Source organism: Pseudorasbora parva, chromosome 7 (assembly GCF_024679245.1).
Source record: "Pseudorasbora parva isolate DD20220531a chromosome 7, ASM2467924v1, whole genome shotgun sequence".
In the NCBI taxonomy this organism is placed as follows: domain Eukaryota; kingdom Metazoa; phylum Chordata; class Actinopteri; order Cypriniformes; family Gobionidae; genus Pseudorasbora; species Pseudorasbora parva.
Genome location: NC_090178.1, coordinates 36,438,526 through 36,560,421, shown reverse-complemented (window position 1 = coordinate 36,560,421; position 121,896 = coordinate 36,438,526). Strand labels below are relative to the sequence as shown.

Sequence of the window (121,896 nt, the reverse complement as noted above, 5' to 3'; positions counted from 1 at the left end):
TCCTCTACAAACATATTGCACAAATAGCCAAATATGAAAAATATTATTTGATTACTTTCAGAAATGTTAACAACGGCTTTTTGCTAACGACATCCATCTGAATAGGTGGAGTTTCCAATTACCTTTAATAGAAAGGACCTGCTGAGTGACAGCCAAACCCCTCCCATTATGTCTCTTCAGCACTTTTCTTTTGTTTATTAACGTCCTTCTGAATGGGTGGAGTTTTTAATGAAGGGTCCTGCTTATTGGCAGTGAAAGCCAAACCCCTCCCATCCAGTCTCTTCAGCACACTTTTTCACACACAAACATATACACACACTCTCACACATCCAAACACAGTTACACATTCACAGTCTTTCACGTCTGGACAGAATGATCAATAAGGAGTCCCAATCTTCTGACCACCTTACAGCAGCCTCGCGAAGAGGGGTAAGCAAAATACATTACTGTATCAATGTTTAGATTGTTACAAGCATGACTTTATTTTGCATTTGTTATTTGCTTTCTTATCAAATCATGTAGCATCAAATAATGGAACAAATGTGGGTTCAAATGCATTGATTTTATTATAAAATGTTATTGGTTTGTGTCTCTGCAATATACATAGCCATTAAAGAGCAATTAAATAATTAATACAGTAAATAATATATAATATTATAATGTTACAGTACAATGATATATAATAAATACATACTTTTAAAAGCATTTGTATGGTAAGCTATTTTGGATGTCATTCTTATCCAGCTTCTGTGCTGTTAGGCATAGACACTAAATGCATCAGTCAGAGTTTAAACCGCTAACCACTTTCTTTGATCAAATTACAAACTGAAACCATAATATGGGTTATGGTAAATGTCTCCAGGATGATTTGTGTGTATTCTGTTTGAGTTAGGTACAAAACTGGGTGTGCTTCAGATCATTTTTTACATGAGATCATAAATCAACAACTGATTGTGTGCCAGTGAAATTGACGTGTGTGTGAAAAGATTCCTAAATCTTACAACATGGCAAAAGTATATGTCTGAACTTGCACTTTGTTTTAGTTCAAGCAAATGGTGATAATTTTTAACGGTTAATAGGTTCAGAAAATAACCCCCTATCTATCAAAAACACTACAATTAAGTTGCCAGGTAAAGTAAAAAAAAAAAAAAATTGGCTGTTCATGCTTCTTGTGTTTGAAACATTATTCTTTGGAAGAAAAAAAAAAACATAATATATATATGAAGTAATGCAGGACAAATGAGTAGTACTACAGAAACATAAAGTCGGTAGACAGAGGAAGTCTTTGGGTGGAACCCAGCACAGCATCTTCTCATATTGGGAACAAGCAACCAAAATGCAATATCATTATTTAGGATTATTTGGCAGAATTGCTACTAAAATATTTTGTCAACAAATTACAATTATTAACTTTTTCAAATACAATAATGACATTTTTCAATAATTAAAAATAAACTAATTTTTGAGTTTGACAACAAACACCACAAAACACAGGTATATGGTCAGCATAGTTTAATTTTTCTTTATAATTAAGCATTTCTGAACATTGACTATCAGTCTTTATTCACATCTTTTTCAAAGTTTCTCAATAGAATTCATAAAAGTATAGAATAGAATATCATATTTCTAATAGAGGCTCATTGTAACGCAGTGTGACAACATGCCCCAGCTGCTCTGGGATTTAAACTGCGGCTCATGTCTTCTGCTGGTTAGATCAGTATTAAAAAATGATCTGATGAAAAAGTGATGAACTGTTAAACAACAGATTAAACAATAAGATTAAAATAATATCAGATTTGTCATATTTTAAATATGTAAACACAAAAGACAGAGATGAAAATTTTAATTAATTTTAATATTTTAGTTAAATAAATGGTCAGTGAAATTTGGATATAATAATATCAAATTATTATTATTATTATTATTATTATTATTATTATTATTATTATTATTATTATTATTATTTATTATTATTATTTTTTAATGAAAAAGGTTTCACTTTAAAATAATTGTCCAGGGGCCGTATTCACAAAACATTTGATCTTAGCACTAAGAGTTCTCTTAAATGGCAGGAAAAGTTCTTAGTTATGAGTTTTTTTCTTAAATCCTATTCACAAAGCTGCTGAGAGCAACTTTTATTAAGGAATAGAGAGAAGTCTTAAAGGGACAGTTCACCCAAAAATGAAAACGATTTACTCACCTTCAAGTCGTTCTAAACCTGTATGAGTTTCTTTGTTCGGCTGAACACAAAAGAAGATATTTTGAAGAATGTTTGTAACAGAAGCAACCATGGGGGGGGGGGGGGGTATGGTTGCTCTATCTGCTTTATTTATTTAGGTGAACTATCCCTTTGAGCTAAGAGTAAGGGCGGGGTTGACCCGTTGCTATGGATGATGTCATCACGCTTACTAACTATGACCACAGTGATTGGCTGATGCTCTCACTGGCTGTCAGTGATTTAATTATATAAATATTTAGTTGAACAAGGTTTCATGTTGGTATATTCAAATAAAATGTTTTACATAAGAATGTTGCCAAATTCAAATAAAGAATTAAAAATAAGAATGTTGCCATATTCAAATAAAATATTTAAAATAAGAATGTTGCCATATTCAAATAAAGATTTTGAAAAGTAAGCTAAGTGTCACTAATTAAACTAGAATTGTCAGACTGTAACATGTGCATCTCGAGAGATTGCAGAATATTATGTTTTATAAACAAAAATTGTAGTAAGTTCGATATAGTAAGGAAGGAAGAGGACACAGGGGTCGGCTGGACTGTTGATGCTTCTCTTTTATTATGGCATAGCAAAGTCAATAACACACTCAACGTGTGCCTTCAGTCAAACTCATGAACAATAATCACTTCCGGTTCACAGCACTTCCGGCTTCCGGGTTACACTCAGTCTCTTGTGTGTCGCACCAACAGTCCGACTCTCTCTCTCCTCGATCTCCGGTTCCACCGATGTTTTGTACCCTCTCCGCGCTCATTACTGGAACGAGAGACAGGTGTTATTAATCTGCTTCCAACCCACTCACTTACCGCTCGTCCCGCGGCTCTCTCTCCCGCTGCAGACCTCGCTGAACCACGCCCCCCTTGCCACATACCCCCACCGCCCGACTCAGGCCGGGGAGCCGTCCAGCCTGTAGCCCCCCCCCCCCCCCATTTCTGGAGAGGAAGTCGGCCACAGCCATCTGAGCACCCGGCCTGTGGACCACCTGGAACTTAAAAGGCTGAAGAGCTAGATACCAACGGGTGATCCGCGCGTTGGTATCCTTCATGCGGTGGAGCCATTGGAGAGGAGCGTGGTCCGAACAGAGGGTGAACTCCCGCCCCAGAAGGTAGTAGCGGAGGGTGAGAACGGCCCACCTGATGGCAAGGCACTCCTTTTCGATGGTGCTGTACTTAGCCTCTCTCTTTGAGAGCTTACGGCTAATGTACAGCACCGGCCGCTCTCCCCCCTCCACCTCCTGGGCCAGGACTGCGCCCAACCCCCTGTCCGACGCGTCAGTCTGCAATAGAAAAGGGAGAGAAAAGTCAGGGGAGTGTAAAAGCGGCCCGCCACATAGAGCAGCCTTAACTCGGGTGAAGGCCTGCTGGCACGGCTCCGTCCATTGGACCGTATCTGGTAGCCCCTTTTTAGTAAGGTATCCCGCCAGCCCCAAGAACGGCCTTACCTCCTTTTTGGTCTTGGGTCTCGGACAGGTTGCAATTGCGGCGGTCTTATCAATTTGGGGACGCACCTGTCCATGACCCAAGTGGAAGCCCAGATACCTTACCTCCACCCGCCCAATTGCACACTTCTTCGGATTGGCCGTGAGCCCCGCTCCCCTCAGCGACCTCAAGACCGCCCTAACATGCTGCATATGCTGCTGCCAATCGTGACTGTAAATCACGATATCGTCCAGATAGGCAGCAGCATATGCGGCATGGGGACGCAAAATCCTGTCCATGAGGCGCTGAAAGGTAGCGGGCGCCCCGAACAAACCGAAAGGAAGCGTGACGAATTGGTGCAATCCAAACGGCGTGGTGAAAGCTGTCTTTTCTTTGGACAATGGAGACAAGGGAATCTGCCAATAGCCCTTCGTTAAGTCCAATGTCGAATAAAATCGAGCCGTGCCCAGCCGATCAAGCAACTCGTCAACCCGCGGCATTGGATACGCGTCGAATTTCGACACTGCGTTCACCTTGCGGTAGTCCACACAGAACCTGACCGAGCCGTCGGTCTTAGGGACCAAAACGATCGGGCTCGCCCAGTCACTGTTGGACTCCTCTATTACTCCCATATCGAGCATTGCCCCTAATTCTTCCTGAACTACTTTTTTCTTGTGTTCAGGTAAGCGATACGGCCGGCTGCGAACTACCACGCCCGGCTCGGTCTCGATATGGTGCTGGATTAAGTTGGTACGTCCCGGTAGGGGCGAAAACACATCGGCGAATTCCGCCTGTAGTTTTGATAGATCAGTGAGTTGGGACGGTGAGAGGTGATCTCCCCCAGGGGCCAGCGCGACCGATTGTGCTTTGATGCTCGCCCCTGGCCCGAGATCATCCTCTCCCCCGATCACCGTCGCCAACAACACTGATTCCACCTCATTCCACTTCTTCAGGAGATTGAGGTGGTATATTTGATGTGCCCCGTTCCTATCGGACCGTATCACTTCATAATCGAGGTCTCCAACCTGTCGTGCGACCTCAAACGGCCCCTGCCACTTTGACATTAATTTAGAGCTCGATGTAGGGAGTAATACGAGCACTTTCTCTCCCGGTGTGAATTTGCGTAGTCTCGTACCCCTGTTATACGACCGGCTTTGGCGGTCCTGGGCTTGCAACAAATTCTCCCTAGATAGCCGCCCCAAAGTGTGGAGTTTTGTTCGCAAGTCCAGCACATATTGAATTTCATTCTTGGCCAAAGAAGGCCCCTCCTCCCAAGTTTCTCGTAGGACGTCCAGCACCCCCCGGGGCTGCCGTCCGTAGAGAAGCTCGAAGGGGGAAAACCCCGTGGAGGCTTGCGGGACCTCCCGCACAGCAAATAAGAGGGGTTCTAACCACCGATCCCAATTTTTGGCATCTTCCTGTACGAATTTACGGATCATGGATTTAAGGGTGCGATTAAATCGTTCGACCAAGCCGTCTGTTTGTGGGTGATAGACGCTTGTCCGAATGGATTTAATGCCCAATAATCCGTACAATTCGCTTAACGTGCGTGACATAAACGCCGTGCCTTGATCAGTGAGGATTTCTTTCGGAATCCCCACTCGGGAGATTAAACGAAACAGTGCGTCCGCAACACTCTTCGCATAGATGTTGCGGAGAGCCACTGCTTCCGGATATCGTGTTGCGTAGTCCACGATAACTAGCGCAAAACGATGTCCACGTGCGGATCGCTCTAATGGCCCGATGAGGTCCATCGCAATTCTCTCGAAGGGGACCTGCATTAATGGAAGGGGGCGCAATGGCGCTTTTGGGGCGGCCAGTGGATTCACCAACTGACATTCAGGACAAGACGCGCACCACCTGCGCACATTGTCATGAATGCCTGGCCAAAAAAATCGGGTCATTAAACGATTCAGCGTGGCCGCCTGTCCCAGGTGGCCCGCCATCGGGTTAGAGTGAGCCGCCTGGAAAAGCATTTCCCGGCGGCTCTTTGGTACTAACAACTGGGTTGTATCCACTTTTGTCTGAGCGTCTTGGGTCACTCGATACAACCTGTCCTTAATTATGGCAAAATAAGGATACGTGACGGGCAATGCGGGTTGGAGGGACTGACCGTCGATAGTGCGGACCTGCTGGAAAGCATGTTTTAGGGTCTCGTCTTGAGACTGCTCCAGAGGGAAGTCATCACGGTCCGAGAGAATCAGTCTCTCGACCCCGCTCGGTTCCTCTGAAGCGGTTCCCAAGGGCCCCGTATCAGTCTCGCCAACCTGCACACGCACCGCCCCGTTCCTAGCCTTGTTCTCCCAAGCGGCATCCGCGCATAACGACCCCAATAACGCCGGAAAGGCGGGCCAATTCGTCCCCAGAATTAGCGGATGCCGGAGGTGGGGACTAACCGCCACCTCAACACTATGATTTTCTCCCCTAAACTGTATCGTGACTGGGACAACCGGATATTCCACCACATCCCAGTGCACACACCGCACCTTAACCATGCGGTTTGTATCCAATGCCCCAGGCTGCATCAGGCTTTGATGGATCGAGGTTTGGTTACATCCTGAATCCACCAAGGCCTGATATGTACCCCCCTTGATACTCACAGGAATTTGGTACTCTCCTGCTTGATCAGGGGTGGTCCGCTGGAAGTCCGGGACCCGGATCATTGTCCCGATGTCCTCATCGGACATCGGTCCACAAAATGGTCCGGGTCGCCGCACCGCCAGCAGGCCAGCCCAGGCCTGCCCGCCGCCCCTGCGGCGGGGAGTGGGTTGGAAAATGAGCGCGGAGGGGGGGTGGAACCGGAACCGTTATTCCCGCCCGACCCCAGCAGCCCCGCCCCCCTGGAACTCCCGCACTGCCCTGGGCCCATTCCACCCCGGCCTCTGGGGGGAATGCGAGGGGGCCCTGGAGAGCGGGACCTAGGGAGAGGGACAGGGCGAGAAGGAGAGACAGAGGGGGGAGAGAGAGAGGGAGAGGTTAGTAGGGGCTCGCCGACCCCCGGGCACGCCACCAGATGGTCCTCCGCCAGGTTGATGGCCGTCGTCAGCGACGTGGGCCGGTGGCACTGGACCCACTCGGCGGTCTTCTTGGGTAGCCGAGCGATAAACTGCTCCAGTACCACCAGATTGACGATGTGGTCCACGTCGCTTCCACCGGCCAATAGCCATTTGCGGCACGCGTCCCGGAGCTGTTGGGCCATCGCGAAGGGTCGGCCGGCCTCACCCCACTCCAGCGAGCGGAACCGCTGACGATGCTGCTCGGGGGTCCGGCCGACCCGCTGGATGATGGCCCTCTTCAGGTCTTCATAATCCAGGAGGTTCGCCACCGGCAGTTGTTGGGCGGCCGCCTGGGCTTCTCCAGTGAGCAGTGGTATGAGGCGCACCGGCCACTGTGCCCGGGGCCACCCGCAGGCCTCCGCTGCCTTCTGAAAGAGGTCGATAAAGGCCTCGGGATCGTCCTGTGGCCCCATCTTGTGTAGGGGCACGTGGACCGGTGCGCTGGCGAGCCCGGCGGCTTCGGTGCGAACCTCCCGGTCTATCCAGCTCCGGAACCTCTCGCGGTCCTCTTGCTGGCCGCGGACAATGGCCTCGAAGCGGCGCTCCTGGTCTGCCCGCAGGTCCAGCATGGATTGGTGTTGCTCCTGATGGAGGGCCGCGAGAGAGGTGATGATGTCCACAAACGGCGTGGCGGAGGGCGTTGGCGTTGTCATGGCGGCGGCGCTGTCCTGCTTCCTTCCCGGGTTTTCGGCACCAGTGTAGTAAGTTCGATATAGTAAGGAAGGAAGAGGGCACAGGGGTCGGCTGGACTGTTGATGCTTCTCTTTTATTATGGTATAGCAAAGTCAATAACACACTCAACGTGTGCCTTCAGTCAAACTCATGAACAATAATCACTTCCGGTTCACAGCACTTCCGGCTTCCGGGTTAAACTCAGTCTCTTGTGTGTCGCACCAACAGTCCGACTCTCTCTCTCCTCGATCTCCGGTTCCACCGATGTTTTGTACCCTCTCCGCGCTCATTACTGGAATGAGAGACAGGTGTTATTAATCTGCTTCCAACCCACTCACTTACCGCTCGTCCCGCGGCTCTCTCTCCCACTGCAGACCTGGCTGAACCACGCCCCCCTTGCCACATATGTTTTATAAACAAAGTTTGTGAGGAGCACATTCAAACTGTCTATCAGTGCGAGAGGAGGTGTGTGTATATCCAACTCACCTAACGTCAGCTACCTCCACAGTTTTCTGCATCCCTCCGACACCCCGTCCCTCACTCTCGGTCGGCGATACGGGGCAGAACTCTGGGTCTGGGCTAAATTCCGAGCTCAGACCCCTTGATCGTTTCGAACAGCACGTCAAATATGCTTATATTGTTTTACTTTATTCAATCATTTGTAAGTGTGAACTCATAAAAACAACCATTTATCACTATTACCTCAACGTTGTACAGTGTCTTTGGGTGGATTGCAGACACAGACATTAGGATTGTTTGTGATTTAGTTTTAGTGACTTAGGAGTCCTCTTGACTGCTCCTAGCATTCCATGGATTAAGGAGCTAGTTTTAGCGCTAAAATGCTTTGTGAAATACTATCAGAGCAAAAATTTTGGAGTCCGAAAATTAGGACTGACATGCCCATTATTTGTAAGAGTTTCTCCTAAATTGGCAAGTCAGAAGCTACATTTAGCCTTAAAATGTTTTGTGAGTACAGCCCCAGATCATTAGTATTTCCTGCCAGCGCTATATAAACGTGACTTGACTTGACTAGATAATACTTTAGTAATTATGATGCATGTTATGACCACGTTTAGAGTAAAAAAAAACAATGAACTCACGTCTCAGACACGTTTTGTGTGTCTGTATGTACTGTAAAAAAAATCTGGGCCCGTATTTATCAATATTCTCAAAGTGTTATTTTAGTCTTAAGTGCTGAGAATTCATGACATTTACTCCTACTTTCAAACTTACGTATAAATGGAAGTTATCAAATTTCTTAAAGCTAAGAATCACTCTTACTCTCCCAGTTATTTAAGACAGCTCGAGAGGTCTCTCAAGTGGTTAGCAGTTGCCAGTAGGGACTTGTGATGGCGCTGAGGAGACAGAGGCGTGCGCAAATCTTTCAAGAGAGGGAGAATGTGTTCGAAATGTTTGACGACGTCAAAATTAAGTTAATCAAACGCTATCGTTTGGTCAGAGCAGGCATCATCTTTTTCAGCGCTGGTTAATGTTGGGTTTCATAATAATAATACCAACGCGGTAACACTTTATAATAACTACACACTTTGAAGCATTGGTTAAGCATTAGTAAATAGTTAATTCATCATTTATAAAGCATTAATAGACATTAATAGGTAGTTTATAAATACAGATATAAAGGCTTTGTTCTTGATTTATAAGCATATCTATAATGTGTTTAATAATTGTATTTTCCTACTTTATAAATTATCAATTTATCATTCCTAAATTAAGTATTACATTATTTACAGACCCGTTATTTGGGATTTATCAGTGGTTCATATGATCATTTAGAAAGTGTAAGTAAAGGGTTAATAAACTATTTAAATGTACATTTATACATCATATTATTTAGACATATATTAATAGTTACTCAGTGTGTTAATAAATATTTTATTAACATGTATTCCTACTGTAGTTCATGATTAATTTAGGTAGTTATAAAACATTTAATAGTTGTCAGTTAACTGTTTCTGTGAGCTCATCTAAAGTGAGACTATTTATGCCTCGTAAGGCTTTTACAACAGCTCAAAATGCAAAAATGGAGACTATAACTTAATATCACTACTAGCTCAATATCACATTTAAATTAAACCTCTTCAATGTCTCAAAAAATATTATTCCTGTAGACCACCAGAAACCATAACTGCAGTCAAATGAAACTAAGCCTCTGCAGTCTGATATAAAAATACATTTATGTAAAGTGTAAACATTGCTGAATAAAAATGTACTAGTGGATTACACTGGATTACAGGAGTGGCAAATACAACAAATACAATTATTATAATAAAATAATAAAATATTTTGCAGTGTCAAAACAGTACTGACTTTAAAACATTAGAGAACAGCAGCGCAGAAGAGAACTGAGCCGTTGTAAAAGCTTTACGAGGCATAAATAGTCTCACTTTAGATGAGCTCACAGAAATAGTTAACTGACAACTATTAAATGTTTTATAACTACCTAAATTAATCATGAACTACAGTAGGAATACATGTTAATAAAGCGTTTATTAACACACTGAGTAACTATCATATATGTCTAAATAATATGATGTATACATGTACATTTAAATAGTTTTTTAACCCTTTACTTACACTTTCTAAATGATCATATGAACCACTGACAACTTCTAAATAACTGCTCTGTAAATAATGTAATACTTAATTTAGAAATGATAAATTGATAATTTATAAAGTATGAAAATACAATTATTAAACACATTTTATGTATATAATTATAAATCAAGAATAAAATATTCATAGTTGTATTTATAAACTGCCTATTAATGTCTATTAATGCTTTATAAATTATGAACTAACTATTTACTAATGCTTTATTAATGCTTCATAGCGTAAGTTATTATAAAGTGTCACCAAAAACGCTGCTCGACTAATTCAGCAAGCAGTAGCGATCGCTTCTTCCTCCTGCAAGTTCGGTTTTCTTTTGAAATCTTTGGTGGCTGTTTATATATTTAAAAAAATCTAGAGGCTATATGTAGGCAGGTCAGTTAACAGCACACCAAATTGTAATTAAGATATGGATGAAGACATGTTTATCTTTCACTTCAAATGTGTATATTATAATGTATTCTATTGAAAACTCTTTATTGTCAAATATGTTGGATGTAAACTCCTCTTATGAACTTTATCTGAGAATTTAAATGAGAATATTCTTAAATTAGGACATCAATTCAGTGATTGGTTCATGCCTATGACATCATCCAAAATCTTGTTTGTGGCACAGCAAAGTGTCGTAAATCATCTCTAAGACTGACACTTAAGATTTAGTCCTACACTTTACTTAAAGTATGATTGGGATGCTTGATAACTAACTTTTAAGCGCAGCTTTAAGCCATTGTTTTTACTCTTAATTTAATTCTTAGCATTGTTCTTGTGAGTAATTTGAAGAGGTTTGATAAATACGGGCCAAGGTCTCCAATTAATTTTTTTCTAGTGACTGATCACACCTAAGATTTTCAGTTGGCCAAATCGAATTTCTGTGAATTGATGCAGTTAATTCAAAAATTAAATTTGTCCATCTAAAGAATGTAGATGTGATCAGTCACTAGAAAATTTTCAATTGGAGACCTGCATTTTCTTTTTTACAGTGTGGTGTCAGGCTGTATGGTGACAAAAGAAGGCTGTGGTTATGTGTCTTCAGCTCTGAGTTTAATGTTGTGAAGAGTATTAAGAGTGTTCAGTGTGATGGGAATCAAGCTTGGCAGTAAGTTGAGAGTTTAACTTGTTCATGTTTTTTGTCTGTAGGTAAGGATGGCAAAAGTGGCAGTAGCTTTAGCCGCCACGTTTATGCTGGCCAGCATAGCAGTCATCATTTCTATTGCAGTTGTACAAACTCATAAGAAGACTTATATATCCCGTGGACTCAAGGTAAAACTCTGAAATTTGACCATGCGTGATACAAACCATACTATTAAGGTCCTATTAAACAGACCTATAAATGGAGTGCCTTTCTGAGCGTGTAAAATTACAGGAGATACAAGCATAATTGGTGTTTACCAGTCACATGTGGGAATTAATGTGTTCAAGAATGACTTCATTCCTATTGTTTAGTCATAGTAATTTTCCTTCTAATTATATGGGAAAGAGTAGTGTTTGTGTTTTCCACTGTAATATTTCTATTATGTGTTGAAAAACAAACATCTCTCGTTCCACATATGTTATGACAGGATGGGCCACTATTCATTTACAGATGAATGGCAGGTAAAATGTGGTGAAAGAATATTATAGACATGGACTGTGGATTATGCTTTTTTTGTAATGCTTCGTTCAGTTTCCATGAAAACAATTACTGTTTTTGTAACAGAACGGAAACCCATTTTCCTAAACACAAAACGACTTGCAATGGATAATCACCATTCATGTTATTTAATTCCAATGCTGCATCCTTAATCTTGAGATCCATGATCCTTTTGATGACTCATAAAGACAGTCTTTGAAAAATTTCCCAATGAAAAAAAGAGGCTTTTGTTTAGTTTCCTAGAGCTTGAGGCAATTAGACATGTCTGTTCTTGAGCGCTTCACTCAGTTATGATTTATACCATGGCAAATCTATTCATCAAAAGAGCAAAAGAATATGCTCTTTGTAGGATCTTTTGAATTTGGTTACAGTTATAATGTCCTTCTTCACTTCTGTTGCTCTCTCTTTCTCTAGTATGGTATTGTTTTGGATGCAGGCTCGTCCAGGACTACCGTTTATCTCTACGAGTGGCCTGCCGAGAAAGAAAACAACACTGGGGTTGTGAGCCAGACAACAAAGTGTCAGGTTGAAGGTACAAATCAATTGACACAACACTTTGGCTGGTTTACATAAAGAGATGAAGGCACATTTTAATTACCAGAATTGTAATACAAAATGTCTACAACCCTGTTATCATATGACTTTCCTCCTATTACAACAATGCAAGTTTTTTGCAAATGCAAACATTAAATTGATTGATTGACTGTCTGTCTGATTGATCGACTGTCTGATTGATCGACTGTCTGTCTGATTGATTGATTGATTGATTGATTGATTGATTGATTGATTGATTGATCAATCGGTTGATTGATTGATTGATCAATCGGTTGATTGATTGATTGATTGACTGTCTGTCTGTCTGATTGATCGACTGTCTGTCTTATTGATTGATTGATTGATTGATTGATTAATTGATCAATCGGTTGATTGATTGATTGGTTGATCAATCGGTTGGTTGATTGATTGATCAATCGTTTGATTGTTTGATTGATTGTTTGATTGATCGTTTGATTGATTGATTGATTGATTGATTGATTGGTTGGTTGGTTGGTTGATTGATTGATTGATTGATTGATTGATTGATTGATTGATTGATTGATTGATTGATTGATTGATTGATTGATTGATTGATTGATAACAGAACTTTATATAATGTAATTTGTCTTTTCAAGGCCCTGGAATTTCAGATCTCGGCTTAGACAAGGAACAGGACAAGGAGACATGGAAAAGTTTAAAAAAATGCATGACAGAGATAACCAAGCCAATTCCCTCCCATCAGCATAAATCCACCCCAGTCTTTCTTGGCGCAACAGCAGGGATGAGGCTCCTACAGTAAGGATGGTTTTCCATTCCTCTTTTGATCATATTTTTATGCTTCCCAATATATGTATGTATCCGTACAGACATTTGCTGTGATGCTGAGGCCTCAAGGTAGCATACAGGACAATAGAAATGAATATATAATATAATATATGTATATATTGCCACAGAGTTAACGTGACACTGATGGCATGTGTGCTGCATCTTTGCAAATTTTGTTTACACAGTATGAAAAATGAAGACACATCCAACGCTATCCTGAAAGACATAAGGGACTACCTTAGCTCTCTTCCTTTCAATTTCCAAAATGCTTCCATCATCTCTGGACAGGAAGAAGGTCTTTATGGTTGGATCACTGTCAACTACCTGATGGGGAACTTCCTGGAGGTCAGTTCATGGGCGGCTTTACTGAAGCTTTTTATTTCAGTGCTTGAAGCTATGTGATTATCTCAGAATTATCTCAGGGGACAGTCTTATTTTTAATGTATGATTTCAAACAACAATGTTTAACCCTTTCAATACAAGATTGATTTGAGTTTAGACTCGTATTAGCCCAGTTATGCTTCATTTAGAATGGAGTCCTGATGTTTTCAAGGCATTGCAGTCATCCCATGACACTAATATTGAATCTAAAGCAGAAGTGGACAACAGAGTTTAATCAAACTTTTAAAAATTTAAACTTTAGTCTGTTTTATAGAAAAATCTTTGGAATGCCTGGGTACATCCTCATGGAGCTAAGACAGTTGGTTCATTGGATTTGGGCGGAGCCTCCACACAAATTGCCTTTGCTACTTCAGATGATGCCAAAGGAGAAGATGTCATAAAGGTTTCGCTCTATGGCTATGATTATAATATCTACACACACAGTTTCCTCTGCTATGGGAAAAATGAAGCTGAGAAAAGAGTTTTGGCCAAACTTTCAAAGGTACAGTATATTAATTTCAGTGGAATACATTTCTGAATGTTCCAATTTCTAAATGCTATAAATGTTCTTACCAAAATGTGTTTTTATTTAGGACACAGTAAGTAAAACATTTTAGATCATATTGTACTTTTAGATTAAGTATTACTTTGTCTCGTCTTGCTTTGCCACCATTAGTAATTATATACAAAGACATTGATCACAAAAAAAAAAAAAACATTTCTTAGAAAATCCATTATTGCTGATGCTAAGCGATGCCATTAAATCCATAGCTAATGCGTAGAATTTCCCCAAACAAGCCACATCAATGCTTCAGTCATTCAATAGAGGGATGAATTACGTTACGCTTTCCTTTCTTCTTAGGTGAAATATTCCATGAGATTTTATATTAATTGGTTACTGGACTTGTCTTACTTTTTTATAGATGCATTACCATACAATTATCCTAGCATTAAAATAACTAGTTTTTCTAACAAATGCAAATAGCGTTAAAAGCTACATTCACTGTTTAATAGCTAAATTTTCTTTACACTAAGCGTAAATTGTAGTCAGATGTTATTTGCATTAAATAGTGTTAGATGACTTTAGAGAACGATTCTATTTGCACTTCAGTGTATCAAAAACAGTATTTACTAATAGCAACATATTCAGTGAATATAATATTATGTTGTAATCTTAAACGGATGCTGCCTTACAGGACACTACCAATAAAGCCCTCCCATAAACCAAGCCCTAACCCAAAAACAATATTGAACCTTCTGATCAGTAAAGGTCCAAGAAAGGGGTTTTGAGTGTTTTTTTACAATATGATTACTAAATTGTTACTCAATCAAACAATAATTTAGCAATTTGTGATTTTTTTATTGGCAAGTAGCTGCACATTTTGGATTCTTTCTGGAGCATGGTGTGCACAAGTAAAGAATATTGTATTCGATTGTTAATTCGAATATTTCATAATGTTAACACAATATGTGCTGTTTAATCATTCAACTCTGTTATTGCAAGAAGAAGTAATCAAACAAACTATTGTTTTATATAGGTTAATCGGTTTATATATGCAATACTATTTTTATTTCATCTGAATTGTCTAAAACTCTGCAACATGCATTATAGTAATCACTATCTGAATTGTTTTCCTTCTCAGGAATCCACCAACTGGGCTATAGTGAAGCACCCCTGCTATCCTTCTGGCTATAATATCTCCATGCTTGCAGAGGAGGTTTTTGGAAGTGAATGCACAAATAATGACATTCCTTCGATGTACAGCCCAAAGCGATATATTACTTTCGTTGGACAGAGTAACCCTGAACAGTGCAAAGACTTGGTCAGGAGTATCTTTGACCTGAAGTCCTGCCAGGGAGCTGAAAACTGCTCCTTTGATGGAGTTTATCAACCAACACTCAGTGGAGACTTCATGGTAAGTGTTTCTCTTTAGACTAAAAACTATGAGTTTCCCCAAACATTTTAATGCTGTCATTATTTACTCCACTTGATGTTATTCCAAACCTCATTGCGGTGCATTATGTGTTTAAATGAGTGCACTTAATAACATCCACTATGGTTTCGGACACAATAATAGGAATGCCAGTCGCCTCAAACAGTCTTCTTGAAGACCCTGATTAGATGTGTAGGTTAATTAGGACTGGAGCAAGACTTTGACAACCCTGGAGCAGATGAACATCGATAACATCAAATGTCATTGTTTCTTGCATGTTATTGTGACCAAATGGTATGACATCGAAACTATGCTGTGTTGCATACATTTTTTGTAAACTATACTTTCATCTGGGTCTATTAAAGCACTTATTTTTCTGTGCTAGGCCTATGCAGGGTTCTACTGGACTGCTTTGGCTCTTAAAGTAAATGGTTCCAAAAGTATGGAGTTATTCAACATGAACATGAATCTGTTCTGCTCAAAGGACTGGAAAAGTGTGAGTACTTGCCAACTGCATAATCATGAATAGAAGGGAAATACAGCTTGGAAGGAATGAGTGTTGTGATTCTTTGTTATGGTAACATTTATAATTGATGTGTATAATCAATGAACTTACCTTTTAACCCCCCCCCCATCCCCTTCTTTAGCTCAAGCAAAACTCCAAGATCAAAGACATCCATTTGAAGTCCTACTGCTACTCTGCAAATTATGTGCATACCATTCTTGCAGATGGTTACAAGTTTAACACAGACAACTGGAAAAATCTCAATTTTCAAAAGGAGGTACATTCCATTTCATGTTAATCATATGATAGGTTACAGTTTTATTGTAAGGCATAATTTCAAACAGAATTCAGAGAAAGGTTCAAAGGTTATTTTTTTCTTTTTTTTCTTGTCTTTTCCCCCCCACTTCTGACACATTAAAGCCCCTTTCACACTGCGATTCCGGCAAATACACGGATAATGCGACCCAGCATTTGTTCCCGGGCCGCTAGATTTGGTCCATTCACACAGCCAGCGAAATACCGTAATATGTGCGTTTTCACACACAACGCTTAACGGTCCTGGATCGAGTTGACACGTGACATCCGGATGTGACGTATAATGGCGAGCGATCTCAGCTTCAGATAGTAAGGAGCTCCGTGGTCTCGACTTGTGTCCAGTTTGCACACATTTCTGCTTGTTTGATTTTAGTTTCTTTTGTATACGAACACTCTCTGCATTTAAAACATCGACTAGCTCTTCTGGCACTGCATGGTTGTATTATTGAAAAAACAAGCTCTAGGAGTCGCACGATAACTACATACACGTTGCGGCATTAGTTTTGGCTTCTGTTCACACAGCGCTCGTCCCGGGTCTAATCCCGCAATGTTACTAGGTCCCCGACCCGGGTTCAATTCGGTAATCAATTCCGGGACGTGGTTGCTTTCACACAGAAGGCGACCCGGCAATGTTCCGGGAATATTGCGGGTCCGACGTGCAGTGTGAAAGGGGCTTAATACTGCTTCGTGAAAAGTGCCAGTGGACTGTACAATAGACCCCTATTAAAGAAATATTCCAGTTTCACTACAAGTTGAGTTCAGTCGACAGCATTTGTAGCATGATGTTTTTTTTGAAAGCAAGGCAAAAATCTGGTTTACAGTGAGGCATTTACAATTGAGGTGAATGTGGCAACACTGGTCAGACATAACATTATGACCGCTGACAGGTGGTAACATAAATCTGATAATCTCTTCATCATGGCACCTTTTAATGTGTGGGATATATCAGGCAGCAAGTTAATAAGTTGTCCTCAAAATTGATGTGTTAGAAGCAGAAGTCTGTAGTGGTCAGTATAAAAAGTGGCCCAAGGAAGGAACAGTGGTGAACTGGCTACAGGGTCATGCACGGCCAAGGCTCATTGATGCAAGTGGGCAGTGAAGCCTGGCCTGTGTGGTCCGAACAAACAGTTGAGCTACTGTATCTCAAATTGCTCAAGAAGTTAATGCTGGTTCTGATAGAAAGGTGTCAGAATACACAGTGCAGTGTTGCGTATGGAGCTGCTTAGCCGCAGACCAATCGAAAGTGCCAACAGTGGGCATGTGAGCATCAGAACTGGACCATGGAACAATGGAAGAAAGCGGCCTGGTCTGATGAATCATGTTTTCTTTTACATTACGTGGAGGGCCAGGTATGTTGCTTACCTGGGGAACACATGGCACCAGGATGCACTATGGCTACATTAACACTTCCGGTCTAGATGCACAATTCCGATTTGTTGACTATAGATTTATTAAATTTAAAAAAATTGTTTTTTTCAATCATCATTGCTTACATCATCATTTAAAATCCAACCGCATCCAATATTTGCATTTACACTCTGGGCTGGGAGTCCATCCGGCCCACATGTTCACCCATTAATGTTTTTGCTGGGGTGAGGGACCTTAATATTGCACTTTAGTCACACAGAAATGCAATTTTTGGGTTTAACTACCCCTTTAAAAACAATAATATTTTTCAAGAGTACACCTTGATCCTAATTTATGTAAGACACTGATATCTATCTTTCATGATGTTCTCATAGAAATAACATTTAATCAAATGCCATTAGATCTATTAAAAAGTTAATAAAACATTTAAAGAGAAAAAAGTTTTGTCCTTAATTCATGGGATCCAGGCTTTAAAGCTGTTTTGTTTAATTATCCTTTAATTACCCAAATGACATTTTACCTGAGTTTAACAGCTAGTTTCATTTAACTGTATGGTAGTCGCAAGTAAAACCATGCTCCTGTTGGACTCTGCATCAGTTTCCTCAAGTCTGCGTGTTTGTTGAATGAGGAGAGCAGAAACAAAATATAGCTTAACTGTTTTAATGTTTAAGTAAGTCAGATTTAAAAAAGTATATAGAGCCCTGGGTCACAGCTGTCCCTGATTATACAATCCTATGCGAGGCTTGCAGTGCGGGCAGTCCGCGACAACTTCGCCTTTCCCTCGACCCAATATATATATACACAACAGAATATGCAAGCTGTCTTTTCTTGGGACTCAGATGATTTCCTGGTCTCATGGGAGTCAGACAACTCGATGGTGTTGTGCTTCATTATCAACCATTACCCTCCAATTCCCGGACAAAAGACTAAATCTTTAACAGACAAAGATGCTCTAAGAGCATAGCAAAAATTAATAACAAACACTTTCTCATATGGATCTGTTATGCCTGCCAACACCAATGGCCAACAGAAAGTACACATAGTCTTAATGCATAAATCGTCTCATAAACTAACATTATCTTCAATGAACTATTGTTAATAATTAATATCTAAAAGCATGCTAGCAATAAATCACAAAATATTTTACAAATATTTTTATCTCATTACTCCTCATTACCATGGTTATATGCTTTCTAAAAAAAAAAAATAATAATAATAATAATAATAATAATAATAATAATAATAAACTATTGAATTTGTAATAATAAAAAAGTTGAAAAGAATTTAGAAAAAAATTTAAAATACGAAAACAGCCTCTATAAAAGTGATTTATATTTAGTAATATTTAATGTAAGTAATAATAGCAACATTTTTAATTAATACATTTCTGCCGAACCCCATATTTTTTCACTAATATGGGGTAGATGCAAGGTAAACTGTGGTTGTGATAAAGTGACAAGTTTGAAGTTGTGTGTATCGCCTTTTTCCAAGTTTTCAGCTAGATTCACCACAGAACCTGTAATGTTGCCGTATCACACAATTGTTTAAACTTAAACACGATTGTATCTGCGGATATTCACCTTTTGCAGTTTCCCATCTGCTCAAATAAAATATAAATAAATAGAATAAAAACAGCGCCTACTATGGGCACCGTCTATGAATATGGAGGAGGGGAGGTCACTCTCCTTTGGCCTGTCAATTCAGAAGACAATGGTGCCACTGTTGTTGCATGATGGGCCAGTCTGTGGCAAAAAATATATAAATAACCTTTATTTATTAACCTGTTTACACAATACACTGGCGAAACAGCCCAAGATGTTCGGAGCCGGAAAATAACGTAAAATGGCACGATATGCAATAGATGCAGACGAAATGATACTTCAATATTTTGCTTTCCACACTATCTATAAAGGTCAGCAAACATTGTTCTCATCTTCCATTGCGTCATTAGTGTCATGTGATTGCAGTTCATGTCCACTTTAGTGGTCATTCGCCGTCATTCGCCTCCATCCCTTTTCAATGACGTACAACTCGCATTTGCTGGAAAATATCTGATTTGACCAGGTTACAAGGCAGACGCAAATGCATGTTTTCGAATTACATCAGATTCATTACCACATATGAGTGAGGCCATAATCCGTTCTAAGATTTTTGCTTACACGTCATATCCGATCTGTGCCACATGAGAGGGGAAAAATCGTAATTGGGTCATTTGAACCATGCAGTGGAAATGAGGCCTATGGGAAGAAGGCTATCTGGTGAAGGAGTGTGATGGTTTGGGGAATGTTCTGCTGGAAAACCTTGTGTCCTGGCATCCATGTGGATGTTGCTTTGACACATGCCACCTACTTAAGCATTGTTGCAGACCATGTGTACACCCTTTCATGGAAACAGTATTCCCTGGTGGCCATGGCCCGTTTCAGCAAGATAATGTGCCCTGCCACAAATCAAAAATGGTTCAGGAATGTGGGTCTAGTGGAGTCCATGCATCGATGGGTCAGGGCTGTATTGGCAGCAAAAGCGGGTTGGTCCACAATATTAGGCCATAATGTCATAATGTTATGCCTGGTTAGTGTATATACCATGATAATATTGCTTATAAAACTCTGAAACCACTGTAAAATTATTTGAAATTTATACGCAAGTATAACACCGAATGTACATGGTTTTTATAAAAATGTTAAGCTTTATATTTATTCTTCTAAATTCTCCAAAACGTTTCCCATTTACATCTATTTTAAGTGGTTCACCATTAACTTCATATTTGATGTGACAATCATTGACTTTAACCTGAACTCAAAATATTAATTTAAAAACCATTGCTGCTTTCTAAGGATCATACACCTCAAGTCTCAATGCATGATTGTAAATGTCAAATATTTGCCAATTAATATTCTCTCTCCCCCACCCAGCAAATCAGATCTGTCTATCCAATATGCTGCAGTGATCTGGACCTCTTCATTTGTCTCTTTGTGTTTCGTAGGTAAATCAGACCAGTATAGCTTGGTCTCTTGGCTACATGCTTGCACTTTCCAACATGATCCCAGCAGAAGGGAAACTCATCAAGCTACCCATAGACAACGTTCTTTTCACTGGACTCCTCCTCCTGTTCTCTTCTCTGACTATAATCACCCTCACGTACCTTGTCATTGCTCTGGTACGCTTCTGTTATTGAGGTTTTTGTACTGAGTTTCCATCTATACTGTACTGAGTTCTCATGTGTAGAACTAGTTTCCCACTTAGGGAGGTTTTGGAAACCAGGAGAGACACTGATGTGTCAATGCAGATGTACCTGCTAGCGAAGGATTTTTAATTTTGGAATCTGAAGGTCTTAAATGTCTAAGGTTAAAAAAAAAAAAAGACATCTGATGTGAACTCCAAATGTGTTAAAAGCCTGAGTTAAGTGTCATTCTATCCAAAAAGGGGTATTTCTAGTCCAGGAATACAGTGGCAAGCTCTTGTTCTGCGGATTTGAATGAAGACGCCAAAGACAAAGTAAAGGTTTTAGCTTATATATAGTAATACGTATCTACAGTCATGACAATGTTTTGATTGTGCATTGCATCTAATGTTTGTGTCATCCCTAGCATCATGTCTTATGTATCGCTCACATATATTTCTGCATGTGCTGTTCAGCACATACTGTCTTTGGATGAAATGTCATAGTATCTAAATAAATGTTGTGGTTGTTAATAACAGTACAGTGAAGACTATTGATTACATTGTTTAGAAAATGAGGTATTTTAACAGATGATCTGGGCATTATATAAAGTAATGATGTTAATGCTATTACAGATATTAAAAAGATTCAAAAAATATGCAAGGGAGACTGGTTATAAGTTAATTAAGGTAATTTGTGTCTGTTAAATGTCATGTGTGTGTTCTATCTGTTAACAAACAAGACATTAATTAGAGCAATCATAAAATGTTTAATATAAAAAAATTTTCTCAAGATTTTCTGCATGAAATATTGTAAATATAGACCACATGGCCCTAAAAATAAATGTCCTTGTGTGACTTCAACTGGAGTGTTTTTCGAAACAGCATCTTCTGAAGCCCTCCTGTCTTCCATGTTTAAAGTCTAGAAACTATCAATTCAATTTGTACACTGAATTTATTAAAACATATTGTTCCAAAGCATTTCTACAAAGAAGAGTGCCTTGCACGTTAAATACTTTTTTTTAAACAAATGTATAGTGCATACATACTGTATGGGTTATAGGTGCCTGTAAAGTTAATCTGACCGAATATAATTTAACATAATATTTTTAGGATAAAAGCATCCCTTAATGTTTTTTTTTTTGTCCAATTTTGTTTTATTATTGATTTAAATATTACGCAATTACTGAAAAATCTGTGTGAGCAGTCTGCACCAATGATATTTTCACTGAAATACTATTATTTGGAACCAGTTTGGAACTACTGAGGTCCCAAAAATATGGAATATGTGGGGCTGTGCACAAACCACCTCTGCCCTGTACTCTTAATGCACAAGGCTAGTTCTGAGTCCGGGTTAAGATGCACATATTGACTAACTGTGATCAAGTCACGGGGCAGGCCCTCGACCAGGCGTTGTTCACGCCAGTGGTCCAGAAAAGCCCCCAACTTGCCGTGCTGAGGTGTGACTGGTCATCAAAGTGCACTTTCTTATTGTTCCCAGGGCCGCGTTATCCTAATGGGCAACATGGGCTGCAGCCCAGGGCCCCGAACACATATATATAATATATATAATAATATATATAATAAATATATATAATAATAACACTAGGCCTACTACTAATATATATATATATATATATATATATATATATATATATATATATATATATATATATATATATATATATATATATATATATATATATATATATATATATATATATATATATATGGGTGATTCTTCAATTGGGGGAACTTTTATGTCCCCGGGTTATACATTCATGTTAAAAATATATATAATATATATTATAATTATAATTACGTAGTATACACACTACTAGATATACAACTAGATATAGGCTAATTTACTCTATTAATCTACTGAACTATGTATAATTTACTCTAATAATCTACTAAACTAAGTAAAATGTAATATAATATATAATACAAGCTATGATATATAATGATATCGCTACTATACAACCAACACCTCAACACCAATGCAAATGCCCCACAAACCCCACAAGAGGCGCGAGGTTTCGAACCACTTTTATCCGAAAGCGATACTCCGAATGAAGCAATGACGTATTCAACAGAAAACGAGGCCTCGTTTGTCATCGTCACGTGATTTTCACGGAAACGATACAAGCCTTGAATCGGGGCTTCATCTGGAACGCCCCTTTTTGCTCGACACAAGCTCCGGAGCCTCGCTTCAGATGTCCCATCACTACCTTGAGCTCATGAACGCATGTACTAACTGTTCAGCATTTTGCATTGAAAGCATGTGCCGTAATTTAGATATATTTTTAAGATGATAGAATGCGGTTTTACAGATGCTAGAAACGTGGCTTTCAAATAAAAGATTGGTATCAAAGAGCACACCCAGGTTCCTCACTGACGACGAGGGTTTGACAGAGCAATCATCGAGTGTTAGACAGTATTCTCGGTTACTACTTGTGGAGCTTTTCTGTCCAATAATTAAAAATTCAGTTTTATCTGAATTAAGTTGCAGGAAATTACTATTCATCCAGTTTTTTATATCAGCTATGCATTCCGTTAATCTTGTGAATTGGTAAGTTTTGTCTAGGCGTGAGGAAATATAGAGCTGAGTATCGTCAGCATAACAATGAAAACTAACGCCCTTCCTAATGATATCTCCCAGTGGTAGCATATACAGGGTGAAAAGCAACGGTCCTAACACTGAGCCTTGCTGTACTCCATACTGGATGCGGAGGTTCTAGGTGACTTACCCAAAGAGGTAGTTAATAGCATCACTTCAGCACGAGCACGTCTACGAGACGGGTATATGCTTTGAAGTAGAACCTGTTTGTTTAGTGGTGTTCTTCTCACTGAGGAGACCCCCGAAGATGTTTTATACCATCTGTGGTTTCCTTCCTACAGCAGGGGTTGGAGCGAAGGCTGTCTCCCTCAACCCTCAAAGTTTATGTTGCCTCGGCCGTGGAAGGTAAGTCAGTTGGGAAGCACAGCTACTAGAAGGTATGCTTTCCCATTGTTATCCAATACGTCACTGAACGGGTCATGCAGAACAGCAGAGAGGACTTCTCTGTGTGAGCCCTGTCTCATCAGACAAGAGAGTTTAGGAGTCTCTCACAGGGCACTGGAAGAAGGGCAGACTTTTGGTAGGGATTCCTATTAGTTGGTCTCATACGTGGAATCGGAAGTGATTGACTGAATTGGAACATCTTGGTTACGCATCTAACCCTCGTTCCTTGAAGGAGGGACTGGAGACGCCACGTCCCGTCACCATGTCCTCTGTGCTCAGCTCACCTACAGCTCACCTACTCGGCTCCTCAGCAAAAAACTGATTTGATGTAAGCACCTGTGGCTCATTTATACCCGTTGCTCCGTGTCATGAGTAGCTGGTGCAATCATTGCATGCCAATGTGCATTGGCTTGTTTAGTTACACTCTTGCTAGTGAGATTCCTATTTGTTGGTCTCAGACATGGCATCTCTGTTCCCTCCTTCAGAGAACAAGGGTTACATACATACCGAGACGAATTCCAAGGTGAAGAATTGCCATTATCATTTTAAAGTTCCATTAATTTTGTTGCAAATTTGATTTTTATATCTCTATGCCTATAGTTTTTACTCATTTTATTTCAGTTTTAAGTTATTCTAGTAGTGCATCATGAAAAAGAAACAACGCTCATTCCTGTTTGGGGGGTCGTCTCACGGTTGCCCATCTAGTGAACCTGTTGTTAATTTCATTAACACCAAAGCAGCTAAAAACTGATTAACAACCCCCTCTGCTACTTAACTGACCAGATTAATATCCCAGAAATTTCACTGACTTGATGCTATTCTCAGATTAAAAAGTGTTCCTTTAGTTTTGCAAAAACTTCACAACAAATCCATTCTCTAGAAAACAAACATATATTGCATCTTTTTACTCTGCCAACCTTCAATGAGGCAGGCACTTCCCTCAACAAGGGGGCTTTTTACTCTAAACAGATGAATTTAGAAGTGTAAACTATTGACACAATAGTTACATGGACCACAATCTTCCCTTAAACTGTAAATCACCATTCTACCAGAAGAGGACAGTATAATCTCAAAATAAGTTCTCAAGGTCCAATAAATCATTTCTAGACATAATTGTTGATGACCATAACACAAAATATTAAATAATGAATAATATACTTTATAAACCAGTTTCTTTGTGAAATTAAAGTTAAACCGCTGTTTGAAGCCTTACATACGTTTATAAGCTTCCTAGTTTAAGGACAATCATTGTTAGAGCAGTGAAATCATAATTTATTAATATTGGATCTCCTTCAAACAAGGTTCTTTTTTCTTCTTCTTCAATGATAGTGGAGGCTAACGCCAAATTGCCACAGAAATGTAGCATTACCTCTATTTGTAATTACTTTGGTGGAAATTACAGTTACCATAGTAAATGTAATGAGATCTGTTTAAATTTGTTTAAAGATGTTTAGATTTAAATAAATGAAGATCATATACAACATTTGTGCATTATAGCAATACGGTGTAACCCCTAGAAGCGCCCAGCCCAGGACAATAAATCTCCTCAGTATGTTTTTTTTTTTTTTAAGTCTCTTCTCATGTTACACAGCACATTCCTCTCCAAACCTCCACTCTGCTTTTCCTTCTCAAGTCTACCATCCTCCTGCAACGTGTTGCTAGAGATCAGAGCTGTTCTGAGACTTTGGAGACTGCATTGGAACCTGAAGAATTAACCAAGGGAAAGTCACTAAACGATCTGACTTTGGATGCATCTCACATATGGTCCAGTTAAGATGAGAGTAACTTGCATGCTGGAATAACAGTGCGTTTGAATGAGGAGCGCAGGAATTAAGATGATGTGGCGCTGATGCTGTGAGTGAACAGCCAAAGCACATTAGGCTGCTGACGTTAGTGTTTATAATGGTAAGTGTCCCGTTGAGAACCGTTCATTATTATACATTTTCAAGTAACTAGATTTTATAAAGTCATGCAAGTCATGTTCATTGGTGAATTATCAAATACCTGAAAGCATGAATTGTCTGAATGCAAACTCTTAACTAAGTTGTATAAGTTGGAATGCATGTTATATATCTGAATTCACTGGAAAATAATAGCGCGGAGGCAGATCAAAAGAATTTGCCTCAAGTGCTCTTTCCAGGACATGGCACTAAAGCACATTGTGTGAATTGATATCAGATTATACTCTGCAGAAAAGCCTCTTCCAGTTATGCAAGATCCATCCAAGGCTTGTACGACAACAATGCCTAATGTTTTTCAGCATTGAGAATTCTTTTAATCATTCATCAGAGCTCCAGCCCTCCCCAGCAGACCCTGTTAAACGCCCTGACTCAGCAGACACAAAGTTCACTGCCTTCTGCCTGTGAGGGTTTAGTTGCGACTACCATGCATTGAATTGCAATTATTTGCAGAGAAGGTTAAGAAAATGTATGTGTGCTTTATCTGCCGAGAACTGAACCTCTAAAATAAATCTAACTAATCAAACTGACCTAATGAGTATTTAAAGAGCAGAATGTTGAGTTGCTGGAATCTTATAAGTGTTTAGGGTGTGCATGTGATTGATAATCAGTTGAACTTCATTCCAATGTGGAGATGATATGTAAAAAGTGCCAGCAATGCCTGTTTTGTTTACAGAAATGTTCTAAGTTTAATATTGATAGGTGGTTGAAGACTTTGTTTTATAAGTCTTGCGTTGAGTCGGTTATAACTTTATCTTTATTATACTGGTATAAAGAAAAGATTGTGGTGGTGAAAATAGTCAATACCAGTGGTACAATTATAGGAGCTCATCAGAGCCATCCTACTGACTTATATAATTGTCAGGCCGTAAGGAAAGCACAATCCATTTTAATGAATAACTCCCATCCCCTACAGTCTGAGTTTAATTTTCTACCTTCTGGACTTAGATTTAGATTTCCCACTGTTAGAAGCAACAGGCATAAACATTCATTTATTCCTCCTGCGGTCTCTTTGGTAAATGGGAGGAGTTGTGGGAAGTAGGTAGACGTTTGTGCTGCTGTTGTCTTGTGTTGTTTTCAGACCTTATAGAGTCTTGTATGTATGTATGCTGGCCCTGTTCTAAAACAAATAGCCCTTCGGAGACATAAACAAATGAAGTGAAAGTTTTATGAGGTAAAATTGTTTGTTATCTTTGATGTGGGTCACTGTAGGCACACGTGTATTTAGAATATTTTCAATCTTTGCTGTTATGGAACATTACTGAGTTGTATAATACAGGGATTTCCTTACTTTTTACATGCAGGTAAACAAATACAATTTTCTATCTCGATAGTTTTTATTAAAAGCCAAGTATTTTTTGTACCTATTGCCTAGAGATTTAAACAACACATATTGTCTCAAAGCAGCCTCAAAGTAATTTACAGGGTCTTCAAATATAAGACTTTCAAATTCTGCTGTAAAGCAGCTAAAGACAATAGTGACATTAATATATTTTAAATTGAATACTTTCAAATATAACAATGGCATTTTTGTCTTTCTAGAGTTTCTATTATTTTTTTAAAGTTTGTTGCCTCGGCTCATGCACATTATACCGCAACGGACAAATTGAAATTATTTTCATATATAAAAAATAAATATATTTATTGAAAACATAAATTTCTTTACCCAGACACTTGAACAAACATATTTATCCAGTTTGTAATGCATTACAAATGTCATATTTAAGAAGAAAAAAGTAACATTTAAAATTTAGCTGTTGCTCTCAGGTAACGTTGTACCACCATGTAACACAAGTATTACCCCATATCCAACCCGATCACACATAAATGCGTATAAATAATATGAGTGTGCAATGTCGTGGAATGTATACGCCAAAACTCATTTTGGCGTGCATATGATACGCTATTTTTTCGCGTGCATATGATACGCACTTTATGGCGTATATATGACACGCTCTTGGGTAGGTTTAGGGTAGTGGTGCGTATATATGACACGCTCTTGGGTAGGTTTAGGGTAGTGGTGCGTATATATGACACGCTCTTGGGTAGGTTTAGGGTAGTTGGGTGGGGGGTTCGTAAGTATAATACGCCATAAAATGCGTATCATATGCACGCGAAAAACAGCGTGGCATAGACACGCCAAAATGAGTTTTGGCGTATATATTCCACGACATTGCACACTCGTACTATTTATACGCATTTTCGTGAGAATAGCCTGCCATATCAGTTTATCATATCAAGTTATCATATCCATCTTCATCCTTATCCTCATCCTCATCCTCGCCCCCAACTCCCATCATCTCACCTTACTCTCTCCTGCTGGATTTTCACTATGACCTAATCTTAATCATTACAGTATAATACCTCATTTTGTGAATTTAAGGAATTTAATCTTCTTATTTTTTTTAAGAAAATTAAATGATCAGACCTCACAGCAAGATTTGGTTGCAGACAGCATGACATGCTTTTTACAACAAAAGCAAACCTGCGACAGATAGCAGTGATTTTGTTATATTTGAATTGTAGTTAGCCAATTTCTTTCTTTCTTTTTTAATGACGGGATACAATTTTACTTTGGCAAGAGCTAAGACTTTTTTCTTCTGGTGAACCTTCAAACTGTTTCGTTGGAATGGAGATGGTGTTTAATTACAGGTTGCAGGGTTGTTGAAACCAGGATTCTACAAGCACCCGCAACTGTCCATCTGTTGCCCTTGCTGCACAATAATACCCAATGCATTATTTTAATAATATGTGTGGTTTATAAATGTCTAAAGCCCTATATGGGGCTCGGCTCATGCACATTATACCGCAACGGACAAATTGAAATTATTTTCATATATAAAAAATAAATATATTTATTGAAAACATAAATTTCTTTACCCAGACACTTGAACAAACATATTTATCCAGTTTGTAATGCATTACAAATGTCATATTTAAGAAGAAAAAAGTAACATTTAAAATTTAGCTGTTGCTCTCAGGTAACGTTGTACCACCATGTAACACAAGTATTACCCCATATCCAACCCGATCACACATAAATGCGTATAAATAATATGAGTGTGCAATGTCGTGGAATGTATACGCCAAAACTCATTTTGGCGTGCATATGATACGCTATTTTTTCGCGTGCATATGATACGCACTTTATGGCGTATATATGACACGCTCTTGGGTAGGTTTAGGGTAGTGGTGCGTATATATGACACGCTCTTGGGTAGGTTTAGGGTAGTGGTGCGTATATATGACACGCTCTTGGGTAGGTTTAGGGTAGTTGGGTGGGGGGTTCGTAAGTATAATACGCCATAAAATGCGTATCATATGCACGCGAAAAACAGCGTGGCATAGACACGCCAAAATGAGTTTTGGCGTATATATTCCACGACATTGCACACTCGTACTATTTATACGCATTTTCGTGAGAATAGCCTGCCATATCAGTTTATCATATCAAGTTATCATATCCATCTTCATCCTTATCCTCATCCTCATCCTCGCCCCCAACTCCCATCATCTCACCTTACTCTCTCCTGCTGGATTTTCACTATGACCTAATCTTAATCATTACAGTATAATACCTCATTTTGTGAATTTAAGGAATTTAATCTTCTTATTTTTTTTAAGAAAATTAAATGATCAGACCTCACAGCAAGATTTGGTTGCAGACAGCATGACATGCTTTTTACAACAAAAGCAAACCTGCGACAGATAGCAGTGATTTTGTTATATTTGAATTGTAGTTAGCCAATTTCTTTCTTTCTTTTTTAATGACGGGATACAATTTTACTTTGGCAAGAGCTAAGACTTTTTTCTTCTGGTGAACCTTCAAACTGTTTCGTTGGAATGGAGATGGTGTTTAATTACAGGTTGCAGGGTTGTTGAAACCAGGATTCTACAAGCACCCGCAACTGTCCATCTGTTGCCCTTGCTGCACAATAATACCCAATGCATTATTTTAATAATATGTGTGGTTTATAAATGTCTAAAGCCCTATATGGGGCTCGGCTCATGCACATTATACCGCAACGGACAAATTGAAATTATTTTCATATATAAAAAATAAATATATTTATTGAAAACATAAATTTCTTTACCCAGACACTTGAACAAACATATTTATCCAGTTTGTAATGCATTACAAATGTCATATTTAAGAAGAAAAAAGTAACATTTAAAATTTAGCTGTTGCTCTCAGGTAACGTTGAGAACTTCAACATTAGTTTGTGTTCTCTGATCTTGCATGAGCGTGGCATCTTTGATTTTTGGCCAGCTTGAATAGCCAGATGTTTTGAAACCCCCCCAAAAAAAAACATTAATCTAATGCACATCTTTTAATGGCTCCAATGATTTTGAAAGGTCTTGTTTGTATGTCTGTTTGTTGTTATGTTTGTGCTTATGATAGCTGGCATGGCTTCGACAAGATTAGAAAAACAAAACTCTGCTTTTCCAGGTTTTCTCAAATAATATTACTATTCCTAAAACTGACTGTCAAAGCTGAAAAGTTAAAGTGAAAAATAGCCTACATCATTAGTAAAGTGTGCTTTATAGCTAAAGCATTTGCAGGTGAGGTTGAACCGTTCAGCTATTAGTCAAAACTTATGTTGTAACATCTGCGAAATGTGACTCAACACATCTTGAATTGAATTGTAAGAAGGGAACTATTTTTGAAAATATTCTATGCCATCTGTTTGCCAGTTATTGCTTGGCTGACTTAGTCACTCCTGAAAGAGCAGTGTTTCCTACTGATCACTTTAAGTATTGCTGTCCTAGATTCCCAAGCAATAGTTAAGAACATCAGGCATATATATGTTCCTTCTTTCAAAAATAAATAAATCGTAATTGACCCCAAACCTTTGAACGTTAGTTCTATGTAGCTAGGACAGATACCTCAATATCAACCCGATCACACATAAATGCAATAGTACGAGTGTGCAATGTCGTAGAATGTATACGTCAAAACTCATTTTGGCGTGCATATGATACGCTGTTTTTCGTGTGCATATGATACGCACTTTATGGCGTATATATGACACGCTCTTGGGTAGTTTTAGGGTGGTGGGGCGTATATATGACACGCTCTTGGGTAGGTTTAGGGTGGTGGGGTGGGGGGTTCGTATGTATAATACGCCATAAAATGCGTGTCATATGCACACGAAAAACAGCGTGCCATAGACACGCAAAAATGAGTTTTGGCGTATAAATTCAACGACATTGCACACTCGTACTATTTATACGCATTTTTGTGAGAATAGCCTGTCAATATACTTCAAATAATATTATGTACAACAAACTACTTATAACAATTAGTAATTAGTAAGGGGAAAATATTAGTGTTACTTGTAATACAATAATATTCTCTGAAGTATATTGAGGTATCTTGTAAGTACCATCCTAGCTACATAAAACTAACGTTCAAAGGTTTGGGGTCAATTACGATTTTTTATTATTATTATTATTTTTGAAAGAAGGAACATTCATGAACATTTATGTTGTAATCATTTTAACATTTATGCAGATAACCCTGGAAAAAAATCATGGTTCCACAGTTTCAACAAATATATTAAGCAGCACAACAATTTTAACTGTTTCTTTGAGCACCAAATTAGCATATAAGATATAAGATTTCTGAAGGATAAGCTTCATACCGATGCTAGTGTTTCTTTATTCTGTGACCATCATCCACCAGTGATGTTGTGACAGTAAGACTGACTTTTATTTCACCATAAATTGAGATATAACTCTGACTCAGACACCATTATCTAGAAGTCATGTCTGCAATGTTATTGGCCTGCCTGTTAATCAGAGGCAGCCAATGAGCTGTGCACAAACATGGCAGAGTGAGATAGCCACCAAGGGAATTAGAATTGATTGTTCGAGGAAGTTGTGACATTATAATAATAGCTTTTCAAATTGCCATGGAGTAAAAGCACCTGCACACAATTTCACCTGCACACAGAGCTTTTGGAGCAAATCAGTGTCAGGGAGAGACTAAATGTAAATAATCAAGAAATATGATGATATTTTTGTTTAGCTATATCTGGAGGCACTGCAAGAAGGTTATCTATAGCCTGTTACTGAATTCATTTGGTTCTTCCAGCAAACAGATATAAAATTTTCTGTAGATATGCCTGCTTTTTTTTGTAAAGACAAACTCACTTTGTGGTACACATTGGTGGTAGGTTTTTCTCTACCCCATTTAAGGGGGCTTTAGCTTCGCTGTGTTTCTTCTACATAAACATTAATAAAAAAATAAAATTAAAAATAAATAATAAAAAAAACAGTATTCGATACTATGAGGTATTAGTTATGGTTTTATTCCACCGAATAAAATAAAATAAAAAAAGGTAATTGCGACTTTTCATCTCACAATCCTGCTTTTTTCTCTCAATATAAAGTCAGAATAGTGAAATATAAACTTACAATTCTGAGAAAAATGTCAGAATTATGAGTTATAAAGGCAGAACTGTGAGATCTAAACTCTCAATTACGAGACCTAAAATTGCAATTTCAAGAAAAAAAAGTCATATTTGTGAGTTTGTATCTTACAATTCTGACTTTATTTCTCGCAATGGAGACTTTATATCATCCAATTCTGACTATATAACTCAAAATTCTGATGTAAACTCACAATTGTGAGATAAAGAGTTTTTTACTGTGGCGGAAACAAGCTTCCATAATAAGTTGCACCTTTAGATTGTACCCATAGATATCTATTGTTCCAGCATTGTTGTGCATTCTTATTAATGATAAAAGTTTATTTTTTCAATCTTCATATTACATTTCTAAAAAATAAGACATAAAATGTACTCAAAATTGCTTTCCTGTGGCAAAGCACAACAGTTGCCGACCCTGAACGGAATGGTAATTTGAATTGTGTGACTTGGATGCACCAGTGAGTGGTCGAATATGTTTCTACTAAAATGATTGTGCCAAAAGAATGGCATGATAACTTTATTATATGTGGTCTCTCATACCTTACTGAGCTTTTGTTACATTTTATTCAGGAGCTTTTAAGGTAGGCCTAATTAAAAAGCATTTTCAGATGTTTCAGTGTGGACAAGCAACTGTAAGAAAATGCTTGAAAACGCTAGCGTGGATGGAGGTCGGTGGATGTAGTCTAAAGCCGAGTTCACATTGCCTGATTTTATCCCCAATTTTGACTCGCCGACAGGTTTTTGCGAAATTCGCTTACAAATGCCCGAGATCATAGGCAAATTGGTGCTCGTGAACGCGAGTGACAATCACACAGTGTGAATAATCAAAGATGCGATCAGAGAGAATCGCCGATGAGTCGCCAACGCCGGTGAGATATTTGGCATGCTAAATATCTGGACCTGTCTGCGATTCAAACTCCTGAATGACACCCCAGATAGTCATGCAGTGTGAACTCATCTGTCGTCGATCCATCAGTCAGTGTGAACACATCAGTGACTAAATGATACCCCAGATAGTCATGCAGTGTGAAAATAGCAGTGACCCGACGAGTTTGAAAATCGTGCAGTCTGAACTAGGCTTTTAAGTCCTCCTAAAAATCTGTGATTAACTCAGCACCCTTCAGTGAATATGAGATCTCTTTTTATGGCAGCTGCAGCTGTTTGCGATTATTTTACTCATTTCACTTTCTTTCAATCCTCCCAATCGTTGTAAAAAAAAAACTAATCTTAGTTACATATAAGTATTATTCTTCCCTCTAGGCAGTGGCAAACACGGTCATAGGTGACATAGGGCAGAAAAGTCCCCACACTCAGCTCTTAGTCACAGTCAGACTCCAAGACTCTATTCATCATCCAAAAAAACTATCTGTTCAAATGAAATTACAAACATTAAATGCAATCAAATATGCCACCATTACTGGCATCAAGAAATTAGACACATCAGCTCATGCCAGGGCCAAGCCCACCTATAAGTCGAAAGTTGCTTAACCCCAAATTGCTCAATTATGGTAGTAGAATTATTATTATTATTATTTTTTATTTTTTATTTTTTTTGTAACACTTTGTTTCGATAGTCCACTATAGACATTCTACTAATAATAAGTATCTTGGCAACTACATGTCAACTCCTATCATTAGACTATTAGTAAACTATCTGCTTAATATCTGCTAACACTTTATTTTGATGATCCCCTAACAGACATTTTACTGACTATAGGTAACTAGTACACATAAGCCTATTATACTTACCCTAACCCTAAGTTTAAAGTCTACTAATATCTAAAGTGGACTTTCGAAATAAAGTGAAACCTTTCAGGTTGACGTTTATCTCCACTTAAAATCATATATAGGAAATGTCTCCGGTTGCACATGCAACACCAGTTCCCATAGAAGGGGAACGAGATACTGTTTCTTGATGTTGACACTATGTCAATGCCATCAGTGTGACCATCCATGACATCTCAAGCAGAGAGCGACAAAAGGGCACCTGCTGTACACATAATAACAAATAACACGTTTTGTCTGAAGCAGATATGCAGACAAGCCTGAGGCATGGCAACAAGATGCAGTGCTTGATCCCGGGTTGCAAATGAAACCTAAAACATCCCTTTTTGAAGTGGAACTTTGACGCTGCATCTTGGTGTTGATGCTGAAGGGGTGCCTGGCTCACTTAGTTTTGAGTATGCACAAACATAGTTGAAATAGCACTTAATGGCTCTACGGAGATTAGTCAAATGTGCGTCAACCTCAGGGCACATATGTGACCTGCATAATTTGTATTGTAGAACTATTCCGAAGCCTGAATTTTCAGGCATTAGTGAAAACCCCCCAAGCTTCTATGCTTCATAGCAAGGGAAGTCCTAGCAAGTACTCCCTACAAGTACTTCCCTACATAGCAACATCCCTACTTAAAGACCCAACAGTAGTCGGGGGGTAAATTAAATAGAGCTACCTCCTTAACATTGCCCACATAACTTCATTCAGCAAACATTATCTCCTAAGGCAGCACTTGTCAAGAGGAAGTAGGCGAGGAAGCAGAACGTCTTCAGATATGTGATTCTAAGTGATTATTTAAAAAAAAAAAAAAAACTACTCAACTACTTCTACTCAATCCCTTCGCAAATTCAGCAAGGTTGCTATAATCAACACAAGCTAAAGAAGAGGTGAAATTATTCCAGACCTCCTCAAGTGGGGCCACGGAGAACTATTCAGGGTCTGTCACACCATAACCTTACAGCGATATGCTAGAGCTGAAATTATGAGAAATCATTCTTTCTGAGGTCTTGCTTCTTTCTTTTCTTTCTGTCCCCTACTCCTTGGAGACTTCTGGCCCTGTTAGCTATCTGCTGATGGAGTGGAATTAGATCAGCGTGGGATATATTTCTTGAATGCCGCTGACTGCCCTCTTAGTTCCCCAAACTTTTTCACATCTCTCCTATTGGAGGTGCAGAAAAGACTGTCCAGATGTCAAGACTGGAGCGGCCGATGGCAACGGCTGTTTGTTTGGTGTAAAATCTGTAGTGCAACGCTGCTCATGGACCACTTGAGCAGACAATCCCTGCCCCGATCTAAACCCTTCAGCAGGGGTATACTATACTCCTCATATTCTCCTTTTGAAATCATCTTCTGCAGACATATTGGGTCTTATTTTAACGATCTGAGAGCATGATCTGAAGCGCATGGTGCTGTGAAATGGTCAGTGAGCGAACGGTCAGTCCAAAAGTGTTGTACCTAGTCTCTAAATGAGTCTTGGGTGTGTTTTGGGTGTAAAGTTCATTAAACCAATCAGAGTCTCAACTCCCATTCCCTTTCAAATTTACAAGCAGTAAGACTGAACACTTCTCCAGAGAGGAATATTTTAAAATGTTTATGTGCTGCTGCGCATCTCTGTCTGTGTAATAAGCGTGTGTACCAACTTACAAAAAAAAGAAAAAAACTGCAGCAAATGCTTCAATACAGTCCTTTTCAGTTGCCTCAAAATAGCAATACACCAACAATGCGCCTGAACACACCTCGTTTTTAGACCAGCTGGTTTTTAGACCAGCTTTGGACAAACATTGGCGCAAGTCCATTTGCTATTTAAACAACATGTCGCTGGACGTGAAAATTATTGCAGTGCATCAGGCTGAAACTAGCAAAAGACACATTCCAGCAGGATGTTATTCCCAGATAACCAAAAATTGATAACACTACTCATCCGGGTACTACGAGTTATCTTGACCGGTACTATTACCTTATCTTACCGGTATATGCTTAACACTGTTGTCGACTGTCTAGCGCCATCATGGTGGCTGTAAAAAACAAAACTGCCATACAATGGTTGACGTCAAGGGTTTACTCTATAAAGTATTAAATATGGATATTTTTTCTTACACCAACGCATCGATTTTGAATCAGAAAGCTTCTATTAACCCATCGAAGCCATGTGAGGCACGTTATTTGACGGACAGCTGCTTTTTTGATTTGTTAGCTAGGACATTTTAATAACTCTGATTGTATTCGTCTGAAAGAAGAATTTCATAAACACCTATGATGACTTGAGGGTGAGTAAATTATGGGTTAATTTGATCTTTTTTGGGTGAACTAACCCTTTCAACATTCATTTCAACATATATTTTAAAAACAAATCTTCAGCAATAGATAAAGGCATAACGCAGTTTGAACTGTTGTTTTTTTTTTTTTTTTGGAAGCTTTGCGTAAGAGCTAATAAAATATTTACTTGAGACAAGTAATGTTAGCCGTGTAATAAGCGGGATAATGTACACCTAGCCAGTTGTTTTCGCAGAATAAACCCCGACAGAGTGATCAGGATCCAGACACAGTCCTTAGTTTGAGTCCTAACATATTACTGTAATGACATTACTTTTTGTATAAGATATGTAAGTGTAAGATATCGTTGCTCAATTCCAAAGCAAACATTGCAAATATTGTAGGTATCCTCAGGTGTCATAAAATGTGGACACAGAGTGGACACACTTTCTAAAGCACTTGATGCTTGGTTTAATTTTTGATTATCCCGTGCTACAAGCAAAATGGCTCCTGAAAAAAGCTGATGTGTATTACAGACACCTTTTTGAACTTGGCACTCTGCTTGTGACATCATGGACTGTGGTCTGCCAATGGATATTCGCTTGAGGTAACACATGCCTCAGACACTGATCACGCTAATGGCATTCCCTATAGCTTTAGCACAAAGACACAGTGTTGAACTCCACTTCGAACAGGAACTATGGCTGATCACCAAGACAACATAAAAGCAAAATACATTATTTGCTTTCTTAAGTTTTTTTTTTTTTTTTTGGTTAGTGGAGTCCTTGTAGACTGACGTGGTCATACTTAATTTTAGTCAGAATATGAGTCTGAAACTGCTTCATTGGGCTGTGATTATAGGGCATGTTTCAACCGAAACAGGAAAGCCCTCGATTGGATAGACCTACAACCAATCAGAGCAACGAAGTGACGCATAATATTAGTTGTCAAATAATAATAATAATAATAACTGTAATTTATATAGCGCCTTTCACAAAACCCAAGGACGCTTAACAAACAGCAAGGGAAGGGAAGGGGGGCAGGGAGAGAAAACCGAGCAGTTATGGTCCATAGGCCTCAGTGAAGAGATGTGTTTTAAGCTGTTTTTTAAAGGTTGCTAGAGATGATGCAGAGCGGATGGAATGAGGAAGCTTTTTCCAGAGTGAAGGAGCACCATCACAGAAAGCTCTATCACCAAACGTCCGTAGCCTGGACTTTGGGACAGCGAGCAGGTCCTTGTCTGAGGACCGCAGGGACCGGGCTTGGTTGTAAAGATGGAGTAGATCGGTCAGATACTGCGGTGCAAGTACATTTAGAGATTTGTACGTCAGGAGGAGAAATTTATATTTGATCCTTGATTTAAGTTTTGTGTGAGTAAGCATCCTAGCCGCAGAGTTCTGTACATACTGTAGTCTGTCAGTAGCTTTACTAGGCAGACCAAACAGGATACCATTACAGTAATCAAGTCAGGATGTGATGAAGGAGTGGATTAGGGTCTCGAGAGTCAGAGAGGCAGTGCCGGAGTCTAGAGATGTTCTTGAGATGGTAAAATGCTGTTTTAGTAGTGTGCTTAATGTGTTGCTGGAAGGACAGAGTGGAATCCATGATGACGCCTAGGTTGCGTACTTGAGGAGATGCTGATATTGAACAGCCATCCACATCAAGTCTGAAGTCATCAACTTTCTTAAGAAGTGACTGTGGAACAAACACTAAGAGTTCTGTTTTGTCTTTATTGAGTTTAAGAAGGTTACTGTCAACAGAACTCAAAAGCATTGTGTTGCCAAGTCCACGTTTTTTTCCGTGGGTTGTTTTCCATCTCCGCAGGTTGAAACGATCTCAATTATGTGATATATAGACCCAGGAATGCAAATTTTAGCAGGCAACCTTGCCAAAATAACACACATTTTACCCCCCAAAGGCCATTTTTCCGGAGAACCCCCCTTAAGAAGCTATTGATTTGGGCTAGTAGTTGGCGGGTTTGTTGTAAAAACTTGGCAACCCTATCTGCACGCACGCTGGAATAAATGATCTTTGCCAGTGTTGTAAAAAAAGAATTTAAGGATAAACAGTTGCTTACCAACATGATCATCATTTCAGAGAGAAATATTGAAGGTGAATGCATATATAATCCAAGCCCCTTTGATGACATGGATGATTACGTTAGTGTTTATCATCTGTCCATCATCGTATAAAGCCCGCCCTGACAATTTCATTGGTCCGAACAGTTTCTGTTCAGGCATTATTACTCCTCTATGGATCAAGTCCAGTGCTGTGTTCCACTCCACTATTAGAAACGCACTTGTGAACTTCCCTAAGCACTTCCCCTCGGCGGAATCCCCGCCGCCATTTTGGGAAGTACAATAGGGAAGTACAATATGGACAGACCCTCGTTCCCTCGATTTTGACAGAGGAAGCGAGTCTACTTCATATGTATACTTCAGGCAGCTTAATTTACCACAATGCAACACGATTGTTACATCACCCCATATCATGTTCAATTTAACCCAACACAAATAACTCTATGATATTTTAATTATTAAAAAAAAACATTTAAAGGAGCACTAGGTAACTTTTCAACCTTCATAATATATTTTTTAAGACTCTTGTGATGATAAACCGACTTACAATAGGTTGAATGACACGTCTGCCATAGCCTGATGGGGTCTGTATCGTTTTTAATCGTACTTTTAAACTTCGGGTTTCGGGTAGTAACCCGAGAACAAAAAGATCTACAAAATTCGACTGCTTTACGGCATATACGTCACTTCCACCAAAACCCACACTTCCTTAAATTCGGACGTGCGAGCCCAACTTTGTTCGTCAGATAATATAGTCATGTCCGAAGCAGCACAGACACATAAGAAAGAAAAGGTTTTGTTGGAGGAAAGCAATAAGAGGAAACAAAAAAGTGATGGGATTAAAGGCAGGACGAGGGTCAAAATGTGACCAGCGTTTGCTCGTCGGCGTGAGCTGAAGGAGGCGTGCCCGACCGATGCTGTCATGCTTGTTATGGTGATTATCTACCACTCAAACATTGAACTGAAGTATCATATAGATTCTGTAAAACGGTAACCAATAGACTAACGTTACTATAATGACGCTGGCTTGTAAACGTGAGCATCGTGATTATTTGGCGTTTGAAAAAAATAAAACCCATGAAATTATATTCATATGACATGCTGAAACATATGCCACTGACTGTAACGTTACCTGGGATGAAGACATTTCACACGCGACGCCAGAAGAACTCTGAACTCCTCTTGCAGTGTTCAACGACCCGCGGCGCCACTTTTATGAAGTTATTTGGCCCGCACCGCACCACTGTATATATTTTTACAACCCGCCGCGCACCCGCGACCATTAAATAGACATACGGGGTCCACGGGTTATGAGACGACCCGCTCATCACTAGTTCAGGGCTATCAGGGTTGTCATGTCAACAAATGCACGCGCGATGGCATCCCCTGTTGTAGGATGACCGCTCTTACGACAGTAGTTGAGGACATTATTTTTTCCAAACTGTAGGGGGACCCCGAGAGCAAAAGTAGCCAAGTGCGGCTTTAAAACAACCCAAACACACCTATATACATATAGAATGCTGCATTAAACAATTTCGTAAAGAAAAAAAATTAATAATCTGAGTGAGATTATTAAACTAAACTGTAGGTGGCCGTTGTCGCGAGGTTAGTGTGTAAGGTCAGATGACAAGTGACAATGCGGGAAAAAACAACAACAAAAAAACAGAGACGGATGATAGATGTAAGACGGAAGGCACTCCTGCCAAAAAACAAAACCCTCGTGTAAATACTGTGATCAATGGGTCAGCGAATTTAATTTTCTGAAGAGGAGCAGGGTGGGGGACAGTCACGGGTTTTGTAAGTTTTGTAACTGCGACTTCAGCATCTCACATCCGCATCATGTGCGACAGCGGAAGATCTTTTAAAGTGACAGTAACCATTTATAATGACAATGTAAAGAATAAAAGTAATTGCTCACTAAATATGCTCTGCTCTTGAGAAAAAAACTTCAGTACCTTTAATAAGGATTAATCTATATATAATTCATAACTTATGCCGTGCAAACTGATAACAATTTATGTATATTTCCCACTTGTTATAGAGAAGAGCACAGGTACAAATGAAATGAATTATTATTATGGGTTTATGTGAGGATTTTTCTGCTTTCTTTAAAAAAATATACAAATAATTAACAAAAATACAGAATGCCATTAATCATTACATATTTTTAAACAGAATATGTGAACAGTGTTTGTTTTTGTTTATTCAATGAATTATGAATGTATGCCGCATGACATCTGTTTGTGGTATTTAAATTAGTATGAGTAGGCCTACATGTGCACATACACTGACATGTTTGGTTGTTTGTGTATTTATTATATCACCGAAGGATTGGACACATGAGGCTGTTTATATATTTTTTTATGTTGCTGTGTGTTTCTCTGTTGTTTTTTCTCTGTGTGAATATAAATGACTGCAGCAGGCTGTCAGTGACACATTTTCATCCTACACACAGAGACCTGCACATTATAGATTTCAGAATGACACTAGTGTCAAAAGCATCTGCTCCATAATAAAAAAGACACTCCACTGATGACACTCTGAGGTACGACAGACAAGACAGCAGATGGCTGAATTCTTTTTCTTCCTCTCTCTTTTCTCTCTCACTTTTTCCTTTCATGGTACCTTTCTCAACCCCTTAACTACTTGCCTCCTGCATGCAATGGTATAGCTGATCCTCCTATATGGATTGAGGGTAATGCTGACCTTTGCACAATGCATGAAAGATCATACATCAAAAAGAGTTTTTCTACAGCCGGTCATGGTATGGAAGATCTTGGTATGCTGACATTACACTTTTTGTTTTCTTATGAGGCTACAGAGTTTCTCAATGTAAGCATTATGATACCTGTTTTGTTGTTTGTTCGATTTTTAAAGGAAAACTAACAGTTTTATTAAGATATCGTTAAGTACCTAATCTCACCCAACAGTAAACATAAATAGTAGATAAATGTAGAAATGGCAAAATGTAAATAATTTTCATTACAATATCTTAACCAATTTAATTAACCAATTCTTGACCATATACAAAAGTAATAGGCAGATAAATGTGCAGTGGCAATAATTTACAGATTTCTTCTATAAACATCTTAGAATCCAGTGAGTCTTTGTTCTCTTTTGTCAGATCTCTAATAAATATGAGTCTCAGCTGTCATAAATAATCACTCAGATGCTCACAGTTTGCTTGTTTCCTTTGTCTTGCTTTTGACAGAGACAGGAAAAAATACAAAATTAGTTTGCCATTTCTATAGTATTTTCATTTAATCAGAAAGTCGGCAACGCCTCGTTTCCATTTGAAAAATTAGAAATCTGACAGAACTGACCTTTTATTTTAACTAATCTTTTGGGTCAAAGTGTTAAAAGTGCAATGTTTTTATTTTTGCGGTATTTAAAACAACAAATGGATTTACAAAAATGTATGACTCTTTTAAAAACTTTGTCTCTGCATAATAAAGGGGTCTGGAACTGGCTTTTCTTACAAAAAAATTGTTTCTTAAAAAAATAAATAAAAAAAGGCTCCATTTGAAAATGTTATGGTGACTGCTCACATCTAAATTTTTCAGTTGGCCGAATTGAAATTCTGTGAATTGACACGAACACATAATCAATAGATATCAAACTATCTCTAACAATTGAATACTATCACGTATAAATAATAAATAAAAAAATTACTCACATAAGTGTGTAGCTTCATTCATTAATGTATTCTCATCCTGTCTGCAAATCCAGTCTCTTGTTTACAAACAAATCCGTGGTGAAATGGAGCAAAACGTGCAATGCTATACTCCTGTGAGCTGAATCTACATTAAAAATAGTTCCTAATGTTAGAATCAGTTTATGCAATGACTGTGTTCTTTCCATAGACTGTAAAAAAATATGGACGTAGTGTCCGTGACGTCACCCATGGGATTCTGAAGAGCAGTTTTGAAGCGTAAAGCAAGGTTAAGCTGGCCGTTGTTGCCATCTTGACAACGCGTCATTGCACATCATTCCCGGGTACTGACTAACGACAATCCATCTGTCACATCCACTACCACCACGGCCCTTAATTATGCAGAACTTTTAGGTTTTATGTAAGGGATAATGTACACCCATCCTGTTGTTATCGCCGAATAAACTCTGACAGAGTGATCAGGACATGAAGCTGAGGAGTCTTGCATCACTCTGAAGGGGTTTATTCTGCGATAACAACCGGCTGGATGTACATTATCCCACTTATTACACGGCTACTTGTCTCTTGTAAATTAAACACAAAATATGTATATGTATTGTCTTTGTTTAAATATTGTATTAGCTCTTACGCAAAGTTTCCGCAAAGAAAAACAGTTCCAAACTGGTTCAAGCCGTTATCTATTTCTGAAGATTTGTTTTTACCATATATGTTGAAATTAATAGTGAAGCCTCAAGTCATCATAGGTGTTTATGACATTCTGTATTCAGATGAATACAATTGGACTTCTTAAAAATACCTGGCTAACGTAAATCCAAGAAGTAGTAGTAACGTTAGCTATTTGTGAAGGCCATAAAAAATGCAGCTGTCTGTCAAATAACTTGAGATGGCGCCATACAGTCGACAACAGCGGTAAGCATATACCGTTAAGTAGTACCGGTCAAGATAACTCGTAGTACCCAGACGAGTGGTGTGTTATTAATTTTTGGAGGTTGTTATCTGGGAATAACATACCGCTGGAATGCACAATTGACCAATCAGAATCACGTATTCCACAGAGCCGTGTAATAAATAATGAAAACGAATGAGTTGGAAAAAAGTCCAAAGTCCAAGCTGTAAACATGTTTTTTTTTTTTTTTCTGCTGTAAAGTTGGGCATTTTAACATGGGGCTCAATGAGATTCTGATCCCTTTTGGAGTGTGTTCCTATAGCGGTCAGTCGATGAATTGCAGTTTAAGTCACTTCCGTATTGACTTCAAGAGAAACTGGGGAAAGTTGCCACTTGGTTCTTCCACAACCAGGCATAGCGCAATATCTTGCTATCTTCGGCATGTTTATTGCTCAGTAGTGTGATATGTTTAGCTCTATGTAGGCCAATGTTATTTATGTTACATTTCTTGCACGAGTCGGTGGGCAGAGCTATAGGATCAGGCATCCTTTTTCTTCGGTAAGGCGGTGTTGGCCCCACTTTATATTAGGTGGCCTTAAGTACCATGTACTTACATCAAAAAATAAGTACAATGTACTTACTGTGTTTAAATTGTATTGCAAAACACCTTTGCTGATATTGAGGTGAGATACGGGTAGAGTTAGGGAGAGGTGTAGTAATATGGGTAAGTTTCGGGGTAGGGTAAGGTGTAAGGGAATTGCCAACTGTGTAATTATAAATGTAACTACAGAAATTAACTACAGACGTAATTACATGCAGGTATTTTTTTAAATGTAAGTACAATGTAAAAACATGTATGTACACAATAAGTCCATTGTATCAAATGATTAATTACAATGTTAGTACATAGTAGTTAAGGCCACCTAATATAAAGTGGGTCCGCGGTGTTTCATCACACGATGACATCAAGGTGTGGCATATGAGATCGAAGGTTTGCTGAGCTTGCTGTCAGCTCCAAAACTTACAGGATATTCTAATATCACGATGAACTGATAAAGGCTGAATAAAAAGTTGATTTCTCAATTGATGACCCCTTTAAACTATAGGATAAGAAAAGGTATCTTCTTCAAACACTACACTTTTAAGATACCATACAATGGCAGCAACTTTGTGGCTTCTCACATAAAGAGAATTTCACGGACAAACCACTTATCCTTTGTCTATGATGTACAGTAGACACATAGCAGCTGAAGTGAGAGAGGATAGCGACTGAAAGCACAGGGAGCTGCTCAGAAAGAGTTACTTGAATGATCACAATTTATTTTCATTGAGAAGGGCCAGTGAGCAGATGAGTGGGAGCTAGAAATTTCACAGAGCACAGTAGGTTTTGATATATTTTCTTTCTCCTGGACTAGCCCTTAAAAGTGTGAATGTGACAGTTAGGCTGTGTGTCTACCAAAGCGTTTTTTTCACACGGCTAGATGGTATATCCAATTGTTTTTAATGGGAGCATTGCTTTTTTTGAATGCCAGGAGCATAACCAGGCATTAGGCGTCTATTGCAAGCTTAACCGCTGAGCGTTCAACGTTTTTTTTACTGGTCGCATAGAGTTGAAAAATGTTCAACTTTGAGTAAAACACAGCGCTGGTCTCTCACTGCTATTCCTGTTATGGCAAAGCAGAATATTCAGCTTTTTTTGAATTAACCATTTAAGTGAAATAGAAAACGTTTGTAACATTGTAAATGTATTTACCATTAATTTTAGTATTTATTTCTTTTTTTAATCTTACTTACCCTAATGTACCATTAATCTTACCTTACTTTGAGAGTATAACGTTTTCCACAAAAATAAATTAAGCAGCAAAAACTGAAATAAGAAAAAAAATGTAAGCACCAAATAAGCATATTAGAATTATTTCTATAGGATCCTTTGACACTGAAGACTGGAGTAATTGCTTTTGAAAATTCTGGTTTGCCATCACATGAAAAAATTACATTTTAAAATATATTAAAATAGAAACAGTTTGTAACAGAAAGCAGGGTAAGAAGGGCAAGTTTCCTGTCTCGCTCTCCAGTTGCCAACCACACCACTCTTGCCACATACCCCCACTGCCCGACTCAGGCCAGGGAGCAAGGCCAGCCTCCAACAGCCCATCTAGCCCCATCCCCATTTCTGGAAAAAAAGTCAGCTACAGCCATCTGTGCCCCGGCCTGTGTACTACCTTGAATTTAAAGGGCTGTAAAGCCAGAAACCATTCGGGGATCCATGTGTTGGTATCCTTCATTGGAGCTACTGCAGAGGTGTGTGGTCCAAACAGAGGCTGCATTTATGTCCCATGAGGTAAGAGCACAGGGTGAGAATGGCCCAATGGATAGCCAAACACTCCTCAATGGTGTTGTACCCCGGTTTTTCTTTCAGAGCTTCCGCCTAAGGTACCACACCGGCCTTTCCCCTCCCTCACCGTCCTGGAAAAGGTCTGCCCCTGTCTGTTGTTGCATCAGTCTGCAACACAAAGGGGAGACTGAAATCACGAGAGTTGCAAACGGCAAATTGATACGGGACCTTTGCACCAGAACAGGCTGAGAGATAGCGAAAGAGAGAAGAAGAAACAGAAGGAGTAGGGTTGTAGAGAGTCCAGGGTTGTAGAGAGAGGGTAGGGGTTCTCCAACCCCTGGTGTATAGTGACCCACTGCAGGATGGCCTGCTTGAGGTCGTCATAGACCAGGATGTTCTGCACTTAAATGTTGGGCAGCCACTTAATTGCGCCTGCCCAGAAAGCATTGGAATGAGGTGCACTGGCCAGTGAGTCCACGGCCACTGACTCATACCTCTGGGTCATCCATGGTTCCATTTTAGTGAGAGGCATGTGAGCATTGGTAGAATGGAGTTCTGCTGACTGAAGCTCCTGGTTCATAGAGCTCTGGAACAGCTTCCTGAAAGACGGCTCGGAAACACTGGTCCTGGACCGCATACCCAAAATTCTTTGCGTCTCCATTTTTTTTTATATTATATGAAAAAACGGCACCACCGCCAGATATACATGCGAGCGTAGGTGTGGTATTTAAATTAAGTAGTTCAAGCTTTTTTTTTTCTTTTTTTTTAAGCTCTATTACCTCAAACAGATAATGTGGTAAACAGGATTACAACTGTTTAGTGCATTTTAAACATTTAGAACAGTACATTGCTGTCAAGACAAGAAACATTTCATAGTCATTTTCAAGTTATAAATAATTTTCATTCATACAAGTGGTGTGAGAGCGCAACGAGGCTGAACTTGTTGGCATAGCAATGTGATACTTCCTGCCTGTGTGTCCTACGAAGGATGTCTCGATGCCTCTGTGTACGACTCTGGACTGAATTTCTGGTTTTGATCCCTTGCTGCCTGCCCATTGACCTGTGCTTTGCTCTACTAGATTCCGTTGACTTGATTTGCTGCCTGCCTCGACCCCTGCCTGTCCAGTGACTACACCTCTGCCTTTCCCTGTGTATTCCTGTTGTTGGTGATTGACCTCTGCCTGTTTGTTTACCTTATTGCCCATTAAATAAAGTTGCATATGGATCCTCAACCTGTGGACTCATCATTACAACTGCAATATTGTCCTGTTTAACACTGTGAAGCTGCTTTGAAACAATCGTCATTGTAAAAGCGCTATATAAAAAAAGTTGCATCGAAACAAAATCCTTGATAAACTCATCTACGGCATGATGACTCAAATCTTACAAATATCTATTTATCTAATATGACACACAACCTGCAATGCTGCAAAAATGATAATCATGCACTATTTGTTCGTCGGCCAGAGGAGAACCGGTACCCCGACTGAGCCTGGTTTCTCCATTCTGGCCCTGAAGGTGTTTTGGTTCCTTGCCTCCGTCGCGTTTGGATTTTGGCTCGTTCAGCTGGGGACACCTACATTTCAACTATATTACCAATCTGCTTTTATTGTCACTATATGATCATTGAAATTAGCTGGATAACATCACCATTTTCACCAGAGTGGCTGTACAGCAAAATCAAACAACCTGTCCTCCCAAAAAATATGACTCTAAAGGTAGTTTTTCTGGCACCTTATTACGATCTATATTTACGCTTTAAAGTCATGCGCCCTCTAGTTGGCGTAAAAATAATGGCAGTGTCGTGTTACATCACACGTCATGAACTGACGTATGACTGTCGTTACCAACCAAAATGCGTGTTCATTTTAATGCAATGTCTGGACTTTTTAACCGGCATTTGTCATATTTCCATTTAGCAAAAATATTTCTTTTAAATATTTAATCTACACCCGCCCCATACCTAAACCTACCCAGTGATTTATAGTGCATACACACTTTATGAGCACGTGTTCCCTGGGATCAAACACACGATAGATGATCACATGTTGTAGTGCAATGCTTTACCAACTGAGCTATGCAAAACCTGAAATATTAAGCAGATAAAAGAGAAAAATGCTTTAAAATGAAAGTGTCCTGCTGTCAATAGGAGCACAACTTTAGTAAACGCTCCTATGGGTCGTATTTCAAGGAAGTGACAAACGACCTAAAGGCGTATTGGTTGGAGGACATGTTGAAATCAAATTATGTTGCATTATCTTCCTGTTAACACTGTGAAGCTGCTTTGAAACAACTGGACTTGTAAAAAAATAAAAAGTACTATATAAATAAAGTTGATTTGATTTAGACAACATGTTTATTAGATTAATTTGGAGGTTTTTATGTAATCCTATTTGGTTTTTATTACTTCTATACTTTCCATTATTTCACCAGTGTCTGGTTTATACGCAGTTTTGAGTCATGAAGGCGTAGTCTGTGCAAGTAAGTCCCGGAAAAACAATAACTTTGAGATGTGAGCATGTTTTCCCCAAAACATTGTACTTGTCTGAGTAATTCCTCTTAATGTTCTCAGGCTGTCTCCCTGTGTTTGTTGTGCTTGGATTGCTGCCTTGTTTAACAGTGTGATGTCTTTTTCATACTTGTTTGTGCCGTCTGCATTTGCCAGTTTAACACCATGGTGTCAATATGCTTAGTTGTTAAAAACAACCCTGAGAGTTTAATGCAAGGCACTTCATTTGTAAGGGTCGTCTAAACCACATGCACAACAACTTTCAGTAAAGTTCAGTCTATTTTATGTTTCACACCAGCTAAACAGTACCTGCAACCCTTTCCTTTAACCATCTGAATGTCTAGTCACTCATTAAGAGGTCTAAGGTTGGTTAACTGTTGTCAAGATGTTTTTGGTTTTGTTTTGTTTTTTGACAGATGTTCGGTGTCTCTGGATCAGTGCTTTAGTGTGTTGTGTGATTTCCATTCAGTTTGTTTAGATACTGTGAATTGCTAAGGGGTTTAGGTTCTGACTCGCTGTTAACACACTGATCTGGATTTAAAGATTTTCACTCCATAAAACTGAATTGTTGTATACAAACTTTTTGTGAATGTGTGAGAGAGAGCCAAATCTATACATAAATAAAGCCTGTAATCTTGAATCTATAAATCGCACAATAAATACAATACGTGCTATAGATACACATTTGTATGAGATTGGGCTGATATATAACATAAAGAAAAAAATATAGAAATTTTAATATATATATATATATATATATATATATATATATATATATATATATATATATATATATACTTGGAAAGTGTGCTTGTGATATCTTTAGACCACTTGCTTTAGTATTGTACTATATGATGCATCTATTTAAAATATTTTAAATGAAACTATATCAAAAACCTACTCAACCGGGCAACTTACTGAAACAGCAAGAAATTGCAAGGTTCCCTCATGCGTAATTATGACCTATCTACTTGCCTTCAAAGAAACATTCACTTTTGTGTATAAGTTAGCAGTCAAACAGGCCCTAACCTGTCCAGACTGTGTCTTAACTGATGCTCCCCTCAGCCTCATGAAACTGCACACAAGGCATTCTTTAAACTGAAGCATAATGGAAGTCTTTTACAGGCGCTATCTGCTAAAGTCATAAAAAGCTCAGCCAGGCAATGGGAGATCTCACAGTATTGAGAATCTTCTTTGCTATTTAGCATTCAGATATATGTGGAAAAACGTGTGTCAGGCACGCTTATGCATTATATTTAACTTTTTCAGTGTCTGCAAATGACTAATATTAAACATAAGCAATTTATTAGTAGGCTTTATTACAGTATAGGCTAAATATAAAATGCATATTTTCTAAGGTTTTGTACATTTCATTTGGTAACACTTTAGTTTATGGTTTTACTACTAACTAGTTGCTTGTTAGCATGCATATTATAGGATATTGTCTTTTTATTAATACTTATAAAGCACATATTAATACTTTATTCTGCATGACCATTCTACATCCCCTAATCCCTACCCAATACCTAAACTTAACAACTACCTTACAATTAACAAATAATTAGGAGTTTATTGAGTAAAACATTATAGTTAATAGTTAATAGTGAGAATTGGACCCTAACCTAAACACTGTCAGAAAAAAAGGTACATTGCTGTCACTGGGGCGGTACCCTAAGGTACAAAACTGAAAAGTTACTAATATGTACCTTTAAGGTTCTACTATGTAACTTTAAGGCACTAATTTGCACTCTTAAAGTACTGATATGTACCTTTTAAGGTACTAATATGTACCATTTAGGGTGAGTAAGGTACAAAGATGTACCTTTTCACTTTTGTACCTTAGGGTACCGCCCCAGTGACAGAACTGTACCTTTTTTTCTGAGAGTGAAGTGTGAACTGCATTTTCAGGTGATGGGGAGTAACTGTTCAGTAACACTTACGAATAATGTCTCAATTGTTAACAATAGTTATATTAAATATGAACAATACATTTGTTACAGTATTTATTCATCTTTGTTAATGTCAGTTAATCAAAATACAGCTGTTAATTGTTTGTTAATGTTAGTTAACAGTGCATTAACTAATGTTAATAAATACAACTTTTGATTTTATTAGCACATTTTTAAATTAAGGTTAACTAAGAGGAATAAATGCTGTCAAAGTATATTGGTTCTTGGTTCATGTTAACTAATGTTAAATAATGCAGCCTTATTGTAAAGTGTTACAAGCTATTCTACATTTGTCAGTATAAAGTAGATAGAGTAGAGTAGCTTTTTCAATACTTTTTCTAATGACTAGCATATATAGCATATATATATTTCAATAATTTTGGTTATTGTATTTTTATTAGTAGCTTGTAAATTAACTACTTTTTCAAAAGAGCTTCACTTTAGTTGGACTATAGCTTGTTGCTTGTTCCTATAAGTTTACCTAACACTGTTTGACAGTAAACTAAAAAATCTAAGCATTTTAGCAAAATGGTCAGATTTTTTCCAAGCTGTATTTTTACTTTTTACAGTTGTGTGTACAGTTCTGGGAGAATTGGCACCTCTTCTAAAACTTAAATGATAGGCTTTGCCCAGTTTAGAATGGGTCATGGCTAGGGCAGGAAAATTAGAGACTGTAACTAAAAACAAGCCCTGTCACTATTCTGTTTGTTATTAGATGCTGAAGTCGGCATGAAATGGAAGTTTCTATTTCTTTTTTTACATATTGTGATGCATATACAAGTGAAATGGCTCCCCCCAAAAAAAGTAGTGCTGGACTTGATTTTGTCTTTCAAAAATATATTGGATCATTATCATTTGTTATTGCTGTGATCTCATGTGATTGACAGGTCACCCCGCCTTCACAGTTCACACCAGTCAAAACAACATCAGACCAGAGAAAACATGCCATTGAAAGAGGGGGAAGTTATTTTGATTTTGATATTGATTTTACGAGGGCACATGATTTAAAAAAAAAAAAACAATAATGTGCAGTTTGTGCACGGACAAATCCTATAAAAATTACTGCAATATTCCATTTAAAAAAAGAAAAGAATAAGAATGGTTCATTTTGAGTTCATGGTGAACCAAAAATTCTGTATTCTGTTTGATTAATTATAGGCCCAATATAGGTCTATCTCTGTAAAATGAAAGATTCAATCTGCATTCCAGTCTGACACTGTGGAATCTGGAGTGTACAATGGAATGAACACATATGGAAAATATCTCTAGCCATAATGTCAATCTTAACCACATATGGAAAAGAGTGAAATAAATCTCAAGCATGTGTGTTCGTCATCAAGGCCTCTGAATGGAAGTCCCTCTAAAAACGTTCACGGTTTCCCTACACCTTCTGAAATCCAAACAGCTTTTCCTGTTGTAGAGTTTACAAAAACTTTTCTCCTTGAGATTTACGACTTGCTTGCTGACTTTATTGTACCATTTGTCTTCACCACTATCTTCTCTGCTGTGTCTTTCAGGCTCTAAGAGTGTGGTTGAAGTTCAGACTAAAATGTCGGTTTGTGCTGGCCTTCCTTTTTTTCTTCAGCCTGTCCGTGGCGATGATATACACCCTTCCTCCCTTCCCATCTGAGCAGAGCAGGGTGAATGTACGGGGCCCCCGCAATAACAAACCCAGCAAGCTGGTCGAGAAGTGGTCTCTGAGACCTTACCTTCCAGTGTCTTTATATGGACAGAACAGCAGAACCGGGAAGAACCCTGAAATGAAAGATTCAGCTAAGCATCTGCTGATGGTCAACCATCATCAGCTATCGTTTTCCTCCGGAAAACAAGTTGAGGAAAAAGTATCGAACAAAAGGCCTCCAAAAAGTGAAGCAAACAAAAAAGAACAATATCTGCAGAACACAAACAAGCGTCCAGCCAAGCTATTTGCAGCCAGTGCCAAAAGAGGGCGAGCCAATAGAACTAACGGCTCTAAAACATCCATCCATCTTCTTCGCTCCAGACATAACCCAGCTTTGCCTCACCCTGCCAGCATTCAAAGCCTCCACCCCAATAGCAAGACATGCAGGCACAAATGCACTCCAGATGGGGACAAATTAAAGAGGCTTGTGGGGCAGTTCTCTGATACACAGCAGGTGGTAAAACTGAAACAGGCCCTGGGAGAAGCAGGAACACATGAAAGACGAGCAGGGCCCTCCGAGAGGAAGAGGCCCAAATCCGGGGGAGAAAACAACGATTGGATTCCAGCAGAGGCTGGCATCACGGAGTCAGACATTGACTGGTGTAAGACTGTCTCTGATGAGACTTTTAATGAAAACCGGAACCAGAGCAAAGCAGAGTCTCTACCCTGGCTCAGTGAGGATGATATGAAAAAGATGGCACTTCTCTCCAGGGCCCCCGTGTTGAGTAAAGCCAGGCTTCCGGGCCATGGGCAAGTGCTTCAGGTTGGACTCAATGATAGATATGACATTTTCGCTTCTGCAGGGGACAATCATACCAAACGGTGCCAGACAGGAAGCTGTGCTCTCATAAAGCGCCCCAATGACTGGTTTGAGGTGTTTGCCTTTCACCTGGACAGAGTTCTCGGTCTGAACCGGAGCTTGCCCGCAGTGTTGAGAACCTTCCACAGTGAGATTCTACCATACAGGTACACAACTGGATCTCCCAGACCGGTTGTATGGTGGGATCCCAGCATCCAGCATCTGTCTGATGCTGACAATGACCAGAACTCATTTTCACTTACCTGGCCACAATATCAGACTATGCTTAAGAGCAGGTGTGGCACTCGGGTACCCTTAAACTTTACAACATGTGTGGGAGTTCATCATTCAGAGTGGGGGCGGCTGGCCTTGTTTGACTTCCTGCTGCAGGTAAGAGGCACTGCGTAAACAGATATTATTTTGAACATTTGGTTCCCACAAACTCTAAGTCTAATGTGTAAAAATATTATTCATGTAAATTGCAAATTTCACAAGGAAATAAGATTATTTTATAATATAAATCCAAAAAAGATTCTAATATCTAAATAAAAATAGAACTAACTTAAGTTTAAAAGGTTACTGGGTTATATGACTCTAGCTTATATGCATTTAAATTATGTCTTTGACCGTTGTGGTTAGAAACTATTTTATGAGTCACAAAATGTAGGCCTGCCAAGTACATAATGGCCAACCTGCCAGCATGGTATTTAAAGTAATTTATGTTTTCCATTTTTAGCGGGTGGAATTTGTCCTGTTTAAAACAGACTCTTAAAGGGTCATGAAACCCCAAAACACTTTTTTTGAGATATAAACATATATGTATAGGTTGCACATCATTGAAAAAAACTAAAGGTACTCATTATTCTAATTCATAAGTGAAACATATTTATTTTTGCATTTTTTCAGAGCGATTTCTGTTTTCCGGTTTGAAAAGTTTAGTCGGAGCAACGTCACGGAATCTGACGTCGGCGCGGCCTTTTCGGTCCATGTATGGGCTGGTGGGGACATGCTGACGTCGACCGCTCTGAGCGATTCTCGATATATATTCATGACATAAAGCTCATTCAGTCCAATCCCTGCGCTGTAGTATGCATACAAGATAATTTAGCTAATATACATGAGACAGTCACTTCTGTCAGGCTCATCATCTTCCATCATTATTGTATGTTAGGGAAAATTTGAAAGCAGCGTACGAAAAGTCAAGGAGGAAAGTGAGGCATTGTGCTGATACGAAGTAACGTAAAGGGCGCCGAGCGAGCTGTAACCGTGTGCCGTCTGTGGAAGCCTTTGCTACCAAAGGCTCGGTAAAGTAAAATTAACCTGAGGAATCGCACGCCGAACCTGCAAGCGTTGACCATCTCATTTATGTCAGGAGTGCAAAATAACCGATCTATAAGCTAATGAACAATATTTTTGATGAAATAACAAGAATCAAAAGCCACCTTTTCGTTTTATTTGTGGTCATAGAAATGCACTAAACCGCATGTGTTCGGGCTCTTAGTGAAACAGCGTGCATATTTGGACAAATATAGATTTAGCTGCCGAGTGATAGACAGCGCGGATCATCACGGCAACCGAGCGTGCGCCGCTCTGTGCTTCAGATGCGCGGTCAAGACTATGAAACCTCAAACCCCTTCGCTTTTACCGATCTAGAATTATGCTGCCTTCACGTGCCATCGGAAATTGTATCATTCCGACTTCTGAAGTTGTGATTACGAAATCATTGCATTCAAGTTTCAAAATGTGAGAGCATTCACGTGCAATTTTTCCCTAGGAAACTCGTATTTACGATAATTCCGAGAGCACCTGAAGGCAGCATTACACCTCTATCGCATTGCAAGCATGTTCGTGAGTGGTTCATGTTCTCTTAGGCTTATCACGTCGGCGCGTTGTTCATCTTGCCAAACAGCGTGCATATTTGGACAAATATAGTTTAATTATCACGTTTGCAAAATATTTCGTCATACAGAATAACATTTATTTTCATTTCTCACTGAATGCTGATTTGAAGAGCTGAAAAACTTGCGATCTCTGCTGCACGCCACTTAACGTCTCAGAGCTCTCTCATTCGCTGTACTCATCCGTCATTTAATCTCACTGTTGTAAACAATGCCAACGGGAACCAAGAACATGTCTCAGAATCGCTCTAACTGCTGCTGTTGGTATCACTAATCTTAATGCACATAATGACACTCCACCATTTATGCAAACCATCCCCTCTTTCCATACAATACCCATCCCACCTTTTCACAGTCGACCACTCCCATTTTAACAGGCCTTTGAAAATCGAAGGTGTGAAAATACACCGCTGCAACAGGGGGGCTTCATGACCCTTTAAAGGTTTTCTGAACACTTGTCCCATCTGTCACTGGTTGAGCCAGGTTGTGTGTGTCGGGATGCTCAGTCAGGTAGAGACCTGTGGCACAAAAGTTGCTGAAAAAAGTCTGATTTTCAGTAAAGGTCTGGAGTTGACAAAAAGGTTTAGGGATCTCACTATAAAAGTTCTTTGCACTGTAAACCCAAATAAGTTGGCAAAACTAAATATAACTAAGTTATCAGTTACATTAGAATTTTATGTTAAGGAATTCAACATTATAGTATATATAGTAGACAGAGTTTTATTTTGTACAAATATTTGTATCTAATGAGTATGACAGTAAAACATGTATATATTATCAAAGTTCATACTCCACTCATCACCATGATGTTAACCCTACAAAAGATCTTTACAGAAAACATCTTTACAGAAATTCTTCTAAATTAGCATAGCTAAACATTAAACACTACTAAACAAAACATTATGTACAAAAAAATAAAAATAAAGGATGTAACAATCTTAGCATTTACTCTCCCTTTCGAGTGTCATGGCAAAGCATGCTGGGAAATCCCAGCCAAGTTTTAGTTATATTTAAGTTTGTCTAAATTAAAAGAAGTTCGTAAAACTAAAAACAATTAAATAATTCAGATTACTTAAAATGTGTCAGTTTTGTAAACTCAAAAGAGTTTAAATTCACATCTCTATTGGAGATTAAGAATTTCAAAATTTAAGCGCATTAACAAGGTAAGAAGAACCCACTGGAAGTTAGAGAATGCACCTTTATCAATGAAAAAGAATCAACTAAATTATTTTTGTCATTTATGTAGGTTCACAACAAACTTACAGTATAAGCGTAATCATTTAAAGGTAACACAGTCAAACCAAAAATTATTCAAACACCAGATATATTTTTTTACTAGTGGGTGCAGGACACTTATAGTTTCTTTTAATGAAGTGAGGATAGCAAAATAAAGCAAACTGTGACATATTATACCCAAAAATTCTTCATACAGTGGACTAGCAGTATTGTATAAACATTTTGGGCCAAAATTATACAGACACTTTGAATTGATCATGTTTTGCTTTAGTGTTTTTTCTTTAAAGTCCTCATGAAATCAAAATTGACCCTATTTACTTTGTTAGCACATATTAAAGGTCTAAGGGTGAACAATTAATCTGTGCAAGTTAATACACAGTAAAAAATAGTTGGTCGCTGTAATCTTTAATCAAAATCTGAAAAGTTACTTCCGGTCTGGAAACAGCGTTCCTTCTCAGATAACGGCAGTTTGACGGATTGCGTTTTAAAATGCTTCACCACTCTCCTCCAGCTTGTTAGTCTGCTATGAGCGAGAGGAGAGGAGGAGTGCTGAGGTAAAACCCTGCCCTCTGTTCAGTATTCAGTTTCACTTGGAAATACATCATAGCACTGAAGAAAGCTCAATTGCTACTTCCGGTTTACTGGGACTTTAATTGCTAATGCGACCTTTAACACCACAGATAAACAAAATGAAGCATTGCCTGGTAATTGGTTGACCTAAATTGGTATTATCTAATTGTGTACTTAAAGCTCCACTGTGTAACTTTTTTAGTTTATTCTTAGCTAAAAACACTTAGTTCTTTCAAAAATATATGTGCTCATTAATGTATATTTACTTCTTTTAAGTAATAAAGTATTCTCGTAATTTTATAATATGCCATTGAAAATACATACGGGTGAGGGGTTCGAATGCCGGTCGCCATGTTGCCCCTCCATCTTGAAAGTACATTAGCCAAAGAGGGACATACCCGTAAATTCAAGCTTCGCCTTTCGCGTTTTAACACTCGATGGCACCGTGTCGAATGTGAAGAGGGGGATTGCCATGTTAATCTTGGACTAAATCGGCCACCGTAGGAGTTAAAACAAAATCAGAATGGAGAGGAACAGAAACTATTATTCACTGGATGGTCATATACCCTTTTCACCGCTAGATGGGGGAAAATATCACACAGTATAGCTTTAAATTTAACAGATGACAGCTGATTGGTTGACTGTAATCCATTAAATACCTTTCTACCAAAGTTATCTGACATTATCAAGATGAATTTGTTCTGACACATGTTTAACTCGTTTTTGTCATATTTTATTTCCATTTTATAAACTATACCAAATAAACTGATACTGTGAGAAAATGTTGAATACATTTTAGTTTGATTATATTCAAAAAAATTTAATTTAAATTAGTATTTGCATATAAATAAAAGCTTAATAACAGTATTGAAAAAACTAACTCAAAATTGCCTGTTGTCTTGAGATATTGAACTAGAAAAGGAGAAAATAGCTTAAAGGAAATTGAAAGACAATTACACTTCCCCTACAAGTAGGTTCATATGATAAGGGTGCTGTTTTCTTTTCTTTCTGGTCGGCTTTCTTGTGATAGCTCTCAGAATGATTTTTAATTAAAAAATGCAATCACTTTGAGTTCATGACCAGGTCAACATAGTTGTTTAAAATAATGTTCATAAGTGATAACCAAGCATTTACTGCCCAGTTGAACCACAGGCAGGTTGAAAATGCGGGCGCGTTGCATCTAATCAAATGTGTGCGTTTGACTTGTACTTAATGAAACTGTGATTTATCTCAGTTTAATTATCTTTTCATGAGCTATACTATGAGCAAACATGTCATCCACCCATTGTTTTATTGCATTTGTTTTCTAGGATTTTTTTCTCTTTTTGGCTTCAACCACAAAGTCCAAAGTCCACCACAAACTTAAAAAAGGAGTGTGAACAGGTCTTGTGCCTTGCGTGTTGCACCCCCCCCCCCCCCCAAAAAAAAAAAAAAAAAAACAAAACAACAAAACAACAATAAAGCCTGGATAATCAATAGTCAATAATTTACTGATGGGTGTACCTACGTTCATCTTCAGAACAGTAAGATATCTTAAATTTAGTCTGAGAGCATATGGAAGTGTATGCACACTATACTGTCCATGTCCAGAAAGGTAATAAAAGCATCATATAGTCCATATGTGACATCAGTTGGTTAATTAGAATCTCTTGAAGCATTGAAAATACATTTTGGTCCAAAAATAACAAAAACTACGACTTAATTCAGCATTGTCTTCTCTTCCGCGTTTCTTTTCAAACCTCAAATAAAGATTAAAACGGTCATGAATCAGTGAATCGATCAATGATTCAGATCGCCAATGTCACGTGATTTCAGCAGTTTGGCAGTTTGACACACGATCCAAACTGCTGAAATCACGTGACATTGGCGATCCAAATCATTGATCGATGCTTCAAGAGATTCTAACTAACTACCTGATTACATATGGACTACTTTGATGATTTTTTTATTCCCTTTCTGGACATTGACAGTAAAGTGTGCATAGACTGCATATGCTCTGGGACTAAAATATAAAATATCTTAAACTGTGTTTTGAAGATGAACGGAGGTCTTACGGGTGTGGAGCGACATTAGGGTGGGTCATTAATGACATCCATTTTTGGGTGAACTAACCCTTTAAGTTTACAACAAAATATCAGTTACTTTTTAGTGACTGACATTTCTCCTGTCTCCATGTTGAGTGAAATTGGGAGTAAGTGCAGTGAATGAATGAATGAATGAATGAATGAATGAATGAATGAATGAATGAATGAATGAATGAATGAATGAATGAATGAATGAATGAATGAATGAATGAATGAATGAATGAATGAATGAATGAGGCATTTATATAGTGCTTTCATATTAATACAGTATATGAGATAAATCACAGTTTCATTAAGAACAAGTCAAATGTACATATATCTCATATACTACTGTACACCCAAAGTGCTTTTCACTCATGTAAGGGGTCTCTCCTCAACCACCACCAGTGTGCAAGCATCCACTTGGATGATGAGACGGCAGCCACAGCACAACGGCGCCAGCGCGCTCATCACACACTAGCGATAGGCGGAGAGAGGAGAGAGGGTGATAGAGCCAGTTCAGTGGATGGGGATTATTATGGGCCAATGGAGGGAGTGTGGCCAGGACTATATTATTATACACTCGCCAGGATTATACACTCGCATCCATCTGTGTTCAGGCGCATTGTTGGCACGCTGCTATTTTGAGGCAACTGAAAACGACTGTGCCATTGACCAACTGAAACCTGGTCTAAATTCAATAACGTAATATTTTTGCCGCCACATTGCGGGTCCACAACGCACATAAACTCAGATTATTACGCACACCCGCAGCAGCACACAAACATTTTTTAAATATTAAAAATAAAAGGATTCCTCTCTGGGGAAGCATTCCGTCTTTATGCTCACAAATTCCGCCATGTAAATAGCGAATCTGCCAAGGTGCAAGCGCAACCGGGTTATAAAGGGAATCAGAGATGAGACTCTATTTGGTTTATTGCACGTTATGCCCAAAACACATCTATTACTCAACCTGGTGCACCAACCATTTTTCCTGTCGTTAAACTAAAAATTGATTCGGATACACCCTAAGTGCACTTGCGCCGTGCGCTTTATGTGTTTAGATTGTTAAAATAGTGTCTTATAGGTGTGAGCATGCATTTATTTACTCATCTCACTTGCACAAAAATAGATTCAGTATTTCTGAAAATGAATAAAATCAGTGAAATGCTGACTCAGAATAGTATGCAAACCTGTGATAATGAAATATGTAAAAAAAAAATGCAAATATACCTTAGGCCAGATTTACTAAACAGGGCAAATTAGAGTGAGAGCTGAATTGCAAAAAAACGCAGATGGTAGTGGAAAGTTCAAGTGATCTACACAAATTAAAGAGTACAGATGTAGACTAATCATTTCCATAATGATCAACGCAATCTACCAACAGCTAAACACATTATAGTAATACATTACTTTTAAAAGTAACTTTCCCTAACACTGACTATACAGGGTTCAAACAGACTTCACTGTAACCATGTAGGATTGGGGGTAATGTTTTTAAGATTCAGTCATTAAAAAAGTTATATTTGTTAACATGAATCTACATATTGGGGGTCCCCAAATATATATGAAGATTATTGCCTTTGGGCCTAGGATGGAACTATATGATTTCTTGTAAGCTCTGCAGTGTACTTTTTTTTCTTACTAAATGATAAAAGTCACAAAAAGTCAAACAAACTAAATTAAATTAATTAATATTTATTTCCAGAGTAGCATCCAAGCAGACTTATAGGATGTAGACAAAGTTAGAACAGTAAAAAGACAGACTTTCATTCACTGTGAAAGATCTAATCTGGATCACATGATCACACTGATTGTGCGTCAGTATCACCTCATTAGCAGGTTTAGAAAATGTCTTTTACACTTTTCTTCCTTTTCTACACTTTTTGCTCCAAATAGCAGCATTTTTTTTTTTTTAAGAACCAGTGTCGTCACGTTGACACTTAATTGCGTTTTTGAACATAGGTAATAGAGTAAATGCATGCATGGATCCTTTCTAGCGAACAGGTTAAAAAAAAGTGACTTGTTGAAACTTCCTTTGCAATTTTGTGGTTTTATGGTCTTTACAAGTACAATCGCCGCTAATTTTGGATGATGAGCATCTGTTAACACAGAAGGAACATTTAAGAAAGACAATTTATGCAATTTACAGCATCAAAATATAATTTAAAAAAAACATGCAAGATAAACTGTATCCTGTAATGTTGCACACCCGTAAATGTGCGTGGATATGTAATTGCATGTGCTCATGAATTGATGGATTTGTGAGTATAATCTGTGAATGAAAACTGTGTGTACTGTGAAAATGTGGGTGTATAGATGTCAATGAATAATACATTAGATCTTAGAAGATAAAGTCAATAGCTGTAACATGGCCAACAGATAATAGCTTTGTATTGATTTGGTGAAATTGCTGACTGGGACCGTTGAACACTTGTTCCTCTCTATTCATTTAGCACCTCTGATGGCACCGATGTGAAACCTCACACCCTTAAGCACAGAACAGTGTGAAGGACACACTCACTGTCACCACAAGACCTTCTGTGTGCTGTTCTGAAATCTAGATCAATGGTTCTCAGCGGGCCAAAGGTCTGGGCTGCGTTTCCCAAAAGCCCAAGTTGATCATAGAGACCATTGGTGGCAATTGTTCTACGATCAACTTAAGCTTCAAATGCTTTTGGGAAACGCAGCCCTGGTCTGATAGGATCAAAGACAATATAATGCATGAAAACAATGAAATTGTACCATAAAATCCTATGTAGCAAATTAAATAGACTAAGCACCTTTTGTTGTTGATGTCAAATCATTTGGCATTTTTACCATATCATTTGTTCCATGTGTTAACATTTACCTTCATACAGTGAAATTCCATGGGCGAAACACAGTCATCTCAAAAGGAATCCGTATGATTTGGAATTTTGTGCGAGAGACAAATGAGGTAGAAATTTCGGAATATGGATTTCACATAAGAATCAAGGGGGCAGAGGGTGCTTGGTTTGGAAGCAACCTCTAAATAAGAGGTACTTAATGCATCGCTATACACCATTAGAGCCCGATCTCACAAAAATGCATGTAAATAGTACGAGTCTGCAATCTCGTGGAATGCATATGGTAAACAGTTTTTTGCGTGCATATACTGAAAATAATGACTTTGTGGTATGGTAAAATCTTTTACATTAATTCATGTAATTTATACATTGTAAAATCAAGATTAAGTTAGAACTATCTATGTTATGTAAAATTTACACTGTATAACATATTAATGTAATAAATTAACAGAGAAGAATGAGTAAATTTGATCATATATTTATACAAATACTATTTAATGTGTTATAGTCTCAGCACATGCACCTAAAAACAAAGTGCGTTTGAATATGCACACACATTTTTGCGTTGTTTTTTTAACAAAAAGATCCTGCTTGTTCAGTGGTGGCAGAGATGGCTAGTGTTAAATGAACACTGCTGGTGTTCATATGAGTCCCCTATGAGTCCACACTCCAAATTTGGAGGTAACCGAAACAGTGTTGGAGTTAATGAGATAATTAAGTGATGATTGAGCATTAATGATGCACACCTGCTGTTAATAAGCTGTTACCTGATGATAAAAATAATCACTACATTTACATTTACATTAGAGCATTACCAACTTCACACATTACTAACAGACTGACTTTCTTTCTGTTATACATCTGCATAAGCGCTTATTGAGAATTAATAGAGTTTTTTATGTCACCATTATGGTGATCAGTGTTTTCTTTAGTTGGGCAGTTTGATGACTTTTTAATGTTAATGTTCCTGTGGCTGCTGTATCTGGGTTTGCTATGGAAAGAAAAGCTAGAGAAAACACGATCAGCTGCTGTTGGCTGCTTGATGATCAGAATATGATCATTGTGTAGTGGCTTAATTCCCCAATCACATGACTGAGTGTGAGCAATATACCCTTGTTTTATTCTAGAATAGATCCAGCACGGTTTTAACCAGAACAATTGAATATGTTTTATAACAGATTGTACACTTCGCAGTTGAACTCCTGCAAGCTTAACTCACACACAGACATCAAGAACCAGCCAATGAATCTCAACAATGGTGACATGCTTCCCAATGCATTCTGGGTGCATCATGCAAAACTCATCCATGGCTGCCAGAATGCATTGTGGCATGAAGCATGTCACCTTTTAAAATTAAATTTACTTGATTACTTTTAATAAATACAACCTGCTAAGTTAAATATAATTAAGTAACATTTACTTAATGTCTTCACAAATGTTACATTTATAGTTAAGTACATTTTACTTGATACTGGCAATATCACAGCAGTAAAATGTACTATGAAAAATTGAGTGCAAATTGTTACAAAGATTTTATCAAGTAAATCCTACAAGTTGTTTTTATCTGTGTGATACGCACTTTATGGCGTATTATATGTACAAACCCCCCACCCCATCACCCTAATCCTACCCAAGAGTGTGTCATGCACGCCATAAAGTGCGTATCATATGCACACGAAAAACTGCGTAGCATTTGCACGCCAAAACTCATTTTGGCGTATCCATTCTACAAGATTTCACACTTGTTTATTGATACGCATTGCCATGAGATAGTGTTGACCAAAAAGCTTTTTTTATTTTTTTATATTCATTTTTATTATTTAGTATTCCATTATTTTTTCTTAGCTTTTAGGAACTTTATCCTTTTCCCTGACTTTTGAAACTGAAAGCTTCTCCAGAGAGGAATCCTTTTATTTGTAATATTTAAACATCATGTGCCCTGTGTGTGTCATAAGGATAGTGTATGCATGTTGTGCTCCCACCTACAAGTGCACATTACTAGCGTGCCCTTTAAATAACACAAACTACGCTATTGATCAGGGTTTTTTTGGTCAACTTTGCAGTCGTTTTCAATTAGCTATATTTCAAAATAGCAACGCGCCAACAATGCACCTGAACACACCTCGTTTTCAGACCAGCACGCTCATGGGCGAAAAGATGGGTGCGTGTGCATGTGCTATTAAAACGACGAGGCACTGGACTTTGAAATGATAACTGCATCTGGTTGAAACTAGCAAAAAACACTTGCATCACATCTGGCAACGCATTGCACCTGGTGTATGACAGGGCCCTATAAGTAGCTTTGCAACTTCATGTTAACTAACTCTCATTAGTGCATTAGTAGACTTATAGTAGATTGTTAGGTTAGGGTTTGTAGAATAAGTTGACATGTATTTGCAAGTAACTTACAGTCATTAGAATCTATGTTGGGGGAGTATCAAAATAAAGCATTCTACTAATGAGAGTTAGTAGACATGTAGTTACAAAGTTACTTAAAGTTAGATAAACTACACTCTTAAAATAAAGGTTCTTATGTGGTTCTTTGGCAGGGTGTATGGTTCCAAGAAGAACCTTTAATATCCAAAGAAACTTTCCATTGCACAAAAGGTTCTTCGTTCTTTAGATTATAAAATGGAAAAAAATGGTTCTTTAAAGGACACAAAACGGTTCTTTGGTGAACCAAAAAGGGTTCTTCTAATGCATTTTTGGTTCTTCTTTTCACCTTTATTTTTAAGGATGTAAAAGTAACAGAAGGGGACCACTGAAATAAATTGTTACCAGTATTTTGCAAATTATTTTTCTGTATGTTTGTTTCACTAAAAACTGCAAAAGAGTTCTTCTTTCACTATAGTGTGGTACATATAAAAATCTTAAGTCTAAATAATGTAAAAATCTTATAAAGTCTGTATATATAAACCAAACATCACTCAAACCAATGGCAAAAAATGATTGTCTTGGTTTCTGAGCACAAGGTTACATGATTCAGAATCTGAGGAGCTGTGACAAGGAAATGTCTTCCACAGAAATGCTCTGTAGCATTCACTATGGTTCAGTGGCAGCACTGGGCTAGAACATTACATAAGCGAGCCCTAAGGTTATCACAGTGTCGGCTGTGTGAGGGAAGAGAGCATAGATTTGAGTATGATGTGCGGAAAGAACACAATGTATGTTGACGACTGTCTGCTTCTGATACTTGCAACTGACAGCAGCTGTCACAAACAGTGAGCTGATGTTGAAAATATTATTATTCTTAGTATAATATCAACATGTAGACAAGTGACAAGCATCTTTTTCAATTTATTTTTGAAGTATAATATTCTACATCAGAATAGACAGATTTTTCTAATAGAAATTTAAATAATCGTGCAAATCGTCCAAACACTTTGTCCGTATTTTATTTTTTAAAATGTTTATTTATTTTTTATCTTTAAACCCTTTAAAGTCCACAAGAAAAAAAAAACATTATTATAACATTTAATATTAAGATTGAAATCATATCCATTTTAAGCGGATAAACAGTTTTTCTGAGATCAGACCTGGTTCACTTTACAATGTGAAATTTAGCAGTGATGTGTCAGTATGGCCTGTGGAAAATGAGAGGGAAGGAAGGTGTTCTAACTGGGAATGAGCTGGCAAAGCACACTTTCTGCACCATAGGGCCACATCTCACCATAAGTCCACACTCACAGTGGTGTATCATGACACACAGAAACCAAATGTTGTTAAATCTAGAGAGAAAAGATAAACCACACTATTACCACTGGAATCGCTTAATATCCTCTGCCCTGCAAGTAGTTTCTTGCAGGGTTAAAGAATAAGTCTGAAAACTGTCTCATACTATAAAAAATAATTCGGAGAAGTCAATTTTATACAACACTCAGAGTGAACCGAATTTCTAGAATTGCGTTGTGAATATATGAATGTAGCTTGAAACTGATTCGTAAAATTTGCATTTCATGTTTTTTTTTGCCATTCACACTTCGATCACTTAAATATGATCAGATTCCAATTAGCCTGACAAGCCAGACCCACATCAAGATGTTTGGTCTGGAAACTCACCATTGACAGGGCTCAGTCTGAGGGGCGGGATAAACGGTTGTCTTTCAAACTCCCTCTGCACGCGATAGGATAGCGCTACACCAACCAGAGCAAAGAAGGTGAAGCAGAGCTTGTTGATAGATTAAACATTCGCCGTATCCGGTCAGCAAAACTCCGAACACTTCTTCCCTTTTTAAGAATGACTTCAGTGCCGTTCTTTGTTCTTTTCTCAGAGAAAAGCTTAACTCCAAGTCTTCCAGAGTCACGGTCAAAGCTGATTCGAAAGACCGCCGTTTGCCAGTTTGTCACTCGGTCAACTCGGCCGTCGTCATTATTGCCCCGCCCACCGACTCTATAAACGATGTGATTGGCCCAGCAAGAGTTAGGCGAATACAGCTCAGATGGGTATTGAGAGTTGCTAGACGACACTCGCAGTCTGATTAAATTTGTTGCCGCTAGGGTGCGTCTCGATTTCTAGGCTAGATTCCAATTGGATATGGACAAAAATCGCATTTAGATTGACAGTCTGAATGTGGCTTTATTGTTTTGGTTTGGTTCTGTTGCTGTTTGCCTGTCTTCCCAATCCTTGTTTATTTCTATGTTTATTATGTTATGTACCTGTCTTCAGTTCTGTTGATTAGCCTCCTTGTGTATTTAAGCCCTGAGTTTTCCTTAGTACCTTGTAGTGTTAAAGTATAGCCTATGTTATAGAGTGTAGATTGCCTTGTTTTACCTGCTGGTGCTCATTAAGTTTGATCGTCTTCATGCGTCTCTCGTGGATTACTACAACTCACCATAATGCTTTACTTTTAAGTGGTTTAAAATTATGTAGTTTAAAAGCTTTTATTTTTGAATGTCTATTGACATGTAACAGATTGTAACAGACCAACTATCTGTGTTCTAGTTGGTCACACTTTAGTTTGGGGAGCACATATTCACTATTAAATTGTTAGCTCACCCAAAAATGAAAATTCTGTCATTAATTACTTACCCTCATGTCGTTCAACACCTGCAAGAGTTCATCTTCGGAACAAAAATGAAGATATTTTTGTTGAAATGCAATGGCACAGAAAGGCCTCCATTGATCACAATGTAATTTCTTCTCACAAGACCCATAAAAGGCACTAAACACTTCGTTACAAAGCCCATCTCACTACAGTGGCTCTACAATCAGTTTATGAAGCGATGAGAATAGTTTTTGTGCACAAAAAAACAACAACTAAATAACAACATATAGCGATGGCCGATTCTAAAATAAGCAACTTAATAGTGAGAACTGGTCCCCAAACTAAAGTTTAACTGTCTATTTTTATATAACGGAGATTACAGAGCCTTTAATTTATTTTAACATGTAATTTGTTTTTGTTTTTTCTCAAGGTAAATGACAGACTGGACCGGTCTTGCTGTGGTTTTAGACCAGACCCATCAGACCTGTGTGTAGAAAACCTGCTGCATATCAAATGTGAAAACCCAAAGGACTTAAATCTGGTGCACATCCTGGTAAATAGTGATATTTGTCAGATCATCTGATAATAACATATCAATACAGAGCACAAAGCATTCTCATTCTAGTTTGTCCATTCTCCAGAATCAGAGTCCATCTCACCTTATCTCACTAGTTTTCACATAAATTATAGAAGTGAAATGGTTTATTAAAAAGAAAAAGGAAAGAATAGTGCTTCAAGGGCACAAGATCAGTGCATTTTTAATTTGGTGCACAACTTTTTGTTGGTGCACAATATGGCATTAATATCTGCTTTATAAGTACTAATAAACAGTCAATATCCTAGTAATATGCATGCTAATAAGCAACTAGTTAATGGTGAAAATTGGACCCTACTCTCCAATCTCTCTCTCTCTCTCTCTCTCTCTCTCTCTCTCTCTCTCTCTCTCTCTCTCTCTCTCTCTCTCTCTCTCTCTCTCTCTCTCTCTCTCTCTCTCTCCACACATATATATATATATATATATATATATATATATATATATATATATATATATATATATATATATATATATATATATATATATATATATATATATATATATATATATATATATATATGGTGGGCCATTATCATGCCGTTAACATGCTGCGCTAACGTGAGACTCTTATCGGGTGATAAAAATAACGGCGTTAATGTGAGAGGTTAGCACACAAATTCTGAAAGCCTTCGGCAGAATTCAGATGAGACATTTTAATCTAGATTAATTAATTTCAAAATTAATCTAGATTAAAAAAAAAAAATCTATGCCCACCTCTAATATATATATATATATATATATATATATATATATATATATATATATATATATATATATATATATATATATATATATATATATATATATATATATATATATATATAGGTGCGGGTCATATAATTAGAATATCATCAAAAAGTTGATTTATTTCACTAATTCCATTCAAACAGTGAAACTTATTTCTTTTAGTTTTGTTTATTGTAACTGAAAAGAAAATCCCAATTTCAGTATCTTAGAAATATTGTGAAATAGTTCAAAATATAAAAGACACCTGGTGCCATACTCTAATCAGCTAATTAACTTAAAACACCTGCAAAGGCCTTTAAACGGTCTCTGTCTAGTTCTGTAGGCTACACAATCATGGGGAAGACTACTGACTTGACAGTTGTCCAAAAGATAATTGACACCTTGCACAAGGAGGGCAAGACGCAAAAGGTCATTGCGAAAGAGGCTGGCTGTTCACAGAGCTCTGTGTCCAAGCACATTAATAGAGAGGTGAAGGGAGGGAAAAGATGTGGTAGAAAATAGTGTGCAAGCAACAGGGATAACCGCACCCTCAAGAGAAGATTGTGAAACAAAGCCCATTAAAAAATATGGAGGAGATTCACAAAGAGTGGACTGCAGCTGGATTCAGCGCTACAATAACTACTACTTACAGACATATTTAAGACATGGGTTTCAGCTGTCCCATTCCTTGTGTCAAGCGCACTCTTGAACTACAGACAGCGTCAGAAGCGTCTCCTGGGCTAAAGACAAAAAGGACTGGACTGCTGCTGAGTGGTCCAAAGTTATGTTCTCTGATGAAAGTAAATTTTGCATTTCCTTTGGAAATCAGGGTCCCAGAATCTCAGAGAAAGAGAGGGGAGGCACACAATCCAAGTTACTTGAGGTCCAGAGTTAAGTTTTCTGCACACAGTGCCAAAGCAACCAGTACCTGGTTTAAGGACCATGGTATCCCTGTTCTTAATTGGCCAGCAAACTCACCTGACCTCAACCCTATAGAAAATCTATGGGGTATTGTGAAGATATGCCAGACCCAGCAATGCAGAAGAGCTGAAGGCCACTATCAGAGCAACCTGGGCTCTAACATCTGAGCAGTGCCACAGACTGATCGACTCCATGTCACGCCGCATTGCTGCAGTAATTCAGGCAAAAGGAGCCCCAACTAAGTAATGAGTGCTCTACATGCTCATACTTTTCATCTTCATACTTTTCAGTTGGCCAATTAAGATAACTAAAAATCCTTTCTTTATATTGGTCTTAAGTAATAATCTAAATTTAAACTAAAAGTAAAAGTCTAATTTTCTGAGATACTGAATTTGGGAGTTTCTTTAGTTGTCAGTTATAATCAACAAAATTGAAAGAACTAAACGTTTGTAATATATCAATCTGTGTGTAATGAATGAATGTCATAAACAAGTTTCACTTTTTGAATGGAATTAGTGAAATAAATCAACTTTTTGATGGCATTCTAATTATATGACTAGCACCCTATATATGTATATTACAAATAAATGTAAAAATTAAAACAATTTCCTTGAACTGATGCAAATGTGCTTAAACTATTCAGGAGTTCATTTGAATTTGAAGAGAGTAAACATGAACAAATAATAACACAAGTATATTTGTCTTCAGTAAAACTTTTTTTATAAGACTTTTTAACAGAAGTTACTTTTTTTATATCTATTTTTATTGACTGACCTCACAGCAAGGTTACATTGCTGGTAAGAATTCGTTTTTCTACCAGGAGAGTGTAGTACTTTATTTATTTATTTATTTTATTCTGCTTTCCATTATCAAAAGTAATAACTTTCCAACAGCTCTTGAGATATATGTGAAGTTTGAGCTCCCACTCAAACTGTGAGTTAGATACCCAACTATATTAAGTGAGGCAGCAAAAATGAGTCAAGGCAATCAGTTTTCATGGGAGCCTTTTAGATTGGTTCTGTAGTCATTATCTGATAGTGTTCAGAGAGCTAGAGACATGGAGCTCCAGTGTGGCTGTGGTTTAGGTTTTTGGAGCCAGTCTGCAAAAGTCATCTGTTTTAATATTGCTTGCCCACAAAATCATTATACAATTTTAGAAATATCTCCCTGTCCTACAGAGCTCACAGCAACCAGTATAATTCGTAAAAGCTGTCCCTTAACCCTAACCTTGAAATTAAATGTGCATGTAAAGTGAAAAAGTCATATTTTATGCCAGTCAGATTTTTTGGACATGAAATTTCAGAGTTACTTAAGTGTTACTTCCATATATATTTTTGTAAACACTGAATATACTTTTGGCATAATTATGTGATTAGAAATGACGCTTCAAAATGTTTCAAAAAGACATAACCCAAGTCTTCTGAAGATACATGATAGCTTTATATGATAACATAATTTCGTTTTTTTAATTATTTTCATGTGACAGGCAAGTCCGGTCGAGCTTTTGTTTACCCCTTTTAATGTACTCTGCATAAGTTTATATGTGAAAAAAGCATTAAAGCTACACTGTGTGATATTTTCCCCCATCTAGCGGTGAAAAGGGTATGTGACCATCCAGTGAATAATAGTTTCTGTTCCTCTCAATTCTGATTTCGTTTTAACTCCTACGGTGGCCGATTTAGTCCAAGATTAACATGGCAATCCCCCTCTTCACATTCGACACGGTGCCATCGAGTGTTAAAACGCAAAAGGCGAAGCTTGAATTTACGGGTATGTCCCTCTTTGGCTAATGTACTTTCAAGATGGAGGGACAACATGGCGACCGGCATTCGAACCTCTCACCCGTATGTATTTTCAATGGCATATTTTAAACTTACGAGAATACTTTATTACTTTAAAGAAGTAAATATACATCAATGAGCACATATATTTTTGAAAGAACCAAGTGTTTTTAGCTAAGAATAAACTAAAAAAGTTACACAGTGTAGCTTTAAATCTAATGAAGTCATATGAAGTGACCGGGTCTCTTTAGAAGAGGTGGATTAAACTGCTTGACTAAATTACAAACCCTATGCGCATTCAGTAAATTGGAAAACTTTGTATGCTTCTTTAATATAATTTGTGTTTCAAAAATTTACAAAAGTCTTATATTTTTGGAACATGAGGGTGAGTAATTGACAGTTTTGGGGTAAATATATATTTTAAGTGTCCATAAGTTTCCAGACAATGTGGGGCCTCTGTACGTCATAAATAAGCACAAATCTTTTTAAATGTGAACCTCTATTTCTAGGTTCGGAAGACAGAACCATCCAGACTGGTTTTTATTGACAATGCAGGAAGACCTAACCAACCACAGGACAATCTCAACTTCAGACTTGTTGAAGGTATTGATGAGTAAGTATTAATATTCGTGAATATTTATACTATCCATATAGTCCCCAATCATGATCCTGGAAAGATAACTTCCCTGGAGACTTCTGTTTCAACATTTCTCCTGTCTGTAATCTTCAAGTAACCCTAAACCCTTTAGGGCTTTCCACACAGCGCTTAATCCTGGGTTATTGTCATTCTGAAAAAACACTTTTAACCAAGGAGCGTAACACACTTGTAATTTAGATGCCACCACTTTTTACTTGTGGTTATAAAACCCTTCTTTTGAGCAGGGTTAGCGTCGCTTTTGCATTAACTCCGCATTGCAGTGCCAAACTTGTATAGTGCCAAACAGTATAGTCGTAGGAAATAAACAGATAGGAAATATGTCAAACGGCAATGGAAAAAATGGCAGTTGGGATGAAGAAGACCCCTTTAATTCTTACCTTTATGGTTAGAAAAGTTAGAAAAGAAAAAAAAACATGATATTACAGTCAGCAATGTGTAAGCCTTTATGTAAACAGGTCACATGCTGCGTTTTTAATATGCAAATTAGTGCAAATAAGGACTTTAACCAAAGGTTTAGGAATATTAAGTGTGAAACAGCAAATTATGAATACCCAGGATTAACTGTTAACGCCAGGTATAATCAATGTGAAACAAATAAAGATAACCCAGGATTCCGTTTACCCAGGGTTTAGAATGACCCAGGGTTAAACATTTTTAGAGTTTAGCTGGATAGTAGTTAGGGTAGGGTAGGTAGGTAAGGTTGCACCAGCCATTCATAAGTTAATACTTAAATTGAAGGTTAAAGTAAACACTAGAGGCTTAGATCCTACTAGCTAGTTTGTAACTAACTGTTCTTTATATGGTTGCAACATTTGTTCGAAAGGCAGAATGTACACTGAACAAAATTATTAACGCAACACTTTTGTTTTTTTCCCCCATTGAAGACCCTGAAGAAGATGTGCACAAAAAGGATAAAAATGTATTTGTAAATGTGACAAATTAATTAGAAGTAGAGAGGTTATGTTCACAGATACAACTTTTAGAATACATATATTGTTCTTAAAGGTGCCATGTGTAAAAATTGAGGTAAAAATATCTAAAAAATGACCAACACGCATCAAAAGAATGAGAAGAAATAAGAGCGATGATGTCATTAAAAAAATGTCAAGTTATAGTGCTGTAGAGATATCAACCTTAATTAGCAGTAGCATGACCCGACAGGTATCGTAATACCAGTCTCGGTCATGGGAGGCGGTATGTGGGCAACATAACCACCAGCCATCCTGGCGTACTTGAACCTGATGTCAATCGTGTGGAAAGTCCACTAGCCCACTACTTCATTTCAGTTCAGGGAAGAGAGTGGACGGATGGCCGAAGCCCTTGGCCCCTTAAATGTGTCTGATATGATAAAAGCTGTTTTTACCTGACCGGAAAAAGCGGAAGTGCACGCACCCGGCGACTGTGTCCTGTCCCGTCATAAAAAAGTCCTGGTACTCGCGAGCCGTTTAGAATAGGCGCCCTCCAGTGGACGAAAAGTTGCATAGTGCACCTTTAAGGAAATAAGAATGTCCTCCCCTTTGACTGATCAACCTTTACAACACTCCCAGTGTAAAGGCCTGTTCGTTCACACCAATGAGATAGCTATAAAGATAATGATAACAAGATAGTTCTAAAAATTGTCCACACCACAACTATAACAATCCCTTTCAGAAAGATTTTTTTCAACCTTCCATAATCCACCTTCAACCTTCCCTCACATCCTATAACAAATCCTTCCCTTGTGGGTCATATTTTTTTTAATTATTTCTTTATTTTTGTCCAGAAAGCTTATTTCATTTCATTTTTATAATATTTTTTCTATTTTTTAAATGCAAATTTTTTTTTTTGATTTTATTTATGATTTTATTTTACTTACCTTAAAATGACTAGATTTGAGCAATAAATGATATAATTTAAGCACATTCTTTCAAATTTAAAATAACTCTCCAACATGCAACAATCTGCTCAAAACATCTCACATTGGGGGAATTTGGGAGTCTCTGCCAACTTCTTGTGGTGGTTGTTTTTTTTTTTTTTTTTTTTGGGGGGGGGGGGGGGGATAACATAACAATTCATGACTCTTTCCACTAGATGGCCTTATACATCTATATCATGGTGAATGGTAAATGGACTGCAATTATATAGAGCTTTTAAAAGACCCATGGCCATCCAAAGCACTTTACATGTTGCCTCACATTCACCCATTCACTTTCTCATTCATACGCCGACGGCAATATCAGCCATGTAAAGCGCCATCCAGCTCATCGGGAGCAGCTGGGGTTAGGTGTCTTGCTCTTGAACACCTCAACACTTGGTCAGGTGGAACCGGGGATCGAACCACTTCCAGTTCGTAGACAATCTACATGAACCACTGAGCCACTGCCGCCCCAGGGGTGGCGAATTCCGGTCCAGGAGAGTCTCAAGTCCTGCAGAGTTCAGCTCTAACCCTGGTAATACTCACCTGCCTGTAGCTTCCTAGAAATCCTTCAGACCTTAAATAACTTGTTCAGGTGTGTTTAATTAGAGTTGAAGCAAAACTCTGCAGGACTGTGTCTCTCCAGGACCGGAGTTTGCCACACCTGCTCTATATGGAGAAAATGAGCTGTTCCGCTGGGTCCTAAATTCAGTTCTTGAGTTTATCTCTTCAGATACACATGTAGACATTATTTAAAACATATATTTTGCATTTGTCTTTTAATTTTGAGCATTTTTATATGTATACTGAAGCATTTCTCACATTCCATTCATTTCTAAGGGTGTCAAATTGAACCGTGAGGGAAGGGAATGTAACTTTTATTTTTATTTTAATCACATAAACTCCTTAAATCAAGTAAATGTTTTGTGTATTTTTGCTTCAAGTGCGACAGAAGCCAAAAGGTTTTGGACCACTCCAATAAATACTGTATTTTGAGTTTCGGGTCGAAATGACCCGAAGGAAGGATGAAAGTTAGAGCTGGCAGCGGAAGATGACAAAACTACGCACTTAGAATAAACAGAACTATATTGTGTGTTGGTGTGGACCCTAGTATAGTTAGTTATAATTATCTTTCTAGGTGTCATTCTTGGTGTGAACGGGCCTTAACAGAGTATCTGTTGATTTGTAGGTTTCCGGAACGGGCCGTTTCAGTGCTGCAGTCAGGATGTCTGGAGAGGATGCTTCTTCGCTCCCTATCTGTGGATCAGGAATTCTGGTTGAGCAGAGGAGAAGCGTCCGGACTCAAATCTCTCATCCGGCACATAGAACAGAGAGCCAAAGCCCTCCTCCAGCATATAAAAGAGAAGAAACTAAGACTCAACAGAGATCTATAACTCTCCCATGAAGAGATTCTCGTATTTTGTAAATAACCAATTACTGAATTCTCAGAAGACACAAAAGGTTTACGGAAATTGTTTGCTTTGGTTTGAATTGCCCAGATCCATTTATGTGAGTGTCTCGAAGTGTGTTTGTTGAGCTGTTTAGAAAATCATGCAAACTGTAGAAGACAGCTTAAATGGGAGGAGGCAGTGCATTTGCAGGGATTTTTGAGTGATTTTCCTAATCCGTGTTGACAGTCCTTGAACTGTGATTAACGGATGCTCTCAGTATCTGAGAGAAGAGATTCCAGATGGTCATTTGCAAAGCAGGACTCATGCAGAGGCCCATCACTGTGAATAGACGTACACCATGTCCTAACTAGACGTGATGCAATAAGATTTCAGCAACAAGCTATTTGTCTTTCCATGCTGAATATAAAAGTGCTGCCCGACAGCACACAGTTACAGCCAATTCGAAGATATTTAATATTTAATGTACAGTTATGAGGAGTGGGATTTCATAGCGGAAGGGGTTACCCAGTCTGATGGTGTAGAAACAATTTTCACTCAGAAATGTTGGTAATTATCACAGAAATTTCAAGGAATATAATTAATTAAATGTGAAATGTTGTTGTAAAACTTACTCCAATAAAGGTTGGCGTTTATGGCCAACAATGTAGACACTAAATAATCATCTGCATTGGACAAAGCCAGAATTTGCATGGAAGAAAAAGAGCTTCCAAGTGGTGCATTCATCTGATAACTTCATCTGTAAATGATAAATGAAGCTGGTTCCAAAATTATTTTCTTGAATGTGAAACTTCAAAAAACAATGGAATTATGTTGTACAAGCTAAATTTTTAATGAAGGCTGCTATACAGTCTATAATAGGTGCTGAGGACTATGAAACTGTGGTGTGCAATGAAACTGAGCCCTATCCAGTTTTCTCCTGCTGGCTCCTACAGGGCACTCACTGCCTAAAGGCACAGTTGTCCACAAAACTGCTGAGTCTAAATTTGTGCTGTCGTATGCAGAATTAAACATAATTCTAGGTATTTGACTAGGTCTTATAAGCCACACACTGCAGTTAAATATGGTTGCCACTCTTTGTTTGAACATTGATCATTTAGACCAGTGGTTCTCAAACTTTTTTGACTCCTTTTGGCATCATGGCCCCATGACTTCTCCAGTTTCTGATTAACTGTATAAGGATTAAGGATATTTCTAGATTTTGTACTTGATAGCCCATCTTCTACTTTTAGATCTTGATGTAGCATGAGAAATGTACATTCATAATTGAGGGATGAATTAAAATTGGTTTTGCATATTTTAATTGGCTTGCTTTCACTTATTTTAAATAAGTCATCTTGAGACCCCCTTGGAAGTTTGCTGAGACCCCCTGATGTAGTAATAGTGTTTTCTGATTCTTGAAAAATAACGAAATGTTATTTTAAGTGGGTAACCGGTCAAGCTGGATCACAGAATTATCATCTGATTTGAATTTTAGATATGGATTGAAAACTCAAAAAGGATATCTGAAATACTATGCATGCTTGTGGAGCACCAATTGTGGAGGTCCTGTAGTGGGAGCAGTCGTGGCCTGATGGTTAGAGTCAGACTGGTCACTCAAAGGTTGCGAGTTAGATTCTCAATAGCTGCAGGAAATGACTGAGTTGAATGACTAACTTGGATGTGTTAGATTCAGAGGACAAATTCTGAGTATGGGTTACCATACTTTAGCCTGGCTCTGCCCTCCTATTTCCACTCAATTTTCATTTTACTTCAGTACTTCGTCTGGGACTGCGGTGTGTCTTAGGTTTTCTCCAAACAAATTTTTAGCGGTCCAATCAGTGTACAGAGGGAGTGGCTGAGAACGTGTGCTAGTTTGAGTTGTGGTTCGGTAATGGCGGCAGAGAAAGATGTGAACAAAACCATTCATTCCTTTGTGGCACCGCTGCCGAATATCCAGAAGTTAAAGCTGGAGCAATAACAATCTTTGCTGCGGTTTGTTGGCCTCTGAAATTTTTGCCCATTCCTCCTTGCAGAACAGCTGTGAGGTTTGATGGAGAGCGTTTGTGAACAGCAGTTTTCAGTTCTTTCCACAGATTCTCGATTGGATTCAGGTCTGGACTTTGACTTGGCCATTCTAACACCTGGATATGTTTATTTTTGAAGCATTCCATTGTAGATTTTGCTTTATGTTTTGGATCATTGTCTTGTTGGAAGACAAATCTCCGTCCCAGTCTCAGGTCTTTTGCAGACTCCATCAGGTTTTCTTCCAGAATGGTTCTGTATTTGGCTCCATCCATCTTCCCATCAATTTTAACCATATTCCCTGTCCGTGCTGAAGAAAAGCTGCCCCAAACCATGATGCTGCCACCCCCATGTTTGACAGTGGGGATGGTGTGTTCAGGGTGATGAGCTGTGTTGCTTTTAAGCCAAACATAACGTTTTGCATTATTGCCAAAAAATTCAAATTTGATTTCATCTGACCAGAGCACCTTCTTCCACATGTTTGGTGTGTCTTCCAGGTGGCTTGTGGCAAGCTTTAAACAACATTTTTTATTGATAACTTTAGGAAATGGCTTTCTTCTTGCCACTCTTCCAGAAAGGCCAGATTCCTATGGTAGTCCTATGGACAGAGTCTCCCACCTCAGCTGTTCATCCAGGGTGATCATGGGCCTCTTGGCTGCATCTCTGATCAGTCTTCTCCTTGTATGAGCTGAAAGTTTAGAGGGACGGCCAGGTCTTGGTAGATTTGCAGTGGTCTGATACTCCTTCCATTTCAATATTATCGCTTACACAGTGCTCCTTGGGATGTTTAAAGATTGGGAAATCTTTTTGTATCCAAATCCGGCTTTAAACTTCTCCACAACAGTATCTCGGACCTGCCTGGTGTGTTCCTTGTGTTCCTTGTGTGACGGATTTCCATGTGTGAAACACGCGAAGGGCCCATGACATACGTCACGACCAAACGTTAGCGATTGGTTATTGCAGATTCAAAAGTTTTAAATGCCTTTGCGGAAGTAAACGGCAGTCAATGGAGAGCGGCCAGACTCTCTGTACAAATGAAATGTACGAGAGTCTGGTAAGACCAGGCTACCATACTTGGCCTTCCTTCACATGTCACTTTCACAACATTGCACAACTTTTAATTGAACCAAAGAACAAGTTTGAAATGAATTAATCAAACCTACTGGCAGAGTTGAAAGTCATAGATATGTCTGACTAAAATGTCTAAAAAGGTCTAAAAAGCTCTGATTACTGATGTAGCTGGTTCTAACTGTCAACATTTGCCAAGAAACCTTAGAAAACATGGAACCGGCTCATTCGGCTGTTTTTGAGTCAGTTCTCTTAATTTTAAAACAGTTCTTTGGTTCAATAACCTGTCTGGACATGCTTATTGTCTCATTTGGTGCTGCGCAAGGAGCGTACTACTTTTGGGAGGTGCATCTTATGCTATCAAACTGGAACTAAAACTTGATTCAGTTCAATTCTGTGAACCGGCTCGATCGGTTACCGACTTAAAAGAATCATTCATTTAAGAAAAGAACATAACTATTAGAAGATTCACCCTTATTTACATCTGGGTGTTTGTTGACTTTTTGTCAAATTAACTGCATTTTGCAGTAATTTTGCATAATTTATTTTCGTATGTATAATACGCCATAAAGTGCGTATCATATGCACGCCGAAATGAGTTTTGGCGTATACATTCCACTACATTGCACACTCGTACTATTTATACGCATTTTTCATGAGATCTGGCTGATTTTAACACTGGTCAAAACCTCAATCATAAGAAGAATCACAAGTATTTTACAGTCCATTTATTATTTACACACACACACACACACACACACACACACACACACACACACACACACACACACACACACACACACACACACACACACACACACACACACACACAAATCAATGATCAAAACACATTTTCGGATTTTGCACTTTTGAGTTTGTCTGTCTTTGTTCTAATAACTGAAAGCTTTAAAATATTCCAAAGATATTCTGCAGATATCAGTTCAATCAGAGACAGAGACTGAAGCAGACTTTAGCGTGGCTATATCGAGCCCATCTGTTCATGAGCTGATCTTGTCACTTCATATAAACCTCATACTGATCACACATTTGGAGATTAGGAGTATGCAGAGGGAGAAAAATAAATCATATCAGCAAAACATTACATTTCCCTTTCATCCTGAAATTCCCATAGGTCTCATTTACATTTGCCCAAAGTGGGCCAGAGATTCCTGCCTGTGTTCTGCTTCCAATTTCACTTCAAAGTACTTTGACTGCTTCTTTTTAAACTTAGGAATAGAATTGACCAAACAGCAGAGATCATAAAAAATTGTAACCCCTGATAATGACAGACTTATTTAGCATAAATGCTGAATGCAGAGGCGACATTATATTTTAAAAAGTAAGGAACATGTTATTGTGTTATTAGTGTGGTAAAGCATAAGTACCCATATAAGTTGAGTAAAGCATAAGTACTTTTAGGTGTCCACCAGTCGGGCTTTCCACATTGATTGAAATCGCTCTTTTGGGTGGGTTATGAGGGGATTGGTTGTCTTCCCTATTTATAAGGGCATACTTTAGGTTTTAACATTGATGGGTCAAGTCATAGGTGTATATGACATTCTTCTTTCAGACGAAGAAAATCTGAGTTATATTAACAATTTTCAATCTGCAGAGCCTAACTCGGGTCTTTAGCGACCCGCGAAATCATTCAATACCCTCCTCCTCCTCCTTAATTTTTTTAAGCTAAACATCAACCTTCTTAGTATCCCTCAATTAATCGATTATAAACAATATAGCAAGTATAATAATAGTATAACAGTATAGTATAATAATAGTATAAGTATAACAATATATATATATATATATGTATGTATGTATGTATATATATATATATATATATATATATATATATATATATATATATATATATATATATATGTATATATATATATATATATATATATATATGTATGTATGTATGTATGTATGTATGTATGTATGTATATATATATATATATATAACCTTACCACATCGTTAGCGACCCTATATATATGCAAATCACATTTATTCCACAAGGTGGCAATGTCTGGTATGCAATGATGAAGTGACGTTTCACTCATAGTTACCTCAGACAGAAAACAAAACTATGTAATCTAATTTAATCTTGCGATTTACTGCAGAGCAAGTAGGCCTACTGAACATTCAAATATTAGTGTCACTGTCACTTGATGATGGATCTGGTCAAGAAGCTGTCAGTCAAGTCAACTTTATTTATATAGCGCTTTTACAATGACGATTGTTTCAAAGCAGCTTCACATTGTTAAACAGGACAATATTGCAACAAAACAGTGATATTATCAGCTTATTTTAATTTATCATATAGCGACAATGTTGATAGATCAGTTTTATAGTTTATAGAATTAATTAAGACCTAATAAATTAATTTTATTTGGATATTTAGTTGAATAACTTACATTGACGTTTTAGTGTCCCAAACTGAGCAAGCCAAGCCAAAGGCGACAAAATATTTATTTTGAAGACGTTGAAAATGAGTTTTGAAAATATGTGCAAAATCGTGAATATGAGCCAGACGCTGAATGTACTGGGAAATGAGCTCTGAGGGGATAAATGATGATGGTATTAAACATCTGCTCAAACTGAACCCTTTCAAGCTCCAAAAGGTAACGAAATATGTTTTATTATATTCTTCTATATTGTTACTCTAATATCAGGAGTTTTTATTGCGATAGGTAGAGCTCTTTCCATGTTAGTTCTAGATCCAGGTCGCTAAAGACCCGAATATGTAAGAATGTCATGCATTTAAGGGTTAAAAAAGTTAAAAAAAAAATGCATCTCTCTATTAAAGGTGGGGTAAGTCTTATTTCAAAACCGTTTTAGAAAAAGGACACGGGCCGAGTGGAATAACAAACTTGTAGCCAATCAGCAGGTAAGGGGCGTGTCTATTATTGATGGTGAGAAGAGTGCTCGCTCTCTGTGCATGTCATTATTCAAAACACACACATGACGGACAATAGCCGAGAACTAGCCTAATATATGCTGCTTGACTCTATGCTCGTGTGTCATGTTCACTTGTTAGTCCATTTGCGATCGTATTGTGTCTCACTTCAGCGATTATAAAGACCTGTTCATTTCCACACCGTATGGAGTATCTAAATCTCCTCACTGTGTGCTTCAAGCATCAGCTCACACAATGTCTCCGACAAGTAAGATACTATACTCCTAATATATGTTTGCTTACTCTTTTCATGATCTATATAACCCTTATCCAGTCATAATTGTATGTCGTTAGCTGGACTGTCGTGGTTGTGTTCTATAGAGTTGTTCATGAGAACAGTTTGATCACTATCTCTAATCTTGTCATAATTGTAATATGTCGTTAGTTGGACTGTGTGCTTGTGTACTATCGAGTTGTTCATGAGAACGGTTTGTGTGTGTTTTTGTGATTGCTGTAACTCTAATCTTGTCATAGTTGTAATATGTTCGTTAGTTTGACTGTCTTGCTCGTGTACTATCGAGTTGTTCACAAGAACGGTTTGTGTTTTTGTGATAGAAGGGATAACTTTTTCATTGAATATTCGACCTGGATTAGATACACAGAGATTCTGCCATAGCCGTTGATGCCTCTGCTCTGGGTTTACGTATGTGTGGGGCGTCGCTATCAAAATAGGGCAATAGGGGCGAGACCCTTTTGGCGGTAGGGGCGTGTTTGTTTTGGTGATTTGAAATACCAACAACGATTACCAGATAGCACTTACCCCACCTTTAAATAACATGCTCCACGCGGCTCTGGGGGGTTAATAAAGGTATTCTGAAGCAAATCGATGTGTGTAAGATCGTTTGTGTAAGAAAAAAAATATCCATATTTAAAACTTTATAAAGTTCCGGCCGATCGCCTTCCTTGGAAAAAGTGTTGAAAGTGCCTCTCGCAGTTCAAAATACTTACTACATCTGACGAGCGTAACTGGGTAGCGTAAGCATTTTGAACTGCAGAGACACTTTCAACACTTTTTCCATAAATTGAATATGGATGTGATCGGCCAAAACTTTACTTTATAATGGTTTAAATATGGGTTGCTTGTAGCGGTTTGCTACATTCTCAATAAAATTCAAATGGGATGCACATTTCATCATCATCATGCGATAGAAACAGCTTGCACAAATCGTTTCACACTTTTGTAGCATGCTGGTGGTGAATGTGCTATAAAAAAAAGCTGGTCCGTTAATTATTCCAAATATATAAATGCTTTTCTATGTTTTATAATCAGCTTAATTTTCCCCACAATCATAAGTGTTTAATTTCCCTCCAAGTTCATGATTTTGCAATTTATAAATAAGTGCAACTCGATCGCAGTTGTCTTACAAGGTCAGGATAAAAAAAGGATGAAATATAAAACTACACTCTCATCATTAGGAGAGGGATGAGTGGACCAACCCATTATTGTTGAACCATGTAAGAGGATTTCTGAGAAAACTGTGAGTGTTACCTTTGGCCTGCATCCATTTTAATAGAACATAATTTTAATTAATCATAATCAGAGGAGTGATTAAACTAAGTGTAATTAGAGGGAACGAAAGAGAACGAGACAGAAGAGCAAAAACAAGGAGTGAGTTAGCGAACAAGGATGCATTTCTCTAGATGAAAGTGAGCTCTTTTCTAACCTCTGTTTTATAAATGTTTCTGTTGACAAGTGAGCATATAATGTATTCTTCCCCTTGAGCATAGATAAAAGCATCATCCATGCCTCATACAATACAACAAACCCTTAAAGGGATAGCTTACCCAAAAATGACAATTCTTTTACTCACTCTCATGTTGTTCTAAACCTTTATGACATACTTTCTTCTCATTGACATGAACAATAAATTATTTTATTGTATATTATTTTATTGTATTGTGTGTATATATATATATATATATATATATATATATTTCTTTTTTTTTTTTTTTTTTATTATTATTAAAAACGCCAATGTCACTAAAACTGTTTGGTTACCAACATTCTTTAAAAAAAAATCATTTTTTGTTTTCCACAGAAGAAATAACATGGCATTGGAGGAAGTGAGTAAAAACTCTTTCAAAATTCAAATATAACTGATCATTAAATATTAGCAGATGGTTCACTTCGCTCAAAAACAAATTAAATAACAAATGCTCCATTTCCAGCCATATGCAAAGCATGCTGGGAACTAACAATGTTAGTCTATAAATAAAACTGAAGAGAGTCTATAAATAAAACTGCATAATTGAGCAAAATCTCTTAAAGGTGCCCTAGAATGATTTGAAACAATATGTTACATTTTTCTCTGATATCTACATAGAGGGTATGCGACTTATTTAAGGGAAAAAATTGTCCAGATCCAGTTTTACAGGTCCATTTACAACCCTATAAATTGTCCCTAGGATGTAATGCTCTGTTTTTGCCTTATTTGGAAGAATCATGAATATTAATGTTGAGCTCTGCTCTGATTGGCTTATTTCAGCAGCTCACAGCACAGCAGTTCAGCTGTTCAGTGAAGCGGCTCATGAGTCCTGACCGTCCTGACAGAACACAGACCAACTGAATGACACTTTAAACAGAACCTCTCAAATGGAGATTGATAAAATGCAGCTCACTTGTTTATTGGTGTTTTCAGATCATCCGCGCGCCAGAAAGAGCTTGCGTTGACAGAGCTTTTCAGTGAAAAGAACACATCCGGTGTTTTACCTTAACATGTCCAATCTGGAAACCATATGCACGCGAGCTCTCTCTCGCACGCCGATGATCTGAAAACACCAATAAACAAGTGAGTTCATGCGACGAACAACCGTACAAGTCCAAAAAAACTAAAAAATTAGATAACCATGTGACTTGAATGTATGAGTGCCACTTTGTATTCAGAATCACTTCAGGGGTGTGTTCGCGTGACCAAAACTCTGTATTTTAAACTTTAAAATAGTCCCACGCTGAAAAACGTCTATGTCCACAAACGGAAAATGGAGACGCCGGTTGCTTTCATGTCCGCTGCGGACATTAATAGGCAAAACCTCAGCAAAAAAGGAGCGCGAACATGAATGAATGGAAGGACAGAGCAAAGTCTTTGAGGGATGCTGGGAAACCATATGTAAACCGGAGAGGAGAGGAAAAATGTGGAAAAGATTCACCAAAAGAGGTGAGTGAAAAACCGTATACAAAGTATCTATGTAAAGTTAGTGTTTACAATCAGAGGGGCGTGTAGGCTACTGAGCCTTGTCTATTACAGTTCATAGAGCTTACTCTATTTAAAGGATCAAGTCATGAATGGGAAATTAAAGCTGAGAAAATTAGGATTCATGGGACGATTTAAACATGTCTCTACTCCTTATAACCATGGAGAAATGAATCGAAGCGCTTTAGGCGCGTTTTAAACATGTCTCTACTCCTTATAACCACGGATAAATGAATCGAAACGCTTTAGCGCGTCTCTAACGGTGTGATCACACAGGGCGTAGGCATTAAAGCTTGACGGAGGGCTTGGTGCTGACGCGATCGTCATAGTGACAACAGCCAATGACATTAAAACTTACTTGCCGCTTGGACCCCAACACAACACAAAAAAACGCCTTTTTTGACAGCTAGTCTGTGAGACGAAATGGATGCCGATTTGGTGTTATGTGTGAATGCAATTGCCCCTGTATTTGTTGTCAGTGCACTGCACAGGTGCTCGAGGCTGTTGGGTATATTAAATCCTAAAAAAGCGCCAACAGCGGGGAGAATATCACATACTGGGGTGCGTTTCCCAAAAGCATCGTTAGCCAACTATGGTCGCAAGTTCCGTCGTTACCAACGTAGTTCAACGATTCAGTGTTTCCCGAAACCATAGTTCTAACGTGTCGTTGGAACGACAGCTCTCCACCTGTGGTTAGAGTCCTAGTTCGTTGTTATTTTGCTGTGTCGACGTCATTGATTGCGCCGCACCTGGGCTGTGTTCTATTCAGAGTTATCGACCCTGTGCCCTATTCCTTTAGAAGATTTCACCATCCACTTTGAGTGGTTAAAAAGACTTAAAGGGGGGGTGAAACACTCAGTTCCAGTCAGTGTCATGTCAATCTTGAGTACCTATAGAGCAGCATTGCATCCTGCATATCTCCGAAATGTCTTTATTTTTTTTTATAATTATATAAGAAAGATGCGCTGTTCCGAGTCTTTCCGAAAAAAGCAGAGCGGGTGGGGGCGTGTCGTGTGAGCGGAGCTAAATAATGACGTGTGCGCGTCGCTGTTATTGGGTTGAGTGCGTCGTAAAGCTGTGTCATCCCTAACAGCGGGAAAAAACTTTATTCAAAATAAAAATATGGCTTTTAATCAGATACAGCCATACATCTATGATCCGGAATCAGACCCAGAGGCTGCAGTTGAACAGGAGCAGCAGCAAAAACGACTAGAGCAGGACGTCTCTATGTGGTACAAGTTATACACTAACTATATAATATGCTTAGCGACTTGTGTTATTTACATATTTATACTTGAATTATATCGTCGTATTTTTGTCTTTGAAGGTGTACATGTGGGAAGTGCAGTTGTGCACGTGTGTGTGTGTGTGTGTTTACGCGTGGTTTGTGTAGACAATTGTAGTAATATTAGTAGCGCATTTGAATGAAGAAGCGCGCTTATTTAGTTCAACATATTTCCCCCCTCTTTGTGTATTGTTGTTTGGAGTGCTTTTACAATACACAAACATAAAGTTACACATATAGTAGCCAGCTAAACAAATGTACACGCACTACACATCGCATGCTCCATTGATCAATTAACTATACGTGATCATGTTTGGGCTACTTGATGGGCATAGGCAAAAACACAGACATTTGAAGCAGTCTTACTCACCGCCTGCGGTTCTAACGTTGGGACCTTTATCGTTGGGACTGCTCCATCCTTCAGCATTAGGCGATCGGAAAATCTGGCGTCGAGCTGGGCCTTGTTTATGAAACAGTCGGCACCGAAATGCAGTGAACAGACATAAACCTTTGCGCAACTCAGTTGCTGATCCGGAAAAGCAAATTACATCCACTGTTGCCTTAACGCGGGGTTTTTTTGGTAATCTGTACAGGACTGTCTTGGTCTGGCAACCAAAAACGCACTTTTTTGGTGACATTGTTAATTTCTTGAAGTCACATCACCTGTGCAGCGCAGCCTACGAGCCAGCGCTTTGATGGGCGTAGCCTGTTGCTTTCGCTCTCTCTCTCACGCTCTTCCGGTAGAATTGTCCGTACGGCCCATACAAGGAAATTCCTAAATTTTAATGTCAAGTGGACCCATGATCGAAAAAAATTTGCCGAAACTTATGACTAACCGGAAGTAGTATTTTTGACAAAGAAATACTCCCATCAAACGTCCACCTTAACTTTTGAAACTTTGTCTATGTTTAGTATGGGATTCCAAGTCTTTAACAGTGTAAAAAGATCAGTATGCATGAAACAGCATTTCACCCCCCCTTTAAAGTTGTGGTTTAAGTTTATCACATAAATCGCCTTTTTATTATTATTACAAATTCAGTTTGAAACTATATAGAAGCGTGGCCTTCGCGATTATTCTCCCTTCGAAGTGCCCTCTGAAAGCATTAATCTTGCCGATTAGAACGCAGCCATTGTTTTCGTTTGTGCAAAGAACTCAAAGTAACCCACTTGAGTCTGTCAAGTGGGTTATCTTTGTTTAATTTTAATTTAAAAACATTCCAAAATACATGTCTCATATAGCAATATTGTAAAACAGTGTTAGAGGTTTTTACTTATATAAAATGTTAACACTCAGATTACAGTATTTCAATAGTAAATTCATTTTAAATTTTAAATGAATGTACCTAAAGTAACAAAAAAATGTATAAATGAGTGATTTTTTTTACAGAATTAGAATATAGAATACTCTCTACATATGTGTTTGTGTGTGAATAGAGATAGAGATAGAGATAGAGAGAGAGATAGAGAGAGAGATAGAGATAGAGATAGAGAGAGAGAGTGTGTGTATGTATATCTGCATGTTAAAAAAGTTTTTTTTAATGTTTTTAAGTGTTCATTTAATACATATCGGCAAAGAAACCAAATATTTAACTGAAATTATGTCACATTAAACAAATGGGTTAAACTGCAGTGGTGGCTGGATGCTGTACAGGTGACAGCAGGTATGGGCGAAGAGGACATGTCTCCAGCAGGCAGTTATAACCAAAGCCATGCACCCTCTTCAGCAACCTGCAAACTGCAGAAGTGGCCCACACAAAAGTCATGTGTAATTCTATCACCCACCACCTCCATACATTTCCAACAGCATAATAATGCATTGTAGCTAACAACTGAATTTAAAGCATTGTTTCTTCTTATTGCCCTCTGAAGATGTGAAGCCTGATGTTGAAGGGCCAGACTGGAGAGGGCCTGATGTTGGAGGCCTGGACTTTGAAGGCAAAGGCCTGGTTGATGCACATGAATCCATATCTCCAAGGATCCTTCCATTGCAACAGGCCCCAGGATGGCCAAAACTGTGTCTACCTCTGTAGGGACAGGAGGAACTGAACTGATACCCCATCAGTCTTTTTTGCTTCCCTCTTACGTGCCACAGCCCTCTGTTTTGTCACACTTGCAAAGTCCTTCGACTTATTCCTGACTTTGTCTGGGCTTTGTCCATATCTAGCATTGTTTATTTTTTAAGTGATTCCTGGCCAGATTTTGTTTTTTTCAGCATTTGTAATTGTCACGTCACAGACAAGGGAAAATGGTGCGAGGACTCAAGTGCAGAAAATGATATATTTATTTATAACAAATAAAACAAACTCAAAACAAAACCCACGAGGGGGGAAAACACATAATAGAATAATAAAATATAAACTTAAACAAACCAACAGAATCACGGGGAGGACGGGAGACGCCGACATTACACAAGGATCCAACCCAGACTGACAAACACAAGGAGATTATAAAGGGAACAAACAAGGCAGATAATGAGGGAGAACAGGTGGGGCAAATTAACCAATAATCAGATAACAAGAAGGGCGGGGTTGACAGTAGACCGGAGACATGACAAAACCCACATGTGCACACAAGACAGGACAGGCATGTGACATTACCCCCTCCTTAAGGAGCGGCTACCAGACGCTCCACTAGGGACGGGAGGGACAGACCAGGGCGGGACGGGAGGGACAGACCAGGGCGGGACGGGAGGGACAGACCAGGGCGGGACGGGAGGGACAGACCAGGGCGGGACGGGAGGGACAGACCAGGGCGGGACGGGAGGGACAGACCAGGGCGGGACGGGAGGGACAGACCAGGGCGGGACGGGAGGGACAGACCAGGGCGGGACGGGAGGGACAGACCAGGGGGGCACGGGAGGGACAGACCAGGGGGGCACGGGAGGGACAGACCAGGGGGGCACGGGAGGGACAGACCAGGGGGGCACGGGAGGGACAGACAAGGGCGGGACGGGAGGGACAGACAAGGGCGGGACAGGGGAAACAAACAAGGAAGGAATAGACAAGGGAGGGGTCAACAAGGGAAACATGGGGAAAACAAAAAGTTCAGGAGGCCATGGTGGCACACAAAGTTCGAATGGCCCGCAGAGTTCAGGCGGCCAGGGTGGCGCGGTGAGAGCAGGACGCCTCAGCGGCGCACGGAGAGCAGGACGCCTCAGCGGCGCACGGAGAGCAGGACGCCTCAGCGGCGCACGGAGAGCAGGACGCCTCAGCGGCGCACGGAGAGCAGGACGCCTCAGCGGCGCACGGAGAGCAGGACGCCTCAGCGGCGCACGGAGAGCAGGACGCCTCAGCGGCCAGCGGAACACGATCCGCCGGCACAGGGACCACCGGAACACGATCCGCCGGCACAGGGACCACCGGCACAGGGACCACCAGAACACGATCCACCGGAACTGGGACCACCGGAGTGGTGGATGACACCCTGTGCTTCTCCCAAGCATGCAGGACTGCCACCACAAACCCTCCCATTACGGCCCTCCAGGCCATGTCTGGACTTGGGATTCCTGGACTCGGGACCCCCGGAACTGGCACCGAGGGAGAACTTCTCTGCTGAGTCCTCATTGTATGGTTGGATCCTTCTGTCACGTCACAGACAAGGGAAAATGGTGCGAGGACTCAAGTGCAGAAAATGATATATTTATTTATAACAAATAAAACATAAACTCAAAACAAAACCCACGAGGGGGAAAAACACATAATAGAATAATAAAATATAAACTTAAACAAACCAACAGAATCACGGGGAGGACGGGAGACGCCGACATTACACAAGGATCCAACCCAGACTGACAAACACAAGGAGATTATAAAGGGAACAAACAAGGCAGATAATGAGGGAGAACAGGTGGGGCAAATTAACCAATAATCAGATAACAAGAAGGGCGGGGTTGACAGTAGACCGGAGACATGACAAAACCCACATGTGCACACAAGACAGGACAGGCATGTGACAGTAATGCTATTTTTCAGCTTTGAAAATAGCTGGACTTTACTATATTCCACAACCTTCTCGAAAAGAACTGCAATTTTAAGCATTGAAAATTGGGGTTTTCGTGTCATTTTCATTAACACGTCAGAATGGCAAGAAGACAAAAATGCAAAATAAGCAATCCACAACTGTACATCACAGTTTTTCAAAACTCATCTTTTTTCAATTGTGGTTAAGTAGCCTATCAATATTACATAAGAAATAGTATGTATCTGAAATTGTGAAATTATTGACATTGGGATCAGAAAAGAGCACATTTTTAACTCTGTGTGTGTATAATGTATTGCAGAACAAACAAATCATTCAATATTACAAGACTCCTACGTAACGTCATTTCAAAAGCTTAATTCGAGTAGAAGAAAAGAGAAAATAATACCAAATTACTGTAGGTGGCGGTAGGTGCTCATGTCTCCAGTCAGCCATTAGATCGAAGAAGAAGAAGAACGACGACTCATACCAACGTAGTTTGAACTATGGATCTGCGACACAGGTACCATGGTTTCGGGAAACAGTCGCCACCAGGTCGTTCGTTTTCACAAAGATGCATCGTACTATGGTGGTTAATCTGCCCATCAAGAAGGAGTAGGACCGTGACCTTATGGCAATGCTAGCCTACATGCCAGCGGAGGCCCAAGCATTTTATGAGACATTAGAATGTGAAGAGTAGCCTGGTATGTGTAGGTCATCTGCAGGGTAAGGTGGTCAATATTGTGTACACTCGTTTCATAACACCCGCGAAGATTCGACCGTGAGATCGGTGGTCGAATCAGGCTCCACATATCGATGCATCGAATCTTCGACTATTAGGGGTCACCCCTAATAACTACATGGGTATTACACTGGTATTACACTATAAATGTGCTTTATGAGGACATTTCAAATGTCCTCATAATTCAAATAGCTTTAAAAACATACTAAATGATGTTTTGATTGAGAAAGTAAAAATGCAGAATGTTTCCTGTGATGGGTAGGTTTAGGGGTAGGGGCAGTGTAAGGGGATAGAAAATACGGTTTGAACGGTATAAAATCAATTATGCCTATGGAGAGTCCCTGTAAAACACATAAACAAACGTGTGTGTGTGTGTGTGTGTGTGTGTGTGTGTGTGTGTGTGTGTGTGTGTGTGTGTGTGTGTGTGTGTGTGTGTGTGTGTGTGTGCGTGTGCGTGTGTGTGTGTGTGTGTGTGTGTGAAAATTACAAGACCCATTGATCATTTTTTTTTTTTTAGCTGAGAACTCACAAAGACCTTATAAAATGTGTTAAGCACTCAAAACAGCACTGGGATTCCCTCTGTTACACACACATGTCAAGAGCTGCTACAAGGAGACAGCGTTTCCGTCGCATGTATCTAAATGTAATGGCCAATGTAGCTCCTATGATGAGAAGAACCCTGGTGTGCTTGAGATTTCTCAACTTTTAGGTTTACTTCATTTGACATCCAATTCAATCCTTTTTTGTTGTTGTTGTCTGTCTGTCTGTGCTGTGTTCATATTTCACTCAAAGCACCAGAGTTTCAGAACATGTTGATGGGTCTCGGTCCGCTTGTTCGGTGCACAGCAGGGTACAGATGGCAGTGTTCACACTTATTCAAATAAACCGTATTAACAGAGCAAACGCACCGGAGTTCATTGTAATCGAATCAAACCTTCCAAGTTTGAACACAGCCTAAATGTACAAGTGTCTACAGAGCCTTACAATACTAAAGGAGGCTCTTAGAAGTGAAAGAGGAACATTGGAACTTGATTAGAACCATTACAACTTGAATTTCTGCCATAGACAGAGATACACAACTCTTGAGTAAAAGTAATAGTACAGTACAGTATTCTTTCAAGCAGACGTGTGTATTTGTATAAATTAAATATAGATTAACCTTTGTCAATGCTATTATTCAGTCAAGAAAATCTTTCTTTTTGATTTTTTTTTCCTTTTATGTTGTTTGATAACATTACAGCTGCAGTCCGTAACTTTATGGGTTAAAACTTAATACATTTTTGAGCAAGTACATAACCAGCCAGTGTTCAAAACTATCTGCTTACTTTAGCTCGGTTTACAATGTTAAGCCTGTAGTAATGTTTTTAATTCCAGTGGTACTGGTGGATTTCTGCAGAAAATTCAAGCATATTTTCACGTCATTACGTCACATCTACACACATAAAGAATGCACCACATATAGCTAGCAGGCTATGATGCATGTGAGGATGTTGGAGGTGGAGATTTATAGCCTTTTCTCACAGCACTTGAAATAATTAAACTTATCAATTTGATGGCAGATCCAGAAAGGTTCAAATGATAATTACCAGTAACTGAAGATTCACCCGTTGTAAAATGCAAAAGACTTCAGACTTTCGGAGTGGCTACAAAAAAACGAGACTTCAACCGGGCTGATGCGAAAACAAGTATTAAAAAGGGCTTTTGAAAGGTGGTGTAAGGGGTTCAAAACTGACGCAGAGACAGCTTTTTTTCTGCTGGACAGGTAAGATCAACACACCTTTTTGCTTAATTCGTATAGTTACAGAGTTTTCTCGTTTTGCTATGTGCATTATGGTAAATATCTATTATTTTGTGCTAGCTATGAAAGGGAACAAATTACCTCTACTCCACATTCATTCGTTAGTATATGATAATTAGAAACTAGTCTGCACAGAAATGGAAACTAAACTACAGGTAGCCCTAATACACGTTAAATGTAGTTACACAATGCTGATGTTGTTAATATTCACAATTTGAAAACAAAGTATAATTTGCACAGTTTAACGTGATATGAAGAAGCGATCGTTAGATTTAATCATTGCGATTTATTGCAATGCTTTTTTTTCCTTAGTTGGTCAGAACAAAAGTGGATGTTAGCTACGTACTTACATTACATTTTTCTGTGAAACTTCTAACGGTCATACTTTCAAAAAGTAGAATATGTGATTACAAATTACAGTATCCATAACGGCGCGGTGACTGACAGCCGCACATTCTCCAAAGCATTGAATTCATCCGCACTGTGCCATGCCGAGGCTCCATTCACACATATTCTGCGAATAACTGCAATTACAGATTTCGAACAGAGATGGCAACAAAGAGGGAAAACTATACGGACTGTTTTAATGAAAGACAGCAGCAGGTTTATTTGACTGCTGTCACTTTAAGGCCAAATGCACGGATCCAATACACTGATACACATCGTCCCCCCTGCCATGTTCATCTCTTTTTTATTCATTGATGAAAATGTTTATAGATTTTTTTGTCATCAGTTGTTTCGTTTTCGTCAAAGAATTATTTTTGAATTATGATGAAAATTATTCGTCAGCAAACTTAATACTGCTTCATACTGAAACTTTAGCTCAAAAAGCACAGACAATTTCCATTTCAAGCTTTCACCAGAAAGTAAGTTTACATAAAACCTCAAAGTTTACACCTCAATATTATGGCTGTGATGTGGTTCATTTTTGGCAAACAAAGCAAACATTTAAAACTAAAATATTTAATATTTTCAGAAAACTGAAACATACTTCCTAACTATGAACAAACCATTCTCACTCCCAAGGTGTCAAAATCCGAAGCATGGTCAAGTGCCTTCTGCGTCACAATGAAGACGCTAAAGGTGCCCCTAGGCGTCATTTTTCGACGCGCTGGGTCCTCCATTCATTTCAATGAGAAACCTTTGGCGACATACACAGACGCATTTAATTCTTTGCGTTTGTAAAAGCAGACATGATTTTATTAATATTTAAAGGCTACTTTTATATTTTGGAGCAACTAACCCAACTCCTACCCTAAACCCACCCACATCTTAACAATATAAAACACATAACAGGCAAATAAATGTACAGTCACACATATTTATTGCAAAAACTGACCAAAACAGTATAAAAGTATTAACTCATGTTGCATTCCAAGTCTTCTGAAGTCATACAATATCTTCATGTGAAGAACAGAGTCGATCTTGATGTTTTAATCGGTGAAATTATGATCCCGCTGCCCCGTGAATGAACTCATTCACATCTCATTCAAATAATTCAAAAAACTCCTGAGCATGACGCGATCGGTCACAAGACACATGAGAGCCAATGACATTTTACAATCAATGCTGACGTAATGACGCAATTGGTCACAAGACATACGAGAGCCAATGCAATTTCACTATGAAATCTAACGGGCGGCAATATTTGAAATTTGTTGTGTTCATGATCTTCGGCGGATGGAAATGCTGATCGCTTTTGGGGGATTTCTTTATGCAAATCAATCATTTGGCCTCAGAAAACTTTTTGGAATAACTTGTGGATGCAGTCGTATGTTATATCCTGTGTTTTATATCATGTTCACACAAATTGGTAGGTTTAGGAATGGGGTGGGGTTGGGTTACATGTTAAAACATGTCTAAATAGCGTAAATAAAATAAATGTAAATGAAATTATGCTTGCTGATATAATTGAGAAGCACACTCCAACATGTCATAATGGCAAAATTATAAGCCAATACATAATTTCAATAAACAAATCAAAAAATAAATTTCACCATGATGATAATATTCCCATACCCATTGCGTCTGTGCATGACGCCAATGTTTTCTCATTGAAATGAATGGAGCACCCAGCGCGTCGAAAAATGACGCCAAGGGGCACCTTCATTGTGACGCAGAAGGCACTTGACCATGCTTCGGATTTTGACGCCTTGGGAGTGAGAATGGGTTGGTATGAACATCGCTAAAAAAAAATTTACCCATGTAAAGCAGATGCTCAAGAAGTCTACTTAAAGGGATAGTTCACTTTGAAATTAAATTTTGATATGTTTAGCTTACTTCATGGGCAGCCGAGATGTAGGAGTATTTGCTTCCCCAGTAGTTTCAATTTTGATCATTTTAGGTCAAACCGTTCTTGTCTGTGCCTCACATAATGCAGGTCTATGGTCACCACCTCAAAGAGCGTACACAGAGAAGTCCAAATTAAACAATTCCCCATCATAAGTACACACTGATGGCCTAAGACACGAAACGAGCGGTTTGTGTGAAAAAAAAACGAACTGTATTTATATTGTTTTTACCTCTTGTACACCACTACGTCCGACTGATCCGAGGATCAGTGTGTGTGATTCCTGTGGTGTACAAGAGGTAAAAACGATATAAATACTGTTCGTTTTCTCACACAAACCGCACGTTTTAATTTGGACTTCTCTGTGTGTGCTCTTTGAGGTGGTGACCATAGACCTGCATTATGTGAGGCACAGACAAGAACGACTAGACCTAAAATGATCAAAATTGAAACTACTGGGGAAACAAATACTCCTACATCTCGGATGCCCATGAGCTAAGCTAAAACATATTTAAAAAAAAAATTTCAAAGTGAACTATCCCTTTAAGTACATTACTCAAATAAATGTACTTTTACATCATGTGTTTGGAAACAAAATAAAATAATCTCTGCTAAAACTGCAATTGCTTTGAGAGTGTGTACCCCTTTGGAAAGTACTGAGGAACGATATGTTATTTTCACAAGCAGTACAGCTCTCATTGCTCTCTGGAAAGTATTAACTAATTCTCTTTCATTTGCCAACTTCCAAATTAACCATTGCACTGGCAAAGCTACAACTTTCCTATTAATCATTGTAACATTTGTGTTTAGATATTGCATATTATTTAAATATACAAAAAGTTTATATATATCTAAAACAATTTGTTTAATATTTATACTTTAAAATTATCATAGCCACAAACAAAAAAATATTATGGTTTACACAAAAACAGTTAGCAGGTCCACATTAATAGTAATAATAAATATTAATTGAGCACAAAATCAGCATAAAATGATTTCTGAAGGATCATGTGACCTGGAAGCCTGGAGTAATGGAGGCTGGAATAAAATGCAGTAAAAAAAATATATTAAAATATGTTTAAAAATATAAATATTTAAATTCTAAAATATTGTACTGCAGCCTTAGTGAGCTTTTACTGACTAACAGTATGATAGATTTGGTTTCAGAGCTCAGTGAGTAGGCTGTTATCTATGCTGTCTCTTCTTTCCATGTTGCTTGTGATTTATTTAAGACACGGTTATCCTATTAACCCTCGTCTGGAGAGATCTACCTCAGACAGCAATAAGAAAGACTGTCATGATCAGGGTCACGCTACCTCCAAAACGTTTCAGAAGACAGCGTGAAAAACCTTGTTTCATGAAAAAAAGCAGGATATAAGCATGTCCTTGGAAAAATACTGGTTTTAATTGGTTTGAGACGACTAAATATATTTTTGAACAGCCTGTCCCTAACTGACATGCTTTGCTATGGATGTCTTTTACAACAGTCTTTCGTGTTTCATGTTAAGATCATTTTTTGCCAGAATTTCATACTGACTGTCAACTTATCTAATTTATAAGAATTAAACATGAAGATCAATTCAACAAAGAGACCACCACATGCTTCCAGTTTATCATTGTTATAGTTTCAGAAATAGTACTTACATGCATTGATTAGGCATAACAGAATGACCAGTGACAGGTGAATTACACTGATTATCTCTTCATCACAGTTATAAGGTAGCAAGCGTAAGGAGTTTAGCGAGTGACAAGAGCCAAATTATGATAGCTAGATGATTGGGTCAGATCTCCAAAACTGCAGCTCTTGTGGGGTGTTCTCAGTCTGCAGTGGTCAGTATATATCAAAAGTAGCCCGAGAAAGGAACCAGGCAGTTCTTGGGCCTGTCATGGGCGGCCAAGGCTCATTGATGTATGTGGGGAGCGAAGGCTGGCCCGTGTGGTCCGATTAAATAGATGAGCTATTGCTCAAATTGCTCAAGAAGTTAATGCTGGTTCTGATTGAAAGTTGCCAGAATACACAGTGTATCGCAGTTTGTTGCGTATGGGGCTACATAGCCGCCGCAGACCAGGCAGTGCCCATGCTGACCCCATCCACTGCCGAAAGCACCAACAGTGGCAACGTGAGCATTAGTCCACAGAGCAGTGGAAGAAGGTGGCCCGATCTGATGAATCACGTTTTCTTTTATATCACGTGGATGGCCGGGTGCATGTTTTATGCTTACCTGGGAAACACATGGCACCAGGATGCACTAAGAAGGCAAGCCTGTGGGGCAGTGTAATATTTTGGGCAATGTTCTGCTGGGAAACCTTGGGTCCTGTCCATGCACCAAGCATTGTTGCAGACCATGTACACCAGGGCTATTCAAATCTTGCCCTGGAGGGCCAATGCGCTGCCGAGTTTAGCTCCAACCCTAATCAAACACACCTGAACATGCTAATCAATGTCTTCAGAATCATTAGAAAATCACAGGTGGCTGTGTTTGATCAGGGTTGGAGATAAACTCTGCATTGGCCAAGATTTGAATAGCCCTGATTTACACCCTTTAATGGAAACAGTATTCCCTGGTGGCTGTGTTCTTTCAGCAGGTTAATGTGCCTTGCCACAAAACAAAAATGTTTCAGGAATGGTTTGAACACAACAATGAGTTTGAGATGTTGAGGTTTCCTCCAAATTCCCCAGATCTCAATCCAATCGAGCATCTGCGGGATATTCTGAACAAACAAGTCCGATCCATGGAGGCCCCACCTCGCAACTTACAGTACTTAAATAAACACCTTGGTGCCAGATACCACAGCACACCTTCAGGGTCTAGTGGAGTCCATGCCTTGACGGGCCAGGACAGTTTTGAGTGCAAAAGGGTAGGATATGGAATATGCGTATTTGGCATGCTGTCTGAGGAGAGGGCTCCGAGCTCGGAATTTGGCCCGGACACACATCTCCAATTGAAAATGTTCTAGTGACTGATCACATCTCAGGCCATGTCCACACTAATATGTTTTCATTTGAAAACGTATGTTTTTCTCTCCGTTTTGGCCTCCCGTCCACACTGAGACAGCGTTTTGAGTCAATGAAAACGTATCGTTTTGAAAACGCTCTCCAAAGAGGATACGTCGTAGTGTGGACTGTGAAAACGGAGGCTTTACGATGACGCATTTTTAGCCATGTGATGCAGTCATATGACCAATTCAGCCAAGATGGTGAACGACATTGTACAGCAGTTGTTTTGTATGCTTTCTGTTTTGACAGCCTTGTTAAATATTAATGTCAGTTTGTACATACTGTTAAAAAACTCAGTGCCTTTTCTCGACATTGCCGCAAAATTTCAAAGAGTAAATAAACGAGTAGCGGAAATGACGCAAGTCGAAGCGTCTTGGCGTGCGTCTCAATCTGCTCCCTAGTTCAGTAGTCAGGGCACTGATCAGGGAGTCAGCCCATTGACTTATGTCCTAATCAGTGCCCTGTCTAGTGAACTAGGGAGCTGATTGAGACGCAGGGTCGGATTTGCTCATGCGCAGTACGGGGATGTAAGCGTTTTCAGACGTTTCAGTGTAGATGAACATTTTTTGGAAAATGATTGAAAATGATAGTGTGGTTTGATTTTTTAGACGAAAACTCCGTTTTTAAATGTATCCAGATTAGTGTAGACATAGCCTAAATTTTTCAGTTGGGCGAATTGAAAATCTGTGAATTTATGCATTTTAAATCACAGAAATTCAATTCGGGCAACTGACAAATTTAGATGTGATCAATCACTTGAAAATGTTCAATTGGAGACCTGAATTTTTTTTACAGTGCAGTACTCCCCCCATCCCTGGCTGGAATAGGAATATTGAGCGTGAGGAGTTAGGGTGGAGAAGAGGTGCTGGAAAACTGTCAGGGAACAAAGGTAAGTTGCCTTATCTTCTCTCGCTCTGATTGGGTAGATTATCTGAACGTGCTCCTCCCGATAAAACATCCTTTTTGGAAGCTATTTAGAAGATAAAAGCTTCAAAAAGATGTTGCTATATTTCTTACCTGTTTGTTGTATAAGAGTGAGTCTCTCTCCCTCTAGTGAGCCTCTCTAACGCAAATGAGAGTCCTTAAGGTCCTCACCTTAGAGTGTTGCCATGACAATGAGCAGTCAGCTCCGGGCACCCTCTCAGGCTCATTGTGACGACGTGATTGGCAGATCCCACACGGCTGTTGTCTCAGGTGTAAGGTTTTGACAGTAACAGGAGAAAGTGTAATTTAGCTGCCCTCTTTCTTTTCTTCCACAGCTTTAATTAGAGCTCACACAGCTAGCAAATATTCACTTTAAACCTGGATCCTGGAGATATGTAGGATATGAGATGAAATCTGCCAATGTCACGTCTGTTAAATTCAAGAATACTTACTAATTGGTGGTTTGTGGTATTGTGGTTTTATGTAGTGTTGTATGTGTTGTTGACTAATTTGAGGTAATTGTGTAAATCAATTCTGGTAATACTGATGCTGTTCCAAATCCATATTTTTGCATTTGCATTTGCTCCATTATAAATGTACATATATATAATTTATTTATTATATATTTATACATATTTTTAATTACATTCATTGTTTGTTTTTTAAATGTATACTTATTGTGCATATATAAATACACACTCATTCATGTTTAAGAAATATTTGCATGCATATATATATTTATATTATATATACATTTTAAATATATAAAGATAGAAACCCAAATCCAAAAAAGTTGGGACACTGTACAAATTGTTAATAAAAACAGAATGCAATGGACATGGCATTGCAGTTTTCCAAAAGGAACTAAACATTTTGATTCTTCTGACTACAGAACAGTTTTTCACTTTGCCACAGTTCATTTTAAATGAGCCTTGGCCCAGAGAAAATGCTTGCGCTTGTAAGGGTGGATCGCCTACAGTGGTTCTGACTGCAGGGTTGCCGAACGACTAAAGAAACGTTATCAGCGTGATGGTAGAAAACTGTACATTTCAATTACAATAGCAAAATATGTGGGAGAGCGTTGCTTTAATGTGACTATATTTTATTGCAATAGGGAGCACTTCAAAGTCAATACCAAACCAAAACTAGTTAGCAAATCATTTCTAATTGAAAGAATTTAATGACAAAATCCGGTTATGGTTACACTTAAAATAGTTACAAAATAAATGAATGAGATGATAAAACTTATACCATTAATCGTACCCAGCATGTGTAGAATGTTACCTGAGAGATAGGGAGAGATAGAGAGAGATCGAAAGATAGAAAGAGAGAGAGCAAAGAGAAGAGCCAAAGAAGGCCCTAGAAGAGACAGCCAGAGAAAAAGACAGCGTCAGAGGAAAGAGACCCCCAGAGAAAAAGAGACCGTCAGAGGAAGAAGAAGCTCAGAGGAAAAGAGACCCCCAGCAACAGTTGCAATCTTCTTTTATACATCCCTTGACCATGTGACTAAAACCCTGAGACATTCAAACTGACCAATCAGACCAGACTTCCCCCACTGTACTACAGGTGTGGCACCATTTGGCCTACAGGCCCTCAACATCTCTTTGTCTTTAGGAATCCCAAACAGCCCCACTGATAAGAGAGAGGGGGGTGAAACACAGTAAAACAAATGTCTTTGTTCAAAGAAAAATATCAAATATCTTTGATTATTTTGGATTCTTTCACGCTTCTCGATCATGTTTAGATATGGCTTCTTTTTTGACCTATAGAGTTTTAGCCAAAAACAACAAATGGCACAGTGGACATGTATTCCTTAGCCCATGTCGTGATTTTCATTACAGTATCATTCCTGTATGTGATGCAGTGCCGTCTAAGGGCCCGGAGATCATGGGCATCCAGTATGGTTTACCGGACTTGACCCTTACGCACAGAGATTGTTCCAGATTGCTCCAATCTATGGAGGATATTATGCACTGTAGATATTTTCACTGAGAAACTCCTTTCTGATATTGCTCCACTATTTTTCCCCACAGCATGGTGATCCTCTGCCCATCTTGACTTCTGAGAGACACCGCCACTTTGAGAGGCTCTTTTTTTACTCAGTCATGTTGCCAATGGACCCAATAGTATCCAGCTGCAGCCCCGCAGAACACCAGTTTCAGAACCCCATCCACAGAACCGGAAGTGAGTTGTGCTACCCATAGACATTGTTTTCATATGGATTTTAATCAGATCGATGTCTACAAAATTTGACAACAATACTTTTAAATAAAGTTACTTTTCAATTCATATCTTTGAACAAGAGAAACATGCTTTAAGCCAGTGAGACGTAAACAGAAGCATGAAGGAGAATATGTTGAGTTGTGTGTGATATTTCTGTCATGATATATGTGGTGATGAACGAATATTGAATCTGTTCAAGTCTTTCACCTTTTATCATTAAAGCTTTTTTGCATTTGTCAAAAGATATTATTTGTATATTAAATAATTATTTATTAATAAAAACTTAATTATGTTTTCAGGGATGAAAAAACTTTAATCTTTTCATGTATTTCTGCAGAAATGGCATGTTATGGGCTTAAGAGTCACAAGATTTTGTGTTTTAAGAATTTGGCATGTTTTTATTTTTTATTATGTGCCATTTAAATTAGTTTTAAACCTATAATTTTAGAAATATTTTATATATGTCCAAATTGTTTTCTTTCAGAGAAACACATGTTTCACTTTAATGCATTGTATTAAATGGTTATTTTAATTTGACATTTGAAAAATAGGAATGTCACATTTTCTGTTTTATTATTTTCAATTGAAATAATACAATTAAATATAGAGTCAAATGTGAAACACTTTATAACGTGTTACGAATGTATTAGGCCTAATATATTTTTAAAATAATAAAAATGTTGTAGTATTGTTGACGTAACAATATACAGTGTTTGTGTCCATTAACATTAAATATCATAGGCTATGTTCTGTCAGTATTATTTGTAACAACATGAATGTGAGCGAAATTATACTAATGAGAAACACTGGACCCACTTTATATTAGGTGGCCTTAAGTACTATGTACTAACATTGTAGTTAATAATTTGATACAATGCACTTATTGTGTACCTACATGTTTTTACAATGTACTTACATTTTAAAAATACCTGCATGTAATTATGTCTGTAATTAATTTCTGTAGTTACATTTGTAATTACACAGTTGGCACTTTCCTTACCCCTAACCCTACACTTAAACTGACCCAGACCACCACACCTGTCCCTAACTCTACCCGTATCCACCTCAATATCAGCAAAGGTGCTTTGCAATACAATTTGAACACAGTTAGTAAATTGTACTTATTTTTTGATGTAAGTACATAGTACTTAAGGCCACCTAATGTAAAGTGGGGCTGAAACACTTTACAACAAGTTATACATTTAATTTTCATTTAATATTTTTTAAATGAAAACTGTGTAGGTTTATCCTGTTTCCATGAATTATAAACGACTGTCTTTGTATTCATTGATATTAAGCATGATCAATAGGCTATGTTTTAAAATGCTGATCACTGTACACCATGACATGTATATTATATGAAGAGAAAAGTGACTTAATTTAAAAGTATTGTTGTTAAATATTTAGACATCTATCCTATCAGAATCCACGTGGAAACAGCTTATATTTGAAAAAAGAAAATGACATACAGTATATGGATAGTGCAACTATGACTGTTTAAGCCCCGCTCCTCACTTCAGGTTCTGTGGATAGGGTTTAAATTGGTCCTCCAGGTGTTCCTTATATGTACATTTAACTTTTCCAGCCTCATATTGCTACATATCCCAACTTTTTTGGAATGCGTAGCTCTCATGAAATCCAAAATGAGCCAATATTTGGCATGACATTTCAAAATGTATCACTTACAACATTTCATATGATTTCTATACATTATATTGTGAATAAAATATAAGTTTATCAAATTTGTAAGTTATTGCATTCTTTTTTATTCACAATTTGTACAGTGTCCCGACTTTTTTTGGAATCGGGTTTGTAAATAAGGTTGCTCAATGTCAATAACCATGGAAACACATCATCATAGTCTGTGAATGAATTCTCTGTCCATTGTTGGTCAGTTTCAGTTACTGTGGTATAAGGCTTAAACATGATGTTAAAGTAATATAAATCTGCCCTAAAATGATTCATAACAGTGCTAAATTCCAAGTTGTCTGTCATGTACTAGTTTTGTGATAGAAACAGGCTAATATTTAAGTCATTATTTAATGAAAATCTTGCATTCCATCCAAATTATCATTGGCGCATTGATAAAGACATTCATTATTATGATGTGTTATGATGAAGAGAGAGAGAGAGAGAGAGAGAGAGAGAGAGAGAGAGAGAGAGAGAGAGAGAGAGAGAGAGAGAGAGAGAGAGAGAGAAGAAAAAAGAAATAACATCAAAGGGTGAATAAAGGCTGTGAGCTTAACCATATCCCCATCTTTACTCAAATGTGTTACTTTTGAAAATAAAGCCCAATTAACAAGCCACACTTCTTTTGAAAAGGAGAATGGCTAATGAATGCCAATTTCTGGTCTTAAACAGTATTTGGATAGTTTTCCTTGTGGAGGTTAAAGGGGTACTTCAGCGCTGGAAAGATGAATCTGTATTTAAACTGGGTTAATAGAAATGTGAAATTATTTTTGAATTTGTTGCCTTCTAGACTGAGAAAAGACAGAAAATGTATTTTTGTCTTATGGGCTGAAAGGCTGCAATTCCCAGAATGCTTCGCTGCCCTGTGAGGCCATTCCCAAAGCCACCGACTGGATTACTGTGATTAAAAATTGAACGTGTCTGTTCAATATAACGGTCGAGTCACCGCGTGAGTCTCACAGCACTAACTCAGATTACATTTAACGTCATAAATGAGCTGAGGAGCTCTCGTGATGAGAGCTGAGGAAATTCCGACCACATTCGCGGCATACATTCACAACACATGTTCAGTCTGGCGTGTTTTCAGTTCATGCCTTTGGAAGCTTAACTTTCATAGAAATGAATTTGAGAAGTTAAAACACTTACATTGCTTAGCATCTGTTTAAATTAGTGCCTGCAGCTGCGAGCTGAGCTCTGAGTGTGATCTCCATCCCCCATGTGCGGGTTCAAAACATGCGGAAATGGCTCCCTCTGCTGGCTGTAGTCTTTAGCCTCTGGCCAAACATTCCAATGATGCAAATATCGTCAATTTGCGTCACGGGAGGAATTTTTCCAGAAATAAAATGCATAAATCTCTCATCTCAGGGGGATATGAGGGGGGAAAAGCACAATCATTTGATTATACTCCAAGGTTTCTACTGATACAAAGCCATATGCTAATCGCTGAAGTAACCCTTTAAGTAACTCTTTAATTTTTGCTTCAAATACACTGTGTTATTATTATTTCAATACCATCTCAAATAAATGACTGTATTTATGATTAACATAACCTCATTATACTGATGTAGCAAATTACTGCACTGTTTATTTTTTGGGGTAACTAAGAGCTCCTATGAGAAATCGAATCTAGTCCATGCAGGAATCCCTGTGATTGAGATAAAGTGTTATCTCTTCTCATTTACTATAATCATGGGTTTCTTTAAGGAATTCGTATGGGTTTTTAGAATGGAGGTTTTTGATTTGAGACTAATAAAGTATGTTGTTAACATTACATGAAGAGACTCTCATTTGTATGTATCTCAGTATGTAAATTGCTAAGTTGTCAAGAAACTTCCAGGAAGGTGTTTTGAAGTTACACTGTCAGCTAAATTTGACACATGGATTAAATACTACTGGCATTACATTCAATTTAATAAAGAAAAGAAGGAATGTCAGATTAAGGAAACTATCAGCGACAGTTAAGTCTCTTATTCTTAGGCCTACATGTTATAATTATAAATTTGCATCCAACTTAAGCACGACCCATAATGGCCATATCCAGAAAATGCATCTTAAAAATATCTACAGCAGGGTTCCTCAAATTACTGCCCTGCATAGTTTCGCTCAAACCCTGATCAAACTTACCTGTAACTCGGAAGACCTTGGCTGCGTCCAAAAACTTAAAAGTGTTGCCTTCAGAGGATGCTACCCAAGGTAGGAAGGCATCAAGGCCTGTCTGAATCCAATGTTAGCTTCACTTCAGTCTCTTGATATCTGATAGATTTTTGAAGCCAGCACAGATGTACCCTTTGATATATCACAATCCTGTGCTTTCCATTTTGTGACAGTTAAGCTAAAAAAAATAAAAAAGTTGTGGTTACTGTCATCATTTTGTGTGTAGGCTAAATGCATGTTTTGAACCAACATTTTCCACTGCTGATGTTCTAGCACAAAATTATGTTTTCACCAACATATTGCACCAACAAATTGCTTTATTTTGCTATAGATCATTTAACCCTTACACAACCTCAGATGTTTGTGGGAAACCCGTTTTGTGAAGAGCATTTGTGTGCAAACAAGTCCTTATTGTAGTGAGATGAGAGGGTCTGTTGGACTGTTTTTGGGTCTGACAAGCCAAGCCCACATCAAGATGTTTGGTCTGGAAACTCACCATTGACAGGGCTCAATCTGAGGGGCGGGATAAACGGTTGTCTTTCAAACTCCCTCTGCACGCGACAGGATAGCGCTACCACCTACCAGAGCAACCAAGGTAAAGCTAGTTGATAGATTAAACATTCGCCGTATCCAGTCGGCAAAACTCCGAACACATCTTCCCTTTTTAAGAATGACTTCAGTGCCGTTCTTTGTTCTTTTCTCAGAGGAAAGCTTACAGTTTTTCTCAATTGCTAAAACACTATTTCTGAAACCTTGCTCTATTTTCTGAAACCATTAAACACAAAACCTCCTCTTCAAGCACTATTCACAAAACCTCTGACTTCTCTTGCAAAATGAAACTTTCGCCTCAAAACAGTTTTACCTGTGTTCAAAATCAAACACTGCTCTCAAATCATAAACAAAGTGATCAAAATGATAAACACTATCAAGCAATCAGTAAACAATACAGCAAAAAATAGAAAACACATTGTTCAAAACAGTTCTCAGGCAGAAGTAAATTTTTAATCTTAAAAGAAATTTCTTATTTTTCTGTCATTGTCTTGTGATGAATGAAAACATGCTTCATCATAGTAGCTCAAAATTGATCAGAAATTATTACTATTCTGCTTTGCTTTGCAATTTTTTGTTCTTCCTCTTGCTTGTAGCCCTATTTTTACCAACTCATTCTCATGAAATGCATATACATCACAAATTGTTTTTATTGTGCGATTTATACGGCACAATTATTTTTTATGTGCATATGATTTGCATTGTCACCCCATTGGGTAGGTTGAGTTGTTTGGAGTACGTGCACATAACACAATATATAGGACATATCATATGCACACGAAAACTGCGTAACATATGCTCATAAAAACTCATTTTGGCACATAAATCGCACGATAAATACAATGTGTGCTATAGATATGCATTTTCATTAGATTAGGCTGATTTTTACAGTACTGTACTCGGCATCTCACAAGCTCGTTCTTTGTTGATATGAACCTGCAACCAGTCAAAATCTATTGAGCAGTCAGTAGCCTACTGTAAAAAAATGGAAAGCAACATGTTCAGGGCAATAAGATTTGTTCATTCTACAGTATACAGCCTACAATGCACTGTACTTATATTGGTTGTCTCATCATTTGAAACAGGTTAAATCAGTTTTGAGTGGTTGTGTTCAATCAATGACATTGTGTTCTCCATTTGTATTTGATTGTTGCCACTTGTGTTAACCCGTATGAAGGCATGTGCATTAGAGTGCAGAATGTGTCTTGACAATGAGAATGTGTTTAGAGTTTAGCTGAAAAGTCTAAGTGAGATCTGCAAATTGTGTTTTATGATGTGAAATGGTTTAAGGTATTGACAACAGACTGCACAATTAGCTAAATGAGTTCAGGCAACTGAGAATTTTTTTCAGCCGAGGGGTTTTAGTGTTTTAGCAATTGAGAAAAACTGTAACTCCAAGTCTTCCAGAGTCGCGGTCAAAGCTGATTCGAATGACCACCGTTCACCAGCTTCTGTGTTTACTAGAAGCACACAAGCGCAACTCGGCCGTCATTATGGCCCCGCCCACCGACACTATACATGATGTGATTGGCCCGACCAGAATTTGTTTTTTTACAGCTCAGAATGTATTGAGAGTTGCTAGACACTCGCTTCAGATTAGATTTGCTGCCGCTAGGATGCGTCTAGATTTCTAGGCTAAGGGTCTGTATCTCTTACAGATAACTTGGATCACGTGTGGCAGTTGTTCAAAGTTTTATGACAGTTACAGTTTATGTTAATCAATTTGTTGTCGATTATTAGCGTGTTAGTCTTGTGAATGAATGTTCTATTTGGTGTTATATTACTAGTAAAGGTACATTAAGACTGTTTGTGGAATGTGCTTTACATGTGCAAAAAAAGTGCAAATATCTCTATTAGCTGCAAGTCACAGCACGGAGCTAACTAAACATTTTATTGTAATTTAATAAAGGACAGTTATATGTATTTTCCCCTGCGATTGCGTTGCAATGTTGAGAATCACTTATTTTTCCGTGGTGTTTTTCATGCATGAGATTTACATAAGAAGGAGGAGGCAATGGTGTTTGAGACTCACAGTATGTGATGTCCATGTACTGAACTCTTATTATTTAACTATGGCGAGGTTAATTCAATTTTTCATTCTAGGGGACCTTTAATTCATCGTCAACCCTAGGAATAAAATTTATAATTTTTTCAAAGAAGTCATCATACAAGTCAGATTTTATTAATTTCTTTGCTTATTATTGTAGGATTAGTAATTTCAGCATTATTTGACTGCCATCTTTTTTCTAACCTACAAAAATAGGACGTGCTTTTCTCTCCCTCCTATATCCATTTGGCTTTCGAACGATTGTATGCACTTTCAGCTTTTTTAACGTATAAGTTATACCGTTGTGTTTGAAGCAAAATAAAGTAACTTTTTTTCTAAAATACTCAGTGCACTTTTAAGGCAGTATTTATTATTCTCAGATATAATCTTTTGTTTATGTTGTCTTCTTATTTTAGCAAGCATTTTTACTATAGTTTATAGAAAATTTACACATTTTTAATTTAAGGAACTCCCATCTAGCTTTATGAGAACTGAAATTATTACTATTCCCAATTTCTCTAATTAGATCTTTTATCTTTGCACAAAATCCGAAATTAAATATCCAATATCCCTTACTTCATGATATTTTACATTTTGGCTTAATTTCCAAGATAATAACAGTTATCTGTTCAAGGTGCTGGTTGAATAATAATGCAATCCTTAACAAAACCAGGAGCCTGCTGAAAATCAGTTTTATACTGAGCTAGGCCTGATTGTCCTTAATCTTTTCCTGTTTTAAAAAAAAAATAAAAAAAATAAAAATGTAATAAATTATCTGAAATTTACCAATAGTCGATCCTCGATTTACTAGAGGCATTGGGACGAACCAAGAAAAATGTTTTGTGTTAGGGTTAAGATGTCTCCATACAGCCAATATTTTAAGAATATTGCAAAAATGAGTAATCATAGAGTTTGGTTGAGCGGTACTGCTGTTAGGTGGATGTCTGTTAAGAGTTTCATCAGGTGTAACATTAAAGTCTCCACCTATGACAATATTATCTGTTGGGAATAATCTCTTGAAAACAAAAATTAGAGAAGAAACATCAGCGATTCTGCTGATTTTGTTTTGCATTGTTAAAACCATAAACATTAACCAAAATAAAAAAAGATGGATTCAATATCCAGAACAATTGCAACCCAATGTCCATTATAATCAGTTTTAACAGAGATCACTTTTCCTGGGCAGTTCTTGCAGTTCCTGCAGAGTGGGAGGATCCGTGGCTTAGTAACACTTTATCTCCCCATTGACTCGACCAAAATGCAGCATCAGCAACATTAGAGTGTGTCTCTTGTAAAATAAAATAAAAATACAATTGGAGCCATTTCTTTTACAAAATAAAAACATAGCCTTTCTTTTGACCTTGTTTTGAATACCCCGAACATTTAAAGAGAGTAATGAAAACGGTAACTTAAATGGACACATAAAATAACATATAAAAGTAGAATAAACACTGATTATGAACTCACATCCGATATGTACTAAATGGGTGACAACTAACCGAATACACATCTCACAACGTAGTATTTCTAAAAATTATCATATCTCACACAATCCTACCTGTAAGAAAATTCAAGTGCAGGATTTCATTGGGTCAATGCACTTTCCTTCAATATAACCAAATGGACCTCTCTAGTACGCATTTTTCCCTTCTGTTCGTGCTTGAGCAATCAGTGGCCACAGAACTGCATGGGCGTTTCGATCCTCTTTCGTGAAGTCTTCCACAAATCTGACTCCATATTTCGTCCCTGTATTTCTACATCCAGAATTGTACAATCATCTGTCTTGGTCTTCTTGGTTCCTTCTTACCGATCCGGTGCACTGTGTCAATTTCTGTATCAAGTGCGGAGCAATTCCGGCAATCAGGATAATCACTTCCCTGCGGGCATCCTCATCAGACTTTTCTTTCATATCGTTGATCCGGAGATTCCATCTTCTCCTGTATCGTTCAAGATCTGATGTCCTGTTTTCCAGTCCGCTCTGTGCAGTAGTAAAACTCATGACCGATTTGCTCATCTCATTACACTTTTCTTTGCAGTCTTTATTTTCAGCTGAGTTAAATTCAGCAGCTTGGGAGATTTCCGCTATCATGATGCTATTGCATCGTATTTGATTCACCATTTCTTCTAACTTTTCATCTTGTGAATCGAAGCGAGGAGTTAGGGAAGTAATGGCTTGCAGCAGAGTAGCGTTAGTGATGTCCTCTTCTTGAGATTTTAGTTTCTTCGACGCGTGTACTTTAGTGGGTGTAAAGTGAGAGGAATCATGTCGTTTCTCTGATGAATCAGTCTCTGTTTCCATCTCTAAAGACGTCGTTACAAAGTCCATCTCACTACAGTGGCTGTACAATAATTTTACCAAGCGACAAGAATAGTTTTTGTGCACAAAAAAAATAAAAACAAATAATGACTTTATCCGCCAAGACGTGTCTTCCGTGTAGTCTCGGACGTCAACTCACGTGATAGCAGCGCTCCTCCTTTTCCGGGTCATGTATTTGAACGATGGAGCTGCATCCTATTCTCACGCATGCGTCGAGTTCACGTCAATAACTTGGTGGATAAAGTCGTTATTGCGATTTTTGTGCGCACAATAACTATTTTCGTCGCATTGTAAAATGATTGTACAGCCACTGTAGTGAGATGGACTTTGTAACGACGTCTTTAGTGCCTTTTATGGGTCTTGTGAGTGGCTCAGTGGAAATATACTGAATGCCAATGGAGGCCTTTCTGAAGCCTTTCTCAGCCATCAGCTTTCAACAAAAATATCTTAATTTGTGTTCCGAAGATGAACGGTCTTACGGGTGTAGAACGACATGAGGGTGAATAATTAATTAAATAATTTTCATTTTTGGGTGAACTAACCCTTTAAGGTAAACAATTGTGTGGATACAGTTTTACAGGTCCATTTACAACCCTAGAAATTGTCCCTAGGATGTAATGCTCTGTTTTTGCCTTATTCCCAAATTTTTCCCAGACAAAAAAATCCAAATCATGTGTCATTAGTATCCCTTTGAAACAATCCATCATAATTTTTAGAAATTTTCATGGAAAAGTATGTGAAAAAGTGTGTTTTATGATCGGTCACAATTGTGACCGGTGGGATACTGTGTTGTATCAACCATTGGACAGATTGAATATAGGTCTATTTAACCTGTGCAGTGTGTTTGTGAGTGTGAGTGTGTTTGTGAGTGTGAGTGTGTGTGTGTTTGTAAGAGTGTATAAAATCCTTATATCAAATGCTAGTTATTATCACTTTTAAAAATTCCCGCATTGCCTCTAAATGCTTTCTCATTGTAGTGTGAATATTTTACATATAAGCCTTATACTATTGGATTGCTTAAATACTCCATCTTTATTTTTGACCACTTGCCGTTTGCCCTTTGTTCTTCTGGCTGACTTGGCTGAACCCTTTGGCGTTTAGAGGCCCTTGGGTCTTCTGTCTGGACTATCGGGTGTTTAGAGGCCCTTGGGTCTTCTGGCTGGACCCTCGGGTGCTTAGAGGCCCTAGGGTCTTCTGGATGGACCCTCGGTTGCTTGGGTCTTCTGGATGGACCCTCGTCGGGAGCTTAGAGGCCCTTGGGGCTTCTGTCTAGACCCTCGGGCGTTTAGAAGCCCTTGGGTCTTCTGGCTGGGCCATCGGGTGCTTAGAGGCCCTTAGTGCTCTGTCTGGACCATCGGCGTTTATAGGCCCTTGGGTCTTCTGGCTGGACCATCGGGTGCTTAGAGGCCCTTGGGGCTTCTGTCTGGACCCTCGGGTGTTTAGAGGCCCTTGGGTCTTCTGTCCGGACCATCGGGCGTTTAGAGGCCCTTGGGACTTCTGGATGGACCCTCGTCGGGTGCTTAGAGGCCCTTGGGGCTTCTGTCTGGACCCTTGGGCGTTTAGAGGCCCTTGGGTCTTCTGGATGGACCATCGGGTGCTTTGAGGCCCTTGGGTCTCCTGTCTGGACCATTGGGTGTTTAGAGGCCCTTGGGACTTCTGGATGGACCCTCGTCGGGTGCTTAGAGGCCCTTGGGGCTTCTGTCTGGACCCTCGGGCGTTTAGAGGCCCTTGGGTCTTCTGGCTGGACCATCGGTTGTTTAGAGGCCCTTGGGTCTTCTGTCGGGACTATCGGCGTTTATAGGCCCTTGGTGCTTCTGGATGGACCCTCGGGTGCTTAGAGGCCCTTGGGGCTTCTGTCTGGACCCTCGGATGCTTAGAGGCCCTTGGGGCTTCTGTCTGGACCCTCGGGTGCTTAGATGCCCTTGGGAGCAGCAGAATTAGCTAGTTAGCTAGTCTTCCTTGGGTCCGTTTTCGTGTGTGTGTGTGTGTGTGTGTGTGTGTGTGTGTGTGTCTCTGTGTAAAATTAGGTAGAAAGTTAGATAGTAGCAGAAAGTAGAACAGTTAGCCTATGTGTATTAGCATGTAGATACAAAAAATATCCCACCGGTCACTATTGTTGCCGTTGACATGTTTGTGAGTTCTATGGCCACATTAAACAAAGTTGAGTAATTGCAAATGCACATATCAATACTAGACACATTAAACATGATGTGTACCAAAAATCTATGTTCCATCCTTATGTTAACATACTTTACTGTCCTTTTCTTTGGGAGCTTTCTTGCTGCCATCCTCTTCTCTTGACGCAAACAGGAAGTAAACAGCTCTGGTCATGTGACAATTTAACATAAACATGCAACACTGCACATATTTCATTGAGACTCTTTATTATTTCAATATCTGCTGGAAATGCATTGATAGATCATTCAGTAACATTTTTATAGCCTTAGAAATGAAACATTTTTTTACGGTCACTATTGTGACCGGAGGGATGCAGAGCTCTCTTCTGATTGGCTGTTTCACTCCATTGCTGCTCAATGACAGCTAACACATCTATACCATCCTCCGTCATGACAATGATTTTACAATGATAGCTTCTCAACTTTGAATCACAAACTGAACTGGGTAGCGCGTAAATATGTTGTTTGTACAGTAACGTTATAGTTTGACAGTAGAGTGCTGATTTAAAAGTCAATTTATTTAGCCAAACAAAGTAATGTAGAAGCCACTCAAAATAGTCAGTGTCATGTTTACTACTCATCTGCTGCAAAATAATCATACTTCAGTTCTCAAAAATGTATATTTATTTAACAAATTGGCTAGAAACCTTGTCAAATGACTATGGTTTCAACTTAGATGGTGAAGAAGGTGACGTTAGCTACAAGACTTGAGTAAGCATTCTGTAAGCAACTAAACAGTAGTTAGTTTCTGAGTTATGTGTTAATGATGAAAAATAGGCTAATTTAGATTTCAATCCATCAAAAGGGATCGACATACGTATCTACTGTTGTATTTTATGACAACACTGGAAGGAAATAATATTAACCTTTGTCATTTGACAAACTGCTATGTGTGCTACTTGGAGTTTCCAATTGTTACTTTAGCATCTTGCGTTAGATCTAGACAACACAGGGGATATTATCGTAATGTTATCTTACTAAGAAACTTTCAATTTAATCCGAAATGGGTTCGACAGTCAATAAGTGGATAAAATCACTACTTACTGTTTGCAGGAATACGGATGAAATCGGCCCTTTCTTCAGTATCAGACGCTGAGCGAATCCTGCTATATTGCCCCAGGTTAGAAAAACTCTCTGTGGTGAAATGGGCCGAGCAAACGAACATGTATTGTAAATAAACATCAACCATGACTGTTGACATTGTTTATCTGTGGGAAGGCTATGAAAAGTCTTCACATCCCCTGCACAGCCTGGAACATGACATATGTGTCCATGATCTGCCGTTTTCACTATCCTCGCGTGACGCTTGTTTATATGCTCAACTCCCGATGGCTGCGTAATTCCGCCTGACACTGAACATGGGCTGACATGCAAATGTTAGGGGCGTAGATATTAAGGATCTCGGTGATTGCGTCACAGTTGCCGTTATGTTGAAAATAGCCTGTTTTTCCGTTGTGTTTTTCACAAACAAGATTTGCATATGAAGGAGGAGGCAATGGTGTTTGAGACTCACTGTATGTGATGTCCATGTACTGAACTCTTGTTATTTCACTATGGCAAGGTTAATTAAATTTTTCATTCTAGGGCACTTTTAACAGCCGAGTGAAGTCATCTGAGATGGTTAAATCCATGTAACAGTCCCAATTATATCTTGACTGATTTGACTGGTCACGGTAATAAAAAAATAAAAATAAAATCATAAATCTAACATTATAGTTTTCTTGATTCGGGTGGAGAAGCTTAAGAGAACTCTTAACGCCAGCGTCCTCTCCCCCTCGTTGCTAGGCAACCTCCTAGTATGCATACATGCAGTTATAATAGTCATCACAATAAATATACAATTCTTATAAGTGGTAAAACCTGAAAGCCAAAGAAAGAAAACATCTGTATTTTTCACTTTCTTGTAACAATATATCACTCAATATTATTAAATACTATGGTAATGCAATGAGTCATACCTGTCACGACATTACCTTCTCTTAAAATAACCCTTTTTTCATACTAAAAATCTACATATTGTTCCAACCAAGTGTTGTTTAATGTAAAACATGTTGAAGATTAGCAGACAGGTAATCGATTCAATCTATTTCTTCAAAAAAGCATAGTGATTGTGTAACATTTTCTCCATTGACATCCATTAAAAAGAGGCCTCTGTTCCCCTTCCCTGCGTACCGCCACAGCTGCAATGTTAGCATTTGCCCTAACGCTTTGGCTAATGGTTGCAGGCTTGCTTTCCAGTGGTTTTGACAGGTCAGTTGCCTAAGTTTTCAGACACAGCTCTTGATTAGATTATTCAGGTGTCTTTAATTAGGGTTGGAGTTGAACTCTATAGCTGTGTCCCAAAGTGAAGTGCGCACACTTCGAAGGCCGCATTTGAAGTGCGATTATGTCATTCCTGCACTACGAGGCTGTCCCAATGTATATATAAGTATTATTATTATTATATATGCTCCATTTCTCTTTTTAAAATCTCCTCACGAACGTCCGCTGTCAGTTGTAACAACCCCATTAACGACGCTTAGTTCATTGTTGCCAAGTCTGGAATGGGGTGGCATTTAGGCTTGCTTTGGGGTGTTTGGAGCCTATAGTCCACAGGTTAAGTTGTCTTTACTTACGCAATATTTCTACTGCCCACGCCCCGCATTTTGGGATATTTTGGCCTATTCTGGCCGTGATTCCGATACTTTTGAATAATCATTGGAGGGGTTTTGTTATTCAGACCTGGCAACCCTGTTCCTCGGTTCGCCCTTCGTGCAGCTTCGTGGCCTGGCCTGGCCTGGCCTTCGAAGTGCATGGTCTTCGAAGTGCGCACCCTTCACTTTGGGACACAGCTTATGGCTACATCTACACTAATCCGGATAAATCTAAAAACGCTCCGCGTCCACACTATCATTTTCAATCGTTTTCCAAAAAATGTTCATCTACACTGAAACGTCTGAAAACGCTTACATCCCCGTACTGCGCATGAGAAAATCCAAGACGCTTCGACTTGCGTCATTCCCGCTACTTGTTTATTTTACTCTTTGAAATTTTGCGGCAATGTCGAGAAAAGGCACTGAGTTTTTTAACAGTATGTACAAACTGACATTAATGTTTAACAAGGCTGTCAAAACAGAAAGCATACAAAACAACTGCTGTACAATGTCGTTCACCATCTTAGCTGAATTTGTCATGACTGCATCACATGGTTAAAAATGCATCATCGTATTAAAAAGCCTCCGTTTTCACAGTCCACACTACGGCTTGAAGACGGCGTTTTCAAATGTATCCGCTTTGGAGAGCGTTTTCAAAACGATACATTTCCATTGACTTAAAACGCTGCCTCAGTGTGGACGGAAGGCCAAAACGGAGAGAAAAATATACGTTTTCAAATGAAAACATATTAGTGTGGACATGGCCTATGAGGCACAGATCTCAGTATGCCTGATCCCTACAGTGACACCAATCCTATTTGTAAAGCTCTTTTGAACCCCTTGAAATGATATGCTCCAATAGAGAAGGCACATTCTAACTATTTCTTTTCGGACGATACCGTGCCATTTGGTGTTTAGGTTAATGAGTTCAAAGCGAGCTGATGTAATTTGTAGTTTGTGCTTGAAACCTTGTTTGAATTGCTCTCAACATGTTAAGCACAACAGACACAGTCTCTCTCTTTCATCGTCTCATTGCAGTTCAGCAGCTTCCCCTTCGGCTATACATAACACCTTGAACTGACACTGCCCTACATCGAGACGCTCAGCATATTATCAGATCCACTATTCATTCATGTTACATTCTGTAGGCAGAAGCAGCATCCATAAACACATCTGTCTCTGGAGGGTCACAGTGATTCTGATCTCAGAAATAAAATGGCAAAAAATAGCAAGCAGAGGAAAAGATGGGTTACTACAAAGAGGCGAGGATTATTTAACTGTCCTTCAAGACAGCAGCAGTATTATAAATGCTTTCACAAAAACAGTATCAAATTCTGTACATTATCTGGATAATTATCTGTACAGTATAGCATTACTTGATTGGCGTGGTGTATGCCGGCAAGTAGCGATTGACGTTGTAAGGAATTGATTTGGATCAAATAACTCAAAGGGGTATTGAATTACAGTGAAAGGAACCGTGATACATATTAAATTAATCAAAATTAATATTTAACACTTTATCAACTATTCGTCCAGCGATACGTTGAAATTAGAGTTCATTATCAATCTTGAATCGGGATATTACATTTACAGTTATGCATTTGGCAGACGCTTTTATACAAAGCGACTTACATTGCATTCAAGGTACACATTTTTTACGTTATTGTCAGTTCTTGCTTTCCCTGGGAATCAAGCCCATGACCTTGGCGTTGCTAGCGCCATGCTCTACTGGTTGAGCTACAGGAAAGTAGCCCTGTAGTAGTAGCTTCCAGGGAAAGTAGCCCTGGAAAGTAGTAGAAAGTAGGGGATATTACCTGTTACAACAGCAATAATATAAATTTTATGTTCAGTTTGTGAGCTTAGGTAACACAATCAATCATTTTAAGGGAACAACTTATAAACACATAGCCAAGACACTTGTATAGATGAAAAAGGTAAACAAAATGTATTGAACTATTCTACACACACACACACAAACTAACGAAAACACACAATTATACAGTTACTGGGAAAGCAGCTGGATCTCACGAAAAATGCGTATAAATAGTACGAGTGTGCAATTTCGTGGAATGTATACGCCAAAACTCATTTTGGCATGCATATGATATGCTGTTTTTCGCGTGCATATGATACGCACTTTATGGCGTATTATACATACGAACCCCCCACCCCACCACCCTAATCCTACCCAAGAGAGCGTCATATATATGCCATAAAGTGCGTATCATATGCACGTGAAAAACAGCGTATCATATGCACGCCAAAATGAGTTTTGCCGTATACATTCCACGAAATTGCACACTCGTACTATTTATACGCATTTATGTGTGATCGGGTTGGGGAAAGGGATGTTTGTTAATGGAAAGGAATGAAGTCCCAATGATTTCTTAGCCACAACCTGAGAATCAATATACTAGCAGGTCAACCTTAGTTTGTTCGCTTAGATATGGTTTTACCAGTTCAGCCAGAATGAAAAGTCATGTACTTGCGTTTGAAAGCTCTTTCGAGCATGGGTTCCTCTTAGCACGGCGTTGCTCGGCTGGTGGTCAGTTGTTGTGGTCAGAGGGACTAATAGTTTTTAGTTTTCTTCGGCGAGGTTCAAACATAGTTTTGGGGTGTGGTGAGGATGTAGAGCTCTGGGTAGCTCGGAGGACGCTGCATGCAGGCAGGAAAGGCCTGCACGATCAAAGCAGAAGTCACCGCAAAACCATGGCATTCAGTAAAGCACGAAGCAAAACAAAAAGCAAAGATATCTTGTTTGCCCAGGAGTTTTAAACAGCCTCCAAGGTCCCTCCTTGGGGGCGTCAATGGCCAATGAGATGGGCCATTTGGACATCCTTGATCAGTTTTATGATCGTTTCAGGGTTTGGAGAGGGGGTCTCTGGAATGTTTTGTTGTGTCGATTCACTGCTGGAATATACATAGTCCTACAACGTCATTCTCGTGTGAAGAAGAAAGCAACACAGTAAACAACAATACATAGAGGACATACAGCTTGTCTCTCTTCTCGGCATGTGGCTGTTTGTCACAACAACAACTGTATATTAAAAAATGGCGCCTCTAGTGTTGTCATTCCCCTTGTAGCACGCGCAATTGATGATTCTCTGTCAGACCAAAATCAACGTTTGTGCTAGATACCCCAAAGGAAGGGTCCCAAAAAAGTAGTAGAGTACAGCTTGGCATTTTGAGACCATTCACAAATTCTGACAATCGAAACGGAAATAATTGCATACTGTTGTAGTGATTTTTACTTTTTTCCACCCAAGGACACTAAGTAAGAGAGTGATTGGTACTCACGTCACCGCTGACGTTGTGAATTTGGATCACACGTCACTTAAGGTGTGGTTATGAGTACATCAGATGACCACCTTCCCCCCTCTTAGTTTGGGACACTAGTCAAGGCCTTTTACCTTGGCTGTATGAGAACACTCCGCACAGGAGGCTGCCCAGTCATTTATAATGAATGTAAAGGGGGGAGAGTTGTTCAGCTGATTTATCTGAAAGATTGGTGAGATTTCTAACTTGTAGAGCCTTTTCTGCTTTATCAGCACAAGGAAGACACAATTGTAATAAAATAGATTTTATTAACAAAAGATAAACAGAACAATTAACACAACTACTAAATGAATACAATTAATGATAAAGGAATAAAGTGCGTAAAATGCATAAAATACATGTGAGTAAGTTAAGTGTGGCTATACAAGAGTTATGTTATCTTATGGAAAGATAAACTGTTGTTTCTCTGAAACTAAGGTGAAGAACCTTATTATGTATCAAACAAATAAACGAAAGATTATTTGTTATTAACTAGCATCAGTTATATTACCTCTAATGTAAATTAGAAAATCATATACTGATAATATACAACAATGCCAAGGTCTCTAGAAAGAGGTTTGGTTAAGTGATATTTACGTTCCACGTGGTTGAGTAAGCAGTCCGATGGTGATGACTTCTTCCACTGGTTTTGCTGGGAGACAATACAGTGAAGAAAGGAGCTGGAATCTGTTTCAACAGCCTTGAACACGAAGATCTGTGGGATGCTGATCTCCTGGGGCACCAAAGGGTCCTAAAATCTGGAACACGCAGATGAGACCCTGAAGTAGGTGCAGAAGGTCCTTAATCTGGAACACGTAGACGAAGGAACCTTGAAGTGAAGGTTTGCTCTCCTGAGCTTAACCTTGTTGCAAATGTCTCTGTGTGTCTTCTGCTTCTTTGGACCAGACCCTCAGAAGTTGGTCAATCTGCTCTGGTCTCTTTAGCATGGAGACTCGGGACGTGCTGTAGTGGTCTCGCTGGACTAAAACTCTGAACGTAGTGTTGGTCAATGTCTCTTTCCTCACAGGCTGGAGGCTCAGAACGTTGTCGTATCTGTCACTGCCTCACAAACTGTAGATTCAGATCCTCGGATCTTGTGTTGTCTCTCGGATGAGGAGACTCAGAACCTGGTGAACTGTTTCAGTCTAATCCTCGGCGGACAGACTCAGAACCTGGTGAACTGTTTGCCTCTCGCATGGAGACTCAGAACCTGATTGCTCTGTCACAGTCTAATCCTCAGCGGACAGACTCAGAACCTGGTTGCTCTGTCACAGTCTAATCCTCAGCGGACAGACTCAGAACCTGATTGCTCTGTCACAGTCTAATCCTCAGCGGACAGACTCAGAACCTGGTGAACTGTTTCTCTCTCACATGGAGACTCAGAACCTGATTGCTCTGTCACAGTCTAATCCTCAGCGGACAGACTCAGAACTATGAGTGTCTATTGAAAGGGTACCTTTATCCTTTTCCGAATAGGAGGAGATTGCAATTTGGCGCTTCTCCATTCCAGTGTTGCTATTGGCTGCTGGTATCAGAGAGGGCACACAGTGTGGCCCACCCTTCTTTCTCTTGTGGAACTCATTTGCATACTGTACACAGTTAGAAGTCTTTAAAGTGTCTTTAAAGTTCATTAATGCATTTCTCCCTTTCCAAACATCCATTAGAATACCCTTGGCAATATACTAAACAAATAGATGCCAAACATGATGGAAAAATATTGATTCATTTGTTCATTAACAGCTGATTCTGTGTAAGATGTTGCATTACAAATAGCTGTCACTGAGAATACTTATTTCTCTGAATAAGTATGAAATGGATGTGTGTAGTTTACATCAGTCTTAAGGTTTCCAAACATAGTTGTGAATGGATTTGGATGGATCAGTTTTGGTCTTTCTTTGTTTCACCCACTACTGCTGAGGTCCTGAGGAATGTTTATGCCCGTCACAAATCAGGTCATAAGGGATCCATCTCTAGATGGGTGAAGGGCAGAAACTGCATGTGGACCAATGAGAAGTCCTGTCCTTCCTGGGCTTGGTACTAGAGGTCTTCTTCTTGACCTCAAAGAGGTGTCTGGCTGTTGTCCAAGCATCTTTATCTGATGGCGTTGGACATCTTGTTTGTGCTAGTCCAACAAGATCCAATCAAAATGTAGCAAACCTTTGTCCACTGTTACGGGCAAAGAGGGGCCCGGCCATAAACTGGGCCCTGGAATGTGCTGTTCACTACACTGTACTGTACTGCTCAATGGAAGCGAGCCATAATTGTTTTATTTGCTGAAATATTAGAAGTTCTCTATTTTTATTGCATGGAAAGGTGAAATGTACATAACAGAATTTTTGTCACATAATTTTGAAAAGGTCTCAACAGCACAATACAACAAGCAAATTTGTTTCAGTTAGAGACCAAGTATTTGTATGAATCAATATGCTGATTCATAATCGTTTGAATCTTTATTTGAAAACAAACCCAGAAGAGAAGCCAATGCTGAATAAAGTCGTAGTTTTTTTTAATTTTTGGACCAAAATGTATTTTCGATGCTTAAAGAGATTCTAATTAACTATCTGATGTCACATATGGACTACTTTGACTATGTTTGTATTCCCTTTCTGGACATGGACAGTATAGTGTGCATACACTTACATACGCTCTCGGACTAAATATAAAATATCTTAAGCTGTGTTCCGAAGATGAACGGATGTCTTACGGGTGTGGAACGACATTAGGGTGAGTCATTAATGACATACATTTTTGTGTGAACTAACACTTTAATACATTTGTGCACCTAAGGTGCGCTCGCGTAAATTTTCCCAAAGTGTCTGTTGCACGGTTTGTGCATGAGCCGCATGCACCTCCAAACTATATGTACTCCAATTGTTCATTCACTTCTTCCAAGTGGACTATTTTAGTGGATTAATGTAGAGATTAGTGAATGTGGGTATAGGGGGCGATTTCAAACACAGCCCTAGGTGCACAGTTTGACCAAAAAAGGGTGGGACCAAAGTCCATGATTCTCCTATGACTGCTGGATCGAAGCCATTTACCAGTCCATCTGTTAAATATATCAGTTTAATAACCCAGCACTTTTTAAAGGTTTAGGAAATATTAACACAAATCAAAAGATATTGAATTGAAAGACAGTAAGTTAATCGACATTTAATAATAATACTGATTAAATGATACAGATGTGTTAAATAACAAGACATCACAAAGGCACTTGAGAAATTGTACATTTAATAAAACTGACAAAAAAGATGTATGGCATTCCAGTGGCACATAATGGTAAATCTCATGAACTGGCACAGGGAACGGGACAGTCTATAGGACCAAAACCTGCAATCATTTTATATATATATATATATATATATATATATATATATATATATATATATATATATATATATATATATATATATATATATATATATATATATATATATATATATATATATATATATATATATATTTATAATTCTGTTAAAAACAAAAAACAAACAAACAAACAAACAAAAAAAAATACCATCTATGAAATTAGAAAATGTGAAATCTGAGAAGTTTCCAGCCACGGACAAATGTTTGTTAACTCAGAGTGGAGGCAGGGTAGTTAAAGATTCACATGCTGGGTTGCTTTTCTCTCTGATTATATGCAAAGGACATTTCTCCTATTTTGTATAACAAACAGAATTCATTTATTATCCTCATACTTGAATAAAATTACCATCAAAACACAGAGTTATGCTAATAAACTGCATGGGTTTGCCATTTCTGAATTACAATTAGAAATGTTCTTGGTTTTAGCATCATTTAAAACCAATTCCATGTGATGCAGAATTCCCTCAAAGCAAAGAACAGAATAAAACCTCACTGAGGAAAAAATAAAAAATACAGATGCCTTGACAGGCCACTTGACAGGTTGGTTGTTGAATTTCATATGTTCCATTCATTGATCAGTGATCACAGCAGTGGAGAAAAAAAAACACAAAAAACAGTACAACCTTTAACAAATCTGGGCTACAGTATAGCTTTCCAGAGTCTTCTTCAATAAATAATTGGCAGAGATAAAGTACATGTTTCCATCTTATCAATAATCCACAAGGGAGCACAACACAGCCTGTCTTTGCAAAAATATAGATGAGACAGATATATATGATGTAGATGTGCACAACAGAAACAGGCATCATCCTTCTCTAAAGCAGATATATATGCTGTTTTATGCTTATTTCACAAGTTCACACTTACATATAATTTATGGAGAGTAAATTTAAATGCGTATTTGGCGTGCTGTCAGGGGGGAGGGCTTCGTGCTCGGATTTTTGACCTGAACCTAGAGTATAAAACCTGTGTCAATTATCTGAATCATGTTCCTCCCGAACCTCGTTTAATAAAAACAGCATTTGTTGAATGACATGAAGCACATCTAAACAGTGGTTTCTTTATATGTGAATAGTAATCATCAGATCTTTAATATTGCATTCTGTAAGGCTTATGCAGTCATAAAGGTTTTATTAGACATTAAGCAAATAATTTTAGCCAGTTACTTGGTAACTATACTCAGAAACTCTTGGTAACTTCATAAATTGAACATAATTTATTTGTGTCCACTATGCTGCCACTATCAACTATACTATCCCTCTTAACATAGAGGTTCCAAGTTACTCAACATAGAGGTAATTACTGACATGCTAGCAGCAAAGAAGAGACTTTCTTTCAGGAAAGAAAAGAGACGAATTACAGGACACTATAGAGGCTTTCCACTTGTTAGTTCGATAGGGCCATTTTCCAGGTATTCGCACTGCCAGTAGGAACTCTGAAGTGACTTAAGCAGCGCTTGTTGTTGTGACTTTTATTTTAAAGCCGCTGAAAACGCCAGAGCCCGAGCACAACAGCTTTCACATTTCTCTGCCTTCAGTAGTTTACAATCTGTTTAACGGTTACTCCATTGTTGTTCTATGTATAACGTTACAATAGTCTGACGTGCAAAACCATTTTGCTTGCTACTGCTAAGGTTTAGTCGCATACAATAGTCCATAAACCGAAACATGTCCTCATAAACTGCGAGTAAACACACACAAATGTTGACAGGCCACTAAATACAGTCCATACCACAGAGGCGGACGTCCTGCTGTTGTTGCTTCTCCTGTTCAATTTATTTCAGCCTCCGGATCTGATTCTGGATCATATATGTAGAAGTTGAATCTGATTTAGGGTAGGGTATCTGATTTTCTTCTCCACGCTTGAGGACGTCACTGCTTTGTGCGCACTCGTCATTCTTTAGCTACGCCCACACGATACGCCTCCAGGCGCTCATTTTTTTCTGGAAAGACTCGGTACAGCCTATATTTCTTTTATATATATACTAAAACTAAAGACTTTTCGGAGATATGAAGGATGCAATACTACTCTATAGGTACTCAAGATTGACATGAGATTGATTGAAACTGAGTGTTTCACCCTTTAAAGTACAAGTTATGTACAACTTTAAGTACATATCTTGTGAGCACCCTTCTGAAAGCTAAAATGATAATTGGAACACCGTATGGTCTCGTGGACTTAACGGACACGCACACACAGCAGCCATTTAAAGTCCACAAGACCAATAGTGCATAAAAGTGTGCCATTTGGAATTCGATACTAGGGGTGTAACAGTACACATATTCGTATCAAACCGTTTCAGGACAGGGCTTTCAGTTTGTTGCACGTGTGTACCAAAGGCTCTAATGCAATCTTTAACAGTTGGCTTGTTTTAAGCACGGAACACACTTCAATTCGAGATCCCTCACAAACATATTAAGTATTCAGTCCATGTTATCATGAAATTCAAACGATAAATGCCGTTTTTGTCGCTCTTTAATGTGACAAGACTGATCAGTATAGGCGCGTCAGTATAAACGGCAGCGTGTCGCGCGAGTAAACACGGTCATCTCTTTCTAAAGAATAAACATTAATTAATTTCTCTTAAGGTAGGCTATGTTGAGGATACATTACAACTTACTGAAATCTATTGTCGGGTAATTGTTA

The 121,896-nt window shown here is 38.5% G+C and overlaps 3 protein-coding genes across 4 annotated transcripts in view; 2 read left to right on the top strand and 1 right to left on the bottom strand.

Moving 5' to 3' along the window:
* The first annotated feature begins 347 nt into the window (after nt 1-347).
* On the top strand, nt 348-21,477 carry entpd3 (ectonucleoside triphosphate diphosphohydrolase 3). The gene is made up of 10 exons (XM_067449806.1): nt 348-429; nt 11,148-11,270; nt 12,055-12,172; nt 12,813-12,972; nt 13,188-13,347; nt 13,658-13,885; nt 15,027-15,299; nt 15,703-15,813; nt 15,965-16,099; nt 20,489-21,477. Exons 1-10 carry the CDS (start codon nt 373-375, stop codon nt 20,678-20,680), a joined length of 1,557 nt encoding a protein of 518 aa, XP_067305907.1. The 5' UTR covers nt 348-372; the 3' UTR covers nt 20,681-21,477.
* Nucleotides 21,478-25,277: 3,800 nt separating this feature from the next.
* gask1a (golgi associated kinase 1A) lies at nt 25,278-74,830 on the top strand. 2 transcript variants are annotated; one of them, XM_067449804.1, is made up of 5 exons: nt 25,278-25,573; nt 51,037-52,389; nt 66,010-66,132; nt 70,112-70,215; nt 73,344-74,830. In XM_067449804.1, the coding sequence occupies exons 1-5, from the start codon at nt 25,571-25,573 to the stop codon at nt 73,546-73,548; spliced, it is 1,788 nt and encodes a 595-aa protein (XP_067305905.1). In that variant the 5' UTR covers nt 25,278-25,570; the 3' UTR covers nt 73,549-74,830. The 2 variants fall into 2 exon arrangements, with proteins under 2 accessions (XP_067305905.1, XP_067305906.1); XM_067449805.1 differs by having other exon boundaries at nt 70,112-70,205; nt 73,344-73,549.
* Nucleotides 74,831-119,403: 44,573 nt separating this feature from the next.
* The window catches only part of pomgnt2 (protein O-linked mannose N-acetylglucosaminyltransferase 2 (beta 1,4-)), a 17,147-nt gene continuing 14,654 nt past the window's right edge, over nt 119,404-121,896 (bottom strand). Inside the window, exon 2 of the mRNA XM_067449206.1 lies at nt 119,404-121,896. This exon is cut by the window's right edge and continues 3,430 nt beyond it. The gene's annotated coding sequence lies outside the window, so the exon portion shown is untranslated.

Bases quoted from the DNA above. Each gene is read 5' to 3' on its own strand.
- entpd3 (XM_067449806.1), top strand. From the start codon at position 373: ATGATCAATAAGGAGTCCCAATCTTCTGACCACCTTACAGCAGCCTCG. The intron at 11,271-12,054 runs GTAAAACTCTGA...CTCTTTCTCTAG, and splicing joins ATATATCCCGTGGACTCAAG to TATGGTATTGTTTTGGATGC. The intron at 15,814-15,964 runs GTGAGTACTTGC...CCCCTTCTTTAG, and splicing joins GCTCAAAGGACTGGAAAAGT to CTCAAGCAAAACTCCAAGAT.
- gask1a (XM_067449804.1), top strand. The intron at 52,390-66,009 runs GTAAGAGGCACT...TTTTTTCTCAAG, and splicing joins TGTTTGACTTCCTGCTGCAG to GTAAATGACAGACTGGACCG. The intron at 70,216-73,343 runs GTAAGTATTAAT...GTTGATTTGTAG, and splicing joins CTTGTTGAAGGTATTGATGA to GTTTCCGGAACGGGCCGTTT.